We start from the raw sequence: 111539 nt of genomic DNA on the forward strand, positions 1-111539 counted from the left end.
ATATTTTCTTCAATATTATTTAGTGTTCTTAACTATGAAATTGTTAATGTTCTTGTCTTTTTCCTTTGAAAATAGACACGTGTAAAGATTCTGGGGATGAGCATGCGCATCTTCAATATGTACCCATTGTTCCTCTTTACTGCATTTAGCTACAGCGCATTCAAAATGTATTCAGACTCCTTCATTTTTCCCACATTTTGTTACGTTAGTCTTATTCTAAAATGGATTAAATAGTTTTTTTTTTCTCTCATCAATCTACACACAATGCCCCATAATGACAAACAGATTTTTAGAAATTTTAGCAAATTTATAAACAAAAAAACTCAACTAATCACATTTGCATAAGTATTCAGACCCTTAACTCAGTACTTTGTTGAAACACCTTTGGCAGTGATTACAGCCTTGAGTCTTCTTGGGTATGACACTACAAGCTTGTTACACCTGTATTTGGGGAGTTTCTCCCATTCTTCTCTGCAGATCCGGTTGGATGGGGAGCTTTGCTGCACAGCTATTTTCTGATCTCTCTAGAGATGTTTGATTGGGTTCAAGTCTGGACTCTTGCTGGCCCACTCAAGAACATTCAAGAACACTACTGTGTTGTCTTGGTGAACCTTTGCCCCAGTCTGAGGTCCTGAGCACTCCGGAGTTTTTCATCAAGGATCTCCCTGTACATTGCTCCCCTCATCTCTCTCTCTCGATCCTGACTAGTATCCAAGTCCCTGCCCCTGAAAAACATCCCCACAGCACTGCCACCACCATGCTTCACCATAGGGATGGTATTGGCCAGGTGATGAGCGGTGCCTGGTTTACTCCAGACGTGACGCTTGGCATTCAGGACAAAGAGTTCAATCTTGGTTTCATCAGAACAGAGAATCTTGTTTCTCATGGTCTGAGATTCCTTTGGGTGCCATTTGGCTTTAGGTGCCATGTTATAAACTAAATAATGGCAATAGGAAAATAATAACTCACGGTCTACAGCAATGCTTTAAGTGGACCACAGAAAATATAAAATATTTAGGATGTTTAATAAATGATGATACACAACAAATATGAAAAGATAACATGATTCCATTACTCAACAATATGGAAGCAGATCTAATTCAATGTAACCTCTTCAGAATGGCATGGCTCCTAAGGTTTTTATATTTATTGTTGGTAATACAAATTATCCCACCAAAGCCGTTCTTTAAAAACGTACACTCTGTCATAACAGATTTTATATGGGCAAAAAAAAGCAAGTTTTTCATCTTCCTAAATCTGAGGGTGGTTTTAACCTTGCAGACTTAGAATTGTATCAACTCATTACTAAAGGCGTTTATGACATATGCAGTGCATTCGGAAAGTATTCAGATCCTTTGACTTTTTCCAAATTTTGTTACCTTTACAGCCATATTGTAAAATGGATTAAATAGAAAAAAATCCTCATCAATCTTCACACATAATATGACATAATGACAAAGTGAAAACTGCTGTTTTTTTCATGTTGCCGATGTATTAGAAATAAAAAACAGAAATACCTGATTGACACAAATATTGCATCCAGTTTCCATTGATCATCTTTGACATGTTTCTACAACTTGATTGGAGTCCACCGGGTGGTTATGGTAGAGTGGAAAGCGGAAGCCACTCCTCAGTAAAAGGCACATGACAGCACGCTTGGAGTTGCCAAAAGGCACATAAAGGACTCTCAGACAATAAACAAGATTCTCTGGTCTGATGAAACTCAGATTTGGCCTGAATTCCAAGCATCACGTCTGGAGGATACCTGGCACCATCCCTTCGGGACATGCTGAGGGGATGGTTTTCAGTGGCAGGTCCTGGGAGACTAGTCAGGATTGAAGGAAAGATGAACGGAGCAAAGTACAGAGAGACCCGTGAAATTCTCCAGAGTGCTCAGGACCTCAGACTGGGGCAATGGTTCACCTTCCAACAGGACAACAACCCTGGAGAGACCTGAAAATAGCTTTGCAGCGACGCTCCCCATTGAACCTGATAGAGCATGGGAGGATCTGCAGAGAAGAATGGGAGAAACTCCCCAAATACAGGTGTGCCAAACTTGTAGCGTCATACCCAAGACTCAAGGCTGTAATCGGTGTCAAATGGGCTTCAACAAAGTACTGAGTAAAGGGTCTGAATACTTATGTAAATGTGATATCAGTTTTATTTTTCATAAATTTGCACAAAAAAATAAAAACATTTTTTTGCTTTGCAATTATGGATTAAATCGTTTTTTTCCCCTCGTCATTTTAGAATAAGTCTGTAACGTAACAAAATGTGGAAAAAGTCAAGGAGTCTGAATACTTTCCAAATGCAGTGTATATTGATTTATTGATTTTAAAGGCTTCATTTAGAGTACACTGATATAAATGTATAAATTTAACATGCAACAATTTCAACAATTTTACTGGGTTACAGTTCATGTAAAGAAATCAGTCAATTGAAATAAATGTATTCGGCCCAAATCTATGGATTTCACATGACTGGGAATACAGAAATCCATCTGTTGGTCTTAGATACATGTTTCCTAGTCAAGACACGCTTTGTTTAAGAGCTATTAAAGAATGAAATCCAGAAGAATAAAAAGTATTTCCTCAGTTAGTGTAACCACCAGTCAGCGCGACACATCTCCTTCTCATAGAGTTGATCAGGCTGTTGATTGTGGCCTGCGGAATGTTGTCCCACTCCTCTTCCATGGATGTGCGAAGTTGCGGATATTGGTGGGAACTGGAACACGCTGTCATACACGTCGATCCAGAGCATCCCAAATCTGCTCAATGGCAATGGGTGACATATTAGAAATTGTATTTTAATGTTTAAGAACTCTTGGAAGATTAGTCCAAATGAGGACTAGAAAGGCTCCTAGAATAAAATCAAAAAATGTGCAGGCCACGGAAGAACGATTCTTGTGACAAGGGGCCATGCATTATAATGTTGAAACGTGCTGATGACGGTGGATGAATGGCACGACAACGGACCTCAGGATCTTGTCATGGTATCCCTGTGCATTCAAATTGCCATCGATCATATGATATTTTGTTGTCCATAGCTTATGTCTGCCCATACCATACTGCCACCACGGGGCACTCTGTTCACAACGTTTACATCAGCAAACCACTTGGCAAAGGAGAAATGCTTGCTAACAGGGATATAAACAAATTTGTTTCTGAGAAATACACTTTTTGTGCGTATGAAAAATGTATTTGATCTCTATTTCAGCTCATTAAACATTTGAGCACTTTACATGTTGCGTTTATATTTCTGTTCAGCATATGTTGTCTGGTTTCTTCATATAACCACAGCCTTGCCTTTACAAAACGGAGCTAGACTCTTCCCATTTTTTATTTATTTAACCTTTATTTAACCAGGTAGACTAGTTGAGAACAAGTTCTCATTAACACTGTGACCCGGCCAAGATAAAGCACAGCAGTTTGACACATAAAACAACACAGAGTTACACATGGAATAAACAAACATAGGGTCAATAATACAGTAGAAAAAAGAAAAGTCTATATACAGTGAGTGAAAATTAGGTAAGATAAGGGAGGTAAAGACAATAAAAAAAGGCCATGGTGGCAAAGTAATTACAATATAGCAATTAAACACTGGAATGGTAGATGTGCAGAATATGAATGTGCAAGTAGAGATACTGGGGTGCAAGGAGCAAGATAAATAAATACATAAATAAATACAGTATGGGGGTATTTGGAAGGGCTGTTTACAGATGACTTATGTACAGGTGCAGTGATGTGCGAGCTGCTCTGACAGCTGGTGCTTAAAGCTAGTGAGGGAGATAAGAGTCTCCAGAACTGGAATGAGAGGCGGCGAAAGGAGGAATTGGCTTTGGGGGTGATATACCTGCTGGAGCACCTGCTACGGGTGGGTGCTGCTATGGTGACCAGTGAGCTGAGATAAGGCTGGGCTTTACCTAGCAGAGACTTGTGGATGACCTGGAGCCAGTGGGTTTGGCGACGAGTATGAAGCGATGGTCAGCCACCTTGCGGGTACAGGTCGCAGTGGTGGGTAATATATGGGGCTTTGGTGACAAAACGGATGGCACTGTGATAGACAGTATCCTATCGGTACGCAAATGCTCCTCCTTTGCCATTCTCTTGTTGCTGATGACATCATATGCTGACAGCGAGCGGTGAGACACAAACCTCTGTGTGTCTCACCGCTGGCTGTCTGTTATTTTTTGCCCATCTTAATCTTATGAGATATGGCTTTTTCTTTGCAACTCCGCCGAGAAGGCCAGCATCCCGGAGTCGCCTCTTCACTGTTGATGTTGAGACTGGTGTTTTGCAGGTACTATTTAATGGTACTATTTAAAGTTGAGGACTTGTGAGGTGTCTGTTTCTCAAACTAGACACTCTAAGGTATTTGTTCTCTTGCTTAGTTGTGCACCGGGGCCTCCCACTCCTCTTTCTATTCTGGTTAGAGAGAGTTTACACTGTTCTGTGAAGGAAGTAGTACACAGCGTTGTACAAGATCTTCAGTTTCTTGGCAATTACTCACATGGAATAGCCTTCATTTCTCAGAACAAGAATAAACTGAAGAGTTTCAGAAGAAAATACTTTGTTTCTGGTCATTTTGAGCCTGTAATCGAACCCACAAATCCTGATGCTCCAGATACTCAACTCGTCTAAAGAAGGACAGTTTTATTGCTTCTTTAATCAGAACAACAGTTTATAGCTCTGCTAACATAATTGCAAAATGATATTCTAATGATGAATTAGCCTTTTAAAATAATAAACTTGGATTAGCTAACACAATGTGTCATTGGAACACAGGAGCGATGGTTGCTGATAATGGGCCTCTGTACGTCTATGTAGATATTCCATTTAAAAAAAATCTGCCGTTTCCAGTTATTTACAACATTAACAATGTCTTCGCTGTATTTCTGATCAATTTGATGTTATTTTATTGAACAAAAAATGTGCTTTTGAACAGTAGTGTATATAGTTAGTTAGATAGTTTTGTGGGAGCCCTCTGCCCAGACAAACTCAGACTGGTTGGGGGCTGTGCACCCGTGACCTCGCGCGGGTCCTCCCTGACCCAGCCATTGACCCCTAACCCACCCTCGTTAGCCTCAGGTCACTCCGCAGGACACTGTCTGTTGGCACTGGCATGCTGTCAGTCAACACCGGCCGGCTGACTGTCGACATTGGCTGGCTGTTGTTTGACAATAGCCATAGGGGGATCTCAGCCCCTATTGAAAGAGGGTGCCAGCACAAAATCTAATATTTGGAAAGGCCAAGGACTGCAATAGCAGGAGTGGGAATGGGAGAATCCAATGCCCAATTTATCCAGACCATCACATCACCCGCCCACCACTCATTCTGGTTAGTGCTGTGGCAATATTGAGGGAAAGCTGCTGAACGCTTTATGTGTGTGTGGGTGTGGGTGTGTATATGCATGTATTTGAACCGTTCTTGTTGTATTACAAGGGATGAAACAAATAAAGTATAACATTGCAGGTAGAGAAAATCACTCTAATCCCATAGGTCCTGTGGAGGGAAGTGGGAGGGAGATAGATAGTTACATCCCACTGGACTTCTCTCTCTTGTCCTAGATGTATTGCATATGAATGATCTTCTTAAAATGCACCTTCACCTATAAATGCCATCCAGAATAGTTGTCATGTTAATTTTCTTTAAATGTTGAATATGTTTTTTATTATTATTATTATTTTTAAATAAATAAACTGTTAATTCACTGTTGTAGTTTATTTTCATAAAAAAACACAAAAAGGAAAGAAATTAGCTTTTCTTTGGAGAACTGCCTGGAATAAGCTATGTCTGCTTAAACAACAAGGCCTTGTATGGCATTCACATCCGCAAAGGTACAAAGTAACTATTGAACTTTGTTGTATCTATTTAGTACACATTGATTTACTGTTCTAGCTGCCTGATTTGTCAGTGACAAAATTAAGATTACACAATTGGTAATTATGCATTTGCAAATTTTATTTAAAAGTGTTTATGTGGAGAAAGTGTCAACACTGTCAGTACCGCCCTGTTCGCGGTGTAGAAGACTGGTTTTAAATGTTGGTGTGCTTGTGTTATGTTATTTTCCATATGAAAAGTCTTTAAAATAATATAAAAAACTAATACAATTTTTCTGACAGTCTGACCAAACATACATAAAGCATACAATAGCTGGCACAAAGATTTAGATTTCATCAGAATGAGTGAAATCTAAATAATATGCCATTAATATGATGACTTATAGTTAATCAAATATTAGACAAATTCAATAAAATAGGAATTATTTTCAGAGGCAATATAGTAGCACATACACTCTGTTAAACACATTTGGCAAAAAAAGGGAAATGATCCTTTACAAATTTTCATATTGTCTTTATAAAGTTCCCTTTATAGATCCAGAGACAGTCAGGTAGTATAAACTCTCATTTAGCTAGTCTGGCTAAAATTCTATAATATAAATACAGCGCTTTGGGGCTCTATTCAATCTGTGTCGCTGAAGCGTTAGAAATGTAAAAGTAATTTCAGACTGAGCCGACATACGCAGCGTTTACCATGAATGTAGTCTCCGCTAATGCAGGAACATTGCCTTTACATTTCAATGACCCTGTAATGCTGAACTTCTGCGATACGGATTGAATAGAGCCCTTAAACTGACTATTATAATAAACAGAGTGAGTAAAAACACATCCCTTTAAGTATCGTATGTAAAACCTTTCTTCCTTTATGATCTTTACTGGTCTGAGACCCAGGGCTACCTCTGGAAAGCTACAGGTAACTGCCAAAATAAAGGAGACGCCAACATGAAGAGTCTTAATAGGGCATTGGGTCACCACGAGCCGCCAGAACAGCTTTAATGCACCTTGGCATATATGCTACAAGTGTCTGGAACTCTATTGGAGGGATGCAACACCATTCTTCCACGAGAAATTCCATCACTTAGTGTTTTGTTGATGGTGGTGGAAAACGCTGTCTCAGGCACCGCTCCAGAATCTCCCATAAGTGTTCAATTGGGTTGAGATCTGGTGACTGAGATATATATATATACATTTACATTTTAGTCATTGAGCAGACGCTCTTATCCAGAGCGACTTACACACACACACACCCTCTAAACCCCATATGCTTCTTTATTTTTCCCCCCAATTTCATGGTATCCAATTGGTAGTTTACAGTCTTGTCCCATCGCTGCAACTCCCGTACGGACTTGGGAGAGGCGAAAGTCGAGAGCATCCTCCAAAACACGACCCAGCCAAGTCGCACTGCATGCGCCCAGCCCACCACAGGAGTTGCTAGACATCCCGGCCAGCCCAACCCTCCCCTAACCCAGACAACGCTGAACCATGACGCTGGGTCATCCGGTCGCAGCCGGCTGCGACACAGCCTGGAATCGAACCAGGATCTGTAGTGACACAGCTAGTGCCTTAGACTGCTGTGCCCCTCGGGAGGCAGTGCTCCTTTGATAGCCCTCTTTCAAAGTCACTGAGATCTCCTATTCTAGCCAACATGGCAAAATAATCAGCAACCAGGCATTTTTATACTGTACATGACCCTAAGCATGATGGGATGTTAATTGCTTAATTATCACTAATTTTCTCAAGTGTTTCCTTTAATTTATGCAGTTACCTGTATATTGGATAACTTTGCATCCTATCCATGTGAGTCCTATCCATGTGAGTTACAGAGATCTATACGTCTGAAAGGTACAGGGGTGGCAGGTAGGCCTAGTGGTTGGAGCGTTGGACTAGTAACCGAAAGGCTGCAAGATCAAATCCCCGAGCTGACAAAGTAAAAATCTGTCGTTCTTCCCCTGAACAAGGCAGTTAACCCACTGTTCCTAGGCCGTCATTGAAAAAATAATTTGTTCTTATTAACTGACTTGCACAGTTAAATAAAGGCCAAATAAACAAGGACTCAAAGAACAGCAGTAGTGGAGTGTAGCGCTGCAGACAGAAATCTGGGAGCAGCAAGCCCATGGTCTCTCTCTCTCCTGGGTCATGTTCATTAGGCACCAAACAGAAGAAGAAGGACTGAAACATAGAGGAACTACTAGGACTTGTCCAAAAATAAACTAACATTTTTGTTTTCTGTTGCAAATGGTTTAAAAATGTTTTTCCATTACATGCCCTAACAAACACAACCCGGTTGGAAGGTCTGTCACCCGGAGAGCTCAGTCCCTCAGGTCATGAACTGTGTGTATCCCTCTGCCCCGGTTACTATGACGTCCATCCAGATCCTCATGGCCTCTGGAGATGGGGCCACCATAAAGTAGAGCCGGTCGTGAGTCTTCACACAGAAGGTCAGCGACGGGTTGGGGCTCTGGAGAGAGAGAAAGGGAGAGGGGAAGGAAAATAAAATAAAGTATTATCAAGGTGAAAAATACTTTGTGGGAAAAGAGTATATTGTGAACACTCACAGTCACTCTGTAAAAATAAATTGCACCATCAATTCAACTTTATTTGACAGTGTGTTAATTATCACAAAATTACTAAGAATATAATTGGTAACTTGTCTTTGAATATTAATACATTTTGTTGACAAATAAGTTAATTACTGCAGCTCTCTCTTTGTCGAGAGCTCTTACACACACTCTTCTGTGATTTGAAAATTCACATATATCTCCAGTAAATAACATCTAGTAAGTCGCTCTGGATAAGAGCGTCTGCTAAATGACGTAAATGTAAATGTAAATGTAGTAAGAGCATTCTTTGCAAAAAATCCACATTCTTGTTAATTACCTTTAAAGTATTTATAATCAATTTCAAACCAAATATTAATATTGCAATAAAACAAAACAAAATCTGTACATTAACTAGTAAAAAAGTGATCATACATTCAAAATAAATTCAGAACTATCTCAGAAAGATGACTGAAGAATGTAATGACAATGTATTGAGTATTGAGCTGTAGCGGATAGAGTGAAGGGTTCTGTACCTTAGTGGCACTGCGCAGGTGATCGTAGTACACTTCCTCTATAGCCTGAAAGTAGATCAGTCCTTTCAGCTTGGACTCATGCTTATCTGAGAGAATAAGAGAAAAAAACAGTGTTTTAAGTTGTCTCAGAGGAGAGAAGGGAGAATCACAGTATTTCATAGTCTTATACTGATGCAATAACAGGCCTTTCGGTTTCAGTATGAACTCAGACAAAATAACACTGAATTTAATTGTGTCAAGCTTTCTTGCTGCTTCAAGGCAAAAACAAACATAAGAAATCGTGAAATGAAGATATTGTAGCCGGCTACTTTGTGAATCTACCCTATTTTTCATTGTACTGTATTGAATTGGAATTCAACAACAATTTCTAAATGTTCTGTTCTTGATTTTCCTACATACTCAATGGTCAAGTGCAGTCCAAAATATAAACTGCAAATATACTTAAAATAAGTCTTAGGATGGATGTGGAACTGTCTAAAAATGCCCTTAATTAAGATAACTGAGTTTAATAGAGCCAAACTGATATTGGAGTTAATAATTAATTCTCCCTCCTGTGTGGCAAAATAAGGATTTTTATATACAGTACCAGTCAAAAGTTTACACACACTTACTCTTTATTTTGACTATTTTCTACATTGTAGAATAATAGTGAAGACATCAAAACTATGAAATAACATATATATATCGAATCATGTAGTAACCAAAAAAGTGTTAACCTCTTGAAGCTATTTTTATGTTTGGAAAAATAACGTTCCCAAAGTAAATGGCCTATTTCTCAGGACCAGATGCTAGAATATGCATGGATTTGACAGATTAGGATAGAAAGCACTCTAAAGTTTCCAAAACTGTCAAAATATTGTCTGTGAGTCTAACAGAACTGATATTGCAGGCGAAACCCTGAGAAAAATCAAACCAGGAAGTGGCTTCTATTTTGAAAACTCCATATTCCATAGCCCCCATTGCTCCATTTAAAGGGATATCAACCAGATTCCTTTTCCTATCGCTTGCTCAAGGTGTCAACAGTCTTCAGACATAGTTTCAGGCTTTTATTTTGAAAAATGAGCCAGAAAGATAACATTGTGTCAGGTGGTCACATGAGTTTTGCTCGCGCAACAGAGTTCGGACAGCCATTTCCTTTCCCTCTCCTACTGAACAAGACCATTGCGGTTGATATATTATCAATTATATATTTTAAAAACAACCTGAGGATTGATTATAAAAAAAGTTTGACATGTTTCTGTGGACATTACGAATATTATTTGGAATTTTCGTCTGCGTTGTCATGACCGCTCTTTCCTGTGGATTTCTGAACATAACGCGACAAACAAATGGAGGTATTTTGGGTGTGAAAATAATCTCTATGGAACAAAATGAACATTTGTTGTGTAACTGGGAGTCTCGTGAGTGAAAACATCCGAAGATCATCAAAGGTAAACGATTAATTTGATTGCTTTTCTGATTTTCGTGACCAGGCTACCTGATGCTAAGTGTATTTAATGTTTTGTCATGCGATCGATAAACTTACACAAACGCTCGGATTGCTTTCGCTGTAAAGCATAATTTCAAAATCTGAGACGACAGGTGGATTAACAAAAGGCTAAGCTGTGTTTTGCAATATTGCACTTGTGATTTCATGAATATCAATATTTTTTCTAATATTATTTGACTGTATATTATATTTTTTGTCTAATATTATTTGACAGCAGTTGCTGATGACAATTGTACTGCTTAAGGGATGGGTAGCGTCAAGAAGTTAAACAAATCAAAATATAATTTCATATAATCAGAGTAGCCGCCCTTTGCCTTGATGACCGCTTTGTACACTCTTGGCATTCTCTCAACCAGCTTCACCTGGAATACTTTTCCAACAGTCTTGAAGGGGTACCCACATATGCTGAGCACTTGTTGGCTGTGTTTCCTTCACTCTGCGGTCCAACTCATCCCAAACCATCTCAATTGGGTTGAGGCCGGGTGATTGTGGAGGCCAGGTCATTTGATGCAGCCCTCCATCACTCTCCTTCTTGGTTAAATAGCCCTTACACAACCTGGATGTGTGTGGGGTCATTGTCCTGTTGAAAAACAAATGATAGTCCCACTAAGTGCAAACAAGATGGGATGGCATATAGCTGCAAAATGCTGTGGTAGCCATGCTGGCTAAGTGTGCCTTGAATTCTAAATAAATCACTGACAGTGTCACCAGCAAAGCAACCCACACCATCACACCTCCTCCTCCATGCTTCCCGGTTGGAATCACACATGCGGAGATCATCCATTCACCTACTCTGCCTCTCACAAAGACACAGCGGTTGGAACCGAAAATCTCAAATTTGGACTCAAATTAAACCAAAAGGACAGATTTCCACTGGTCTAATGTCCATTGCTCGTGTTTCTTGGTCCAAGCAAGTCTCCTTTTCTTATTGGTGCCCTTTAGTAGTTGTTACTTTGCAGCAAGTCGACCATGAAGACCTGATTCACACAGTCTCCTCTGAACAGTTGATGTTGAAATGTGTCTGTTACTTGAACTCTGTGAAGCATTTATTTGGACTGCAATTTCTGAGGCTGGTAACTCTAATGAACTTATCCTCTGCAGCAGAGGTAACTGGGTCTTCCTTTCTTGTGGCAGTCCTCATGAGAGACAGTTTCTTCATAGTGCTTGATGGTTTTTGCAACTGCACTTGAAGAAACTTTCAAAGTTCTTGAAAATGTCAGGATTAACTGACCTTCATGTCTTAAAGTAATGATGGACTGTTTGCTTATTTTAGCTGTTCTTGCCACAATATGGACATTTTACCAAAAAGGGCAATATGGTCTTTTACCAAAAAGGGCTATCTTCTGTGTACCACCCCTACCTTGTCACAACACACCTGATTGGCTCAAATGCATTAAGAAGTAAAGAAATTCCACAAATTAACTTTTAACAATGCACACCTCATGTAGCTGATTGAGATAATTCTAAAAGTGTGCAAAGCTGTCTTCAATGTAAAGGGTGGCTACTTCGAAGAATCTCAAATATAAACTGTATATATTTGTTTAAAACTTTTTGGGTTAATACATGATTCCATGTGTGTTAATTAATAGTTTTGATGCCTTCACTATTATTCTACAATGTAGAAAATAGTAAAAATAAAGAAAAACCCTTGAATTAGTAGGTGTGTCCAAACTTTTGACTGGGACTGTGTGTGTGTGTGTGTGTGTGTGTGTGTGTGTGTGTGTGTGTGTGTGTGTGTGTGTGTGTGTGTGTGTGTGTGTGTGTGTGTGTGTGTGTGTGTGTGTGTGTGTGTGTGTGTGTGTAAATATATATATATATATTTATCCATATTCAGCCAGCGAGGCACTTTAGTGTACATGGAAAACAAAGAAAGCAGACCAATAGCTGACAACAATTAAAAACCAAATCCTTTGAAACCCGTCCCACTTTCTCTTTCACCATCTTGCCTTTTTTGATTAGCCAAATCTGCTTCGTAATGAGATAAATGTTTTTGAAGATGTTGTGAGTTTGGTTCTGTTAGTCACGACCAAGCCAGCCAGGAGCTAGCCTAGCCTCTTTGCCTCCCTTAGAAACGCACAGCACCAGAAAGTATTGCAGCTTATTTCATCACCATCATCATCGTCAGGAGTGAGGGGGTGAAAAGGCTAGGCGGAAGTGATCAGAGAGAGGGAGAAAGAGAGAGAGGAGTGGAGATTCGGAGAATAGGGCAGAAGTGGGCAAACCATACCATAGGGAATAGGGTGCCATATCCTCTTTCCTATGTGGTTCATAGAAATAAATGTTGTGATTACTAATTAAGGAATGACTTCCTTCCTCACCAGCATAGTAGGAGAAGTTCCTCTTGAGGCGGTCGAAGACAAACCAGCGTTTCTTCCACGACTTGATCTTGCCACCCATCTTGACCAGGTGTCCCTTGCACATCTTCTCTGAGAGGATGACGTAGGGACAGGTGTCTACGTTGTGACCCGATGACTCCACGTGCGAACGCAAGTCAAACTCCTCCTTCCTGATGGGTAGGTAGCGGGTCATGGGGCGGGCCTGGGAAGAGGACAGACAGGGAGGTGAAGAACATTACTTTATTATCATAGAGACACTTACATGTTTCCTTAATCCAAACCCCCCCAGACACACTAACACACACCCCACAAAGAGGCTTCACCATGAAATTAGAATGACTAGTATGGATATCCCGTTCAAATAAATGGTTTGTGATGGGTGGACCGACGGCCATGTTGAGTGTGCCCATGAGTATTCTATTTCAACTGTAGTGGTCTGAGGCTCGGCTATGTCCCTTTTAGTAATTCTATTTTTATGTCTATCCCCGTGTGAATGAAAGTTCCATCCATATACTGCACAAGCTGAGGCAGCAGTGTAGTGGGGAGACTTAATATGTATGATAATATAAGTATTACTTAACTAGGCACACCAGGTGCACCTTCATCATCCCAGAGGATGTTTGTTTAGTTTCACTGTTCATGGCAGAAAATATAGACAATTAAACCCAATCAACTAAAAGCACTCGTGATATATATCATACTGGGGCGGCAGTGTAGCCTAGTGGTTAGAGCGTTGGACTAGTAACCGAAAGGTTGCAAGTTCAAATCCCCGAGCTGACAAGGTACAAATCTGTCGTTCTGCCCCTGAACAGGCAGTTAACCCACTGTTCCTAGGCCGTCATTGAAAATAAGAATTTGTTCTTAATTGACTTGCCTGGTTAAATATAGGTAAAATAAAAAAATAAAAACTTTAGCATGAACCCACTCTCTCCCTTCTCTCCCTCTGTCTTTTTCTCTCTCTTCTTCCTTCAAACTCTCCATTCCCCTCCCTCTCTTTTTGTTTTCTCTCTTCACTCACCGTTTGATCTTCCCACCCTCACTCCCCATTTCTTGTCTTTCCTTCTCTCCACCCCCCTCTTTCTCAATCCTCCCTCCCCTCCATCCTGTCCTCCTCTCCTGCTGCGTTGTTACACTAACCTGAGAGAAGTGCTTCTCTCTCATCTTCACCTCCTCCTCCACCAATCTCTGCCTGTGGGTCGTCTCGTCCTGCAACCTCCTCTCGGCCTCCTCGCGCCTCCTCCGCTCCTCCTCCAACATCTGCCTCCGCGCCTGCACCTCCCTCTCCTGGGGACGGGCGGGAGGAAAAGAGAAGAGAACAGATGGAGAGAAGAATGGAGGAAGGGAGAGTGGAGTAATAGAGATGAGAGAGACAAGAAGTATAGACATGTTAGTAGAGTGCAGGACGTAAACAATAACAAGGTGAATGGTAGGGTCAGGGGAAATAAGGGTTAATGATTGAGAGTGAGACACATAGAAGAGAATAAGGGTGTTGAGACAACTAAAATTCAGTTGCACTGTAGTAGAAGGAATCTCCATTTGCCATAATTATCTGTAGGTTATATGCTCCATTGGTGTTGGTGGGAGACATGTTGTTTGTACACACTCTGCTCTCCACCAGCCTGGCTTTCTCCTGCTGAGCCTCCTTCAACATCTTCTCCATCTCCTCGATCCTCAGGGCCTCAAGCCCACTGCCACTACATGGAGAAAGAGAGATGTTATGTTACTACTACACAGGGGGGGGGGGGGGGTGAATCTCAAATTAGATGTTTACTACAGTACTGCACTGGGAATGAGAAGTAAATAAAAACATGACTCCAAATCCAACATTCTACAAACAACAAAGCTCCAAAGCAGAACCAGTTACCAGAGTAGCACTCCTCTGTGGATAACATTCAAGAAGCTTTTGTACAACACTATGGAACTGCTATTATATCTGCCTCAGTTATATATGAAACAGTTTCTACTGTAGTATCTTCCCCGGGGGAACTCCATAAACAACTCAAACAGGTGAGGTTCTCCTTGCCTACTGCTTGAGTGGGTTGGCATAGCAACAAGCTGGAGTGAAACTTGTTGTCAAGGGAACAGACATGTAACAAAACATGTTGTCAGGGGAACAAAAGTGAACACAGTGACCCCTCATCATCAGGGACACAGAGAGGGCAGATTTGAGTGTTCCCATGGAAACAGACTGAGTTGCCGTGGTATCCCCGTCTCTCCCCTTCTCGTCTCTCACCTTTCTGGAGAACAGGCAGAGTTGTTGCCGGTGGAGACGGAGGTCTCGACGCTGTCAGAGCTCTCCAGGCTGAGGGTGTCGTACTGCGGGTCCCCTGAGGGGGGTGTCTGGTGGTGTAGGATGGAGTGGTGGACCATGGGAGAAGGGCCTGTGGGAGGAGGTGAAAACAGGACAGTGAAATGGTTATCTAATGTCTGCAGCGCAAGCACCACCCAGTGGTACTGAGATGTCATAGCAGGCCATTGTTTAGACCTGACAGAGGCCAGGATATTTGTAAAAATGTCAACAGTGAAGAGGCTACTCTAGGATGCTGGCCTTCAAGGCAGAGTTCCTCTGTCCAGTGTTTGTGTTCTTTTGCCCATCTTAATATTTTCTTTTTATTGGCCTTGCAACTCTGCCTAGAAGGCCAGCATCCTAGAGTCGCCTCTTCACTGTTGACGTTGAGACTGTTGTTTTGCGGGAACTATTTAATGAAGCTGTCAGTTGAGGACTTGTGAGGTGTCTGTTTCTCAAACTAGACACTATAATGTACTTGTCCTCTTGCTCAGTTGTGCACCGGGGCCTCCCACTCCTCTTTCTATTCTGATTTGAGAGAGTTTGCGCTGTTCTGTGAAGGGAATAGTACACAGCATTGTACGAGAACTTTAGTTTCTTGGCAGTTGTCACATGGAATAGCATTCATTTCTCAGAACAAGAATAAACTGATGAGTTTCAGAAAAAGGTTATTTATTTCTGGCCATTTTGAGCCTGTAATCGAACCCACAAATGCTGATGCTCCAGATACTCAACTAGTCTAAAGAAGGACAGTTTTATTGCTTCTTTAATCAGAACAATAGTTTTCAGCTCTGCTAACATAATTCCAAAAGGGTTTTCTAATGATCAATTACCCTTTTAAAATAATAAACTTGGATTAGCTAACACAACATGCCATTGTAACATAGGAGTGATGGATGCTGATAATGGGCCTCTGTACGCCTATGTAGATATTCCATAACAAATCAGCCGTTTCCAGCTACAGTAGTTATTTACAACATTAACAATGTCTACACTGTATTTCTGATCAATTTGATGTTATTTTAATGGACTAAAATTTGCTCTTCTTTCAAAAACAAGGACATTTCTAAGTGAACACAAACTTTTGAACGGTAGTGTATATAAAAGAATAAAACATTTAATAATATATAATATTAAAAACATTACATTTCACGACACATTAAGTGTGTGCCCTCAGACCACTACTCGATTACCACAAATCTACAACACAAAATCCATGTGGACGTGTTTGTATAATGCATATGTTATCGTGTGTGCTTGCGTGTGTCTGTGACTGTCTCTTCACAGTCCCCGTTATTTCATAAGGTATATTTTTACTTGTTTAAAAAAAAATCTTATTCTACTGCTTACATCAATTACCTGATGTGGAATAGAGTTCCATGTAGTCTTGGCTCTATGTAGTACTGTGCACCTCCCATAGTCTGTTCTGGACTTGGGGACTGTGAATAGACCTTTGGTGGCATTTCTTGTGGGGTATGCATGGGTGTCTGAGCTGTGTGCTAGTGGTTTAAACAGACAGCTTGGTGCATTCAACATGTCAATACTTCTCACAGATACAAGTAGTGATGAAGTCAATCTCTCCTCTACTTTGAGCCAGGAGAGATTGACAATTGTTATTTTCCTAAATCCCTCTTTGTGGCACCTGACCACATGACTGGACAGTAGTCCAGGTGCGACAAAACTACGGCGTGTAGGACCTGCCTTGTTGATAGCATTGTTAAGAAGGCAGAGCAGTCCTTTATTATGGACAAACTTCTCCACATCTTAGCTACAGTTGCCTCAATATGTTTTGACCATGACAATGTACAATCCAGGGTTACACTCAACTTGCAAAATTTCCACATTATTAATTACAAGTTTTAGTTGAGGTTTAGGGTTTAGTGAATGATTTGTCCCAAATACTATGATTTTCAGTTTTTTTTTTATATTTAAGACTAACTTATTTCTAGCCACCCATTCTGAAACTGACTGCAGCTCTTTGTTAAGTGTTGCAGTGATTTCACTTGCTGTGGTAACTGATGTGTATTGTGTTGAATCAGATGGAGTACAATAAATAATCTGCTTCTTTTTCAGATTTGCAACAGTGCATTAAGCTATTACTTTGCTTTATTTTAACTAAGGTCTGGAACATTGTCAAGAGCACCTACACATGCCAAACATCTGGGCAACTCTGAAACAACTATCTGTAAAGGACATACTAACAGCAGCATCAGCTGAGAAAGCATGAATTACCCAGACAGATATTTAGCAGAGGAAATATTTACATCTATATCATTCTGCATTGGATGCAGCATTTAGCTAGAACGCTAACGCTCAATGATATACAGTGCATTCGGAATGTATTCAGACCCCTTGACTTTTTCTACATTTTGTTACGTTATAGCCTTATTCTAAAATGTATTAAATTGTTGTTTTTCCTCATCAATTGAGACACACAATACCACATAATGGCAAAGCAAAATGTGCCTTTTACTGAGGAGTGGCTTTCGTCTGGCCACTCTACCATAAAGGCCTGATTGATGGAGTGCTGCAGAGATGGGAGAACCTTCCAGAAGGACAATCATCTCCACAGAGGAACTCTGGAGCTCTGTCAGAGTGATCATCAGGTTCTTGATCACCTCCCTGACCAAGGGTCTTCTCCCCGATTGTTCAGTTTGGCCGGTCGGCCAGCTCTAGGAAGAGTATTGGTGGTTCCAAACTTCTTCAATTTTAGAATGATGAAGGCCACTCTATTCTTGGGGACCTTCAATGCTGCAGAAATGTTTTGGTACCCGTCCCCAGACCTGTGCCTGGATGTACAATCCTGTCTCGGGAACTCTACAGACAATTCCTTCGACCTCATGGCTTGGTTTTTGTCCTGACATGCACTGTCAACTGTGGGACCTTATGGAGACAGATGTGTGCCTTTCCAAATCATCTCCAATCAATTGAATTGACCACAGGTGGACTCCAATCCAGTTGTAGAAACATCGCAAGGATGATCAGTGGAAACAGGATGCACCTGAGCTCAATTTTGAGTCTTATAGCAAAGGGTGTAAATAAGGTATTTCTGTTTTTTATTGTTATTACATTTGCAAGAATTTCTAAAATCCTGTTTTCACTTTGTCGTTATGTGGTATTGTGTGTAGATTAATGAGGTAAAAAATGTATTTAATAGATTTTATAATAAGTCTGTAACGTAACAAAATGTGGAAAAAGTAAAGTGGTCTGAATACTTTCTGAATGCACTGTATGGCTCGGTTGATGCCATATCATTGATCCAGACATTTTGGAGGGCTATATTTTTGCATCATAGTCATAGCTGGTCTGAATTCTGTGTTATAGGCTCGAATACAAAAAAACATACATTTTTTCTAGAGCATAGGGGCCACGAGGAAGAAAATACCCACTACCTGTTGGACTGTCTACAACTGGGGAAGGTTCAGAGTTAGGTGGGAGGGACTCTGTGAAACCACAATGTAAGAACAATGTAAGTGAAGAACAACGGCACCCTTTTAAGTGCAGCATTCTACTATATGAGGCATTTTATCTGGTTTTGCATTTATTTTACTTAAACTTTATTTAAGACCCAGGTCTCTTACAAATGAATCCTGCTGTATTCATGCAATTCATCAAACATTTCCCAACAGTTTCCCCCTACAGTTGATCTTTTCTCCAACAACATCATAGTTTTGGTTCTAGTCTCAGAGGTACGGTAACGTCCATGGTCTTTTGGCTATGAGGGCATTATACTGTAGAAGTGGGAGAAGCAGTGATGTGTACTAGTAAACTCAACAAAAAAAGAAACGTCCTCTCACTGTCAACTGTGTTTATTTTCAGCAAACGTAACATGTGTAAATATTTGCATGAACATAACAAGATTCAAAAACTGAGACATAAACTGAATAAGTTCCACAGACATGTGACTGACAGAAATTTAATAATGTGTCCCTGTACAAAGGGCGGTCAAAATCAAAAGTAACAGTCAGTATCTGGTGTGGCCACCAGCTGCATTAAGTACTGCAGTGCGTCTCCTCCTCCAATTCTTGCTGTGGGATGTTACCCCACTTTTCCACCAAGGCACCTGCAAGTTCCAGGACATTTCTAGGGGGAATGGCCCTCGCCCTCAACCTCCGATCTAACAGGTCCCAGACGTGCTCAATGGGATTGAGATCCGGGCTCTTCGCTGGTCATGGCTGAACACTGACATTCCTGTCTTGCAGGAAATCATGCACAGAACGAGCAGTATGGCTGGTGGCATTGTCATGCTGGAGGGTCATGTCAGGATGAGCCTGCAGGAAGAGTACCACATGAGGGAGAAGGATGTCTTCCCTGTAACGCACAACATTGAGATTGCCTGTAAATGACAACAAGCTCAGTCCGATGATGCTGTGACACACCGCTCCAGACCATGACGGACCCTCCACCTCCAAATCGATCCCGCTCCAGAGTACAGGCCTTGGTGTAGCTCATTCCTTTCACGATAAACGGGATTCCAACCATCACCCCTGGTGAGACAAAACCGTGACTCGTCAGTGAAGAGCACTTTTTGCCAGTCCTGTCTGGTCCAGCAACGGTGGGGTTGTGCCCATAGGCAACATTGCTGCCGGTGATGTCTGGTGAGGACCTGCCTTTACAACAGGCCTACAGCCCTCAGTCCAGCCTCTCTCAACCTATTGCGGACAGTCTGAGCACTGATGGAGGGATTGTGCGTTCCTGATGTAACTCGGCAGTTGTTGTTGCCATCCTGTACCTGTCCCGCAGATGTGATGTTCAGACGTACCGATCTTGTGCAGGTATTGTTACACGTGGTCTGCCACTGCGAGGACGATCAGCTGTCCGTCCTGTCTCCCTGTAGCACTGTCTTAGGCATCTCACAGTATGGACATTGCAATTTATTAGCCTGGCCACATCTGCAGTCCTCATGTCTCCTTGCAGCATGCCTAAGGCACGTTCACGCAAATGAGCAGGAACCCTGGGCATCTTTCTTTTGGTGTTTTTCAGAGTCAGTAGAAAGACCTCTTTAGTGTCCTAAGTTTTCACAACTGTGACCTTAATTGCCTACCGTCTGTAAGCTGTTAGTGTCTTAACGACCGTTCCACAGGTGCATGTACATTAATTGTTTATGGTTCATTGAACAAGCATGGGAAACAGTGTTTAAACCCTTTACAATAAAGATCTTTGAAGTTATTTAGATTTTACAAATTATCTTTGAAAGACAGGTCCTGAAAAAGAGATGTTTATTTTTTTGCTGAGTTTAGATGGAACCAGACAGGGGAAAGGGAGGGGCTCTGTTACCTTTGCTCTGCAGTGACAGCTGTCTCCTGGTGTCCATCACCATGTCTGGAGGGCCTGATGCCGACAGCTCCCTAGACACCAGCTGCAGACCCTGGGAGGGGACAGAGAGAGTTGGGAGTTATGAAGAGGTATTACATATACATGTAGAATATAATAGAGAATATCAGAATATAATATGGAATAGAATATAATAAAAGAGAAGGGAAGAGCATAGAGTAGAATAAAATAGTTCCTACCACCATGATCTATGGGTAGAGGATGTATAAGAGAGTCCCTTACCTTGATGGGTGTGCTTCGGCCCAGTGTAACCCCATTGGACTGTGGAGGGCTGGCAGTACCATTGACACTACTAGAGCGTGATGCTGTCTGACCTACATCACCATCTGGTTTTGACCGGTACACCTGAAGACAAGACCAGAGGAGTCAAACAAGTCAGTCAGACAGGTGACCAGAAGAGGTCTCCATGACACAACCGGAGACCAAGATGACTGATGTCAACAATCACCAACACTGGCCAGCAACCCAACCCTGATCAAAATGCCAAACATAATATCAGGAAATGAAATAAAGAATAGAACAAATAGCGTAGTAGATTAAAGCAAAGAGAGGCGAGAGGTTTACCTGGCTAGGTCTGCGTGAGGAGTGAGACTTAGCAGGGAGAGGGGGAGGGCATGACTGGTGGTGGGGCTCCCCTGCTGACATTATGTCCTGGTACCAGCGCTCTAAGTTAAGGGCCGGGTTGTGAGGTCTAATCCACTCAGGCTGGCTCTGAGGGGGGTGGTGGTGCAGAGAGTTCAGGCAGAGGAGAGCAAAGAAGAAGAGCAACAGAGACAGGATGAGAAGCATAAAAGAGGTAGGAGGCAGGAGAAATAAGAAGTAATAGAACGGAAATTCCTTGATATGAGTCATTTAAAGCTGATGGCGAATACTTTCTTTTACCAAGACAGTAATAGAAACCATCCATAACATAGTGAATAAAGTAAAGTAATTTCAGAACATTCTATGCGCAGAAAGGTTGGTCCATTCACCAAAAACTAAATTCTAACCACACTATATGAAAAAGGAGAAAGCTCAGTTTATCTATACCGAATCCCAAGATAACTTCATCCACAATACATTTTATTCCATATCTCCATAAACCATTTAAATGTGGTCTACGTGTGACAGTCTGAAAGGTAAGAGGGGTTTAAAAGCCAGGAGGGAGGTACACACCTCAACTGAGATAGTGGGGGAGGTGTCACATGGAGTTGTGTGGCAGGAGAAGGCAGCATCAGTGAGCGCAAGCTGGAATGACTGGATAGAAAGTGTGGGGGAGGGGCCAAGTTTCTGCACCCCCAACATCTGGCTTAACTGACTAACTGTGACGTATTCCTTTACAAAGATAATCAACACACAAATGCGCACAGACACAAACACACACACAAGGCAAAGGTTGTAGATATTGGGAGAGAGCAGAGAGAGGTAGGAATGTTAACCAAGGGTATATGTCCAAGAAAGCCAACAGAAACAGAGGGAATAATAGAAAGTAGGTGGTATATTCTACCTCGCCGGGCAGAGCTGCTGCAGCAACAGCGAGAGAGAGGCAGTGAGGAGCAGGGGAGGTAGAGTAGGTTGGGAGAGGACCACCGCTCCCATACATCTTATAGACATCAGCGAGCCTGAGGTACTCCTGCATCAACACCAACACCCACAACACAAGCACACACAAGTTAAAATAAGGGATATATTGTATACCTAAAGACAAAATACCCTTACATTCCCATAATTATTATTATTTTTACATTTTAGTTAGTTAGCAGACGCTTTTACCCAGAGCTACTAACAGTAGGGAATGCATACATGTTTGTACTCCCCCCCACCCCCCACACACACACACAAACACACTTTTCTATTGCTATCCTTGTGGGGACCAAATAATTGATTCCCCTCTATTTCCCTAACCCATAACCCTGAATCTAACCTTAACCTTTAACCTAACCATAACCCAAACTCTAACCCCTAACCCTAACCTCAATTCTAACCCTAACCCTAATTGTAACCCCAACCCCTAAGCCTAAAATTGCATTTTTCCTTGTGGGACTGGCAAAATGTCCACCCCGAATATCCCTTGTTTTACTATCCTTGTGAGGACTTCTGGTACCCACAAGGATAGTTAAACAAACACACACACACACACACACACACACACACACACACACAGATTCAGAGATTCCCACACACATGTACGAGTTCCTAAAATTAATTTTGTATTTGATCATTTTCACACAAAAAAATAATTCACCTCAAACTACAGTACAGGTACTCATCACAAAGGGTAAAGGTAAGCCAGCCAAGCCACAAAAAACAAACAGACACTTGGTTCAAACATACTGGATCCAAAGTCACAAATTGAGACAACCCCAACACAAACGATACAAATGTAGATGCAGAAACATTCAGGCACAGGCCACCTTGTCATAAGACACACCTACAGACTAATACAAACAAGGGATTATTTTTCAAGCTTCTCAAAAACACATATTGTGGCGGCAGGTAGCCTAGTAGTTAGAGCGTTGGACTAGTAACCGAAAGGTTGCAAGATCAAATCCCCAAGCTGACAAGGTAAAAATCTGTCGTTCTGCCCCTGAACAAGGCAGTTAACCCACTGTTCCTAGGCCGTCATTGAAAATAAGAATTTGTTCTTAATTGACTTGCCTTGTTAAATAAAGGTGAAATATTCCTCTCATGTCCATTTCTATTAGTGGAAGCAAGACAAATGCAGAGCAAGCCAGGTAGGATACATCCCCAAAGGAAGGGGGATTGTGGGTAGTGTAATCAGGCTGCATTATGGGTAGTTTAGTCAGTCCACATGCGTCAGTGTGTTTACCTCCTGTGGCCTGGTGGGGCAGAGGTCAGGGGAGGGGGTGTATGAGGAGGAAGGAGAGAAGGAGGCAGGAGGAGGGCAGGGAGGATGTGGAGGAGGGACACCCTCCCCCTGTACCAGGTCAGGTTCGCTGATATGCAGCACTGGTACTTCCTGTTTTCAGTAAAAGTTTTCAGTCAAACGTGTACTCAAAAGCCTATGGTTTAACCTGTTACCCTACTATTGTAAATACACTGTAAACAACACATACTAACCCTAATGACTATCCTCTATTCATTACAGCAACACAGCAGTAGAAAAGCCTTCACCTATATAATTTAGACTAGAGTCCAGCTTGACAAACATAGCTGATCTCCTCTCAGTAAGAGAGGCCAGCTTATTGATGTCAGCAATTTACACTAACAAGAGTCCTCATCATCTCTGAGGTACTGCGGCCTCACTTGTTAGTTGTCAGGCTTGTGGGTTGTTTTTTATAGATCCCATGACTCTCTAGGAAACAGTGACAGTTGCTGCTGAGTGGACTATTTATTTATGTGTTTATATATTTGCACACAAGAAAATGTAAATCAATATAAAGAGAGCTTTAAAGGCAAACAAAAAGAGCATGTGCCGAAGAGGTAAAAAAAAAAACTGAGGCTTGTAAGGCACCTCCCCCTTTCAAATGATTCTAAAACAAAAAACAAACAAAAAAGTATCTAGATTTTTAAGCCTAAGAAACAAATAATTAAATAATTGAAATACGTTCCTCCTTCTCACCTCTTTCATGGTGCTGCAGGGCTTGGGGAAGCTCCGTCCTCCTGTCAGAGTGTGGTATCTCTTCTCCAGAGTGGACAGCCTGTCCTTCTCTTTATGAAGCAGCTGTAGGGCCAGGGTCCTGTCTTTAGCCATCCTCTCACAGTCCTGAGCTGCCTGCACCCCTAACTGGTTGGCCTGCACCTCCAGAGCAGCCATCTTCTCCTAAAGAACAAGGTGCACTTCGCTTTACATCCCGTCCTACTATGCAAGCTCAAAGGATTCTTTCATTCCATACTTTTTCCATGATGGTATGACTATTATCGCTCTCACACTATTGTCCCAACCTGAACCATACTGAACTAGTTTTGATATTTTATTTTCTCATTGTCCTTTTCAATACGGTATTAGCAACTGTGGTGGATGCTTAAAAACCTCTTAAGAATAGTACCCTTTTTAAAAACAAATTGCCTAAAATGACACCCAAATCTAACTGCCTGTAGCTCAGGACCTGAAGCAAAGGATATGCATATTCTTGGTACCATTTGAAAGGAAACACTTTGAAGTTTGTGGAAATGTGAAATGAATGTAGGAGAATAGAACACATTAATCTAGTAAAAGAAAATACAAACAAAAAAACATGCATTTTCTATATATTTTTTGTTCCATCATCTTTGAAATGCAAGAGAAATGTGCAGTTTCAGATTGATCCAGTGAAGCATTGCAATACTGGACAATATTATGTCTGCCCAATGTGCCAAATTGGTCAATTGATACATTTTCCAGTACATAACTATAGAGAACATACAAAAAGGATATGGTATGCTATGGTAATAGACTATTTAAGTTTACACACTCCCAGGAATGTCATACATGCTGGATCATTAGCTTAAACACTAACTTTCACACATCTAGATGGCCAGGCGGGGTGGGTGTGGAGCCAGAGAAAGCAGGGGTTCAAACTGTGGAACCCAGTTCCTACATTTTAATATAAAAATGGATTTTATAAAAAATAAAAAAAACATGCTACATTTTATCTCTGGGACCTTCAGGATGACAAATCAGAGCAAGATTACTGAATATAAGTACATTATTTACCTTCAGAGGTGAATGTATCATGCCAGTTGCCATGATAAAAGTTTGTTGTTGTTGTGCACTCTCTTCAAACAATAGCATGGTATTTTTTCACTATAATAGCTACTGAAATTGGACAGTGCCGTTAGATTAACAGGAATTTAAGCGCTCTGCCCATATAAGACATGTCTGTGTCCTGGAAAGTTTGTTGTTACTTACAATGTCATGCTAATCATATTAGCGCAACTATCCCAGTATAGGGACACCAATCCCGTAGAGGCTAACAACTAACCAGGCCAGCGTATTACAGTTCAGCTCAGCTCAGTAGTGTGAAAAGGGTTCATCATGACCAATATGGTGTAGACTACTGTGTAGCAGTGTGTCCTGTTCTACCTTTCTCTTGGCCACGCTGCGGTGGTACTCGGCCCTTTCCAGGAGCAGCTGTCTGCTGAGCGTCTCCTTCTCTTCCTCCAGACCACTCTCTCTCTCCAGCTGACGGAACTCCAAGTCCTCAAACTGCTTGGTCCCCACCTCAAGCGCATCTGCCTCCTACAGATAGACAGATGGACCAACAGACAGATCAAATCAAATGTTATTTGTCACATACACATATTTAGCAGATGTTATTGCGGGTGTAGCAAAATGCTTGTGTTCCTAGCTCCAACAGCGCAGTATCTAACAAAAAGAGTTGCGATGTCTGTCGGTGCCATCTTGCATCTTGCCAGAGACACAGACACAAACAGACAGACAGACAGACAAGAGGCAAGACAGACACACAGACAGGTCCCACCAATTCAAATTGGGGAGGTCTTATTCACTGACAAACAGAAGTAATAACAGCATGAAAACATGTTCTCGAATTTAAAAAAAATCCTATAGCATGCAGCTAGTTATTTCATTAGTAAAGTACATTTTTATATGGTATTGCAACATACATAGCAGAAAGGGCACAGTTTACTTCTAGGCTACTTCAACAATAGTTTTTTAAAATACAACAAGCACATGCAAAGCGATACAACTTCCAAAGTCCTGAATGAAGTCCAGTGTCCAAATGTACTTTCATTCACAGCTTTGATATGCTTGCTCTTTCCAAGGCAATACATTTAAGCAGTTGCTGGGTACTTTCTGGGTCCCTTTGATATTGTAAGTAGCAATTGAGCACCAATATTGCATTTAAAAGCCTGTTATGTTCAATGAAGTGCCATTTAATATAGACCACATGTAAAATTATATAAACTTGGTGGCTCAGTCGGTAGAGCATGGCGCTTGCAACGCCAAGCGTCGTGGGTTCGATTCCCGCTAGGGCCACCCATATGTAAAAGTAGTGGCCCCAGCCGACTTGTAAGTCGCTTTGGACAAAAGCGTCTGCTAAATGGGATATATTATTATTATTATTCCAAGATTCAACATTTTGGCATGTCCCTCTGTGACTTCTAGGAAATTGTTAACACACTTAACCTCAAAATCTTTAGTTTTCATCATCATTGTAAAGCCCTACTTATTTTGTAGCTTTGACAAAGTCATTTCTGGAGAATATGATTTACTTATGTGATAGTTGATTCATTTTAAGGTATAAAAAAATGTTATGTGAATTGATTTTAATGTTTCAATATGGTGAAATTTTCATTAAAAAAAATCTAAAGAAACATAAAAAATCTAATAGTAAAATCATAGTGGTTTTGGTTCTGCTCTTTTTGGCCATTTTCTGGTGTTTTTTGGTGGAAAACTGAATGGGTCAACGCAAAAACTAGTTTTTTATTAAGTTGAACACATGCCCTTTCTGACAGAATGTTAAAATTATGTGAATTAAAACGCCTTCTTTTCATGAAGTTACACTACCCAAAATGGACTCATTTCGTGGAAAGGCCCAGCTCTATTTGTTGAGGATAGGTGATGTTTTGTAAGGGGTTCTGACAGTATGACTGTATGATGTGTTATGATTGTATCTGCTGTACTTCAGGTGTTTCTGTCTGATTGTAGCCCATGGTTTGTTATGACTCTGGAGTCTGTTCTGTTTTGGGGCAGCTAGTTCTAGTATTCAAGTTCTAGTGTTCTACAGTTTTCTAGTTCTAGTATTCTAATTCTAGTGGTCAAGTTCTAGTGTTAAAGTTCTAGGGCTCTATTTTAACAAATCTATCACAATGGTAAATCTTAGCACTGGAGGTAGTGTTATAGGTTCAGGGGGCTGTCAGAAATATTTTTGATATCTTCAGAACCGGAATTATGGGAGTAGTAGCTGGCAGTGGCGCAAAAGGGCTGGGTTTTGATGAATAAACTAGTTGTGGGTGAGTTGAGGCTTGGCCCCTCAACGGCCAATCAAAACGTGCTCCATGGCTAAATAAGTAGCTGCTTCAAGTTGTGTATCTACTGTATTTTATGTATTGCTTTGTCATCAACTCCAATTAAAATGTTAGTCCATTATAGCCTAGTTTGTTAAATAGCCTGCCCATATTTGCAAAATATGTTGAACATGTTTTCAGTCCACATTGTTCTAATTGCATTGCTTCAATATGGAAATACATTGTTAAACATAGATTATAACATTTGCACTGCTATAGTGGCTAGGTCTACTGTACATTGCAGTCTGACATGCCAAACATACTCAATAAGCAAGATTAAATTCACTAGGCTATTGATAAAGCCTAAAAGACAACGTATAATTCAAAAAAACAAAACAATAACTTGTTTTAAATAGGCTATGTCTAAATACAGTTAGACACCATAACTGCTCCCCATGGGTGTATAATTCAGACAAGGCAACTGGATAAAGAGAAAGGCAAATATAGTGTTTTATAGCCATCATGGAACCATATAGCAGATGAAATTGCATTGTATTTCAGCCATAAACCCATAGACAGTGAATCGTTCTAATAAGTTTGGCTGTTAAAACCTCTTAGAGCGGAGATCCCGCTAGCGGGATAAAGTTCGACAACATCCGGTGAAATCGGAGCGTGCCAAATTCAAAATACAAAATCGTAATATTAAACATTCATGACAATAAAAGTGTTATACATGATTCTTTAGCTTAGAATCTTGGTAATCGAACTGCTTTGTCAGATTTCAAAAAGGCTTCACGGCGAAAGCCTAGCATTCGATTGACTGAGGACAGCGCCCCACAACAACATCCTTTTCACACCAGCACAGGCGACACAAAATCACAAAATAGCGATAAAATAAATCACTTACTTTGACTTACTTACTTTTCCTCTGTTTGCAATCCCAAGGGTCCCAGCTACACAATGAATGGTCGTTTTGTTCGATAAAGTCCTTCTTTATATCCCAAAAACGCTGTTTAGTTGGCGCCATTGAATTCAATAATCCAGTCCTTCAACATGCATACAAAAGATTCCAAAGAGATACCAGCAATTTTTGTCCAAACGAGTCAAACAATGTTTTTTTATTATTCCTCAGGTTGTCTAATATCTAAATTAACGATAATATTTCAGACGGAGATTACTATGTTCAATAGCAAAGAAAAATAACAGAAGAGTGCACCCACGTTTACGCGCGCAAAAGACTACATTTGCCCTGGCGCTCAACTTGGAACAACTACAAACACTTCTTCATTTAAAAAAAACCAAGCCTAAAACCTTGTATAAAGACTGTTGACATCTAGTGGAAGCCATAGTAACTGCAATCTGGGAGGTGGAAATTAGAATCTTTCAATAGCATTGCATTGGAAGTCATTGTGAGCTCCAAAACAAACAATTCCGAATCAATTTTCCTCTGGATTTCGCCTGCTATATCAGTATTGTTATACTCACTGACATTATTGTAACAGTTTTAAAAACTTCAGAGTGTTTGCTATCCAATTCTACCAATTATATGCATATCCTAGCTTATGGGCTTGATTAACAGGCAGTTTACTTTGGGCACATCAGACAGGCGGAAATTCAGGAAACTTGCCTTACTCGCAGAGGTTAATAATGAAATTAAACAAAAAACAATCAATCTGTTTTTAAAACCAACAACAATATTTCTAAATAGGATAGGGTCAGAAGCATGGTATCATAAATTGCTTCTCTTGTTACATGGCACTGTGTGCACACGTAGGATTAATGTCTTTATGCATTCATTCGCACAAAATACTAGGCTCCTGTCAGTTGTATCCTTGCCGATATGCAAGGCAGATTGTCACAGAAAACTGTCGTTGATATAACATTATAGGATGACTGAATAGGGGCGTGTCTTTGGTAATCGGACGTGGGGCACTCTTTGAAAACACTAATTTGGCGTGTGCTAACATTTGTGCTATTTCACACATGTACAAGTGTGCATGTAAAGTATACGCATGTGTATGTTGGAAATGTTGTTTGCGTATCCAACATTCCCTGAGATACTCTCGGAGAATGGGGTCACGGCAAGAGTCTGCCATTATCAACGGCTGTCCTAGAACAATAAGGGTTAAGTGACTTACTCACGGGCACAGCGACAAATTTTCCACAATGTCTGCTCTGGGATTCAAACTAGTGACTTTTCTGTTGCTGGCCCAATGCTCTAACCGCTAGGCTACCTGCTGCCCTAAATGGGGATGGATAGCCTACTTGAACAAGCAAATGCAGGTATGTGAATTGTGAATAATGAGGACAAAAACTTTTCAAGGCACTCTAAGTACAGTCGTGGCCAAAAGTTTTGAGAATGACACAAATATTAATTTTCACAAAGTCTGCTGCCTCATTTTGTATGATGGCAATTTACATATACTCCAGAATGTTATGAAGAGTGATCAGATGAATTGCAATTAATTGCAAAGTCTCTCTTTGTCATGCAAATGAACTGAATAAAAAAAAAACATTTCCACATTTCTACATTTCAGCCTTGCCATAAAAGGACTAGCTGACATCATGTCAGTGATTCGCTCGTTAACACAGGTGTGAGTGTTGTCATGACGTTGGCCTGGGGGTAGGTTTATGACAGTCATAAATACCTCTTCACCCCTTTTTCCCCTCTCTACCCTACTGATGTTACATTTGCAAAACCCTTGGTTAACATAGAGATTCAGAAGGTAGGGGGAAATGAACTATATTCTGGTAATCCGACCAATTGAACATATGCGGTGGTAATTAATGAATACAGTGAAAAGTCTACACATCAGAGCTATCGGATTCACATGGAATTGTTGTTCAATTTAAACGTTTGAATATGAAATTATCCGTGATGGGATGAATTGTGATTTTAGCTTCTAAAATGTGAGATTTGTGTTTTCATAAGGTAGGGCCCTGCTCAATCAGTGGCCCGCCCCTGTGAAGGGACATGGGCTATAAAACTTTTCAAACACGCCCTCCTCTCCCTTCATATATAAAGCCTTGACGACAATATAACCTGCTGTTCCAAGGATGTGAGGACGACAGTCCGATGTCAGAATGGTTCAGATAATAACTACAGAACGAAGCCAACATCAGCGTGAGCTTTGGTTGCAAATGGTATGAACTTTGAACTCTTATTCACTACAGAAGGGATACCTCCTAGCCGTTGAGTTAGCAACAGCAGATGCAAACGAGGGTTAGGAAGGAACAGACAGAGTATCCCGTCTTCCACACAACGACGTTACTACAACGTATCCAATTGACCAGCAGAGACATTCTTCAAAGGACAAAGGACTCGGTTGGGCAACACGGCCTTCCATCTACCACCAACCTACCGAAGCGCAGCTCAGAGTAAATATTTATTGCATTTTCCTTTTCCAAATGGGCGGTAATTTAGAATGCATAAGATACTGTATTTACGATAGCACAGCTTCTCCCTGTGTCCCTCAGTCTTCCTGCTCTTTCACTCAAACCCAGCCCCTTTTCTTTTGTGTAACAAGCTGTCATATCTGTTCTGCCCGCTCGGGACGTTTTCCTTTATGACGTCATTTGTAATCAAGTTATGATTTAATGTGTATGTGTGATTAGTTATGTATTTAGTACATAAATAATTAATCCCTATTTTGTATCGCTGATTCAACTTGTTAGCCAGGGTTCGTGCAGATAACCAAGAATTTACAACTTTCAGATGAGACTGAATTAAGATGACGATTAATATTGACTGCTATTGATGTAAAATATTACTAGGTCTTTAAGAGTTTATTCGGAAGATAACAGCTCTATAAATGTTATTTTGTGGTGCCCCGACTCTAGTTAATTACATTTACATGATTAGCTCAATCAGGTAATATTAATTACGGAGAAATTATTTTATAGAATAGCATGTCATATCACTTAATCTGGCATAGCCAAAGACACAACAGTGTTGACGAGGACAAGGCTGGAGATCACTCTGTTATGCTGATTGAGTTCGAATAACAGACTGGAAGCTTCAAAAGTAGGGTGGTGCTTGGAATCATTATTCTTCCTCTGTCAACCATGGTTACCTGCAAGGAAACACGTGCCGTTCATCATTGCTTTGCACATAAAAGGCTTCACAGGCAAGGATATTGCTGCCAGTAAGATTGCACCTAAATCAACCATTTATCGGATCAACAAGAATTTCAAGGAGAGCGGTTCAATTGTTGTAAAGAAGGCTTCAGGGCGCCCAAGAAAGTCCAGCAAGCGCCAGAACCGTCTCCTAAAGTTGATACAGCTGCGGGATCGGGGCACCACCAGTACAGAGCTTGCTCAGGAATGGCAGCAGGTAGGTGTGAGTGCATCTGCATGCACAGTGAGGTGAAGACTTTTGGAGGATGGCCTGGTGTCAAGAAGGGCAGCAAAGAAGCCACTTCTCTCCAGGAAAAACATCAGGGACAGACTGATATTCTGCAAAAGGTACAGGGATTGGACTGCTGAGGACTGGGGTAAAGTCATTTTCTCTGATGAATCCCCTTTCCGATTGTTTGGGGCATCCAGAAAAAAGCTTGTCCGGAGAAGATAAGGTGAGCGCTACCATCAGTCCTGTATCATGCCAACAGTAAAGCATCCTGAGACCATTCATGTGTGGGGTTGCTTCTCAGCCAAGGGAGTGGACTCACTCACAATTTTGCCTAAGAACACAGGCATGAATAAAAAATGGTACCAACACATCCTTCGAGAGCAACTTCTCCCAACCATCCAGGAACAGTTTGGTGAAGAACAATGCTTTTTCCAGCATGATGGAGCACCTTGCCATAAGGCAAAAGTGATAACTAAGTGGCTTGGGGAACAAAACATCGATATTTTGGGTCCATGGCCAGGAAACTCCCCAGACCTTAATCCCATTGAGAACTTGTGGTCAATCCTCAAGAGGCGGTGGGCAAACAAAAACCCACAAATTCTGACCAACTCCAAACATTGATTATGCAAGAATGGGCTGCCATCAGTCAGGGTGTGGCCCAGAAGTTAATTGACAGCATACCAGGGCAGATTGCAGAGTTCTTGAAAAAGAAGGGTCAACACTGCAAATATTGACTCTTTGCATCAACTTTATGTAATTGTCAATAAAAGCCTTTGACACTTATGAAATGCTTGTAATTATACTTCAGTACTCCATAGTAACATCTGACAAACATATCTAAATACACTGAAGCAGCAAACGTTGTGGAAATTAATATTTGTGTCATTCTATTTGTGTCATACTTTTGGCCACAACTGTAAACCATTTACAACCCCTTTATTCATAAGCTAATTTTGGCTAATGGCAAGGATACAAATATGCACCTATGTGATGCTGCTAAACCAGCCTTGATTAAGGGTAGGCTTGGTTTTTAATCAAATTAAACAAAATGGTGGGAAACTAAAAAAAAAATGTTTTATGTTTCTAAGTACGAGATTCACTGGCACAAAAAGGTACATCTCTCCTTCCATGGGCACTGTGCGTCATGGTTGGATAGGCTGCGCTTCAGCTCTCAAAATCCATGCCATTATACACTGCGTAACCGTTAAGAGCTGCTTTTTGTGGGTCTTAAAACTTACAATTAGCACTGCATGAAATGTACTCTGTTGTGCTTGGACACACCTCAAAGAACACACCTCAAATATTGCCACCCCTCCCACCTCAATGCAAGTGAGCTTATGTTAGACAGATAAATTGCAGAACCTGGCATTGTGCTGGAAAATGCCAGTGCGCCAATTTTTAAATGCGAAATTGCAAACTAACGTGCGTTTGAAACAGCCAAAAATACAGCCCCTAGTCTTCTAATTCTAGCGTTCTAGTTCTAGTATTCAATTTCTAGTGTTCAAGTTCCACTGCTCAAGTTCCACTGTTCAAGTTCCTAGTGTTCTAGTTCCTAGTGTTCTAGCTCCTATTGTTTCTAGCTCTAGTTCCAGTGATCTAGTTCCAGTGTTCTAGTTCCAGTCTTCTAATTCTAGTGATCTATTTCTAGTGTTCTAGTTCCAGTGTTCTAGTTCCAGTGTTCTAGTTCCAGTGTTCTAGTTCCAGTGTTCTAGTTCCAGTGTTCTAGTTCCAGTGTTCTAGTTCCAGTGTTCTAGTTCCAGTGTTCTAGTTCCAGTGTTCTAGTTCCAGTGTTCCAGTTCTAGTGATCTAGTTCTAGTGATCTATTTCTAGTGTTCAAGTTCTAGTGTTCAAGTTCTAGTGTTCTATTTCCTAGTGTTCTATTTCCTAGTGTTCTATTTCCTAGTGTTCTAGTTCTAGTGGACTAGGGTGTGTGAAGAGCACTGACCCTCCGTAGCTGCTCCTGTAACTGTTCCCTCAGAGATTCAGGACAGTTATGAACCTGGCTCTTCAGCTCACTGTACCCCTCATGAAGTCTCTCCAGCAGCTGCCGCTCAGTAGACACATTAGCCCTCCCCTAGAACACAAACCACATACACACACCATACATACACACCGTACACACACACGCACACACAGTACACACACAAGCGTACACATCGTCCCAGGGAGAAACAAAACACACAGCTCAAAACCACGCCATGCAGCCAAGCAGCTTTAAAGAGAGGTCAATGGCAGTAGGTGAGTGACGGGGTAGGAGGATTAGGGTGCCGGGGGTTAAGGTTGCAAGGTTTCAAGCATCTTTTTGAGTCAAAAGGAAAAAGATAAGCTGAAAAGTGTATAGCTATTAGTACTCAACACAATTGGCCATATAAATTAAGGTTGATCATTGATACAGAGCTTTGATGTACAACTACTAGTACAAATTCTGTGCACACTTGCATGCGTGCACGTGTAGGTAGCTGTGTAATCTGTTACTAGACGGTCCTACCTTGTCTTTCTCCCTCTGGGTGGTCCTTTCCAGCTGGCTGAGTTTAGACTGGAGCTGAGAGATGATCTCTGTCTCTGCCTCGACCTGCTCCTGCTCAGCCTGCCTCTCCCCCTGCAGCAGAGCCCTCTCCATCTCCGCCTAGGAGGGACAGACAGGCAAACAAGACAACAGTGCTTAGTTTACAGTAACTCGGCCTAGACTCACAAAGAGCAAGTAGAAGCACAGCGGCAAGAAACCTGGAGAGGAACCAGACTCTAAAGTCCATCCTTAGCTGGCTGTATCAGGTAGAAGTTACTGTTTATCCTATAATAATATAATTTGGAGGGTGCTTCTATTTTTCCTGTTACACACAAGTGACTTGCCTAATTAAATAAAGTTAAATATATATATATAAAGTTTGTAATAAAAAAGTGGGGTCACGGTCAGGGTCGTCATTGTATAGCACCCCTGTAGCAATTAAGGTTAAGCGCCTTGCTCAAAGGGCACAGCAAAATTATTTTTTTTAAATGTTTGTTAGCTCCGGAATTCGAATCAGCCAACTTTTGGTTACCGACTCACAACGCTCTAACCTCAAGGCTACCTCACGCAAAGTTAAGATTTAGTTTTGATTAAGTTGGTGGCAGCTCAGCTGCCACTAGTTTAAGTTTTACAAATCACTTTATTTTAACAGTGCACTTACAACTGGAGAGTATTGCAGTGCTTACGGGAAATGGACAAGGGTTGCTGTTTGTTAACCTACCTCCTGTCTGGACTCCTGTAGCTGCTGCTCCAGCTCTGTGACTCTGTGTTTCAGCTTATCCACCCTGGACAGAACCCTGGTCCTCTCCTCCTCCAGGTACTGCTGCTCCTGACGCCCAGACACACCTGATCCTGATCCTAACCCTGACACACCCAGACCTAACCCTGACCCTGAGTCTTCCTGCTGGATAAAGCACACATGCACCAATGTGAGTACTTACATAATAAAAGAGAACATTCAGAGAACACTGAGCCGACGACATGGGCCCACGCCGCTCACGAGGACTGTGTGCTCTTGATCGCCGTGGCCGACGTGAGTAAGACATTTAAGTTTGTTAATAACCCCTCGCAAGACTGCATCCCAAGCCGCACCCTTAGAGCATATGCCAACAAGCTGGCTATATTGTTTACGGACATGTTCAATCTCTCCCTACCCCAGTCTGTTGTCCCCACTTACTTCAAAATGTCCACCATTGTTCCTGTACCCAGGTTAACTGAGCTAAGTGACTATCGCCTCATAGAAGTCACTTATGTCATCATAAAGTGCTTTGATAGGCTAGTTAAGGATAATATCACCTCCACCTTACCCGACACCCTAAACCTACTACAATTTCCATACCGCCCAATAGTTAAACAGATTACGTAATCGCCATTGCACTACACACTGCAATATCCCACCTGGAAGAAGGATTACCAATGTAAGAATGCTGTTCATCAACTACAGCTCACCCTTCAACACCATAGTGCCCTCCAAGCTCATCACCAAGCCTTGGGCCCTGGGTCTGAAACCCTTCCTATGCAACTGGGTCTTGGACTTTCTGATGGGCCAACCCCAGGTGGTGAAGTTAGGCAACAACACCCCTGCCACACTGATCCTCAACACAGGGGTCCCACACCGGGGCCCCCTCCCGTACTCCCTGTTCACCCATGACTGTGTGGCCACGCACGTCTTCAACTCAATCATCAAGTTCTCTGACGACACAACAGTCTTACTACCAACAACGACAAGACAGCCTACAGGAAGGAGGTGAGAGTCCTGGCAGTGTGGTACCATGAATATGACCTCTCCCTCAACGTCAACAAAATGAAGGTGCTGATCGTGGACTACAGGACACAGTAGAGAGAGCACGTTGGTGTGAAGGGATCCACAACGACAGGGCCGTAGTGGAGAGGGTCAAAAGCTTCAAGTCCATCGGCGTGCACATCACTGAGGACCTGAAATGGTCCCTTCACACCGACAGTGTGGTGAAGAAGGTGCAACAATGCCTCTTCAACTTCAAGAGGCTGAAGAAATTCTACTTGGCCCCTAAGACCCTCACAAACGTCTACAGATGCACCGTCGGGAGCATCCTGTCGGTCTGTATTACCACATGGTACGGCAATTGCACCGTCTGAGAATGAGTGTGTGCGTGTGTTTGTCTGCTTGAGCATGCATGTGTGCTTGTGTGTGTGAGTGCCTGCGTCGCGTGTGTGTGTTTGTTTGTGTGTGCGTTTTCTCTCACCTCCTGGTGAGTGCTCTCTGTGCTGCTGGACTCCTCTCTCTGGTTCTCCTCGTCACTCTCTCTCTGCCTCTGAGTCACTCCTCCTCGCTGAGTCGCCCCACCACCTGTCTCTGTACAGGGTCTCTCTCTAGCGCCCCCCTCCCTTGGTCCAGGGAAGTGCCCTGTTGTACTCCCTGTCTCACCACCCAGACACTGGGGAGAGTTGGTGTACTCCGCACACAGGCTAAGGATGGTCTCCAACCTCTGTCGCTCCTACACACACATCCACACGCACATGCGCGCACACACACACACAGAGCAAAGTGGTAAGAAGGCCTACAAACCACACAATGATACAGCTCAGTTTGCCTCTAAAATTGTCCTTGTGTGACATTGTCCCGTCCAGGCAGCTGTCTCAGAGTCATCGGCTGTTCCTATTGGCTGACTGTAACCAGACACCAGAAGTGACGGAACAGGCATGAGCATAACTGTCCCTTTACAGGGGTCCTCTAGCCATTATGCCAGACTCATACTGTATAGGCTAGGTCTGTATTTTGATATAGAACAGGGAAAGTGTTCAACTTTCTCTCTGGCCCCACCCAGGCTAGAGCTTTCTTCTTCTAAATCACATATATTTTAGACTTCCATAGAGCACTATTCTTAGGAAACAGATATGTTGAGAGCACCTAAGCTAAACCTAACTAACATTAACTCCCATATATACCAACCAAATAAAGGTGTAAACCAATGCACCTACTTCCAGTACAAATATACAGATACGCACACACTCAATATAGACACATTAAGTAACACAAACAAAAACACAGCTATCACACACACACCCACACACCCACACCCACACGATGCTGCCATCATTCCCTTAGTACCCCCTGCTGCTACCCATTTTGTGACCCCATCAGTGTCTTCAGCCGACCTTTCACCTCTGACCTCACCATCTGCTGCAGTCATTTACCCTCACATGTATCTCCACTCTGCCCCACTACACTGTGTACCACACACAGTACATATAGTCTGTATAGTTAAACAAACATCACTTGTTAGGGGGTGCTGAGCTTGCTGAAGAAAACTTTGATTAAAATGTTGTGTATTTACCAGACTGATTAAAGGTATCTAGTGAAGTAATCGTGTATGTAGGTCCTACTTCATTTCTACCATATACATATGGTCTCTAGACTGCCTGTAGAGCAGCCAGGTTGGCAGTACCCTTGGAAGGACATGCCACCCATGCCACCCATTACTCCACACCATTCAGGCCAGAGAAGCTAGGCTAAATGATAATAGTGGCATGAGATGACAGACACCACAGCTCACCATGACCTGCAAACAGGTTGATGGAGTCATGCAATGTATTCACAGACACGTACTGCTATGTATTGTCACTCTGCATATAACAAATTGAATCATACTGCACCTACAAAGTACAACTCGGTATAGGTACATTTGTAGATATTATGACAGTGTTACAGTATATTATTTTGTCAAAACTCTTGGCAAACAGCTAAAATCATATGAACTCATGACCACTGTTGCCCAGACTGAAAAGGGATTTCAAATCAATACAGGCATATTGTAAAAGGCCAACTCTTGTGAAAAGAGGTGTCAGAATCAGCATTTAGAACCATATACATAGCTGTGTCTTAAGTCTAAGTCTACAACATGAGGGTCAGAATAGGGTACTTAACACTGTGTGTGTGTGTGTGTGTGTGTGTGTGTGTGTGTGTGTGTGTGTGTGTGTGTGTGTGTGTGTGTGTGTGTGTGTGTGTGTGTGTGTGTGTGTGTGTGTGTGTGTGTGTGTGTGTGTGTGTGTGTGTGTGTGTGTGTGTGTGTGTGTGTGTGTGTGTGTAAACAGCACTGTGACTGAAACAAAAGAACAAATGTCTCATGCCACCCACCCACTAATGACCCGTGTAACATGTTTGTGAAACCACCAGGGAGGAAATACACAAGAGGGTGATGAGAGAAAAGCCTGTGAATGCCCAACTATAATATACTTTCTAAGTATCTACAAACATTCAGACATTCCTTATGGCTTAGCGTGGAACACCGCCTTTTTGTCAGGATATTACATATTTTGATTGCATTTACATAGGATCCTAAAGTCAAATTCCTTAAGAGTGGATTCAGAGTTAAACAACAGCAACAAGACTCCCAAATGTTCTTCAGTGGAACAGTGAGAAAGGTAACTGCCAGTTTGTTCTTTGTGTCATTCATTCCAGTCTTGGAAGAAGGATCTGTTAATCCCAAAGTGAATATGATAAAAATTAAAAAAGGAGATGTCGGCAGTCAGTCTACCAAAGCACCACAGCATGACACAAAGAGAGCAGGCTTAACTGACATCACTATATCTAGTAACAGGTACAATTAATAACCTTCCTAGCACCAGTTAATCCTACTCTAAAAATTCCTCCATGTTTGTAGGTTCAAGGATATGGTACTTGGTTGCCCCCTGATGGTGAGTAGCCTAAACTACAAACAGTTCCAAAGGCAACAACAGTCAAACAGCCAGGGTAGGCCGGGGTAAACCAGGAACAGATACAGATACAGTACAAAGGTATGGGCCTCTGATAATGACCTAAATCTACAACGGAAACCAATCTCTATCTATGGCTCTGCTGGAAACGGGATATCTTTGAGTTAGTTAATACTGTTGAGTGAGCGGACTTGTCTTTCAGACTGGCTCTATTTTCAGTCAGCGCTGTGACTGTACAGTCAAATTGCTGTGGTCTGAGGGTCTTTTTCCATTTTAGTAATTCAATTTCTATGGGCTGCTCTGCCCCTACTCTTTCTGGGAATTAGACCACACATACACCATGACCCACATTACCTCACTGACAGCACAGGACAGGAGAGAGGACAACATAAAAGCTCTCTCTCTTTCTCGCTCTGATCCTTTTAGCTTTGTTATCTTATCTTTCTCCCCGCATTTCTCTTTATCTCTCTTACTCATAAAATAACATTATGAGGCTAAGTGTAATCTTGTGAAAAGAATTTGGATATCTGATCAACTCGCGATTACATACACATGCATGCACACACAGACACACACACAGACACAGAAACACAGATAGACAGACCACCAGCACCATAGCAGATGGGTATTGGCTAGCATGCTAGCAGAAACCTGTAAACTTCCAGTCATTGCGCTAACACTAGTTAGCAATTGCGCTAGTACTAGTTAGCAACTCCCTTCACACAGCACGTAGAGACATACAAATGATATTCCCAAGTTTATCTGACTCATTGCCAAAATCCGGAAGTATTCCTTTAAGATCTCCTGTTGCCTATTTTTTGAATCATGCTCCGGATCGCATAGAGCAAAATACTTGAAATAGCTTATCTATTTACTACTGTGAAGTAGTTCCAATTAAATGAGAGATGGGACGAATAGTATCCCTGTTGTATCAAATCAAACTTTGTCACATGCGCTGAATACAACAGGTGTAGTAGACCTTAGAGTGAAATGCTTACTTTACAAGCCATTAACCAACACTGCAAACAACACTGTTTTAAGAAAATATAGATTGGATATTTACTAAATAAAGTAAAACATTTAATTTTTGAAAAGAACAATAGAATAACAATAAAGAAGCTAAACTAAGCAAAAAAAGAAACGTCCTCTTCCTGTCCACTGCGTTTATTTTCAGCAAACTTGTGTAAATATTTGTATGAACATAACAAGATTCAAAAACAGACATAAACTGAACAAGTTCCACAGACATGTGACGAACAGAAATGGAATAATGTGTCCAATGGGGGAGTCAAAATCAAAAGTAACAGTCAGTATCTGGTGTGGCCACCGGCTGCATTATGTACTGCAGTGCATCTCCTCCTCATGGACTGCACCAGATTTGCCACTTCTTGCTGTGAGATGTTACCCCACTCTTCCACCAAGGCACCTGCAAGTTTCCAGACATTTCTGGGGGAATGGCCCTAGCCCTCACCCTCCGATCCAACAGGTCCCAGATGTGCTCAATGGGATTGAGATCCGGGCTCTTTGCTGGCAATGGCAGAACATTGACATTCCTGCCTTGCAGGAAATCACGCACAGAACGAGCAGTATGGCTGGTGGCATTGTCATGCTGGAGGGTCATGTTAGGATGAGCCTGCAGGAAGGGTACCACATGAGGAAGGAGGATGTCTTCCCTGTAACACACAGCATTGAGATTGCTTGCTATAACAACAAGCTCAGTCCGATGATGCTGTGAAACACCGCCGCAGACCATGACGGACCCTCCACCTCCAAATCGATCCTGCTCCAGAGTACAGGCCTTGTTTTAACACTCATTCTTTCGACGATAAATGCGAATCCGACCATCACCCCTGGTGAGACAAAACCGCGATTCATCAGTGAAGAGCACTTTTTGCCAGTCCTGTCTGGTCCAGCGACGGTAGGTTTGTGCCCATAGGTGACATTGTTGCCGGTGATGTCTGGTGAGGACCTGCCTTACAACAGGCCTACAAGCCCTCAGTCCAGCCTCTCTCAGCCTATTGCGGACAGTCTGAGCACTGATGGAGGGATTGTGCGTTCCTGATGTTCCTCGGTCAGTTGTTGTTGCCATCCTGTACCTGTCCCACAGGTGTGATATTTGGAAGTACCGATCCTGTGCAGGTATTGTTACACGTCGTCTGCCACTGCGAGGACGATCAGCTGTCCGTCCAGTCTCCCTGTAGCGCTGTCTTAGGCGTCTCACAGTACGGACATTACAATTTATTGCCCTGGCCATATCTGCTGTCCTCATGCCTCCTTGCCGCATGCCTAAAACACGCAGTTCACGCAGATGAGCAGGGACCCTGGGCATCTTTCTTTTGGTGTTTTTCAGAGTCAGTAGAAAGGCCTCTTTAGTGTCCTAAGTTTTCACAAATGTGACCTTAATTGCCTACCGTCTGAAAGCTGTCCGTGTCTTATCGACCGTTCCACAGGTGCATGTTCATTAATTGTTTATGGTTCATTGAACAAGCATGGGAAACAGTGTTTAAACCCTTTACAATGAAGATCTGTGAAGTAATTTGGATTTTAAGAATTATCTTTGAAAGACAGGGCCGTTTCCTTTTCTGCTGGTACCGTTACCGAGTCAATGTGCGAGGGTACAGGTTAGTTGAGGTAATTTGTACATGTAGGAAGGGGTAAAGTGACTATGCATAGATAGTAAACAGCTTGTACATCTGAAAAAGCTGGCATTAACATTTCAGCCACAATATATTCAAATCAATAGCTGTTCAATTTTATATTTAATGTTTAATATAATTTATTTATATATTTTTCCGCTCCTGGGAATGAATAAACAAGGGGGGAAATGACGCAATTATGCCATTAAATCAAATGATTATTTTTTCATTCTTTCTCTCAGTGTAAAAAGAAGTGGGGGGGGGTGTCAGTGCAAATAGTCTGGGTGGCCATTTGATTAATTGTTCAGCAGTCTTACGGCTTGTGGTTAGAAGCTGTTAAGGAGCCTTTTGGACATAGACTTGGCGCTCCAGTACCGCTTGTCTTGCGGTAGCAAAGAACAGTCTATGACTTGGGTGACTGGAATCTTTGACAATTTTTTGTGCCTTCCTCTGACACCGCCTAATATATGCAGTAGGTCCTGGATAGCAGGAAGCTTGGCCCCAGTGATGTACGAGGCTGTACGCATTACACTCTGTAGCGTCTTAAGGTCCGATGCCGAACAGTTTCTCTCAATGGTGCAGCTGTATAACTTTTTGAGGATCTGGGGACCCATGCCAAATCTTTTCTGTCTCCTGAGGGGGAAAAGGCGACCCGCTCCACTACATCGCTGTCAATGTGAATTGGGTGTGTTCGGCCCTCTTTTCCCTGTAGTCCAAGATCATCTCCTTTGTCTTACTCACGTTGAGGGAGAGGTTGTTGTCCTGGCACCACACTGCCAGGTCTCTGACCTAATACCTATAGGCTATCTCATCGTTGTCAGTGATCAGGCATACCACCTTTGTGTCTTCAGCAACTTAATGATGGTGTTGGAGTCGTGCTTGGCCACACAGTCGTGGGTGAACAGGGAGTACAGGAGGGGACTAAGCACACACCCCGGAGGGGACCCCGTGTTGAGGTTCACACTTCCCTCTGCAACTGGATCATAGACTTCCTGACAGCAGGTGGTGAGGATAGGCAACAACACCTCCGCCACGCTGACCATCAACACAGGGGTCCCTCAGGGGCGTGTGCTTAATCCCCTCATGAACTCCCTGTTCACCCACGACTGTGTGGCCACGCACGACTCCAACACCATCTTCAAGTTTGCTGACAACACAATAGTGGTAGGACTGATAGCCTACAGGGTTGTATAACAGATTTTGTTTTACAGATGTATTGAAGTCTCTAACACTATTTTTACTACAATTGTATGATGCAAGGATGCCACATTACAAACTAAAAAGCATTACTATTTTTTTTACCATAGAGAACCAGACAAAAATGAGTATACACTCTGCCTATTGGCTTTTTTGCATATCTGAAAATACAACACTCCCCTTTTAAGGCTCTCCTGGAGGATTGTTGGCCATCCTTAGTAGCCTATAAAATATTGCAATATAACAATTAAAACCACATACTTTTTATGTCTTTATAAAATAATTCCCTCCGGGGCTTGAAATTTTAGGAGCGTCCTACTTCCCTGGGAAGATAAAAAATATGTCTACGGTACAAAACAGACTCGAACAGATCTGGGATGGCATACAACCACTGCACATAAACCATTTTTTTTAAACTAGGAGGCTGACCATTTATCTTACAATGTTGATAAAGTTGTATTTCCTTATATTATAAGCTCAACAATAACCATGAATGTTCCAAGATGCAATTTTTATCTGTTAGAAATTAAATGCTTGTTTCAATAGCATGTTTATAAAATAAATCCCTCAACATTTCCATGGTCATATTTTGGCTAAGCTAGGCTATTTTGAAACAAAGTAAGACATGCTTTATAAAATGACATAAAATGTCCAGGTTTGAAACAATTAAATGTATGGTGCATCATTTCAAAATGCTATTTAGACTATTTTTATGTAATTAAAAGCCTCATTAAAGTTTGGCTACATTTTCTAGTACCTCCCTCATGTCATTGGTTTGGACATGTAGCCAATATGCACATAGATTTTTTTTAAAAAGCCTATGTACATGAAAAATAGATTTGAATACTATTCCAATGTTGGCTTCTCTGATTCAATTATGATCGGAGTAATTCTTGATATTGTGGTTTTTGTGTCATTGGGACATCACTAAGGACTTAACATGGTCCACAAACACCCGTACAGTCTTGTAGAGAGCACGACAGCGCCACGACAGCGCCACTCAGAAGGCTGAAAAGATTTGACATGGGCCCTCAGATCCTCAAAAAGTTCCACAGCTGCACCATTAAGAGCATCTTGACTGACTGCATCACTGTTTAGTATTTTATTCCTCGTGTTATAATTTATATTTTTCTTATTTTTAACTCTGTTGGGAAGAGTTCGTAAGTAAGCATTTCACCATAAAATCTACACCTATTGTATTTGGCGCATGTGTCTTGGTGACAAATACAATTGGATTTTAATTTACAGTGGGGAAAAAGTATTTAGTCAGCCACCAATTGTGCAAGTTCTCCCACTTAAAAAGATGAGAGGCCTGTAATTTTCATCATAGGTACACTTCAACTATGACAGACAAAATGAGAAAAAATAATCCAGATAATCACATTGTAGGATTTTTAATGAATTTATTTGCAAATTATGGTGGAAAATAAGTATTTGGTCAATAACAAAAGTTTATCTCAATACTTTGTTATATACCCTTTGTTGGCAATGACAGAAGTCAAACATTTTCTGTAATTCTTCACAAGGTTTTCACACACTGTTGCTGGTATTTTGGCCCATTCCTCCATGCAGATCTCCTCTAGAGCAGTGATGTTTTGGGGCTGTTGCTGGGCAACACGGACTTTCATCTCCTTCCAAAGACTTTCTATGGGGTTGAGATCTGGAGACTGGCTAGGCCACTCCAGGACCTTGAAATGCTTCTTACGAAGCCACTCCTTCGTTGCCCAGGCGGTGTGTTTGGGATCATTGTCATGCTGAAAGACCCAGCCACGTTTCATCTTCAATGCCCTTGCTGATGGAAGGAGGTTTTCACTCAAAATCTCACGATGCATGGCCCCATTCATTCTTTCATTTACACGGATCAGTCGTCCTGGTCCCTTTGCAGAAAAACAGCCCCAAAGCATGATGTTTCCACCCCCATGCTTCACAGTAGCTATGGTATTCTTTGGATGCAACTCAGTATTCTTTGTCCTCCAAACACGACGAGTTGAGTTTTTACCAAAAAATTATATTTTGGTTTCATCTGACATTCTCCCAATCTTCTTCTGGATCATCCAAATGCTCTCTAGCAAACTTCAGACGGGCCTGGACATGTACTGGCTTTTTATTTTTTTATTTTACCTTTATTTAACCAGGCAAGTCAGTTAAGAACAAATTCTTATTTTCAATCACGGCCTAGGAACAGTGGGTTAACTGCCTGTTCAGGGGCAGAACGACAGATTTGTACCTTGTCAGCTCAGGGGTCTGAACTTGCAACCTTCCGGTTACAAGTTCAATGCTCTAACCACTAGGCGACCCTGCCACTTAAGCAGGGGGACACGTCTGGCACTGCAGGATTTGCGTCCCTGGCGGCGTAGTGTGTTACTGATGGCAGGCTTTGTTACTTTGGTCCCAGCTCTCTGCAGGTCGTTCACTAGGTCCCCCCGTGTGGTTCTGGGATTTTTGCTCAACGTTCTTGTGATCATTTTGACCCCACGGGGTGAGATCTTGCGTGGAGCCCCAGATTGAGGGAGATTATCAGTGGTCTTGTATGTCTTCCATTTCCTAATAATTGCTCCCACAGTTGATTTCTTCAAACCAAGCTGCTTACCTATTGCAGATTCAGTCTTCCCAGCCTGGTGCAGGTCTACAATTGTGTTTTCTGGTGTCCTTTGACAGCTCTTTGGTCTTGGCCATAGTGGAGTTTGGGGTGTGACTGTTTGAGGTTGTGGACAGGTGTCTTTTATACTGATAACAAGTTCAAACAGGTGCCATTAATACAGGTAATGAGTGGAGAACAGAGGAGCCTCTTTAAATAAGAAGTTACAGGTCTGTGAGAGCCAGAAATCTTGCTTGTTTGTAGGTGACCAAATACTTATTACCCAACATAATTTGCAAATAAATTCATTAAAAATCCTACAATGTGATTTTCTGGATTTTTTTTCTCATTTTGTCTGTCATAGTTGAAGTGTACCTATGATGAAAATTACAGGCCGCTCTCATCTTTTTAAGTGGGAGAACTTGCACAATTGGTGGCTGACTAAATACTTGTTTGCCCCATTGTATTATTTTATTTGAAACCATCACAGTCAGAAAAGGTGAGGAATTTATTCTGTAAATGTTAATAGAAATGAAATACATTCATATGAAATATATTCCTATTTGTAATTACTTTAGATTGCAAAGATAAAAGAAAAAGATTTTAGCTCATTTCGCTAACGGCAAATGTTTGCATCTTGTTACTATATTTTCCTTTTTTATGCATAAGGGTGTCATCATATAACCTATTTTCACAAAATACATGCTTGTAATGCAAAACTTCAACCACTAGATATTGTGTGTACACATTGTTTGTGGTAAGATAAGCACTTTCTCATGTCAAGTTCCATTTTTTATAAATGCCAACTTTTGCGTGAAAATTGACACACGCAAGTTTTGGGGTATATTTTGTACGTATGCAAAGTTTATAAATGAGGCCCCTGACACATTCCCTCCCAACTCTGACCACACTTCCATACATGCTAACACTCTGCCTCCTCTCTGGCTCTCTCCCATGCTTATTGCAAAATGCTGTCAATAACTGTCCTGTTTGTTCCCAGAGACTTCTTGGCTCCAGAAATAGCCCCCCCCCCCCCCCTGTGGTCTCATCAGCTGCTATCTGCCAGGAGCATGAACCCAGATCCCTGAGCTCTCTCTGTGTGTGTGTGTGTGTGTGTGTGTGTGTGTGTGTGTGTGTGTGTGTGTGTGTGTGTGTGTGTGTGTGTGTGTGTGTGTATGACCCTGCCCCTTGGCTCAGTCAGAGGTGTGTGCCCCAAATGGCACCCTATTCCCTAAAAGTGAGCTACCTTTGACCAGGGCCCATAGAGCTCTGGTCCAAAGTAGTGCACTATATACAGTGTGCTCCAAAATTACTGGCAATGCACAAACAATACTTTGGACCCTTTCTCTATTCAGATCCTTTCAAGATCCTTCACATTTTTGGGTTTGCGCTTATTAACTGCCCTCTTCAACTCAGCCCACAGGTTTTTGATTGGATTGAAGTCCGGCAACTGAGATGGCCATGGCAGAACATTAATTTTGTTGACACAGAACCATTTCTGTGTGGATCTTGAGGTATGTTCGGGGTCATTGTCTTGTTGGAAAGTCCACCTACGGCCAAGTCACAGCCTTCTGGCAGAGGCAACCTGATTGTAAGCCAAAATTGACTGGAACTTGGTGGTATTCATTATGCCATCAATCTTAATCGGTGCCCCTGGAGATCTGGAATTAAAACAGCCCCAAAACATATTTGACCCACCACCATATTTCACCGTGGGTATGAGGTGCCTCTCCTGGAATGCATCTCTGTTTCGATGCCAAACATGCCGATGCTGTATCTGACCAAAACGTTAAATTGTGGTCTCATCTGACCAGATCACCTTCTTCCAGTCATAATTTAAATGACGTTAAGGAAACTCCAAGCACTTGCGTCTGTCTGTGTCTTGGGGTCAGAAAGGGCTATCTTCTGACAACCCTCCCAAAGAGCCTATCTGATGGTGCTTTTTGAAACCTGGTGACCCCAAGATGCCAAGGCCTGCAATTCTTTCACAGTGATTCTTGGGGATTTTGTTGCTTCTCTCACCATCCTCCTCCCTATCCTTGCGTCCTCTACCCGTGAGGTTCTCAACTGTTCCTTATCTTTTGAAATTCTTTATAATTGCCCTGACAGTGCTCAGTGGTATATTCAATCGTTTGTGGATCTTCTTGTAGCCACTACCAGATTTATGAAAGTCTACAGCCATCGGTCTCTTTTGAACTGCCAGTTCATTTGTTTTCTTCATGGTGTTGGATGTTGAAGGGATATTGCATGCATGTTACCTCATTTGTATACCCTAGTGAAACAGGAAGGGATGTAATGGCACAATATAGTTCCTTAAGACTAAGATAAACATAAATAAGTGTAATTTAATTCCTGGTGTAATTTTGGTAGATGTTTACAATTTACAATAATGTTGATAGATGTTTACAATCATCTTTAAGAGTGCCGTTAATTGTGAAACCTTGATTTAGAGGACATACAGTGCCTTGCAAAAGTATTCGGCCCCCTTGAACTTTGCGACCTTTTGCCACATTTCAGGCTTCAAACATGAAGATATAAAACTGTATTTTTTTGTGAAGAATCAACAACAAGTGGGACACAATCATGAAGTGGAACGACATTTATTGGATATTTCAAACTTTTTTAACAAATCAAAAACTGAAAAATTGGGCGTGCAAAATTATTCAGCCCCTTTACTTTCAGTGCAGCAAACTCTCTCCAGAAGTTCAGTGGGGATCTCTGAATGATCCAATGTTGACCTAAATGACTAATGATGATAAATACAATCCACCTGTGTGTAATCAAGTCTCCGTATAAATGCACCTGCACTGTGATAGTCTCAGAGGTCCGTTAAAAGCGCAGAGAGCATCATGAAGAACAAGGAACACACCAGGCAGGTCCGAGATACTGTTGTGAAGAAGTTTAAAGCCGGATTTGGATACAAAAAGATTTCCCAAGCTTTAAACATCCCAAGGAGCACTGTGCAAGCGATAATATTGAAATGGAAGGAGTATCAGACCACTGCAAATCTACCAAGGCCTGGCCGTCCCTCTAAACTTTCAGCTCATACAAGGAGAAGACTGATCAGAGATGCAGCCAAGAGGCCCATGATCACTCTGGATGAACTGCAGAGATCTACAGCTGAGGTGGGAGACTCTGTCCATAGGACAACAATCAGTCGTATATTGCACAAATCTGGCCTTTATGGAAGAGTGGCAAGAAGAAAGTCATTTCTTAAAGATATCCATAAAAAGTGTTGTTTAAAGTTTGCCACAAACAACCTGGGAGACACACCAAACATGTGGAAGAAGGTGCTCTGGTCAGATGAAACCAAAATTGAACTTTTTGGCAACAATGCAAAACATTATGTTTGGCGTAAAAGCAACACAGCTCATCACCTTGAACACACCATCACCACTGTCAAACATGGTGGTGGCAGCATCATGGTTTGGGCCTGCTTTTCTTCAGCAGGGACAGGGAAGATGGTTAAAATTGATGGGAAGTTGGTTGGAGCCAAATACAGGACCATTCTGGAAGAAAACCTGATGGAGTCTGCAAAAGACCTGAGACTGGGACGGAGATTTGTCTTCCAACAAGACAATGATCCAAAACATAAAGCAAAATCTACAATGGAATGGTTCAAAAATAAACATATCCAGGTGTTAGAATGGCCAAGTCAAAGTCCAGACTTGAATCCAATCGAGAATCTGTGGAAAGAACTGAAAACTGCTGTTCACAAATGCTCTCCATCCAACCTCACTGAGCTCAAGCTGTTTTGCAAGGAGGATTGGGAAAAAATTTCAGTCTCTCGATGTGCAAAACTGATAGAGACATACCCCAAGCGACTTACAGCTGTAATCGCAGCAAAAGGTGGCGCTACAAAGTATTAACTTAAGGGGGCTGAATAATTTTGCACGTCCAATTTTTCAGTTTTTGAACTGTTAAAAAAGTTTGAAATATCCAATAAATGTCGTTCCACTTCATGATTGTGTCCCACTTGTTGTTGATTCTTCACAAAAAAATACAGTTTTATATCTTTATGTTTGAAGCCTGAAATGTCGCAAAGTTCAAGGGGGCCGAATACTTTCGCAAGGCACCGTTTAATCAAATCAATAAATTATTTTGGTGGACTCCATTGAAACATCAATAAAGTACACTATTTCTCACATGTTGGTATTTTGAGTTTCTCTCTGTAAATATATTATTTATATTTTTTAGAGTATTGTTTGTGCATTGCCAGTCAGGGGTGCCAGTAATTTTGGAGCCCACTGTAGGGAATGGGGTGTCATTTGGGACGCAATCAGAGTGACATGCTTGTGTAAATTCCTTAGGGAGTCTGAAAGTCCATGTGCTGAGGGTGTGGGTGTCTTCCTGACTGCCATATATACCCAACACAAGAGCGGGGGAGCAGCAGTCAATTTCAAGGCAAGCTTCCTCTAGACTGGAACACCCACCCAGCACATATAGACACCACCCCCTCTTTATAGAACTCCTCTGAGCACATATCGCCGCCCACCTCCACACACAAACAAAAACACAGCTATCACACACACACCCACACACACACACACCCACACACACACACACACACACCTGAATACTCACCAGCTTCTCCATCTCCTGCTCGCGGAGTCTCTCCTCTCTCTGCCAGCGGTGGTACTCCAGCAGCTCATCCTCGTTGTCACTGATCTCTGAGATGCTGTTCTTGCGTTCCCGGGTCCGGGGCCGTATAGGCCCCTTGGGGTCCCTAGATGCTCCAGCTGGGTCCCTGGTGGCCCCAGCACTACCAGACTTCTTCCTCTGTCCCTGGGGGCTCGTGAGAGGAGAGGGCCCAGTTCCTGTCCCAGACCCAGACAGAGAGCCCAAGGCTGGGGCAATGGCTATACCCGGGCTGCCCTTCTGCTGCCTGCCTCCCCTGGAGGTGGGAGAGGGACTCCTGGCTCGCAGCCCCCTATCCTGGAGGGAGCCCTGTGCTGGAGAAGCCCCTCTACGAGACATGGAGGGGCTGGGAGGGGGTAGCTCCCTCAGGCTGGAGGGTCCAGAGGGCTCTGGGGTCCTACGTGTCTGCTGAGGGCTGTCTGTGTGGGACTGGGCCTGGAAGGGGTGCTGTGGGCTGGGAGGACGAGAGCCTAAGCCACCCACCCTCACCCTAGGGCTGGAGGGGGCCGTGGATGCCTGACATCCAGAGAACTTAGAGTTTAGTCTGGCGCTGGAGACTGGGATGTGGGAAGGTCCATGTACTGCTCTAGGAGTCTCTGAACTGCCTACTGGGCTGTCCTGACCCACACCTCTACAGGAAGCAGTGGGGCTTGGCAAGGACTCCGCTAGGGCCCTCCTCATAGGCCTGGGGCTCTCCGGGACCCTCTGCACATCAGCAGGTCCACTGTAGCCCCCAGGTGGGGTGGTACGTGGCTGGGTGACAGGGGTCTGGGTGGTGAGGGTGTAGCTGGAGGAGCGGGCAGGCACTGGAGGAGTACCAGGCCCCGGGAAAGCATCACTACTGGCAGCCGACAGAGGAGAGGAGAGCGGGGAGAAGGGGCCGGGCGGGGAGGTGTTCTCATAGCTGGAGCCCATGGACATGGCCCCAGGGCTGGTGGGAGGGTAGAGCAGGTAACGTCCTCCCCCATTCAGCATGGGGGAGAGGGGGGACTGAGGGATGGGGTGGTGGGCCAGCTTCCCGGAGGACTGGGGGTCATCCATCACCAGAGAGTTCATGATGTCCTGGAGGTCCCTCTCTATGGTGCTGGTCAGGGGGTCTGGGTGTGGGCCAGAGCCGGAACGGGTCCTCTCATGGGGGGCAGGCTGGTGGTTCCCATTCAGCACCGTGTGGGAGTCTATGGTAAGACAGGAAAAGGAACCAGTCAGTGTTTTAAAGGTATATACTGTATGTTTCTAAAGTAGTCTACACACATCAACAATGACTGAGAGACAAACGGACGGACACACCCAAAAGTATTTTATAGCCTACTAAAACATCCAGTACTGGCTACTGTGGAAACACCCTGTGTGTGTTGTAAGTTTTGTTTCTCAGCTGTGTGTGCTGTAATCCTATAGGGATCTGGGGCTGCTAAATTTAAACACTCTCTACTTCAATCTCACTGGGCCCAGACAGGAAAGTGTGGTTCTCACTCACACTCTCACACACACACACACACGATCGGGTGTGGCTCTCAGACCAGCTGCAGCACTAAGGTCAGAGGAGAATGGACTCTCAGTCAGCACCACCCACAGCACAGGCCAAGAGACATCATCAGCACAGGGCCAGAATTAAGACACAATAAAGTGTATAGAGGCTACAAAAAGTCCCTATAGTATAAGTAAGGAATAAATGCCGACATTCTGTACATTACATTAGGAATAATGGGCAACACAGTGGGACGATTCGGAGTGGAGTCCCTCCGCAGAGTTAATTATTTCCAAGGTAATGTACAGTGTGGAGGGATTTATCCCGCTTATACGATTGCAAGGTGGCGCCGACAGAGATGGTCGCCTCGCTTCAGGTCCTTAGGAAACTATGCAGTGATTGTTTTTATATATTATTTCTTACATTGTTAGCACCGGAAATCACCAGGAAATCTCAAGTGTTATTCCATACAGCCGAGAAGAACTATTGGATATAAAAGTAATGACAATTTACCAACATTACAACCAAGAATATGTCTTTCCTGAAGCGGATCCTTTGTTCGGACCTCCACACTGGACATGGGATCTTATCCCGTCCTGTCCTGTCGGAGTCTGCCTGGCAGGTGCATCCTGCACTATACTAACGTTCTTTTTGTTCCGCTGACAACGTTGGAAGAGGATTTATGCCATTCCTGTTTTTCATTATTAAGAACTCTGTTTTCTGTTAAAAGGTCCACACTGGACATGGGATCTTATCCCGGAGGCCGACCCAAAACAGGAGAGGCAGCCGGAGCGGCTTACTGGTCACACTCAGAAGGAGAGCACACCATCCACCGCTCCCGAGCATGTCCAATCTCTAGATAACAAGGTGGACGAAATTAGGGCACGAGTTGCCTTCCAGAGAGACATGGCTCACTCGGGATATGTTGTCAGAGTCGTTACAGGCACCCGGTTTCTTCATGTATCACGCCGACAGAAACAAATATCTCTCTGGTAAGAAGAAGGGAAGGGGGTGTATGCCTTATGATTAACGACTCATGGTGTAATCACACCAACATACAGGAACTTAAGTCCTTTTGTTCACCTGACCTAGAACTCCTTATAATCAATGCCAACCGCATTATCTTCCAAAAGAATTCTCCTCGATTATAGTCACAGCCGTGTATATCCACCCCCCAAGCAGACACTTTGTCGGCCCTGAAAGAACTTCACTGGACTCTATGTAAACTGGAAACCATACATCCTGAGGCTGCATTTATTGTAGCCGGGATTTTAACAAAGCTAACCTGAGAACGAGACTTCCTAAATTCTATCACCATATCGAATGCGTGACACGGGCTGCTAGCATTCTGGATCATTGCTACTCTAACTTCCGCGATGCATACAAAGTCCTGCCCTGCCTTCGGCAAATCTGACCATGACTCCATTTTGTTGCTCCCAGCCTATAGACAGAAACTAAAACAGGAAACGCCCGTGCTCAGGTCCGTCCAACGCTGGTCTGACCAATCGGATTCCACGCTTCAGGATTCCTTCGATCATGTGGATTGGGATATGTTCTGGATAACCTCAGACAAAAACATTGATGCATACGCTGACTCGGTGCCCGAGTTTATTACCAAGTGCATCTGAGATGTCGTACCCACTGTGACTTTTTAAAACATTTCCTAACCAGAAACCGTGGATTGATGGCAGCATTCACGCAAAACTGAAAGAGCAAACCACCGCTTCCAAACATGGCAAGGCGACTGGAAACATGACCGAATACAAAGAGTGCAGCTATTCCTTCCTTTGGCAATGAAACAAGCAAAGCGCTAGCATAGAGACAAAGTAGAGTCGCAATTCAACGGCTCAAACAGGAGACGTATGTGGCAGGGTCTACAGTCAATCACAGATTACAAAAAGAAAACCAGTACCGTCGCAGACATCAATGTCTTGCTTCCAGACAAATTACACAACTTCTTTGCTCGTTTTGATGACAATACAGTGCCACTGACATGGCCCGCTACCAAAGCCCGTGGGCTCTCTTTCTCCGTGGCCAACGTGAGTAAAACATTTAAAATGTGTTAACCCTCGCAAGGCTGCCGGCCCAGACGGCATCAATAGCCGCATCCTCAGAGCATGCGCAGACCAGCTGCCTGGTGTGTTTACGGACATATTCAATCAATCCCTATCCAAGTCTGTTGTCCCCACATGCCTCAAGATAGCCACCATTATTCCTGTTCCCAAGAAAGCTAAGGTAACTGAACTAAATGACTACTGCCCCGTTGCACTCACTTCGGTCATAATGAAGTCCTTTGAGAGACTAGTCAAGGAGCATATCACCTCCACCCTACCTGAGACACAGGCATTTTAAAACAGAAAAGTCAAATTTGGTACTTTTTACCTAGACACACTCCAATTTGCTTACCGCCCCAATAGGTCCACAGAAGGCGAGGTCAGTACAGGTGCATCAAAGCTGGGACTGAGAGACTGAAAAACAGCTTCTCTCTCAAGGCCATCAGACTGTTAAACAGCCATCACTAACATAGAGAGGCTGCTGTCAACATACAGACTCAAATCTCTGGCCACTTTAATAAATGGACTTACTAGTCATCTTAAATATCCTACATTACTCATTGCATATGTATATACTGTTCTAAACCATCTACTCCATCTTGCCTATGCCTATCATTAGTCACTTTAAATAACACCACTTTAATAATGTTTACATATCCGACATCACTCATCTCATATGTATATACTGCACTATACCATCTACTGCATCTTGCCTATGCCGCACAGCCATCGCTCATCCATATATTTATATGTACATATTCTTATTCATCCCTTACATTTGTGTGTATAAGGTAGTTGTTGTGAATTTGTTTGATAACTCGTTAGATATTACTGCCTTGTCGGAACTCTAAGCACAAGCATTTCGCTACACTCGCATTAGCATCTGCCACCAATAAAATGTTATTTGATTATACCACAGCTGCCAAAGAAACAATACTAAAGCACAAATTTACTGGAATAGAAATTACATATTTTCATTGATATTTTCATTTTGATAAGTAAATTCATACATGCCAGAGACGTGACCCAGTCTTTCATTATTTTTGTTCTATATCTATGGATCCAGTCGTTTGTTTCGAACACTATGCATGCTTGCTAAGGTTCTTCACTCATCAAAGTAGCACATCCCTTGATTGCACACGTGGGACTATTTGACAGCACTAGCGCCAGCTAGTTTGTAGGCTATAAGGCTTAGCTATCTACAGTGTAGATGATGGCATACAAAATGTATTGCATTAATATAACAAGAGCAGTGTGTTTGTTTCTCTTTTCTTTTAAGTTATTGCATTTTGTCCAACACACATGCAACAAGATAACTCAGATCTGTGATTGTTTTTTTGACTAAGCCTATAATAATGGCATAAAAAATATGTTCCATCAATGTAAAACATTTGTTTTGTTTTTACAAAAACACAAGTAAAAAAAAAGATGACAATAATTGAATTAGTTGTTAGTGATGTTAGTGAGTTAGCGCTTAACCAGTTTAGCTTGCTAGGTTCTTCAGAGCTAGCTGTATTGCCAGCTACTTTTTGAAATTAAATTGGACGCTGCCATTAATGGTGAAGTAGGACATCCTCAAGCCGCCGAATGACTCATCCCGTGATGATGGTCCTGGCACTATTTCCATCCTTTTGTTATTGTTGGTTGTTGTTACTGCTGTTGCTGCTACTACTGCTTCCGGCAGGAGCACTCCATTCTGCCACCTCTAGTCTCTTGGCCCCCCCAACCCTACAGGAGGGCAGCTCCCCTCAGCCCAGTCCAAGCTCTTCTCTGTCCTGGCACCCCAATGGTTGAACCAGCTTTCCCTAAAGCTAGGACAGCAGAGTCCCCCCCCCTCACCACACTTTCCTGAACCAACACTTGCACTTGACTCCCCCTTCCCCCTTTTCCTACTCTGATTTTGCTGATAGCTACTTTATTGAGGAAAAGTATACTTACTATGCCTGTGATATGTGGTTGTCCCACCGAGTTGTGCATTCATCTTCAGATGAATGCACAAACTAAGTTGCTCTGGATAAGTGTGTCTGCTAAATTTGGGGAATTTCTTTCCTTCTTAACTTCTCTAGGGTAGGAGGTAGCGTGCCCAAATTAAAGAAAACACTCTAAAGTTTCCAAAACTGTTAAAATAATGTCTGTGAGTATAACAGAACTGATTTGGCAGGCAAACACCTGAGAAAAAAAACATTCAGGAAGTTGGATTTTTTTTCTATTCAATGCCATTACAGTATCCATTGATTTAGGACTCAAATTGCAGTTCCTATGCCTTCCACTAGATGTCAACAGTCGTTAGAAATTGTTTCAGGCTTGTATTCTGAAAAATGAGGGAGTAAGAGCAGTCTGAATGAGTGGACCCTGCCGTGTCACAAAGCTTTTTCATGCGCGCGACGGAGAGAGTACCTTTCTTGTTTACCTTTTATATTGACGACGTTATTGTCCGGTTGAAATATTATCGATTATTTAGGCTAAAAAGCACCTGAGGATTGAATATAAACATCGTTTGACATGCTTCTATGAACTTTACGGATACACTTTTTGTCTGCCTGTTGTGACTGCGTTTGAGCCTGTGGATTACTGAAGAAAACACGCAAACAAAACAGAGGTTTTCGGATATAAAGAGAGACTTTATCGAACAAAATGGACATTTATTGAATAAATGAATGTCTGAGTGCAATCATATGAAGATCATCAAAGGTGAGTGATTAATTTTATCTCTATTTCTGACTTGTGTAATTCTTCTACTTGGCTGGTTACTGTTTATAATGATTTGTCTGCTGGGCTATGTTCTCAAATAATTGTAAGGTATGCTTTCACCGTAAAGCATTTTTTAAATCTGACACCGTGGTTGGATTCACAAGAAGTTCATCTTTAAACCTATGTAAAATAGTTGTATCTTTTCTGAATTTGTTACAATGAGTATTTCTGTATTTGAATTTGGCGCTCTGCAATCTCACTGGATGTTGGGTCCTACATACCCTAGAGAGGTTAATGCGTTTCAGCCAATCAGTTGTGTTGTGACAAGGTATGGGTGGGTATACAGAAGCCCTATTTGGTAAAAGACCAAGTCCATATTATGGCAAGAACAGCTCAAATAAGCAAGAGAAACGACAGTCCATCATTACTTTAAGACATGAAGGTCAGTCAATCCAGAAAATGTCAAGAACTTCGAAAGTTTCTTCAAGTGCAGTCGCAAAAACCATCAAGCTCTATGTTGAAACTGGATCTCTAGAGGACCGCCACAGGAAAGGAAGACCCACAGCTACCTCTGCAGCAGAGGATAAGTTCAATAGAGTTAAAACCTGTTAATGCTCGGGACAATACTGCCCCCTTTGGATGAATTGCGTGCCCATAGTAAACTGAAAAGAAATCTGTCCAAAATTGCTAATATATGCATATAATAATTATTATTGGATAGAAAACACTCTAAAGCTTCTAAAACCGTTTGAATTATGTCTGTACGTATAGCAGAACTCACAGGGCAGCCAATCTCCCAAACAAGTTTTGGAAACATGAAAGTTGGGCCAACTTTGATGTCATCGCCCCCACCCTTCCCAACCAGCTATGGATCTGGAAACACTTTCTATGTCTTCCACTAGATGTCCTCATTCAGTAGAGTGTTTAATTGTGCAAATCCCGCGAGCTTTGACCCTTTGGGAGGCAAAAGAGTGGGTGTCGCGAGAAAATACATGCGCGTTGGGGCGCGAATTGTACACAGTCATTCCTCTGTTCCAGATTGTCTGAGAATAATTGCTTTTGTCCGGTTGAATCGCCAATTGTTTTGTACATTTATAACATCCTAAAGCTTGATTCTGCACTTAGTTTGACCAGTTTAGTCGACATATAATATGTAATTTTGAAGTTTTGATGCACAACTGTTCGGGACCAGAAGTCATTTTGGATGTATTTCAGCTGAAAGTGGTAGCATATGCTAATACAAAGACACACGACTTGAAACAAAACGATGTATTGGGTAAGTATGACTCCTTCCACTACATTCTGATCGAAGACCATCAAAGGTAAGGGAATATTTATGTTGTAATTTTGTATTTCTGTTGACTCCAACATAACGGAGAAATATTGCTTACTTCTGAGCGCCGCCTCAGATAATTGCATAGTGAGCGATTTCTTTAACGTTAAAAATAAATGTGACAAAGCGGTTGCATTAAGAAGCAGTGTATCTTTCTAACTATATGTAGAACATGTATATTTAGTCAAAGTTTATGATGTGTATTTCTGTTATCTGGCGGAGCTATCTATAATTTCTCCGGACATTTTTGAGGAGTTTCTGAACATGGCGTCAATGTAAATGGAGATTTATGGATATAACTGGCATATTATTGAAAAAAACATAAATGTACTGTGTAACATGTCCTATTACTGTCATCTGATGAAGATTTTCAAAAGGTTAGGGAATTATTTATCTTTTAATCCTGCGTTTGTGATTGCATCTTTTGTTCGACAAAATGGCTGTATATCGTCTGTGTCTTTGTGGTGGTTTGACATAAATATGTGCTATGTTTTCGCCGTAAAACATTTTAGAAATTTGACTCGCTGGGTAGATGAACAAGGTGTAGCTTTCATTTTAGCTATTGGACTTGTTAATGTGTGGAGGTTAAATATTTCTAAGAATATTTTTGCATTCCGTGCGCCACCTTTTGAGTTGAGCGGGGGGGGGGGGGCCTTTGGGGAACCTGTACCATGAACACGTTAACTGCACCTCAGATTGCAGCCCAAATAAATGCTTCACAGAGTTCAAGTAACAGACACATCTCAACATCAACTGTTCAGAGGAGGCTGCATGAATCAGGCCTTCGTGGTCAAATTGTTGCAAAGAAACCACTACTACAGGACACCAATAATAAGAATAGACTTGCTTGGGCCAAGAAACATGAGCAATAGACATTAGACCGGTGGAAATCTGTCCTTTGGTCTGATGAGTCCAAATTTGAGATTTTTGGTTCCAACTACCTTGTCTTTGTGAGACGCAGAGTAGGTGAACGGATGATCTTTCCATGTGTGGTTCCCACCGTGAAGCATGGAGGAGGTGTGATGGTGTGGGGTGCTTTACTGGTGACACTGTCTGTGATTTATTTAGAATTCAAGGCGCACGTAACCAGCATGGCTACCACAGATTTCTGCAGTGATACATCAACCCATCCGCTTTAGGCTTAGTGGGACTATCATTTGTTTTTCAGGACAATGACAAAAAAACACGCCTCCAGGCTGTGTAAGGGCTATATGACCAATATTTGACCTGGCCTCCACAATCACCCGACCTCAACCCAATTGAGATGGTTTGGGATGAGTTGGACTGCAGAGTGAAGGAAACGCAGCCAACAAGTGCTCAGCATATGTGGGAACTCCTTCAAGACTGTTGGAAAAGGATTCCTCGTGAAGCTGGTTGAAAGGATGCCAAGAATGTTCAAAGCTGTCATCAAGGCAAAGGGTGGCTATTTGAAGAATCTCAAATATAAAATATATTTTGATTTGTTGACCACTTTTTTGGTTACTACATGATTCCATATGTGTTATTTCATAGTTTTGATGTCTTTACTATTATTATATAATGTAGTAAATAGTCAAAATAAAGAAAAACCCTTGAATGAGTAGGTATTCTAAAACTTTTAACAGGTAGTGTATATACAGTGGGGCAAAAAAATAGTTGAAGTGTACCTATGATGAAAATTACAGGCCTCTCTCATCTTTTTAAGTGGGAGAACTTGCGCAATTGGTGGCTGACTAAATACTTTTTTGCCCCACTGAATGGCAATACCTCCTCCTCTACCCACTCTATCTGCTCTGTAGATATTGTAACCAGCTAACAGAACATCTGAGTCTGGAACAGTGACACTTGTTAGATAGCTTGTTAGCTTAACTTACCAATCTAAATCTTGTAGTTATCATGGCCAGAATACGTGCCCAGGGGCCTCAACCCCCAGGGGACCACCATTTGATTTTGTTGAGTCACTCAGGTATCATATGAACACACATAAGCCATTGTATAATGTATAGAATTGCAGCAAATTAGCTTAGAAAACTGAACAAAACTGTTCTTTCCACTCCATGGCAAAATGTGTAGAATTGCAGGAACAGAGATTTAAAATGTCCAACAAGAGGGGTGTGAGCAGTTTGAACAGTTTGGGGTTGCATGGATTGCGAGATGTTTTTTGTTACTATGTCAATAAACATCCATCCGGATCTTTGCCACCTACTAAATGTGTTTTTACCGGACCTTCTCAAATAAGAGTTGAGTACACCTGCTCTATCATTACCTGTGTGGTTCCTATGTGATGGTTACCTGTGTGGTGGGTCTTGTAGGCACTGGGCCCCTGGCTCCCTCCAGGCAGCATGCTGTGTAGTGTAGTGTGATGTGAGTTGGTGTGATGGTTACCTGTGTGATGGCTCTTGTAGGCGCTGGGCCCCTGGCATCCTCCAGGCAGCATGCTCTTCATTCTGAGGGCCTCTTCTGGGTGGTTGAAGCGGAAAAAGGCTGACTGACCAAAACACAGCATGCACCCTGGAGGGACAAGAGAAGGACTACTGTAGGAGATGGAAGGTTAGGCTTCCAAGACTGTGTTCACATGCATTCCCAATGGTGGTGGAACCATAGAATTAGGAATTAAATAGGATTTCTATGGGTGAAATGGAAATTTGTCACCTGTGAAACGCGTTTGCCAAAACGACAATGATCCGATCTATGCATGCTTGCTAGGTATGTAAGTTTGATAGGGTCGCCCTACATGAAACATAGGCCCGACACCACAGTGGGTCAGGAGCACTCTGGAAACGAAGACTGCTGAAGGCAGATAAGAACATAAGATTGGGGGAGAAAATAATGAATAATTTTACATGAAAACTTGACAAAGGTGTTGTGAAAACAGCTAAAGCACCATATTATGTCCCTTTGTTCACCTCTGCAGTCACTGGCCAGAGTGCCTGATACTTTCCCTGTTACCACAAACAAGAGCCTATCCTATACCACCTCTATTACATGTACTGTAAACAAAGTAACACCATGTTCTTCAGGGCAGGAGGGCATATTTCAGTGCTGTGCTTTTCAAAACACTTAGGACTGGACAAACTACACAGCACCCAACATCAGCATTGTAGCTTGATTGATATTTATAGGCCATGTTTCCGCAATTGCAGAGACTTAATTCACAGTAAACGCTGCATAATAACGCTGCATAATTTTCGGCTAAAATTACTTTTACATTTCAACAGCGCAACACCGCTGAAGTGCTACGGATTTAATCCAGTCCTTAGTCTACTACTTCTCCTGGCTCTATACAGCTGAGAGTCAAGCTAGTACTTCCAGGTGTGGTTCACATCCATCATGATAGATATAGATAGCCAGCACTGCATTTTTAAGCTTTCCACACACACCTCACACATAAACCTATCAAAACAGAATGACGAAGCTTAGTCCTTGTTTCTATCCATACTCTTCTCGTCATCTCTGACTCCTTCATACACAGTCATTGTCTCTGACTCACACCACTCAGACCTCGGGGCTGGCTGGTGACATTGTAGAGTAAAGAGCTGATTAATAGATAGACACCTCGTGGTGAGTTATGACTTCTAAAGGCTATTTAATTATGAAAATGTCCCTGGCTGTGTGAGCAGAACAATCAGTGAAAGAGAGAGTGAGAAAGAGAGAGAAACAGAGAGAGAGAAACAGAGAGCGAGAGAGTCGTAAATCTATATAGACTGTCTGAGGTAACATGTTAGGAGATGCTGTGAAGGACAAGTCTCAGCCAACACAAAATCACAGAGAGAGAAATGACATAATGTCATGTAGACCTAAGGGACTGTGCTTTATTTATAATACGTGGTACATGGAGAAAATTGTACCACTAAAAAATGAAAATGGATGACTCCCCTACGCAAAATATATTTTAGAACAGAGCCTTAGATATGCCGTTTGAGAAACTCTTCCTCCTCTCAAAAGCATTACATGCAATGTAGCAATTTTGATGTTAATAGCCTATCATATTTAGGAAATTGTCTTATAAATATAACTTTACCATGTGCTTCTCCACTAATGCACTTCGTATAGACTATGGCTCACTTGATTGAGACCACAATAAATTATTAGACGCACACACACTTGATATTGCGCACCCAGCAAAGGATCAGAAATGATGGGAGGCATTGAGCACACATTGAGATTTAATAAGCAATTAATTCAGAAACACTGAGAAAAAAATACAATACTATAAAAAAAATACTAAACCCTTCCCGGACTGAAATTGAAAAAGTATAACTCTCCTACAAATTCATCTTAGTACCACGTCCCGTAAATTCTGAAAGGTCCCTAATCAATGTATTGGTTGAATGGTTAGGATTCCCTGTTACACTGCTCTTAGATTTAAAAATGAACTAAAAATAAATAAAAATACCTGAAAATACAATATGGCACAATAAATATTTGTTTGCCAACATTTGGTTGGTCAGAGGATCCCGGTCAAAATGTTCCTTAGCGCTAGTGACAATCTACTGTATTGACACAACAACAGTGGAATGTGAACCACATTCCACTCTAGGACAGGTGTGAAGGGAGGGAGCTAGGGTGACAGCACGTGGTGGTGCAGATCCAGGGTGAAAGGGTCAAGGGGAGATGTTTTAACGGTAACAAGAACAGCACATACATTCTAGGAGCAAGCCAGATGAATAGCAGGCAGAGAGAGAGAGAGAGATGAACAACAGGTGAGTAGCTTAAAGTATATTGTTAAATTTCACCCTTAAAATAGTTCACTCCCACACACATATAGCGTCTACCTCTGCAGAGCACATGTCCCTTTGCCTTCCCACTTGCCAAGTGCCCTTTTAAGTGGTGGTATACAGTATATATATATACATTTGTTGTTATACAGTTTTTTATGTTGTTTTTCTGAACCCACTGCCCGCAAGTTGTCTTGATGTCATCAAGTTGTGGTGAAATGGCAAAACGGCAGCACCCCCTGCAGAAGAGGTGTCAGAATTTGTGTTGTTGCACCAAAACATTTTTTTTTACAAAAAATGTCCATTGCATTATTGATATAAATTATAATGGGATTGGGGTAGGGGAGAGAAATATATATTTTTAATCAAATCTTTATACTGTAAGCTACAACCAATCACTTACAATGCACTACCGTGATGTTGAAGTTTTCCGGTTCATTCCTTCCTGTAGGCTAGCAGTTAGCATTTACAAGATCAAGGTCAATCAAAAATTTATCAGAAATAATTTCAGATTTCTTCAATCCTGGTACTAGCCAACCAAAAAAAACTGCCATCACAGCAGCCCTAACAGATGAAATCCCTGGGTCTGCTGCATCTAGTACCTGCAGCAGTAAGCCACCAGTAATGTGACTGGCACCAAAACCATAGCCTCCATGGAGCAAGATGCTAACTCCACCAACTGCAACAGCTCCACGTTAGCCCGACCCCAGGCAGAGGAGCATGCTAGGCCTACTGCATTCCGGCACCCAAGGCTAAGCTAGCTAATCAGCCATAACAGCTGAAGGATGACTGCCTTCCCCAGGGAGGCAATTTGGAACAAAAAACTTCTCCTGTGTTTTAAGTCAGGTTGATTGGCAAAATGTCAGTGGCTGCATTATGTTTAGGAAGATGAATGAGTGCTTTGCTTCACATGCATTAAAACAGTGAACAAAAATGTTAACAATGAGGAAAATGTTTGAGCGGATTACAGGTTTCAGATATGGCTGTTACAGAACAGTGCATTGCCAGGAACAAAGCTGTTGTTCCTCTCAGGGGTGACAAAACTCATGACGGTGTGCTTTACAAGTTGATGATAGAACCCATTTACAATCTAACAAAGGAACAGAAATGGGTTCTCAGGAGAGACAACTGAATGTGGGACACGATACAGAATGAGATTATTCAACAACTGGCTCACGCCGTACAGAGGGTGATTGTGTCTCGCGTTTCAGTGTCTCTTCTATGGCCTGACTGATGGTGGCACCACTGACGTGTGCACTATGGAACAATCTCCAGTACGTCAACCAGAACCTGGTTTCAAACTGAGTTTTGGTGGTTTTACAAAGCCCCCGACTCTATGGCTGAAAATCTGTTCTTGTGTGTGAAGGGCATCTTTTTGCGTTGTTAAACATTCCCATGGAACGGTTCCAGGGATATTGCTTTGATAGAGCAAGCATGTCAAACCATTTTTCAGGTGTGCAGACTCGACTGAAAGAGGCATGTCCAGGGTCCATGTGCAGTGTGTGCACTGTAGTAACCATTCACTGGATCTGGTTTTGCAAGAGGTTTTGCGCAAGGTAAGCCTTGTGTCTGACACACTGAACTTTGTGCAGGGCGTGGCAGTCGTCATAAGGGAATCACACAAGCGTAAACAGTTGTGCAAGTCTCTTTTTGGTGTGGAAGAAGTAGTGACCAATATCCTAGGTCTGTGTCCAACCAGGAGGTGCATGCGCACAAAAGCCATCTCGCTTGTCTGCAGCACTCTCCTTTCCACACTCAACATACTGAAGGATGACAAGAGTGTCAAGGGGAAACGAGAGCAAAAATCGAGTGACTACACAAACAGGTGCTCAGCTGTGTAGTGAAGCACTGTTCGGGCCCTGTGAAGCAGTCGCCAGGACCCTACAGAGCACCAAGGCAAGTGCACTCGGCGCCCTCGAATGTGCCAATGTGCTGAGGGAACGAGTCAAGGCACAGAGATGATCGTGTCATGTAGGAGATGACAGTCAAGGTTTGTATTAAAATACAATTTAATGAAATGAATGACACACATAGACAACACAAGGTTAAAACATATGCAACACATACTGTAAATAACAATGTACTAATATGACATATAACATTGATAAAATGCTTGGCAACTTGCCTGCCGACCCCATCCCCTCCTCCCTTCTCCAGACCATCTCTTGAGACCTTCTCTCATTCCCCACTTCCCTCATCAACTCATCCCTGACCACTGGCTGCGTTCCCCTCTGACTTCAAAATGGACCGAGTCACTCCCCTCCTCAAAAAAACAACATTCGACTCCTCTGACGTAAAAAAAAAAAAACTACAGACCAGTATCCTTTCTTTCTTTTCTTTCCAAAACACTTGAGGGTGCTGTCTCTGACCAACTCTCTCACTATCTCTGAGAACGATTTTCTTTACCCTAAACAGTCAGGCTTCAAGATGAGTCACTCAACCGAGACTGCTATTCTCTGTGTCACGGATGCTCTCCCCACTGCCAAAGCTCTCTCCTTTGTTCTCATCCTCCTAGATCTATACACTGCCTTTGACACTGTGAACCATCAGATCCTACCCCTCTCAGGGATGGGCGTCTCAGGCTCAGCACACTTACCAGGTGACGTGGCGAGGATCTGTGTCTTCACTACGTACTCTCACTACCGGTGTCCCCCAGGGCTCAGCTCTGGGCCCTCTCCTCTTCTCTCTGCACACCAAGTCACTCGGCTCTGTCATATCTTTACATGGTCTCTCCTATCATTGCTATGTAGATGACACTTAACTATTTTTATCATTCCTCCCTTCTGACACCCAGGTGGTGACACACATCTCTGTGTGCCTGGCAGATATCTCATCTTAGATGTCTGGCAACCACATCAAACTCAACAAGAAGGAGCTGCTCTTCCTCCCAGGGATGGCTGCCCACTCCAAGACCTCTCCATCATGGTTGACAACTCCACGGTGTCCCTCTCCCAGAGTGCAAAGAACCTTAGTGTGACAACACCCTGTCGTTCTCTGCAAACATCAAAGCAGTTACTCGCTTCTGCAGGTTCAGCACTACAACACCCGTAGAGTATGGCCCTACCTCACAAAGGAAGCAGCGCAGGTCATAATGCAGGCACTTGTCACCCATACTCATCTGGAATACTGCAACTTGCTATAGGCTGTTTCCCCGCTTGTGCCATCAAACCCCTGCAACTTATCCAGAACGCTGCAGCCTGTCTGGTGTTCAACCTTCCCAAGTTCTCCCATGTCATTCCGCTCCTCTGCACTAGCTTCCAGTCAAAGTTTGCATTCACTACAAGACCATGGTACTTGCTTGTGGAGCAGCAAGAGGAACTGCCCCTCCCTACCTTCAGGCTACGCTCAAACCCTACACCCCATCCCGAGCACCCCGTTCTGCCACCTCTGGTCTATTGGCCAGTCCAAACTATTCTCTGTCCTGGCACCCCAATGGCAGGACCACCTTCCCCTTGAAGCTAGGACAGCATAGTCCCTGCCCATCTTCCGAAAACATCTGAAACTCTACCTCTTCAAAGAGTATTTTAAATAATCCCTGTCACTACAATAACAGCTCATAAACTGTTTGCAAACAGTGTCTGTGTAATAAAGCATTGGTATTTTTTCATCAACAAAGCAATGACCCCACACCCCAACATATCCAATCTTGGTGCTCAGCAAACTTTATGAAAATGACTCTCACACAATTAAAAATCTGACAGAGCTTTTGAAAAATAATGAGTAACAGTCAATAGGGCAATTCCACCACTTTCCAACCTAATTGTAATTATCTCCAGCACAATACTAGTCTACATATGTGAAAACGGTGCATTTCTACGTTACATAGAAAAAAAACATGTTAAAAAGTTAAAACATTTTAAAAACACTATGAGAATCACTGTTTTTCTTACTATTAATCCTACAATGTGATGTCACAAAGAAGCATTTTTTAGGACCTTTCATATATTTTTAACCACAGATCATATAAACGCGTTTATTTGTATTTTTATGGAGATAATGAATAGGAGGTTGAAAAGTGGCGGAATTGCTCTCTAATAATCAAATAGGTATATGCACTTACGTGTGTCTGCAATTAATTTGATACATTCACTGGCATAATTGTCATTTAAAAGCAAGAGCTCACTTTCCTTTGAAATGGAATTATAACGTGCATGTAGCGCGTGCGTCTGCAGCGTCTTTGTACGAATAAATACAATTCCGTGCGTTCCTTGACGTCCTGCTTCTTCAGCACAAAAAGCGCTGATGTCCAGCGTCCGATTAAAGTGAATTAGAAGACCCTTTAGGCTAAGCAGGCTTTTGTGATATGCTTCATCAATAGCATTTTGCTGGCCAATGATCCAAGTTCCAAAAATAATGCAGATAGCCAACAACGCTGAATCCGGAGTACCAATGCCTTATTTTCGGTTTCGTCCTAAGAGCTGTCTGTTGGCTCCGTGTCCCACACACCGGCTGTCCAGTCCACAAATGATATTATTGTCAAACTGACTGCCCAACCCTGTCTGCATAACGCCGGAGGGGGGCGTGGAGTGTATTTATTATGCGACCATGTCCCAGTGAGCTGCAAGTTTTACAAATGGAGTGCATAACCCGGGCAGGATAAGAGATTGGTTTAGTTTTCTATTGTATTATAACCTGAGCCTTACTCTTACTCACCACTTCTCTCATCAATGCTGCAGCCCACCCAATTCCTAGCACACTACAACAAGTCATTAAGTGTTAAGGCTATAACATGCAAATAATGTTGGAAAAGGTAGACTAGAGTTAGGCCTATGTATATATTTGGTGGTTAGGTTACATTCAAAGATACATCCCTACTCCACTTAGCTATGTTATATGAAAATATATTCATGATTCATGAATAGCCGGCCCTTAAACATTTAGAGATTTTTTTAAATACAAGCCTAATTGGGGTCATTTAATAGTTTTACATAGCATCTCTTTTGGTTGGAATGAAAGTCCACACATTACTGAAGAGAGTATAGAGATTTTCTGTCTTACTTGTTGAGAGAAATCAGAATTAATATGCAGCACACCTAACTAAATCAATTGTGGAACTGCAGGGGAGGGAGGGAGGACTCCGCTGTCCTATATAAATACAGACAGAGACCCACAAAGTTCTCATAAACAAATGTGAGGTTGATAAACTCCCATATCTATTGGTTGAAATACCACAGTGTGCCATCACAGCAGCAAGATTTGTGACCTGTTGCCTACAAGAAAAGTGCAACCAGTGAAGAACAAACACCATTGTAAATATACAACCTATATTTATGTTTATTTATTTTCCCTTTTGTATATAGACATAATATGACATTTGAAATGTCTTTATTAGTTTGAAACTTTTGTGAGAGCAATGTTTAACTGTACATTTTTTATTGTTTATTTCACTTTTGTTTATTATCTATTTCACTGGCTTTGGCAATGTAAACATGTGTTTCCCATACCAAAAAAGTCCTTTAAATTGACATTGAAATGTAATTGAAAATTGAGAGAGAGAGGCTGACTGTGTGAAGCAATTATTACAGCCTGTTTAATCAAGTTTCCCTTCCATCTAGGTCAAGGTCATGCATGAGCCATAAAGCATGGCGGTTCTCTATGTCTTGCCTGTGTTTCTTATTAAAGGAGAAAACGCTAGCTAGGTATTCAATTATTGAGCATGGTGATTTGGTGAAATGGAAACCTGGTTTCATTTTGAGATGACCAACTGGAGATATTAGGCTACATACAGTACAGGTACAGATATATGAAGACACTATGGCATGAAATGTCAGATAATAATCCAAATCACTCTTATAACATTGTACAAAATGTGTTATTAAACAGTTTAGTACCTTGTGAAAGGTGTACAGGCTTGGAGATGGGGAGACCATCCATGGAGCAATGGTTCCCACAGGGGTTGAGGGTGATATTGCCTGCCCTATTGTCGATATAGCAGTGTTGATCAGTGATGCCTGGACCCTGCAGATGGATGTCTGTGTTCCCACTGCCCAGGGTCGTTCTCCCTGCAACAACACAATGATGAGTTACACATACATGTCAACATGAATCCTTTAAACACATCATCAGAAAGAACATCCCATTGGGATATTAAACTATTCTGTTCAATTGTATTATATTCTGTTCTATTATATCATGCCCAAGTTTGGTAGTAAATTATTTTTGAGAAGGACTGGACTGTAGTTCAAAGCCACAGTCAGTCAGTGGAACGCTGATCCCTCTGATGTCACAGTAAAGGAATAGAGCCTGGGGTCAAGGCCATCACGGGTCCAAGCCACTTGTAGAGTGTAGATTCAAGCTCACAGCAGGTGCTAGCCCTGAGAGAGACAGACCACTGGCAGATGGCAGACAAATGATGGTTAGAGGGAATGTATTAGAATAACCACTGTCTTCCTATTTTGAATACTTCCAGGACCTTAATTTTCAAATAGATAAATTACATGTCTGTCTGTCTGTCTGTCTGTCTGTCTGGATGAGACACAAGACAAGAAACAAGGAGTGGAGCACATTACTCCACCAGCCCAAGGGGGGGGTGAAACAATTTACCCCAAAAGCCCCCTCCCTCTCTTCATCTAACAAGTCCCTTGCCTTTCCCCTGGCATCACCACACTGTTAAAATAGCCCTGGAACATAGGGGAGAGACACCACTGAGAATACCCCAGCAGGCTGCCTTAGATTGCTATTCACTATCTCCATGTCCAGTGGGCTATTCCACTTCACCTCCTTCCAGCCTCCCAGCACTGCTCCTTTTGTTTTGGCGTCTGGGCCCTCCAGACGGACAGATGTGGATAAAGGAATAACAAGACATTGGAGGAACTAACACACTGGCAGAGTTACAATGCTGAGGGTGAGAAGGGCAGAGGGGGAGTGTGTGTGTATAGAGAGAGAGAGAGAGAAGAGAGAAGAGAGAAGAGAGAAGAGAGAGAGAGAGAGAGAGAGAGAGAGAGAGAGAGAGAGAGAGAGAGAGAGAGAGAGAGAGAGAGCGCTTCAACTGTGTTTTTTTCAGGGTGTGAAGACAAGGTCAGGCTATGGTCCTATTTTCCCTCTCAGTGTTTTATGGTGTATCTCAAACCTTTCGAATGAATCCCTGTTTTCAGTTTCAGCTTCTCCATCCCATCCATATCACAAAGTCCTCTAGTTGTCATTCTTAGGATGATTAGATATGGCAGGGCTCTGAATACACTGGCTCCACTGTTCAGCTACAGCACGTCACTTTCATTTCATCCCTCTCTCCCTCCCTCTTTCCTCTTCGATGCCTATGATATCATCCACCAGCTGGCTCTATGCCAGGTAATAAGTGAGTGCATGGATGGATGGATATTGCCATAAATAAATCAGTAGGGGATTTTTCTCTTCAGAAGTACCAGCTTTGGTCATTACTGTGTAAGAGTGTCCGGTATCATTCTCAATCAGCGTCTTATGGAAAGACTTGAATGCTTCTAGGAAACCAGTCTGTGATGATGTGTTTAATAGTTTTAATGGACATTTTGTCAGCTCATTTCCTGTAATGGACCTTTTGTCACTTATGGTCATAATATTTCTTGGTGTAACTGTCAAACCATTTAGGAGTTCTCTCTATTTATCAATATTTCTTCAAGCTTTCAGCACAATGTCTTTTTTCAAGACCAGTCTGCATGAACAAAGCATTGGATAGAAGACCCCTTTTAATGTTTCTGAGATGCAGAAGTGCTTACCTTCCTGCAGGGGCAACAGGGTGACGGCTGTGCTGAGACGGCCACTACCCAGACTGACCAGGTGGGGGTGCTCTGCTTGGAACCTCAGTGACTTGCCCATCTCGATCAGGTCCAATGGAGTACTCTGTAATGACACAAACAAGACAGAAGAAAACTGGCATAAGACCTGCGACATGAATTTTAGATGAGACTTATTTTAGAGGATACACCACTTATGATTGCTCAGTCCTAGCACTCCCTCATCTTTGCATTTCAGTGACTGCATACCCATGTCCACATTGCGATCTTCCTGAGAGCAGAGTCCCAGTGATCCCCCTTCTTCTTTACTCCTTGAAGCGTTACTGGAACAATAGGGCAGACTGGTCTGTGTGTGTCTGCCCAATCTAAGCTGTGTTATGTCTGCCCACGGCCCACACCCCACTGCTCCCCTTACAGGATTAATAAGAGGCTTTAGCTAGACAGGATAAGTGGGTTCACCCCCACCCCCTCCCCCTCCAGGCAAGCGGGGAGAGACCAATCTGTTCAGCTTTGAAGACAAAAGCACAAGACTGTCCATGCGTGTCAGTCAAATATGAACTGGTCTTACAGTACACTATCAGGACACTAAGCTGTACATAGTCTATCGGTAAATAGCCCACCCATTTTTACCTACCTCATCCCCATACTATTTATTTACGTTTCTGCTCTTTTGCACACCAATATCTCTACCTGTACATGACCATCTGATCATTTATCACTCCAGTGTTAATCTGCAAAATTGTAATTATTCACCTACCTCCTCATGCCTTTTGCACACAATGTATATAGACTCTCCTTTTTTTCTACTGTGTTATTGACTTGTTAATTGTTTACTCCATGTGTAACTCTGTGTTGTCTGTTCACACTGCTATGCTTTATCTTGGCCAGGTCGCAGTTGCAAATGAGAACTTGTTCTCAACTAGCCTACCTGGTTAAATTAAGGTGAAATGAAAATAAAAAATAAATAAATATGCCATGAGACGTAAGAAAGCATATTTAATAACTTCAAATGTAGGCCTATTTGACATGTTTTCTTGAATTTGATCCAAGTCTATGTACTCCATATGTTGCCTGTAATGCATAGAAAGAAAACAGAGTAGCTTTATGGCATCTAGATGACTCACCTTTGGACTGCTGGTCTTGGCATCATGCCTTTGGAGTCTGTCTTTAAATAGTTACAATTTCCCCTGCTCTTTGAAGGAGGTATGAAGATAAAACTAGTGTTGCCCAGATCAAGCAGCCAATATGCCAGAAGGCACTGTTTCAGCCTTTCACCTGCAGTTTAACAAGCTGGATAAGTATTTCCTGTGCGTGTGTGTGTAAATTACACACTACTACTTTTATTGTAAGTACTTGATAAAGCAATTTTAGAAGCTTTACCTGTTACATTTTACATGATGAAATGCTTTTGCTATACCTTAATTTGCTCCCCCTGAATTTATTCAGAAACCACTGATTTCACCTCTTGAGCCCAGACCTTTCGGGTTCTCCTGTCTGTCTAAAGTTAACCAACATTTCTCTCCTATAATTCATAATGTCACAGAAGTTTATTTAAGCCATTTCTCCTCCCTGGCCACCTCCTGACCTTCGCTGTAAGCGCTGGTTTTATTGTTTGCTGACCTTTACTACGCTTTACCACACTGAACTACGCTTTACTGTGCCTTACACATTGTTCCTTATGGGTCAGTCACTCTTCAATATTTTTCTTTTGATTTCTCATGACAGCTAAGTTGAATAGATCTGCACTGCTTTCTGCATGTGAAAAATGGCACCTGAGTTACCTGTAAGGCACACGCACACACACGCACACACACACACACACACCTGTAAGACCTGGTGTTGGCGAGTCTGTCGTCCATTATGTTCCAATACGTTCCTTTTCAGGCTGTCCATGTTGTCTGGATTGTCAATCACACCTACTGGCACATGAAGATCCTGTCGGAAACACACAGAGGAGAGGACACACATGAAGATATCCTGTTGTAACACACATACACATACACACACACACACACACACACGACATACTCATTATAGAAACACTGCTCTCCTTAGAGATCCCTGCTGTCCCAGATAACAGTTCAACTAGAGAAATTAAGATCCTAAAATATATAGTAATCTCATTGATTTGTAACTTTGTAGGCTGTCTATTAAGTGATATGAATGGATCCTATAGGCTATATCGCCATCTCCTGACCATGAGACAGAAGCTGTATATATTTGTCCAGCTGATCATTTGTTAACGTAGGAAATATGCTGTCAGCTTTTTTGATGTTCAATATTAATGAACGTTGCCTACATGGACAACAGTAGAAGATTACGCTAGCGCCATCCAAAATGTCACCCTATTCCCTTTATAGTGCTCTGGTCAAAAGGGAACAAGGACCCCATTTTGCACACACACATGATAACATACGCGCTATACATACACATGGATTTAGTACTGTAGATACAATGGGGCAAAAAAGTATTTAGTCAGCCACCAATTGTGTAAGTTCTCCCACTTAAAAAGATGAGAGAGGTCTGTAATTTTCATCATAGGTACACTTCAACTATGACAGACAAAATGAGAAAAGAAAATCACATTGTAGGATTTTTTATGAATTTATTTGCAAATTATGGTGGGAAATAAGTATCTGGTCACCTACAAACAAGCAAGATTTCTGGCTCTCACAGACCTGTAACTTCTTCTTTAAGAGGCTCCTCTGTCCTCCACTCGTTACCTGTATTAATGGCACCTGTTTGAACTTGTTATCAGTATAAAAGACACCTGTCCACAACCTCAAACAGTCACACCCCAAACTCCACTATGGCCAAGACCAAAGAGCTGTCAAAGGACACCAGAAACAAAATTGTAGACCTGCACCAGGCTGGGAAGACTGAATCTGCAATAGGTAAGCAGCTTGGTTTGAAGAAATCAACTGTGGGAGCAATTATTAGGAAATGGAAGACATACAAGACCACTGATAATCTCCCTCGATCTGGGGCTCCACGCAAGATCTCACCCTGTGGGGTCAAAATGATCACAAGAACGGTGAGAAAAAATCCCAGAACCACACGGGGGGACCTAGTGAATGACCTGCAGAGAGCTGGGACCAAAGTAACAAAGCCTACCATCAGTAATACACTACCCACCAGGGACTCAAATCCTGCAGTGCCAGACGTGTCCCCCTGCTTAAGGCAGTACATGTCCAGGCCCGTCTGAAGTTTGCTAGAGAGCATTTGGATCATCCAGAAGAAGATTGGGAGAATGTCTTATGGTCAGATGAAACCAAAATATAACTTTTTGGTAAAAACTCAACTCATCGTGTTTGGAGGACAACGAATGCTGAGTTGCATCCAAAGAACACCATACCTACTTCGGGACGAAGGCTGCATTCAGAAGCAAAGTCACCTTAAGAGTCGCCAGAGACGAACTGAATAGTAGCAATCATGTTCAGAGGTAAACATCTAGCCATCAGACTGGCATTCTCAGGGGCCAGACCAACAGGAACCAAATCTCTGGCTTTGCATGTCAAAACTGCCCGTGCTCCTGGGACATCAGGTCCCTGCGCAACAGGAGTTTCCACGGGACCCAGCCCAACAGGCGAAACAAGGCTGCTTGGGTCAACGGGGAGCCACGTAAATCAACTATAAATTGGTTAGCAGATCCACCACCAAGTTGAGGCAACTGGGGACATGCGTCGCCTGAAGCGAGAGCATGTGTGTACTGCTCCCCAGCAATAGGGAGAGAGACAAGGTAAGGAGGGCGAGAGACCTAGTCTCCTCCTGTTGGTTGATGTACGCCACCACTGACACACTGACATACACCCCCCCAGAGACTGAATACGGGACATTAGCATGGCTGTAGCAAGCAATCGACTCTATTAGCTGGTGGCTTGTGAGCATTCTGAATTTGTTGACTCTGAAGTGCCTGTTGAAGGCACGTAGGTCTAGAATGGGACACAAAGTCCCTTTTCAGAACCAGAAAACACCGACTATACCAGCCGTCCTGGATCTCCAACATAGGAATCACTCGTATTGCCTGCTTCTGGAGAAGGGAGGATATTTCCTCCCCCAAAACTTGCGCTGAGAACTTGGAAACTGTCAAAGTGATGACGCACAACAAATTGTAGCCGGACCCCAACGTCCCTGTTCCATGATCCAGTGCGACACCGTGCATGCACCCCATTGGTCGTGGCAGACAGTGAGCCTCGCGTGAAGTGCCATCTGAAGGGGCAAGATGCCACCTTGTGGACAGGGAGAGACTGATTATTTTTTCAATTTCCACCACTCTTGACAACCGTCTGTCTGAATGTGGAGAAGGGACACCTTTCATTGAACTCACAACCCTTTTGACACCCGTGAACACTTTGGAACTTGGGGTTGAAAATGTTTTGTTTATGTGCCAAGGTTTGCCTAAAGCCCTGGGCCACTCTGGGTACAAGGGCTCCTACGATCTGAGATGTACCCCGATTGGCAGTGCCCAGTGCTGAACACACACACACATACAATTTCATTATCATTGAGGTTACCCTACTGGCCAGTCATAGGTACTGGTGACAAAGCGCCTAGTAACCTAGCTGGGAATGGGACAGACAGCTTCTGTGGTAACAGATAGGGGAGATTTGTAATTGAATCTAATTCCCAGGAATTAAAAGTATTTAGCTGGAGACAGACAGCTCATTACAGAGTTCATATGAACTACAGAGACTGTGTGTGGAATAATAGTAGGGTCATGTTCAACCTGCACGTTCCCTCGACAGCCAATTGCCTATAGAGCCCATTACATGTATCACTAGACACCGCATAGGGACTAATGAGCCACAGGCACGAATCAGCAATGAATCTCAGTAATGACCCAACTATTGGGGAGGGGTACCTCCTTGTGGATAGAGAACGATTTGCCCAAATTATTACTCTCACCCAGGGGAGATTGATATACCCCTTGGACCCTGTAAACACCATGGAACACGGGGTAACAATGGGGGGCATTAAACTTGGACAAGCTTCCAACATACAGTACGTTGTGCTTCCATGAGACTGTATAGCCTGCATAAAGGTCGTCTCCCTTACAAGCATACAAGGCTCCAGTAATGGCTGACGTAGTACCCTGTTTGGCCGTAACCAAATGTGGGGGCACTGTTATCACAGTAATGCTTTTGTGGAGGGGCGCACCGGTCGCTCAGACCCGTGCTCAGGCCCGTGCCCCTTGCTCCAGAGGTTCACTCGGTGGCTGCTTCCTCACCTGAGGTGCACGCAAGCACAGCTTCCTCCATGCCTTCCAACTCCAGGATTTGGAAATAGGAATGGGGTTCCCATAACATCGTGGGAAAGTTAGTAAGTCAGGCATGTTAGCCGACATAAACCAGTAGACTTTTTAGTCTAAGCTAGGCTACCTCATCTCGTTGACCGCAGTCTCAAAGAGCATAACAGTGCTTGCTTAGCTAACCTGGTCTCGAAAGTCTACGTAGGACTGGTTCATGAATGTCGGACCGGACCCTTCATCAACAAGTCTGGGAAGAGAGGCAAGCGGTGCTTGTCCAAGGCAGACAAAGGTTGCGGGTGTGTGCCCACTGAACCTGGCCGCCCTCTCTCTTCGAGTAGCCTCCCACACCGGAGACAGAATGCACAGGAGCTGGGTTGAGCGAGGGAACCTACCAGCATAGCACTCTCTAGAATGTTACAGGCTTGTCAAGAGAACCTGAGCCGTGGACTAGGGGAACAGAGCCAGCTGCGGACAAGCCACTGTTACTGGCACCATCTCCTTGTCTCTCACACAAACTGATTCAAGCGAGAGCAGCCAGAGCACGCACCGAGCCGAGACATACAAGACAACACACTTGAGTATCTTTTTATTCATTTGGGCATGGTCGCCAACCCAAACCCGGCTTGTTAGCCTTCATCGTTTCAGTTGCGTTAGCCATCTTACTCATTGCTACAGCCAGGCCGAACGATCAAAAAAATAATACATTGGTTTGTGGTTAGGAAACTAAGAGAACAAATACCAACTCCAGCATACAATGTCCAGGGGGTGAGCACGCGCTTCCACAAAGGGGCAGTTTAGTTGGTGCAAAGTCAGATAGTCTCACAAAATGTTTGTTTTTAGTAGTGTGAATCATTCCTGCTCATATCGAGGTGAAGAGCGGAAGAATTGATGGAATTAATCCAAATCTCTGGCTTATCACCTGTGGAAGGCGGGACTTTCAGTATAAGTCGCGAGAGTACAACTCCCCATAGTTATGTTTTACCGAGAGTACTGACTGAAAGGGAACTACTGTATCTAAAGAAAGACAGTTGATATGATCAGTTGATAGCTGATGTTGCACACACTGTTTATAACTCTAAACCTTTTATGGCTACCAGTCTACCATTCACATAAAATGCTCTGTCACAGCAGTGACTGTGTGGACTGCTATGTAGACTCCACCTGCTCATCTCTACTCCACTCTAGTCTCTACACTTGAATTTAAGTAATTGTCTCCCATTACAAACATATCCAGTGAGCTGTCTCATCCACAAACGGAAGCAGACAAACATTTAGCATAACCCTCCATTACCACCTACTTCATCCATCAAGGATGTTATTTTAGAAACCTAAACCATATCCTATGGTAAAGTTAAACAAGGCAACAGTAAACATGTCGTCCCCCACGAAGGATGCAGCATCCTTGGGCCAATCAGTATAATTTTGTAAATGACAGATCTCTATGGCAAGATGCATCATTCACCCATGTGTCATCAGAATTGGTTTAATGGTGTCTGAGATATCACCTGGGTTAGCTAGATTCATATCCCTGAGCATGTGTGCCAAATTTCATCACTCAATCGAACAGATCAAGAGATATAAACATGTGCCTGTTAAAGCACGACCGTGTGATCAATATGAATGTTCTTCAAAATATTGAGTCTTGGAGGTTTGATGTGTACCAAATTTTGTTACAATACCAATATCATTGGCTGATTTATAAGCACTTCTGTGCCAGACCTTGCCCACATAAATGTTTATTGGTCAATAGCAGCCATGTTTTAGATTGTAGTCTGTAAAATATTGTATTAAGAGGCTAATTTGTTCCGCGTGAGGAGAGGGACCTATGTAACGAATTGCTTGACTTTAGGTTATATAGGGTGAGGGGTGTGACCTTTCAAATTTAGCATTTTCAATGATGTTATATAGCGCCACCATCTAGCCAGTCAGTCAGTGTAATTTTGTAAATGCGGATCTCTATCCAAGACGCATCATTCACCTAAAGTTTAGTCAAAATCGAGCCAGTGCTGTCTGAGATATCGCGTGAGACTAACTTACGAACGCAGTAAAGTACTAACAGACAGAGACAGATCCAGATTGTGGGGAACAACTCCTTAAGCAAACAATAAATGATGATTACTTTGTTCTGGTTATCTGGCAGTTTTATGGTTTCTATGGCTAAAGAGTAGATAAGGAACACACCTTAAAACGCCTTCTCTCCTTCCCCCTCAAAAATGCTATCTGAGGACAATAACTTTTCTAAAGCCTTTTTCTCTTTCACTCCCTCTCATGCATGTTCTGCATTTTATCAGGGAATTTGGAGCTTTGCTCGCTCAAGCAAGAAAAGACTGAGCTTAGTGTGAATTTCAGGAATCATTTCTCACAATATGATAGTATGACTGAGAATCCTTGGTTATGCTCAGTTGATGAAAATAGTTGTTTTATCTTTACTTCATTATTTTTTATCTTTATTTTACTAGGGAACACAGTTAAGAACAAATTCTTATTTACAATGACGGCCTAGGAAGAGTGGGTTAACTGCCTTGTTCAGGGGCAGAACGACAGTTTTTTCCTTGGCAGCTCAGGGATTCGATCTAGCAACCTTTCGGTTACTGTCTCTAACCACTAGGCTACCTGCCGCCCCGGTGATATTACTGTAGTAATACAGTGGTATTACCTGTTGCTTTCCCCCTTATAATCTTGTGCTTAGAACTTTAGAGTAATTAAGCAAAATAGGTAAAAAGCATTTTTCTCCCACTGTGTCTCCCTCGGCCTCTCTGTGATGTCATATCAGCCCAGGCAGCTGGGTAGTGCCACATGGGCATCTCTGACAATCCTCTCCAGTGTTGGATTCTCAGAGAGCCAATAGCATGGAGAACAGAGTATCCTCCTGTCCTGTTCACCACTGGCTCTGGCCACTGGCTCCTTAACCCTGTCTTACCCTGCCTTACCACCCAGCAAACAACACAGCAACAGTAGTCAACAGACCCATCCACACAGAGGAATGGACTGAAGAACTCAGACACAGAGGGACAGGGAGCATTGGACAGTGTAATGTGTCACACACATAGTCTCATACACACAGACACAGAAACACACACACAGGCCACTCTGATCTCATACAGTGCACACACCCATGTGGGAGAGATGTCTCATGCTTGTAAACGCTGGGCCTTCCTCTGTAACGTGTGATTACGGGGGCAATTATGCCACGGGCTGCTAGAAATAGACCTAGCCAGCCACACAGTCTGGGCTCTGCTCTGGGCTGATCCCTGCTCCCCTTTCACAGTAAAGAGAAATGAAATTAAGAAAGAGAGAGACAACGGGACATTGGAAAACAGAGAAAAACTTGGATACTGAACATCTAAAAAGCAAATGTATAGAGTGGTGCTGTAATAGAAAATGTACAGGATTTAAATGAATTGACTTCTGAGTTATATCAATGATCCCCGATGTATAAAAGGTCAATACTGTTAACATGTCAAAAACTTCAGCGGGTATAGCAGACAATCACTCACCATCTCCACTCATAGGAATACAAGTTGCAGTAAAGTCCTTGTAATTTCTGTAATATATTCCACAGAGCAGTTGCAGCAGCGAAGCGGACACATGGTTGTTTACGTCTAACCTCTCGTTCACTTCAGTCACTCACTAAGCTGAACTCTAGGGGGCCCCAGGGTGCAACGTTACACCCTCGTCATTAATGACTGGGGGCAACAACATCAGAGGTGTCCTCAGAAGTAGATATGCCGTCAGGTCAAAGGTTGTACCTCCCAGGACTTCCCTAAACTTCCGACTCAGACACCCTGAGTAACCCTCGGGTGTAATTTAAAGTTCAGCGCCAACATCTGTGGTCTAAAAACACACAGAACAAATAGCCTTGAGGTCAAGTCTAGAGAGAGAGAGTGAACTTGACCTAACCCAATCTGTTCCTCATCCACAGACAGTCCTACCATTGATCGGGGAGAGTTGAGGCAGGACAGATGAGCCCAGCTGGACAGCCCAACAGCCCAACTCTGCTTTGCTATGGATACGAACCACTAATAACACTGAACACTCAGTGTTTCCAGTGTTTTTATAAAAGCAGACATTGACAGTCACAGGAGGTCGGGGACCCACAGTGGAAATACGTGGAGTTGTAGCGTAGGCGCAGGAAGAGGAGGAGACAGAAAAGAGGGAAAAGACCTTGAGTCATAAGTGGAATTCCACCAGGCAGCTTCCTGCTGTTGGTCTCTGTATTGTTGGCAAAACAAAGGGGGGGGGGGGGGGGTCCAAACTGGAAATGTAATATTTTCAGGACCATTTGTGAATTGTTTTATGACATAGATGATCATTGTAGCGTTGATGATGACATACGTATAGAGATACAACTATCTTTCCATAGGATGTGAGAGAATGTATGAGCCTGTTGTTGTGATGTCCCTCAGGAACAATCAGAGAGAGAGAGAGAGAGAGTCCACTATCTCTGATCTCTCATGTCTTTTCCCATGGTCAAGTCCAGAGGAGTGATGTAACAAATGGAGTACAGATGATGGATCATAAAAACATAAACAAATAAAGGCAGACAACCAAGTAACCAGATGGAATGGATTCCTCCAGGATCCGGCCTAGAGAGCAGGGCTGTTTCCTGTGAGCCAACCCAGGGACGTGGAAGTCTCTTGGGAATGGTGAAGTGGATGCTCCAGCTGGACCTCGAGAAACCTTTCACTAAACATCCACCTTCAGTCTGCAAGGAACATCTATGGGGATTTTAATAGATACGTCTAGTATGTTAAATAGTGAGAGTTTAGCTTAGCTAGTAAAGAGGTGGAACTTAGAGATAGAGACGGATATACAGTGGGGAGAACCAGTATTTGATACACTGCCGATTTTGCAGGTTTTCCTACTTACAAAGCATGAGAGGTCTGTAATTTTTTTATCATAGGTACACTTCAACTGTGAGAGACGGAATATAACAAAAATCCATAAAATCACATTGTATTAATATGATTAATTTGCATTTTATTGCATGACATAAGTATTTGATACATCAGAAAAGCAGAACTTAGTATTTGGTACAGAAACCTTTGTTTGCAATTACAGAGATCATACGTTTCCTGTAGTTCTTGACCAGGTTTGCACACACTCAGCAAGGATTTTGGCCCACTCCTCCTTACAGACCTTCTCCAGATCCTTCAGGTTTCGGGGCTGTCGCTGGGCAATACGGGCTTTCAGCTCCCTCCAAAGATTTTCTATTGGGTTCAGGTCTGGAGACTGGTTAGGCCACTCCAGGACCTTGAGATGCTTCTTACGGAGCAACTCCTTAGCTTGGCTGTGTGTTTCGGGTCGTTGTCATGCTGGAAGACCCAGCATGACCCATCTTCAATGCTCTTTTTAATTTAATTTTTTTTTTTTTTTTAATTTTACCTTTATTTAACCAGGCAAGTCAGTTAAGAACACATTCTTATTTTCAATGACAGCCTGGGAACAGTGGGTTAACTGCCTGTTCAGGGGCAGAACGACAGATTTGTACCTTGTCATCTCGGGGGTTTGAACTCACAACCTTCCGGTTACTAGTCCAACGCTCTAACCACTAGGCTACCCCGCCGCCCCTCTTACTGATGGAAGGTGGTTGTTGGTCAAGATCTCGCGATATACGGCCCCCTCGATCCTCCCCTCAATACGGTGCAGTCGTCCTGTCCCCTTTACAGAAAAGTATCCCCAAAGAATGATGTTTCCACCTCCGTGCTTCACGGTTGGGATGGTGTTCTTGGGGTTGTACTCATCCTTCTTCTTCCTCCAAACACGGTGAGTGGAGTTTAGACCAAAAAGCTCTAATTTTGTCTCATCAGACCACATGACCTTCTCCCATTCCTCCTCTGGATCATCCAGATGGTCATTGGCAAACTTCAGACGGGCCTGGACATGCGCTGGCTTGAGCAAGGGGACTTTGCAAGGGGACTTTGCGTGCGCTGCAGGATTGTAATCCATGACGGCGTAGTGTGTTACTAATGGTTTTCTTTGAGACTGTGGTCCAGGCTCTCTTCAGGTCATTGACCAGGTCCTGCCATGTAGTTCTGGGCTGATCCCTCACCTTCCTCATAATCATTGATGCCCCATGAGGTGAGATCTTGCATGGAGCCCCAGACTGAGGGTGATTGACCTTCATCTTGAACTTCTTCCATTTTCTAATAATTGCGCCAACAGTTGTTGCCTTCTCACCAAGCTGCTTGCCTATTGTCCTGTAGCCCATCCCAGCCTTGCGCAGGTCTACAATTTTAGCCCTGATGTCCTTCCACAGCTCTTTGGTCTGAGCCATTGTGGAGAGGTTGGAGTGTGTTTGATTGAGTGTGTGGACGGTTGTCTTTTATACAGGTAACGAGTTCAAACAGGTGCAGTTAATACAGGTAATGAGTGGAGAACAGGAGGGATTCTTAAAGAAAAAGTAACAGGTCTGTGAGAGCTGGAATTCTTACCGGTTGGTAGGTGATCAAATACTTATGTCTTGCAATAAAATGCAAATGTATTACTTAAAAATCATACAATGTGATATTCTGGATTTTTGTTTTAGATTCCGTCTCTCACAGTTGAATAGTACCTATGACAAAAATGACAGACCTCTACATGCTTTGGAAGTAGGAAAACCTGCAAAATCGGCAGTGTATCAAATACGTGTTCTCCCCACTGTAAGTACTGTAGTAGGAGTACTATATTCATTTGATACGGAACTTTCATAAGAGGTTCAAAGTCCCAAAAGAGGAATTCAAAGACATGTTATCAGGGCCAGATTACCGAACGGGCATGCAGGGCATGTGACCCGTTCCCTCAGATTAGGGCTAGCACAATTATTGTCAAATAACTTTACAAATGAATTTTATTTGTTTGGTACTTTTAAACCCTTTTTCTCCACAATTTCATGATATCCAAATTGGTTGTTACAGTCTTGTCCCATCGCTGCAACTCCCGTACGGACTCGGGAGAGGTGAAGGTTGGGAGCCATACATCCTCTGGAACACAACCCCGCCAAGCCACACTACTTCTTGACACACTGCTTGCTTAAACCGAAAACCAGCCGCGCCAATGTGTCGATGGAAACACCGTACAGCTGGTGACCCAAGTCAGCGCACATGAGCCCGGCCACCACAAGGAGTCGCTAGAGAGCGAAGGGACAAGGAGATCCCAGCCTGCCAAATCCTCCCTTAACCTGGACGACGCTGGGCCTCCTCATGGGTCTCCCGGTCGCGGCCGGCGGCGATACGGGATCGAATCCGGATCTGTAGTGACGCCTCCAGCACTACGATGCAGTGCCTTAGACCGCTGCGCCACTCGGGAGATCATAAAATAATTTAACCAGCAATTATGGACAATAACTGTGAACCCCCCAAAAATCTACATAATCATCTTAATACATTCATTTTAGGAGAAGGGGGAATTCAATGTTATATTCAAGTAGATATACAGTAGTTTATCCAATAGCCAGGAAGTGGGAAATTGGTAATCATTTTAAGAGTAGAACAGTGCGGTTGGGAAGAAAGGTTAAATTTCCAAAAGTTCCAAGTGTTCAAAAGCATTTGTTTTGGAGACAGGGGTGTCACCGAAGCAGTGTTGTATTCATTAGGTATGTCATAGCTCATTTTCAAAAGATGCATTATGATGCATTACAATCTTAAAATGTTTTTCAACCAAAATGTAAAATATGACAATAACCGAGGCCATTTGCATGACAATTAATCGTTACCCAAAATTCCATAATCGTCACAGCCCTACCCCAGACAGCATATGATAGCAAAATGTGTAGAATTGCAGGAAATTAGTCTTGAAACTGCACATTTTTCTCTCAGCCTCATGGTATGTGTAGAATAGTAGGACATTATATTTTAAACTGGAAAATCTTCTTTTAGCCTCTTAACAAAATAGGATTATTAAACTGCACATTTTTCCTCTCTGCAACGTTGCAAAAGTTGTTGAAATGCAGTAAATTAGCTGAGTCCCAAATGCGGTAGTCCAGCCCTATATTTTATAGTTCAAAGTTACCAATCAAAAATTCCAATCTATTATTACTGACTCCTTGGAGACCTCTGGATCTTAATTCAAAGTGTTGGGTATAAGATCAGTCTCTGAGATTCCAGCATTTCCCACCACAAATGCTCACCATAAAATCTGGGTCTGGGGCACATTATCAGTAGAGGATAGCATGTCCTCACGTGACCACACTTATCCTCCGTTCAGACCTGGGTTCAAACACTATTTGAAACAATTCCCAACACTTGTTCGAGATTGCCTGACTTAGTTGACCAATACAAGAGATCCAAAACTGTAAACCCAGACCATCTGCAGGCATTCCAGACCCGCTAGAGCAAACGTTTAAGTATTTGAACGATTTCAAATAGAATTTGAACCCAGGTCTGCTTCCGTGAAAAGTATGGTTGCCCCGCTGCATGGTGTGCCAGTGTGTCTGAATACCATAGCCTCAGCCTCGGGTCTGGAAGCTACACTTATACTGGGGATGAGTCAATCTTTCTCTGGCAACACAACATGTTCTTCTCGGCCAGTGTGTGTGTGTGTCCATGTTTATGTGCAAGTATGTGAGAAGGCCGGTTGCCTCCCTGGCAATGGCGCATGACGGAATGTGTGTTTGTTCAAAGGAAGGCTTGGACAGGGGGAAATGGGATGGTAGAACATTGGGAACACATTATTCTACTGTTGCACATTTTTGGGTTCCAAACGTTTCGTTGTGTATTATGTTGTCACGCTTCGCTTTTCCTATCCACGGATTCAGAGGGCTCCACATGTTCCAGTCACCTTCCTTTGGCAGTGAGAGCTCTTTTCACTTTGGAGATTATGAGGCATACTCTGAATAGAGTCAGCATTAAAGCACTTAAGCATGCACACTCTCACTGAGTCTGGGAAGGTAGGGGTCCGGGGAACACAGGTGGGATGGGAGTTGTGGTTGGATCAAGCGTAAACAGGGAACACATTCATGAACATTAACTCAGCTGTCTCCAGATAGCCATTGAGAAACAATGAAAAGAAAACCATTTAGAATCATTAAAAAATATGCTGTACACCGAGTATACCAAACATTAGGAACACCTTCCTAATAATGAGTTGCCCATTCACCCTCTGAATGACACATTTGTCTCAAGACTTAAAATCCTTCTTTAACTTGTCTCCTCCCCTTCATCTACACCATTTGAAGTGGATTTAAGAAGTGACATCAATATGGGATCATTCACCTGATCAGTCTGTCATGGAAAGAGCATGTGTTCTTAATGTTTTGTATACTCAGTGTATTTTATATTCCCAACCCAACACAGCTACTATAAGGATTGCACACCTGGTTATATTTCTAGACAGCGGTGAGCAGTGACTTAGTGAGTACTAAATGGAGACAGACTTGGCCTAGAGAAGAAGTTATTTCCACTTAAACTGGAGCACATTCAGATGACTACAGTTTTCCTGCTTCGCCACTGAAACCCATAATCCAGCTGCTTCAATTCAATTAGCTTCAGGCAAGTTTCTATTCAGTGAATAAACAAGAAGTTGTGAGAAGTGGAAAAAAAAATTGTGAAAATGTATTTTTTTTTACATTTCACCATCGCAACCACTGTGCCATCACTGAATAGGCAACATCATCTTACGAACTCGCTAGATGTCTTTACACTCCGCCAATTTATACCCAAGTTCAATGATCTACTACTGCATGCAAAATAGCTCTCACAAAACAAGACATCACATTCACCCGGGTAAAGTAGGTGTAATGTTTCCAACAGCGGCTCCAGCCCTCATCTCTCCTTCTCTTATGCTGTTTCTCTCTGATGGAATCCATGAACACACACACAAAGAAATGAACAAACACATGCTTCAACGTTTTACAATACATATGGCTTCTAATCCACACGTAGTAATTCTGTCCCAATGGTGGGAGCACAGCAGTTCAGAAAGACAAGTTCTTCTTTTTCAGCATTTTACTAAAATAACATTGCACACTCAAATTCACACTCTTCTACTGTAGTCTGAGAAACAATTGATTCAAGAATGCAAAGCTGCAGCAAATTACCGAGTGCCAATGAAGCAGCTTGATCTCCCACACATGAAAGCCTCCATTCACTGAGCCTGCTGGGTTTGGCCCAGAATCACATTGGCTTACTTACACATACACGGAGGCACACACACACACACCTGTGCGCTCTAGTCCTCCACCAATATCCGGCCATGGGAGTTCAACAGCTGTGTTTCTTGGCTATAGTGCACATGTGTAACTTGGACTAGCACAAACATGGCACTCATACTATAATCGCACCATACATCTGATCTGAGCATTCAGAGTTTCAGAAATGTCAATGCCACCAGACATTCCTGGTTGATCTTCCACAATTATAAATATGAGCACTCAATTGGTGGAGCTCTGTGGTCTACTCCTACTGTGATGGTCAGCACACACACACACACAGTGCAGGAATAAGTGGGCCATGTGAGACTAGGACCCCTGACACACACTGGTACAATAGATCCATTATCCTTCTGCTTGAGGTAAGACAAAGCCACCACTATCCCAGCTCTGCTCCCTCTGCATTACACACTGCAATATTAGTATAGCGTGCTGTCTAGTATCGCCCTTTCTACCCTTTCCTCTATGTGTGACTGTAACCAAAATTATGCATGATCTACTGCTTGTATCCAGTGATGAGTAAATATGACATTTCTCTCCTAAGTTTTTCCATTTCCCCTGACACTTTCTCTCATTACATTTTTCCTCAATCTCACTCAAACTCATTCTGCTGTAGGACAGCAAACTAAGGGGAAAAATACCCTTTGATGCTTACAAGCACTGAAAGACAGGTTGCACGGTGTGTCACATATACACTGAGTGTACAAAACATTAGGACACCTGTTCTTTCCCTTACATAGACTGACCAGGTGAAAGCGATGATCCCTTATTGGTGTCACCTGTTAAATCCACTTCAATCAGTGTAGATGAAGGGGAGGTGACAGGCTAAATAAGGATTGAGGCAATTGAGATATGGAATGTGTGTGTGCCATTCAGAGGGTGAATGGGCAAGACAAAGGATGCAAGTGCCTTTGAACAGGGTATGGTAGTAGGTGCATGTGCATCAGTTTGAGTGTGTCAAGAACTGCAACGCTAATGAGTTTTTCACGCTTGACAATTTCCCGTGTCTATCAAGAATGGTCCACCACCCAAAGGACATCCAGCCAACTTGACACAACTGTGGGAAGCATTGGAGTCAACATGGGCCAGCATCCCTGAGGAATGCTTTCGACACCTTGAAAAGTCCATGCCCTAACGAATGGAAGCTGTTCTGAGGGCAAAAGGGGGTGCAATACAATATTAGGAAGGTGTTCCTAATGTGCTCTACATTCAGTGTGCATTTAATACCTCCTTACACAAACACAGCAAATAGAATGAAAATATAATTACCTGGTCTCAGAAGAGTTTTGAGTCATAGAAATGGTCAAATCCATTAGTTTTCAGAGACAAGGCATGATTCCAACATTGCGAGAGAGAGAGAGAGAGAAGAGAAATGTCCCAACTGGTGATATCCTTAGGAAGACGTATCCTGATTGTTTTTGTTATACTGTCTCTCCAGTGAAGAGTTCACTTTAGTTTACACATTCTAAAAGTGGTTAGAGATTAACACATTGTACAGACTGTCAGAGAGGATGGGAAAGAGACAGCCAGCCTCTTTACATATCTCTCCCTCCCTGCTCCCACCGTCTATCCCTCCCTTTTCTTACAACCACTCTTTCCCTCCCTCCCTCCCCATCCCACTTTTCTTTTTTTTACCATTTGCATCCACCCACCCTTTCTTTCTACTCCTTTTCTTGTTCTCTCTCTCTCTCCCTCTCTGACCTAACACAAGACTTATTTATTCTCTAGCTGAGCGGTAGCCCACTTGTTCGGACCCTAGGACCAGAGAGAGAGAGAGACATTTAACTGAGGATGAGACAACACATTGACACACTCAGATAAGACAGTTTGATTTGTGCGGTCACAGGGTTCCAGAGTAATATAGTCATGGGTTTCTCCTAATGACTATAGCAATGTGCACCTCTTGTTTGACATAATCTGGGTTAATTTGAGCTGTTTAACAGATTCTCTCTCCTTCTGTCAGGAGAGTTCTCCATCCCTCTTTGTAATATCTCATTTAGGAAGGAAGGTATATGATAGTAATCGGGAAAGGAAACATAATTTACAAAACACACCAACCATAACTAGCCTCGCGAGCCGCCTGATGCCGCGAGCTTACATTAATGGTTCGATATCCGTGTTGCGAACCATTAATGTAAGGTCGCGAGACCAGGCGGCTCCTGAGACTAAACCATGACCACAACACAACCAGAATAACCCCAAAAGATTATGAAAACAATTTTGAATGGTTAACAAAATAACTTTGTGACATATGTGAATGAGAAACGGTGTGCTCTTAAATTTAGACAGCCTTGGAGAGAACGACAGTACGGAAATAATAGTTAACGCAGCAGTGGAGATTTTCACATTTTTTCCCTCGGAGATGGAAATTGTAGACTCCTGTTTCTCTTGGACATGTTGCCTAGGACGCCGTAATTGGTTCCTGCTGTCCTGAGTTTGGTTCAGTTCTGTGGTGCGTCATGCTGGTTTTGCCACAAATAAAACACAAACATTCCCTCTACCCCTTCTACTGGGTTATGGGCCTTTCTCCCTCCTATGTCTGTAAAGTGTGTGGAGTATACTACATTACTAAATCTGGGGGTGAATTGTAAATAAATTAACTTTATAAACATCTTCCACTCACAGACAGCAATTAATTACCCAGAATTATTGTTATTGGTGGCAGGGAAATGTACAGGGCATTCAGAAAATATTCAGACCCCTTCCCTTTTTCCACATTTTATTACATTACAGTCTTATTCGGAAATGGATTAAATAAATAAAAATCCCTCATTAATTAAAACAACACCCCATAATAACAAAGTGAAAACAGTTTAAATATTTTTACAAATGTATTAAATATTAAAAAACCAGAAATACCTTATTTACATAAGTATTCAGACCTTTTGCATTGAGACTCGAAATTGAGCTCTGGTGCATCCAGTTTCTATTGATCATCCTTGAGATGTTTCTACAACTTGATTGGAGTCCACCTGTGGAAAATTCAATTTACTGGACATGGTTTGGAAAGGCATGTCTTTATATGGTCCCACAGTCGATAGTGCATGTCAGAGAAAAAGCCAAGCCATGAGGTCGAAGGAATTGTCAGTAGAGCTCAGAGACAGGATTGTGTCGAGGCACAGATCTGGGAAAGGGTACCAAAACATTTCTGCAGTATTGAAGGTCCCCAAGAACACAGTGGCCTCCATCATTCTTAAATAGAAGAAGTTTGGAACCAACCAAGACTATTCCTAGAGCTGGCCGCCCGGCCAAACTGAGCAATCGGAGGAGAAGGGCCTTGGTCAGGGAGGTGACCAAGAACCCGATGGTCCCTCTGACAGAGCTCCAGAGTTCCTCTGTGGAGATGGGAGAACCTTCCTGTAGGACAACCATCTCTGCAGCACTCAACCAAATCAGGCATTTATGATATTGGCCAGATGGAAGCCACTCCTCAGAAAAAGGCACGACGCCCAATATTCTCTGGTCTGATGAAACCAAGATTTAACTATTTGGCTTGAATGCCAAACGTCACGTCTGGAGGAAACTTTGCACCATCCTTACGGTGAAGCTTGGTTGAGGCAGCATCATGCTGTGGGGATATTTTTCAGTGGCAGGGACTGGGAGACAAGTCAGGATCGAGGAAAAGATGAACGGCACAAAGTACAGAGAGATCCTTGATGAAAACATGCTCCAGAGCACTCAGGACCTCAGACTGGTGCGAAGGTTAGCCTTCCAACAGGACAACGACCCTAAGCACACAGCCAAGACAACTGAGAAGTGGCTTCGGGACAAGTCTCTGAATGTCCTTCAGTGGCCCAGCCAGAGCCTGGACTTGATCCCGATAAAACATCTCTGGAGAGACCTGAAAATAGCTGTGCAGCAATGCTCCCAATCCAACCTGACAGAACTTGAGAGGATCTGCAGAGAAGAATGGGAGAAACTCCCTAAATATATATCCCATTTAGCAGACGCTTTTGTCCAAAGCGACTTACAAGTCGGCTGGGGCCACTACTTTTACATATGGGTGGCCCTAGCGGGAATCGAACCCACGACGCTTGGCGTTGCAAGCGCCATGCTCTACCGACTAAATACAGGTGTGCCAAGCTTTTAGCGTAATACCCAAGAAGAATCGGGGCAGTAATCGCTGCCGAAGGTGCTTCAACAAAGTACTAAGTTACGGGTCTCAATACTTATGTAAATGTGATGTTTAATTTTTTTCTTTTTTTATAAATTCGCAAAAATAAATATAGGTTTTTGCTTTGTCATTTTCAGTTATTTGTAGCTTGATGATGTAAAAAAACATTTTATCAATTTTATAATTAGGCTGTAACGTAACAGAATGTGGAAAAAGTCAAGGGGTCTGAATATTTTTATGAATGCACTGGAGCTGACCATCAACACTCAATAACCATGTGGTTTATAACCCAGACAGACATGAGAGAAGTGCAACTTCGGATGTGTTACAACAAGTATCCCAGCACGTAGTCTGAAGTGTTTTTGAAATTGTCTGCATATTTTACGTGAACGAGCTGTAGACAGTAGCAGTTACACTAGTAGCCAGTAGTTCTAACAATATGTGGTCACTACTGTGTACCCAGCATGACACCCTGCTTCCTAAATGGATACATAGCCACCGGTTAACATCCAAAAACAAGGAGTGGGAGAAAGTGTCTCAAAATGCACCATAGGAACTTCATTGTCTGATACCAAAACAATCACCATAACTAGCCACACATTACAATACTGCATTTCCCAGGAAACACTCCAGTCTCACCATGAGTCTTAATGTATGGGGTAAGGTCACAAATTGACAATAAAGTTCTACTATATTATAAGAGCAGGAAGCCCTTTACCTCCTTTCCCATGCAGTCAAAGTTAAGCTCCCTAACTTCCAATGTACGGCCACAGGGAAGAATTAGATGAAAGCTCTCATTAAGAACATGAAAGGTAGGCAGGCTAATGGAGGGGGTAGCTGTTCTAAGGTGATTGGAATTTTTTTATCAATTCACAAAGAGAGCTAATTAGCACTACATTGGGGGAGTGGGGTGGGGTAGGGATGAGGTCCAGTCCATCCAGGAGTGGAATTTACCAACAGCATATGACCGGTATGAACCAACACACAAGGATTTATCAAAGATGTTACCCTTGGCGCCACTGTTCAGTGACTGAAGGAGCACACTCATTAATTCATCATTTTTTAAGCATAGGACTTATAAAAACCATCAATGCATCACAATATTTGTGTGACTGACATCTGACTGATTTCTTGATGGCCTTCAGAATGACACACAGGAGTGAGGGTATGCCTGGGAGGAATGTTATACTAGTGCCCCCTTGCGGCTAAAACAATGAAGTGCAGTCCCTCTGCCAATCCTGCTTCAAAACGGAGAACAGGTTCAAGTTCACTAAGGATGCATTTACACAGGCAGCCCAATTCTGATCTATTGTTTAATTATTGGCAAAATATATGATCTATCAATCAATCAAATTTATTTATAAAGCCCTTTTAACATCAGCTGATGTCAAAGTTCTGTACAGAAATCCAGCCTAAAATCCCAAACAGCAAGCAATGCAGATGTAGAAGCACGGTGGCTAGGAAAAACTCAGTAGAAAGGCCAGAACCTAGGAAGAAACCAAGAGAGGAACCCGGCTCTGAGGGGTGGCCAGTCCTCTGCTGGCTGTGCCGGGTGGAGATTATAACAGAACACGGCCAAGATGTTCAAAATGTTCACAGATGACCAGCAGGGTCAAATAATCACGACAGTGGTTGTAGAGGGTGCAACAGGTCAGCATCTAATTGGTCAAAATACCAAATAGTAGCAGAAGATTAGAATTGGGCTGCCTGTGAAAACACACTAATATCCAAACTGCTCAAAATATACTCTCCCCCTTGCTGAACCATTCTGTAGCTATGCCTTATATATTGTATGCTTATTTCTCATCCCTGTGCCAATCTGACAGAGTCTTATGTAGACTAGAGGGAGTGAGGGATGAACCCAGATCCAGTGAAGGGGAAGCAAATACTTTATAAATGAGCTCTTTATGGACCTCTTGAACTTAATGGACTTTGCTCGCTCAAGAGAAGAACGTCACATCCGTGCCAGGAAAAATATCTCCCCTGTAAAACTCATTCATTCCTTATGGCCGGCTAAGGTTTCTAAGAAAGGCATTGTACATACCTGAGCTGAGAGGACTTGAGTACATGCTGGAAAGTACACCGTACAGGGCAGTGAAGGCAATGACAACAAAGACCTGTTATGGAGGGGACCCAGCTGATGCTGAACAGACTTATAATTATAATGCAACTCCTCATCATTACGAATGAAGACCAAGAGACTCAGGCAATGACGTTTGTAGCAGAACTTCGAGTTCTTCTGCCGTATCATTGGTACTCCCTATAACTCACTTCCATCTCTGTAGAGCAGACCACACAAGTGCAATGCACAAGTTTCCAACCCTTACACAGAGACAGTATGATCTGAGGAGTTCAAGGCAATCATCTATTGTAACAAGCCACATCACACCAGAGGTCTTTCTGGCTAGGGCTGTCAAACTATGCAAATTACACTCTCTATGATCTAAGACATTTGATATGCATATTTAGGGGAAGGGGGATACCTAGTCCGTTGTTCAACAATGTATTCAACTGAAATGTGTCTTCCACATTTACCTCAACCTATTGATTTACTGGTATGCTAATTTGTTGTTTATGACTTGTGACTTACTGATGATGCACTGCCCTTAAAGTTAGGCTGAACATATATTTTTACTTGTGTTTTATATTTTATGACATTGCATTTTATGTACAGTGCCTTCAGAATGTATTCATACCGCTCGACTTATTCGACATGTTGTTTTACAGCTTGAATTCAAAACTGATTAAAAAAATAAAACATCTTACCCATCGACACACAACACCCCATAATGAATAAGTGAAAACATGTTCAAAAGAAATTTTTGAAAATGTATTGGAAATGAAATACAGAAATATATCATTATATAAGTACACCCTTGAGTCAATACTTTGTAGAATAACTTTTGGCAGCAATTACAGCTGTGAGTCTCTCTCAGTAAGTCTAAGCGCTTAACACACCTGGATTGTGCTACATTTGCCCATTATTCTTTTCAAAATTCTTCAAGCTCTGTCAAATTGGTTGTTTATCATTGCGAGACAACTATTTCCAGGTCTTGCCATAGATTTTCAAATAGATTTAAGTCAAAAATATAACTCTGCCACTCAGGAACATTTACTGTCTTCTTAGTAAGCAACTCCAGAGTAGATTTGGCTTTGGGTTTTAGGTGATTGTCCTGCTGAAAGGTGAATTCATTTCCCAGTGTCTGGTGGACAGCAGACTGATCCAGGTATTCCCATAGGATTTTGGCTGTGCTTAGCTCCATTCTGTTTCTTTCTTATCCTGAAAAACTCCCCAGTCCTTAACGATTACAAGATACCCATAACATAATGCAGCCACTACTATGCTTGAAAATATGGAGAGCGGTACTCAGTAATGTGTGTTATTGAATTTGCCCTAAACATAACACTTTATATTCAGGACAAAAAGTTACATTTTTGGGGGCAGTATTACTTTAGTGCCTTGCTGCCAACAGAATGAATCATTTGGAATATTTTAATTCTGTACAAGCTTCCTGCTTTTCACTCTGTCAATTAGGTTAATATTGTGGAGTAACTCATTCGATCTCAGCCATTAAACTCTATAACTGTTTTAAAGTCACCATTGGCCTCATGGTGAAATCCCTGTATCTTTGTAGTGACTGGGTGTATCAATACAACATCCACCATGCTCAAAGGATATTCAATGTCCGCTTATTTATTTTTACCCCTGTACCAATAGGTGCCCTTCTTTGCGAGGTATTGGAAAACCTCCCTGGTCTTTGTGAATTAATCTGTTTGAAATTCACTGTTCGACTGAGGGACCTTACAGATAATTGTATGTTTGGGATACAAAGATCAGGTAGTCATTCAAAAATCACAAACACTATTATTGCACACAGAGTGAGTCCATACAACTTTAATGTGAATTGTGAAGCACATTTTTACTACTGAACTTATTTAGGCTTGCCATAACAAAGGAGTTGAATAATTATTGATACAGGACATGAGCTTTACATTTTTAAATTTGTAAAAGATGTTGAAAAACATAATTCCACTTTGACATCATGGGCTATTATGTGTAGGCCAATGACCATCAAATTATCCAATATAATACATACAAATTCAGTCTGTACCAGAAAAATGTGAAAAAAGTCAACGGGTGGGAATACTGTTAATGGCACTGTGTTTCTGCATATGTACCAAGATGTTGAGATAAACCTAAGCTAAACGAATAAAAAATCTAAATCAGGGAGAAATTATCAATGTGTTTTTAATTTTAAAGTATGCCTACGAGTACAGCTGGAGCTGCACATCAGTGTATCTAGCATACAGATGATCATATCTAAATTAAACATTTTACTGTATATACCCAATAAAACAATATTTGTGTGATCAGTAACAAAATAAACTTGCATATGATGCCAAATAAAAAAATAAAAAATAACTTACCTTGAATCTGACCCTCTTGAGCTTTAGTCTGGGTGCTGGGTGTGAGGAGAAAGCCTCTCCTCTGTCACTGCAGTATCCTGGGATAATCATCATCCCTGTCTTTGTGCAATCATCCAACTGAGAATCACAATACATCCCCAGGTGTCTCCCCTTTAGTTTATCTTACAGGTTCACTCCACGACTGTCACACCCCAGCCACAATAAGAAATACAGAGGAAGAAAGCCAATAGTCCAAAAGAAAGAGCTTCTTCCTCAGAACGAATAACAAAGAACACTTTATTCCAGGAGAGCCCTCAGGTTGTGGCTACCATCCGACATACCTCTCTCTCTGAGACACTGTCCGTCACAGTTCAGTGTTGTGTGTACGTCCATTAATTTCCAAAAGGCGACACACCCGCTCTCAAAGAAGGAAGTTGCTGCCTCTCTAACCTTCTCCAGATACTAATTCCATGCATTAGTGTGTGTGTGAGAGGCGCATGGAAAACACTCCCTAGCTATAATAAGTCTGCCTTTCTCTCATTAGAGTTGTAATATCCTGCTTTGATTTAGCTATATGCATTCAACTCAACTCACCCTCCAATCCTCCTGACTGTTTTCAACTCTCTAAGTATTCCTGATCGTGTGTCTCCATCACACACGCTACGAAAGCTGGTCAGGGAAGCCAAATCATTAATCCCTTACTTTCTCTCTCTCAAGTACAGAGCAGTAAACAGATCATTTTGACATGCATTCTCTGCCACTGAAATCCCTTCATAGAATGCACTTACGACAGAAAAGGGATGGAATAAAAGCAAAATCATGTATTTCATGTATTTCCCCCCCAGATTCAATCAGCCCTGTCCCTGTGGAGGGATCATCCTGTTGCTCTAGTGACCCGAATATCCTCTGTGGAGGCAGGTTGAGCTCATGGGACCGCCTGTTCAGTAGGGAGAAAAAATGAACTTGCCCAATAGAATCACTTTGTTTTTCTTTTTGCAAAGTGTTCTGCTACGGTGTTGCCCTAGTGAACAGTAGACAGGGACAGGACAGCTCCCTCCCATTGGTTAACCGGGCTATCTGCATTGTGTCCCGCCACCCACCACTCTGTTTATCATATATGCATAGTCACTTTAACCATATCTACATACTACCACAATCGGCCAGACTAACCAGTGCTTGTACGTAGCCTCGCTACTTTTATTTTTCCAATGTCTTTTTATTTCTTTACTTGCCCATTGTTCACCCAATACCTTTTTTTGCACTGTTGGTTAGAGCCTGTAAGTAAGCATTTCACTGTAAGGTCTACACCTGTTGTATTCGGCGCACGTGACAAATAAACATTAAACTCTGGTCTTGAAGTTCACTTGCGCATCCATTCCATATCAAATCATGTAAAACTCCCCCCACGTGCTGTCACTACTCTAGTAATCACAGAACATAGTACCACATCTATCACTACTCAAACACACTGATTGTGGAAACCATTTTTTATATGCATCACTAGATAAGACGGATTATTGAAATGACGACAAGTAACCTTGGTAAAGCGCATGATTCTGAAAATATTTCATTATAAAAAGACCCTCTTCAGAGTTTATAATACACTTTAATCTTTTTCATGTTTACATTGGAATGTTAATTACCCATGATCATTATTCTATAGGGTTACAAAAGTCTGATTCACTTATTTACCGCCAATCTGAATCCCATACAATTCAGAATTTCAAAAGAAAAAAATTCCAACAAAGACAAATATTATTTAACTTCTCCCTCTCTCAATTGTATTTCATAAGCAAAGTCAAGGTGAATATGGCCATCTATATAGATACACTGAAACAAGAAGAGCCCTGACATTCATTCATACATACATAATAACCATGGGGGCTTATTGTAACGGGGCTGGTTTGAGGTTGGACCGTGGGTGGTGTTGATGGACAGGGTTCTCCTGTGGCACAGTTGATAAGAACATGGGTTGTGGGTTCGATTCCCATTGGGGTTACGTATGTTATAATATGTAAGCACTCACTGTACTCCAAGACGCTTAGGATAAAAGCATCTGATAATTGACATATAAAAAGGTTTGATGTTTGGAGTGTTAGATGGTCATGGTTCTTGGATAGATCATTTCCATTTGATAAGTAGACTCAAAACAGTTGAAATCTCAGACAGGACTTTTTCTTTAAATGACCTCCCGCCATTGCAAAAAGTGCATACAACTACTGTGCTTGAGCTGTACTGGTCTGGTACAAAAACTTATTTCAGCATTGAATTACTCCATGCATTTGATTTGATAGCATATCAAACAAAATATGCCATTATACATTAACTAGCCTGTAGACAGATCAGTGTAATGAAAAATAAATGATTTAATAATGAGGTCTTTCAAACTCGAGCGAAGCTAAACTATAAAACATGCAATCTTAATAATTTTAGCTAAGATTTAGCCTTGCGTGAGACAGGCAGTTCAGATCAGTTCAGTACCAATCACAAAATGTGGTACTTCTTGCCAAAGCAAAGAGTGGTTGTAGTGTTATACCATGGACCGCAAGCCTGTTTGTATTGGAGTATGTGTAACCAAAGAGTATTTCCGTACATGATTACGACATATCTGTAAAACTATTAGCCAATAGTTCACAAAATCTGTCTGTCAATGGATTTGATACAAACTGGGCCAATGAGAGGGTCATTCACAAAGCCCACCCCAGATGTCATCACCCCCCAGGTCCACCCAACCTAACCCGGATACAGTTATCTAACGTTGTCCTGTTTGACTTTACCATTCCTTCTTGCAGGTGCATCGAGCGGTTCTTTATACGTACAGCTATAGGCCGATCAGTTGATAGATTTCTGGTAAAAATGTACAAAGACACTAAATGCTGGCAAGCCAAGCCATGGTGGGAAGGGTTTTTCTTTTTGAAAAGGGTTTCAAGTCCACTTCTCACTTTCATTTTGTTTCATTTTTTCATATGTCAATCCACTGATCTTGATGTTTGTTGGTAATACTGTATGTGAATATATTACAGTATTTCATACTTGTCGACCAGGAACGATGTCTCTGAGGAGAACCTCACTGGAACCTCTCCATCTACCTGGGACACTTTGGCCACCTGGAGGGGGAACAGGAGTCATTACACATCGTCACAATGGAAATAAAATCCAAATACCATTAGGTTAACACAATAGATGGAGATCTACATGGTCTCACAAACTGCTAAACAGACTTACAGGCTGCATTGTAAATAAGAATTTGTTTTTAACTGACTCACCTTGTGAAATAAAAGTGACATATAATACAAATAAATAAAAAAAACACTGACCGTTATGTCACAGTAGTTTCCTTTGGAGACGAAGGAGACGTTGACAGGGAAGAAATCATTGGGCTGGCCTGCCACGCTGAACTCCAGACTTCCTGTCTTGTTGTTGACGTCCACCACGGGTAAACACCACTCTAGAACGTTCCGCCGGCTGTCATGACGATACTCTCCATCCAGGTCACCAATCACAGGTGCACCCACACCTGACCTGCAGGGACAGATAAACATATGAAATTAAACTCAGATGACAGACTGCAACAGTGTCTAAGACCCTAATACTGGAATTTAATACGGAATCCATTGTATAGAACGGAAAAGATCAAATGAGATCTCAGAGGTGCTTCAGAGCGATTTACTTACGGGATGGGAATAGAGATTACTACATCATTCAGTTCAAGTGCTTCTTCCTGAAGCTCGTACTCTATGTTGACATCACAGCCAGTGGCACTCTCAGAGGGCCAGCAGTTTACTGGGGAGAAGTAGAAGAACACAACAGATAGAATACTTAAAGTGGAACTGAGAGCATTTTAGCTACATTCAATCTTATTAAAATCTATTCATATACACCCCTAGGAAGATATCTTTTTTTTTTTTTTTTTTACATTTTCTGACAAGTGAGCACTTAGAAATGGTCATTTTCACAAAATCATAGAATGTTTGAGAATGACATATAGTAAGGCATTTTGGAAAAGACATCAGTCAGGAAGTTAAAGCTTGGTCGCAAATGGGTCTTCCAAGTGGACAATGACCCCAAGCATACTTCCAAAATTGTCGCAAAATGGCTTAAGGACCACAAAGTCAAGGTATTGGAGAGGCCATCACAAAGCCCCGACCTCAATCCTATAGAACATTTGTGGGCAGAACTGAAAAAGTGTGTGCAAGCAAGGAGGCCTACAAACCTGACTCAGTTACACCAGCTCTGTCAGGAGGAATGTGCCAAAATTCACCCAACTAATTTTGGGAAACTTGTGGAAGGCTACCCGAAACATTTGACCAAAGTTATACTATTTAAAGACAATGCTACCAAATACTAATTGAGTGTATGTAAACTTCTGACCCACTGGGAATGTGATGAAAGAAATAAAAGCTGAAATAAATCACTATTATTCTGACATTTCACATTCTTAAAATAAAGTGGTGATCCTAACTGATCTAAGACAGGGATTTTTTTTCCAGGATTAAGTGTCAGGAATAGTGAAAAACTAGATTTAAATGTACTTGGCTAAGGTGTATGTAAACCTCTGACTTCACAAGCCACATAGCCTATTTGATTTAAAAAAAAAAGAAAACATGCAACTGCGACCCAAACTGGACGTTGTTTAATTAGATAAAATATGGCCTTTTATAATGTCCACTTATGTACATAGGATGCCGTATGAAGCATTTTAACATTCAAACAAGAGAAATAATATTTGTCCAGCCTTTGATGCTATGCATTATATGCTGTGATCCTAATCAAAAAGTAGTTAACTCCAGATAACAAAAACATAGCTGTGGGTTGTTGTTACATTTAAACTAGAGGTCGACCGATTTCAAGTTTTCATAAAAATTGGTAATCGCCATTTTTGGACACCCATCATGGCCGATTACATTGCACTCCACGAGGAGACTGCGTGGCAGGCTGACTACCTGTTATGCGAGTGCAGCAAGGAGCCAAGGTAAGGTGCTAGCTAGCATTAAACGTATCTTATAAAAAACAATCTTAACATAATCACTAGTTAACTACACATGGATGATGATATTACTAGCTTGTCCTGCGTTGCATATAATCGATGCGGTGCCTGTTAATTTATCATTGAGTCATAGCCTACTTCGCCAAACGGGTGATTTAACAAGCGCATTCGCGAAAAAAAGCACTGTCGTTGCACCAATGTGTACCTAAACATCAACACCTTTCTTAAAATCAATAGAGAAGTATATATTTTTAAACCTGCATATTTAGTTCACATTGCCTGCTAACATGAATTTTTTAACTAGGGAAATTGTGTCACTTCTCTTGCGTTCTGTGCAACAGAGTCAGGGTATATGCAGCAGTTTGGGCTGCCTGGCTCATTGCAAACTGTGTGAAGACTATTCCTTCCTAACAAAGACAGCCAACTTCGCCAAACTGGGGATGATTCAACAAAAGCGCATTTGCGAAAAAAGCACAATCGTTGCACGAATGTACCTAACCATAAACATCAATGCCTTTCTTAAAATCAATACACAGAAGTATATTTTTCTAAGCTTGCATATTTAGTGAAAAGAAATCCAGGTTAGCAGGCAATATTAAACTAGGGAAATTATGTCACTTCTCTTGCGTTCATTGCATGCAGAGTCAGGGTATATGCAGCAGTTTGGGCCATCTGGCTCGTTGCGAACTAATTTGCCAGAATTTTACGTAATTATGACATAACATTGAAGGTTGTACAATGTAACAGGAATATTTAGACTTATGGATGCCACCCGTTAGATAAAATACGTAACGGTTCCATATTTCACTGAAAGAAAACATTTTGTTTTCGAAATGATAGTTTCCAGATTTGACCATATTAATGACCTAAGACTCGTATTTCTGTGTGTTATGTTATAATTAAGTCTATGATTTGATATAGCAGTCTTACTGAGCGGTGGAAGGCAGTAGCAGGCTCGTAAGCATTCATTCAAACAGCACTTACGTGCATTTGCCAGCAGCTCTTCGCTGTGATTCAAGCATTGAGCTGTTTATGACTTCAAGCCTATCAACTCCCGAGATTAAGCTGGTGTAACCGATGTGAAATGGCTAGCTAGTTAGCGGGGTGCGCGCTAATAGCGTTTCAATCGGTGACATCACTCGCTCTGAGGACGTGAAGTAGTTGTTCCCCTTGCTCTGCAAGGGCCTCGGCTTTTGTGGAGCGATGGGTAACGATGCTTTGAGGGTGGCTGTTGTCGATGGTTCGAGCCCAGGTAGGGGCGAGGAGAGGTACGGAAGCTATACTGTTACACTGGCAATACTAAAGTGCCTATACGAATATCCAATAGTCAAAGGTATATGAAATACAAATGGTAGAGAGAAATTGTCCTGTAATTCCTATAACATCTTACCATGAAATATTGAAGACTCATGTTAAAAGGAACCACCAGCTTTCATATGTTCGCATGTTCTGAGCAAGGAACTTAAACGTAGCTTTTTTACTTCCCCAACACTTTGTTTTTGCATTATTTAAACCAAATTGAACATGTTTCATTATTTATTTTAGGCTAAATTGATTTCATTGTAAGCAGAACACAGGAAAGCAGCACAGGTGAAGCTGAATTCACATTCAAACTCAACTGTTGACTGATTAATACTTATTTGTGCGTCCCATTTGGCCAGCGGTCCTTGAGTTTGACACGTGTGCTAGGCTATTAGCCACATTATGATTGACTTGTGATCATTGCCCTTGCTAGTTTGATTGTATTGACATGCCCATACTTAGTTACAGTTGTACGTCTTTGTTCAAAATAGTGAGTCATTGAAACTAAAACAGTGCATCCCGAATGGGTGGCAGCAGCAAACAATTTACCAGGCCAGCTGTGATTTACAAACTGACAGCAGTATTTTTTTGACTACCACGAAATGTATTTTTTGAATTATATTAATTATGCATTAAACTGTATCCATCTATTCTGTCAGTAATGCCTTGGATTTGAGTCAAATATAACCTGTTTTTTTTTTACTTCTTAAAGTTGGTTTTGAAGCATAAACTTGGAATTTCATATTTTTGACTCAAATGATTGTTTGTTTCATGTCTGTTTGTTTCATATTTGCAAAGTAGTTCAAATGTGGTCAGTTCCAATTTAAAAATAGAATGCTGACAATACCTAGAACATAAGATTTAGAACATAACCTCTTGAAGAGCATAGTCAGAACTACACATTTAACTATCAGTTTTATACAGCAAGAACTGCATGATTTTCATGATCAGTAAACATCAATTGATCATGTATTTTCATGATAAACGAGGGTAGCCTATCCATTTGGCATGTAGTTAGCTAGCTAGCTAAGCACACAACATGCATCAGCTTGCTTCACCAGAGGTTAGGACTTTGAAAAGAGCTTCACTTCGGCAAGTCATTGTCCTGGTAAAGTTGGCAGTCAAGACTACTGTCCTCACCACTATATATGGCAAGCAAATCATGCAATATTTGGATATAGCCATCTAGTTAATCCCCTGAAAGGTAACTTGTTAACTAGCCATATTGATGTGGTCCATGGTCTATCAGCAGAACTCTTGATTAAACAACATTAAAAACAATGTTGAAAAGGGGATAATGTTAGCAAACTTCGCTAGGCCCATGTTAAGTTGGAGAGAAAAAGTACATCAGGTCTACTTACCACTATGTTTAGCCAACGGTACAAAGTTTCTACCGGTAACTGGCAAAGTACACATTATCAGATAACAGTACATCGGCAAATGCTCCCTTCTGCTGCTTGACAGGCAGAGCCCACAAAGGATTGGAAATTAACCGACACCACTCATACTTGTCAAGTACAGTTCTTTTTAAAATGTTCTATCACTCAAATATCCAGCTAATGGTGGAGAGATGTCATGAGTATACCCTCACGTATCTGAAATTACATTATCAATCTGTATTTATTATGGATCCCCATTAGCTGCTGCCAAGGCAGGAAGCTACTCTTCCTGGGGTCCAGCAAAATGAAGGCAGTTCATATAATTTTAAAAACATTACAATACATTCACAACACACCGTGTGCCCTCAGGCCCCCACTCCACCACTAAATCCATGTGTATGTATAGTGGGTATGTTATTTTGTGTGTGTATGCGCGCATGTGTCCAGAAGGTGTTTTTTTTAATCAAATTTTATTGCTTGTGTCAGTTACTTGATGTAGAATAGAGTTCCATGTAGTCATGGCTCTATGTAGTACTGTGTGCCTCCCATAGTCTGTTCTGGACTTGGGGACTGTGAAAAGACCTCATGGCATGTCTTGTGGGATATGCATGGGTGTCCGAGCCGTTTGCCAGTAGTTTAGACAGACAGCTCGGTGCATTCAACTTGTCAATACCTCTCATAAATAAAAGTAGTGATGAAGTCAATCTATCCTCCACTTTGAGCCATGAGAGATTGACATGCATATTATTAATATTAGCTTTCTGTGTACATCCAGGGGCCAGCCGTGCGGTCCTGTTCTGAGCCAATTGCAATTTTCCTAAGTCCTTTTTTGTGGCACCTGACCACACGACTGATAGTGTTAAGGCAGAGCATCACTTCACTATAGACAGACTTCTCCCCATTTTAGCTACTACTTCATCAATATGTTTCGACCATGACAGTTTACAATCTAGTGTTACTCCAAGCAGTTCAGTCATCTCAATTTCCACATGATTTATTATAAGATTTAGTTGAGGTTTAGGGTTTAGTGAGTGTTTTGTTCGAAATACAATGCTTTTAATTTTAGAAATATTTAGGGCTAACATATTCCTTGCCACCCACTCTGAATCTAACTGCAGCTCTTTGTTGAGTGCTGCAGTCATTTCAGTCGCTGTAGTAGCTGTCGTGTATATATAGAATACATAGATACTCTGGCTTTACTCAAAGTCAGTGGCATTCTGTTAATAAACATTTTTAAATCAAGGGGCCTAAACAGCTACCCTGGGGAATTCCTGATTCTTACTGGATTATATTTGATAGGCTTCCATTAAAGAACACCCTCTGTGTTCTGTTAGACAAGTAACTCTTTATCCACATTACAGCAGGGGGTGTAAAGCCAAAATAGATACATTTTTCCAACAGCAGACTATGATCAATAATGTCAAAAACTGCACTGAAGTCTAATTTATGTTTACTGATCATGAAAAGCATGCAGTTACTTGCTGTATAACTGATGACAGAGCTAAATGTGCATAATTGTTTCACATGGAATAATCAGAAATCTGTAGTTGTGACTATGCTCCTCAAGAGGTGATGTTACAACCAAATAGTTAACATTTAATTAACAATCCCTCGAAAATGAAACGGTTGTCAATGGTTTTAGCAGAGCTGGGGGTCTCCTTGCCCCCCAGCAGGCCAATTTAACTCACTACACCTTGTGATGCTATATTGATAACAACCTAATAGAATGCTAAGAACACAATAGTTGGAATGCTTGGAACATAATGGGTTACAGCTCTCCAGAGAGAGAAACACTAAGGAAAAACAGTATACACTAGTATAAATGCTTAAAACTCTAGTAAAGTGTACTGACTCGTTAGTGGTATGAGGGTCTCATCTGTGGTCTGTAGCCTCCACTTGAGCACGCCCACATCATTGTTCAGAGGGAAGGACTTGTCTGGGTTCTTCAGGCCGAGCACGGAGTCTGTGGTAAAGAGCTTCTTATCCACGTTAGGGTGGGTCTGGACAGTGCAGGGAGGGAAAAAATTGATAGAAACATATTGTTAATGGCTTCACAGGTCGCAGTGGTCTAAGGCACTGCATCACAGTGCTAGCTGTGCTACCAGAGACTCTGGGTTCGAGCCCAGGTTCTGTCGCAGTCGGCCGAGACCGGGAGGTCCATGGGGCGACACACAATTGGCCTAGTGTCACCCGGGTTAGGGAGGGTTTGGCCGGTAGGGATATCCTTGTCTCATCGCGCACTAGCGACTCCTGTGGCGGGCCGGGCGCAGTGCACGCTGACCAGGTCGCTAGGTGCACGGTGTTTCCTCCGACACATTGGTGCGGCTGGCTTCTGGGTTGGATGTGCGCTGTGTTAAGAAGCAGTGCGGCTTGGTTGGGTTGTGTTTTGGAGGTCGCATGACTCTCAACCTTCGTCTCTCCCGAGCCTGTACGGGAGTTGTAGCGATGAGACAAGACAGTAACTACTAACAATTGGATACTACGAAATTGGGGAGAAAAAGGGGGTAAAAATAATATAAAAAAATATTTTAAAAACACATTGTAAATATTCCCATGGCATCATACTGCACCAAAAGCAAATACAACTGTGGTTGTGTGCCATTTTGAATCTTGATTTACACAGGCCAAATCCATGAATGCCTTGACATGTATATCTGTTGTGTTGAGGTAGTGAACCTTTCCCCCTTTGGAACGAATTATGTATTTGTTTGGAACCTACCTGCAGCTGGACTCCCTTCTTGTCACCGTTGTTGATGGTGAGGCGAATGCGTCCGTTCTTGTCGTCGGCCACTCGGAGGGTGATCATACCCAGGACCTCCAGGTTCTGTAGCCCTCCATCTCTCCCACAGGTCAGGCTGATTTTCTCCTCACAACGCAGGTGCACACTGGGAACCAGGGGGCAGAGGTAAGATACAGTTGAACATATCAACCTGCAGGTGTTTGAGTCCAACTACATTGCAGTCTGGACTGTGTAGAATCACTGATCTACAATCACTTTGCATCCCAAATAACTCTGCATTATGGGATCAAGATGAGCAATTCTGTGCCTCGCCTTGTGCAAACTGATTCCTCAAACACACTGCCTGTAATCAGTGGGATATAATATAAAACCTGGTAAACCTACCTCTCTGTGTTAACTGGTGGAGGCAGGGCTTTGGATGCCTCGGAGGGCCTCTTCCCTGAGCTGGGCATGATGACTTGTCCCTCAGACTTGAGCTTGTCCACAAAGTCATCTACCTCCTTCCCTCTGGCACTCAGCTTCAGGGCCTTACTGGGACCACTAGCCCTACGGAGGAATACATAGCTCATGAGGCATAGGCCTAACTTTCTGCAATATTAAAAATACATGACAAAACAAGTTTCACAAATTCCATTGAGCATAACCAACCAAGAAATATACTAACAAATACGTCTTACACACAGGATACACTCATCATAACAATCAAAACACCTCAAAATCCTAATATTTTTTTATATATTTTTTTTACCTTTATTTAACCAGGCAGGTCAGTTAAGAACAAATTCTTATTTTCAATGACGGCCTAGGAACAGTGGGTTAACTGCCTGTTCATGGGAAGAACGACAGATTTGTACCTTGTCAACTCGGGGGTTTGAACTCGCAACCTTCCGATTACTAGTCCAACGCTCTAACCACTAGGGTACCCTGCCGCCCCATATACCGAGGGTAGTACCTGGCAGGGACAGGTGAAGCCTTGGGTTTTTCTGGCTCCATGAGGGTGTCTGTGATGATGGTAGCGTTGCTGCTGCTGGACATGCTGCCGAACCCGCCGGAGAACCCTGGAGACTTCTTCCCTGAACGGTCCGCGTCCCGCCTGGCCTGTTGCAGCTCCTTCGCCTTTCTCCTCATCTCTGCCTTAGCCTCTCGCTCCTGGGTCTGAGATGGAGAGAGAACAAAGGAGACTTTCGGAATAAAACATGAATGTCTTTTGGACCAAAACCCCTTCATTCAGACTAGTGTTGGATTTAGCAATTCAGCTACATTACAATAATAATGTAAAAATGTTCAGTTCTGCTGCTCCCCTTCATTCAGACTGTTGTTAGACTCAGTAATAACGTAATGTAAATATGTTCATTAGTTCTGCTGCTGCTCTCTTTTCACCTCTCGGACGGCACGGAAAACCTTCTCCTCGTGAGAGTCCATCTCTGTGAATGTTCTGATCTGGGCCAGGTTGACATTCTCCCTGTAGCCCAGCGCCACAATCTCATCAAAGGCAAAGATCAGGTCAAAACAGTGTTCCGAGACCTCCCCTTCCTCCAGCACCCGACAGTACTCTGGGATCTAAGGAAAAAATATATTTGGTCATTTAGTCATCCATGCTCAACTCATCACAAATTCCTACTGATACTTTTACTCAGCGGCAAACGTTGTATTGGCTCCGCCAAACTAAGAAAAACAAAAACAGTTTAGGCTACTTTAAACTTAGAAACAGTTTGTTTGGGCTACGTGTAACAAACACTGTTTACATAATGTGTGTCCTCTGCCACTTCTAGAAGTATGTGTGGGTGAGACCATGTGTGAGTCAGCGACTGAGGATATTTGTGAAGGTGCGTGCGTGTGAACAGGGCATCTGTGAGAGTATGTCATACCACACGTGAGAAGAGGCGTAGTGTCTCCAGGTCCTCTAGGATGTTGCTGTTCTTGGTGGTGACCAGCACCATGTAGAGCTTCTCCAGGGGCTGGTAAACGTAGCGCACGCTCTCAGTCTCCACAAACGTGTGCTGCTTGCCTGTGTTCATCAGCTTGGGGAAGGCGGCCAGCAGGCCCTCCACGCGCGTCCGGGTCATCTCCACAAACTGCCGTGACACGATGGCCTTGCCCGCCTTGGTGCACACCGCTGCTGCCAACAGCACCTGGGACAAGAAGAAGAGGCCAAAGTTACAGAAAAGCAATGATTGAGTCCATGCATGGATAAGATTCAAGACATGTAGACAAAATATTCAAGTGTTGCTCCTATTCAGCTAATATTACAATATACACTGAGTGTACAAAACATTAGGAACACCATATTGAGTTGTTCCCCTTTTGCACGAGAACAGCCTCCATTCATCAGGGCATGACTACAAGTTTCGCTAGTGTCCCATAGGGATGCTGGCCCATGTTGACTCCAATGCTTCCCACAGTTGTGTCAAGTTGGCTGGATGTCCTTTGGGTGGTGGACCATTCTTGATACAAACGGGAAACGGTTGAGCGTGAAAACCCAGCAGCGTTGCAGTTCTTGACACAAACCGGTGCACCTGGCACCTACTACCATATCCCGTTCAAAGGCACTTCAATATTTTGTCTTGCCCATTCACCCTCTGAATGGCACACATACTTAATCCTCAATGTCACAAGTCTTCAAAATCCTTTTTTAACCTGTCTCCTTCCCTTAATCTACACTGATTGAAGTAGATTTCACAGGTGACTTCAATAAGATCATAGCTTTCACCTTGTCAGTGTCATATTCCTAATGTTTCGTACACTCGGTGTACGGCTTTTGAAGTCAGCTATCACAGTGGTCACTTCTAACAAGACACATGAGATGTCTTGAATTAATGAACGTCAACACCATAAGGGGCAAAAATATCCTGGTTAGGTAACATAGCAGTAGCTGCTCTTTAAGTTCTGAGAGAAAAACAAATGTTATTTTCATTCAACCTCAAAGATTCAGTTAAATGAGCACATTGAAAACATAAAACCAGGTAACACAATCATCTTTTTCAGAGGTAGGCTAATACTAACACAATGAACCACATGCACAAATACGGTTGACCACACGCACAAACAGTCTCAGTTTCCTTTAGTGTGACTGGAAACAGAACACCAAGAAGTTGACTTCAGGTTTTTGTTACTTGTAAAATAGCCTAAATTAATTCTGACAGTAAGTGTTTGTCTGTGGCCTGAATTTGATTTAATGTATTTAAATACATTTGGGAAAGTTCAGCCACACTACCAATTACTAGGCCTAATCTAAAAATCAACCTACCTGTCTCTCTCGTGTTATATAAGGAAGTCTATGACTCCATAACTGTTTGATCATGGAAAAGGTGTCAATGTGTGTCAACTCAAGTCTATTGCTAAATTCCAAACAGCCCCTACTAGACACTTCAGTTGGCCTGAAATGTTTGGATGTACAGTGCCTTCAGGAGGTATTCACAGCCCTTGACTTTTTCCACATTTTATTGTGTTACAAGGTGAATTTAAAAAATGGATAACATTGTTTTTTTTTGGTCAACAGCCACACACAATACACCCCATAATGTCAAAGTGGATTTTTTTTAAAGTATTCAAACCCTTTGTAATAGCAAGCCTAAATAAGGAGTACAAATGTGCTTAACAAGTCACATAAGTTGCATGGACCTTGCGCAATATTAGTGTTTAACATGATTTTTTAGGACTACCACATCTCTGTACCCAACATTCAATTAGCTATAAAAATGGTCCCTCAGTTGAGCAGTGAATTTCAAAACAGAGATTCAACCACAAAGACCAGGGAGGTTTTCCTTTGCCTCACAAATGTTGATGGCTACATTTTTTTTTTAAAAGCAAACATTGAAGTTATTAATTACACTTTGGATGGTGCATCAATACATCCAATCACTACAAAGATACAGGTGTCCTTCCTAATTCGGTTTCCGGAGAGGGAAAAAAATACACAATGATTTCCCCATGAGGCTAATGGTGACTTTAAAACAGTTACAGGAGAAAACTCAAATGTACCAAATACAAGAGGTGTAGACCTTACCGTAAAATGTTTACTTACAAACCCTTAAGGCCTGATTCACACAGTCTCCTCTGAACAGCTGATGTTGAGATAGATGTGTCTGTTACTTTAACTCTGAAGCATTTATTTGGGCAAAACTTCTGACGCTGGTAACTAATGAACTTATCCTCTGCAGCAGAGGTTATTCTGGGTCTTCCTTTCCTGTGGCAGTCCTCATGAGAGCCCGTTTCATCACAGTTCTTGACGTTTTTTGCGACTTGAAGAAATTTTCAAAGTTCTTGCAATTTTCCAGATTGACTGACCTTCATGTCTTAAAGTAATGATGACCGTCATTTCTCTTTGCATATTTGAGCTGTTCTTGCCATGATATGGACTTGGGTCTTTTTCCAAATAGGATTATCTTCTATATACACAACCCTTACCTTGTCAACACAACTGATTGTCTAAAAGCATTAAGAAATTCAACAAATGAACTTTTACAAGGCACTCCTGTTAACTGAAATGCATTCCAAGTGAGTACCTCATGAAGCAGGTTGAGAGAATGCCAAGAGTGTGCAAAGCTGTCATCAAGGCAAAAGGTGGCTACTTTGTTGAATTGCAAATATATTTTGATTTGTTTAACATGTTTTTGGTTACTACATGATTCCATTTCATAGTTTTAATGTCTTCACTGTTATTCTACAATGTTGAAAATTGTAAAAAAAAAAAAAAAAAAAAAAAAAACTGGAATAAGTATGTACACACACACACATACATACATACTACCAGTCAAAAGTTAAATATAAATAAATAAATATCTGCTACTGCTCGACTTTTAAAAAACCCGGTCGACCAACAGCCTATCGACCTAACAATAGACCAGTCAACTAATTGGGGTCAAGAGATTAATGATTGAAATAAAATTACCACCGATGTTATGTAGTTAATACTGGTACATTTTGGTAATTTTTTTCATTCAAAATGTTGAAATTTAATGACATTGAATATCGACCTAAAATATCATCCATCAACCTCCTTGGCCCCCAAATATCGGTAGTGGCCCTAAAACAATCTATATTGGTCGTTCTCTAGCTGATATCCTGTATCATGGGTGCACACTCTGTAGCAAACGCTGTACATTGAATATATGTACACCCCCAATGCAATTATGCAGTCTCATAAATCCAGTGGGACACGTTTTTTAAAATTGTTTGCGAAATTAATTAATTATTGTAATCCTTGTAAATGATCTAACATTCCAACCTTTTTTAGCACTTTTTTTTAATTTATTTTTTATGGGGGGGTGCTCCTGGGAGGTGCAGCGGTATAAAGGCACTGCATCTCAGCGCGAGAGGCATCACTACAAACCCTGGGTCGATTCCAGGCTGTATCACAACCGACCATGATGATTGGGAGTCCCATAGGTAGGCGCAAAATTGGCCCAGGGTCATCCGGGTTAGGCCGTCAATGTAAATAAGAATGTATTCTTAACTGACTTGCCTAGTTAAATTCAGGTTAAATAAAATAGCTTTAAACAAGTGCGCATGCGCCAAATCCACCTTCGGCAGCGCTACAGTATCCCGAAAAATCATTGATTTTTATTTGTATTTAGACATTTTTTTGTACACAACGGCAATAATTCGGGGCTGTGGGTAGTTTAGTGGTTAGAGCGTTGGGCCAGGTTGCTAGATCGAATCCCCGAGCCGACAAGGTAAAAATCGGTCGTTCTGCCACTGCACAAGGCAGTTAACCTACTGTTCCCAGGCCGTCATTGTAAATAAGAATTTGTTCTTAACTGACTTGTCTGGTTAAATAAAGGTTCAAAAAAATATGTATAGTAAGTACCGATCGTTTTTTGACAACGTTTGCAGAGCTGGCTAATGTTGGGACGGACTTTGAATTTAAGAATCCTGGGCGTCAGAGATCGTCATTCATCGTATCCTCAAAGTCAGGTACTGGTTCCACCTAAACCCTTACCATTTTAACATGTCAACTTCAACGGGGTAGGCGTCCCAAGGATCCAAGATAGCATGGACTATTCCAATATTGTGGCTAGCTTCACACAGCTATCAACTTGGCAAGCTTGGTATAGAAGCTGGGATCCTCAATTTTAACTCGAGACATACTAGGGAATCTAGACTTTTCACCAGTCATTTACAGAGTGGCTATTTTGTAAACTCTAACCAATAGCAGTTAAATGACTTACAATTAACAGCCAATATAACATTAGCTACCTAGGCCTGCTGATACAAAACAGACGCAAAGGCTAGCTGACGTTAGCTGAGCTGGCGTTAATCGACGAGATGGCGCTTGAAAGCGCTATTGATAGCTTGCTAATGATATAAAGCCCAATATATAGTACAGGGGAGTATATTTGCCTGCATACGCAGCAAAATTAGCTATGTTAACTTACTAGATTGTTAGCTATCAGCAAATGCAATGTTCACAGTCAAGCGGAACAAGACAGATAGCTAGAAGCTAAATACAGTAGATCAATTACATTTCATAGCTCACCATTTTGTTGTTATCCCTTGTGCTACAAATCCTTGTGCCGTTTCCGTAATGTAATACCACGTATTAGTGTCTAAACTATAATATTTATGCTGAGTGAAACTTGCGTCTGTTTGATTTACTGTCTCAATATGGAAGGACCTCTAGCCACGTCTCACCGGAAAGAGCTCGTCAGCAAGGTAAAAGGGCTATCACTTAGTTACCACAGCCACAAAGAAAAATGGGCTATGTCGTAAAGATTCATGAAAACACTAAATCGCTTTTTGGTCTTACTTTAAGGTTAGACACATGTAGCAGTGTGATTATGATCAAAGTTAGGTTTAAAATCGGATTTTAAGAAGAGAAAGTGTATAAATGGGCCGGGTTTATTACTTTGTGGCTGTGGTACCTAGTGACGACGAGAAAAGGAACATGTGGAAGATAGTCCTCTCAAGACGTTTAACATTGAAAAAAATTATCAGTTCCGGTCTACTTAACGGGGTGGGTCTCCCATAGACACCAATGTAACTGGGTCTGGTCCACTGATGTATAATAGAGTTCGCCAGCATGTAGTCAAATAACCCGGAAATTAGTTATCTCTCTTACTTCAGGCATGGCAATGGGGAAATAATAAAGTTTTGGGATTAACGCCGAAAATAAGATCTGAGGTTAACACAGATTTAAGAGATCCAATACGTTTAATTATATGATTTATCAGTCAGTTAACATGACCTTCATAAATTATACGCTTTTTATGATTACACAAATGCTTCAATATTCACAATAACTGATGTTAGCTGAAGGTAATCTTTCAAGGTCATATTTTTTTTTAAATATTGAACATGTATTTTTTATTAACAACAAATCAATACAGAAAGTACATGAGGGAATACAAGTATATATAGATTATATACAATGGACAATTGAGCTAGGGGGTACAATATCACATTACACAAGGACCTTAAGGGACATACATATACTTA

General features: G+C 42.2%; 2 protein-coding genes across 13 annotated transcripts; both read right to left on the reverse strand.

Annotated features, from left to right (window-relative positions):
• Positions 1-5942: 5942 nt before the first annotated feature.
• On the reverse strand, positions 5943-86721 carry phldb1a (pleckstrin homology-like domain, family B, member 1a). 12 transcript variants are annotated; one of them, XM_064980749.1, is made up of 23 exons: positions 86443-86721; positions 71621-71731; positions 69779-69902; positions 67919-68089; positions 59755-59880; positions 49794-51022; positions 36329-36580; positions 34828-35010; positions 34089-34226; positions 33546-33674; positions 25367-25522; positions 23924-24124; positions 21848-21973; positions 21517-21675; positions 20926-21072; positions 20584-20706; positions 20305-20395; positions 14974-15121; positions 14281-14434; positions 13878-14024; positions 12723-12942; positions 8916-9001; positions 5943-8300 (listed from the first exon to the last, which is right to left on the reverse strand). In XM_064980749.1, the coding sequence occupies exons 2-23, from the start codon at positions 71687-71689 to the stop codon at positions 8160-8162; spliced, it is 4320 nt and encodes a 1439-aa protein (XP_064836821.1). In that variant the 5' UTR covers positions 71690-71731; positions 86443-86721; the 3' UTR covers positions 5943-8159. The 12 variants fall into 12 exon arrangements, with proteins under 12 accessions (XP_064836821.1, XP_064836820.1, XP_064836819.1 ...); XM_064980748.1 differs by lacking the exon at positions 86443-86721 and adding an exon at positions 78542-78752 and having other exon boundaries at positions 34828-35007; XM_064980747.1 differs by lacking the exon at positions 86443-86721 and adding an exon at positions 78542-78750.
• An 8559-nt stretch (positions 86722-95280) lies between these two features.
• On the reverse strand, positions 95281-110762 carry arcn1a (archain 1a). Its single transcript, XM_064980772.1, has 10 exons — positions 110581-110762; positions 105971-106234; positions 105483-105662; positions 105055-105257; positions 104487-104648; positions 104082-104247; positions 103215-103362; positions 97369-97477; positions 97012-97216; positions 95281-96801 (listed from the first exon to the last, which is right to left on the reverse strand). Exons 1-10 carry the CDS (start codon positions 110581-110583, stop codon positions 96712-96714), a joined length of 1530 nt encoding a protein of 509 aa, XP_064836844.1. The 5' UTR covers positions 110584-110762; the 3' UTR covers positions 95281-96711.
• Between the last annotated feature and the right edge of the window lie 777 nt (positions 110763-111539).

This window comes from Oncorhynchus masou, chromosome 12 (genome assembly GCF_036934945.1).
Source record: "Oncorhynchus masou masou isolate Uvic2021 chromosome 12, UVic_Omas_1.1, whole genome shotgun sequence".
NCBI lineage: Eukaryota > Metazoa > Chordata > Actinopteri > Salmoniformes > Salmonidae > Oncorhynchus > Oncorhynchus masou.

Coding starts and splice junctions, on each gene's coding strand:
- phldb1a (XM_064980747.1), bottom strand. Junction 69,903..71,620: donor GCCAACACCAGGTCTTACAG/GTGTGTGTGTGT, acceptor GTGTCATTACAG/AGTACTCCATTGGACCTGAT. Junction 35,011..36,328: donor CAGAGAGCACTCACCAGGAG/GTGAGAGAAAAC, acceptor TGCTTTATCCAG/CAGGAAGACTCAGGGTCAGG.
- arcn1a (XM_064980772.1), bottom strand. Junction 105,258..105,482: donor TTTTCCGTGCCGTCCGAGAG/GTGAAAAGAGAG, acceptor TCTCCATCTCAG/ACCCAGGAGCGAGAGGCTAA. Junction 103,363..104,081: donor AGAAGGGAGTCCAGCTGCAG/GTAGGTTCCAAA, acceptor TGCACTGTCCAG/ACCCACCCTAACGTGGATAA.